The sequence below is a fragment of the Hemiscyllium ocellatum genome, chromosome 24 (genome assembly GCF_020745735.1).
Source record: "Hemiscyllium ocellatum isolate sHemOce1 chromosome 24, sHemOce1.pat.X.cur, whole genome shotgun sequence".
In the NCBI taxonomy this organism is placed as follows: Eukaryota; Metazoa; Chordata; class Chondrichthyes; order Orectolobiformes; family Hemiscylliidae; genus Hemiscyllium; species Hemiscyllium ocellatum.
The window spans coordinates 53,936,255-54,058,150 of NC_083424.1; the positions used below are offsets into that span (position 1 = coordinate 53,936,255).

Here is a 121,896-nt window from a genome sequence, read left to right on the forward strand (position 1 = left end):
GGAATGAGGAGAGTGTGCCAAGCAGGCTAAGATAAAAGGTAGGGAGGGGGGGACTTGGGGGAGAGGCATTGGAAATACGATAGGTGGAAGGAGGTCAAGGTGAGGGTGATAGGCCGGAGTGGGGGTGGGGGCGGAGAGGTCAGGAAGAAGATTGTAGGTTAGGAGGGCGGTGCTGAGTTCAAGGGATTTGACTGAGACGAGGTGGGGGGAGGGGAAATGAGGAAACTGGAGAAATCTGAGTTCATCCCTTGTGGTTGGAGAGTTCCTAGGCGGAAGATGAGGCACTCTTCCTCCAGCCGTCGTGTTGCTATGGTCTGGCGATGGAGGAATCCAAGGACCTGCATGTCCTTGGTGGAGTGGGAGAGGGAGTTGAAGTGTTGAGCCACGGGGTGGTTGGGTTGGTTGGTCCGGGTGTCCCAGAGGTGTTCTCTGAAACGTTCCTCCCAATTCCTGTTCTCAATACTCTGACCAATAAAGGAAAGCATACCAAACACCTTCTTCACTATCCTATCTAGCTGCGACTCCACTTTCAAGGAGCTATGAATCTGCACTCCAAGGTCTCTTTGCTCAGTAACACTCGCTAGGACCTTACCATTAAGTGTATAAGTCCTGCTAAGATTTGCTTTCCCAAAATGCAGCACCTCGCATTTATCTGAATTAAACTCCATCTGCCACTTCTCGGCCCATTGGCCCATCTGATTAAGATCATGTTGTAATCTGAGGTAACCCTCTTCGCTGTCCACTACACCTCCAATTTTGCTGTCATCTGCAAACTTACTAACCTTACCTTTTATGCTCTCATCCAAATCGATTTTGTAAATGACAAAAACAAGTGGACCCAGCACTGATCCTTGTGGCATTCCACTGGTCACAGGCCTCCAGTCTGAAAAACAACACTCCATCACCCTCTGCGAGGTGTCACCATCAATTTCGCTACTTTTTATATCTTCCATATCCTTTTACACAGTAAATACTAATGTAAAATAGTCATTTAATATCTATCCCATTTTCTGCGGCTCCACACAAAGGCCACCTTGCTGATCTTTAAGGGGCCCTATTCTCTCCCTAGTTACCCTTTTGTCCTTAATGTACTTGTAAAAATCCTTTGTATTCTCCTTAACTCTATTTGCCAAAGCTATTTCGTGTCCCTTTTTGCCCTCCTGATTTCCTTCTTAAGTATACTCCTACTGCTTTTATACTCTAAGGATCACTTGATCTATCCTGTCTATACCTTACATTGGCTTCCTTCTTTTCCTTAAAAAAAACCCTCAATTTCTTTAGTCATCCAGCATTCTCTATATCTACCAGCCTTTCCTTTCACCCTAACAGGAATACACTTTCTCTAGATTCTCGTTATCTCATTTCTGAAGGCTTTCCATTTTCCAGCCGTCCCTTTACCTGCGAACATCTGCCCCAATCAGCTTTTGAAACTTCTTGCCTAATACCGTCAAAATTGGCCTTTCCCCCTTTACTGGGTGACATGGTGGCACAGTGGTTAGCACTGCTGGCTCACAGCGCCAGAGACCTGGTTCAATTCCCACCTCAGGCAACTGTCTGTGTGGAATTTGCACATTCTCCCTGTGTCTGTGTGGGTTTCCTCCGGGTGCTCTGGTTTCCTCCCACAGTCCAAAAATGTGCAGGTTAGGTGAATTGGCCATGATAAATTGCCCGTAGTGTTAGGTGAAGGGGTAAATGTAGGGGTCTATAATGGGTTGCTCTTCGGAGGATTGGTGTGGACTTGTTGGGCTGAAGGGCCTGTTTCCAGACTGTAAGTAATCTAATCCAACTTCAACCTTTAGATCTGGTCTGTACTTTTCCATCACTATTTTAAATCTAATTGAATTACGGTCATTGGCCCCAAAGTGCACCCCATTGACACCTCAGTCACCTGCCCTGCCTTATTTCCCAAGAGTAGGTCAAGTTTTGCACCTTCTCTAGTAGGTACATCCATATACTGAATCAGAAAATTGTCTTGTACACACTTCACAAATTCCTCTCCATCTAAACCCTTAGCACAATGGAAGTCCCAGTCTATGTTCAGGAAGTTAAAATCCCCTACCATAACCACCCTATTATTCTTACAGATAGAAGAGATCTCCTGACAAGTTTGTTTCTCAATTTCCCTCTGACTATTAGAGGTTCTATAATACAATCCCAACAAGGTAATCATCCCTTTCTTATTTCTCAGTTCCACCCAAATAACTTCCCTCGATGTATTTCCGGGAATAGCCTCCCTCAGTTCAGCTGGGTGGCACGGTGGCACAGTGGTTAGCACTGTTGCCTCACACCGCCAGATACCCGAGTTCAATTCCCGCCTCAGGCGACTGACTGTGTGGAGTTTGCACATTCTCCCCGTGTCTGCGTGGGTTTCCTCCAGGTGCTCCGGTTTCCTTCCACAGTCCAAAAATGTGCGGGTTAGGTGAATTGGCCATGCTAAATTGCCCGTAGTGTTAGGTTCAGGGGTAAATGTAGGGGAATGGGTCTGGGTGGGTTGCGCTTTGGCGGGTAAGTGTGGACTTGTTGGGGCCTGTTTCCACACTGTAAGTAATCTAATCTAAAAACTGTAATGCTATCTCTTATCAAAAACGCCACTCCCCCTCCTCCCTTTCTATCCTTCCTGTAGCATTTGTATCCTGGAACATTAAGCAGCCAGTCCTGTCCATCCCTGAGCCATGTTTCTGTAATTGCTATGATATCCCAGTCCCATGTTCCTAACCATGCCCTGAATTCATCTGCCTTCCCTGTTAGACCCCTTGCATTGAAATAAATGCAGTTTAATTTATTAGTCCTAACATGTCCCTGCCTGCCCTGACTGTTTTGATTCGCTTCTGTTCTCAACTGTACCAGTCTCAGACTGATCTCTTTCCTCACTATCTCCCTGGGTTCCACCTCCCCCCCCCACCACCACCACTTTACTAGTTTAAATCCTCCCGAGTAGTTCTAGCAAATCTCCCTGCCAGTATATTAGTCCCCTTCCAATTTAGGTGCAATCCTTCCTTCTCGTACAGGTCATTTCTACCCCAAAACAGATTCCAATGTCCAAAAATGTGAATCCTTCTCCCATACACCAACTCCTCAGCCATGCATTCACCTGCTCTATCCTCCTATTCCTGCCCTCACTAGCTCATAGCACTGGGAGTAATCCAGGTATTACTACACTCGAGGATGTCCTTTTTAAATTTCTGCCTAACTTTCTGCAATCTCCCTTCAGAATTTCAACCTTTTCCCTTTCTATATCATTGGTTCCAATGTGGACAATGACCTCTTGCTGGCCCCTCTACCCTGTGAGAACATTCCGCTCCCTCTCTGAGACATCCTTGATCCTGGCACCAGGGAAGCAACACACCATTCTGCTTTTTCTCTGCTGGCCACAGCAACGTCTGTCTGTACCTTGGACTACAGAATCCCCTACCACAATTGATCTGTTGGAACCCAATGTACCCCTCGTTGCATTAGAGCCAGTCTGAATACCAGAAACTTAGCTGTTCCTGCTACGTTCCCCTGAGAATCCATCACCCTGTACATTTGTTTGAAATGGGTATAGCCACAGAAGGCTTCTGCACTAGCTGTCTACCTCTCTTACCTTTCCTAGAGTTAATCCATCTACGTGACTGTATCTGAGACTTCCCCCCCCCCCCCTTATAACTGCCATCCATCACATACTGTTGCTGTTGCAAATTCCTCATTGCCTCTTACTATCTCTCAAACTGATCCATTCGATCTGATAAGATTCTCAACCAACAGCATTAATTACAGATATAATCCACACTAACCCTTAAACTCTTTTAAACTCCCACATCTGACAAGAAGCGCATATCACTCTACTAACAGCGATTTTTGCTCCTTCACAATCTACAGACCCAGAAAATAACACCGTCTTATTCCTCTACAAACACTGCCCCATGTTAAATTAATAGTTATGGCTTCTATTTTAAGAATAATCCAGTAGACATATCTCAAAAACCTACTCATGAAAGAACCCACTCTAGTCACTAATGCAGACTTTCTATAGGCCCCACTTAAAAATAATACACTTATCTGCTTCTGTGCTTTGAACTTCACCCAAACAGTTCCTCCAAGATCAGTTGTAAATTTCACTGCTTGTTAATTTTCTCAGACTCACTCCAGTGTCCAGCAATACATAAGTCAAGCACCAAAGGCAGTAACTGTACAGGTTCACTGCTGCCTCTCTCCCTCTCTCCCTGCACTGACCTCACTATGTGCTTCCTTTGTCTGTTCTGAAAAGGTACTGGAACTCAAGTCCACATGGAATTTTAAAGGTACATTTGTAAGTATTTGAGGATAAGGAGCTGATACATTAAAAGCATGAAGTAGGTGATTGGAACTAAATATGACAGTTCTTTTAAAGAGACAAAGTGTAATTTGGATAAATCTGTGCCCCTCTCAGGCCAATATCTCCTTCCTCAGCAACATGGCCCACAACTGAGCACATACCCCAGGGGTGATCTCACCACACATTTGATTTTCTTGCTGTTTTTTGAGTTACAAACATATCATAAATATTTCCCCACAGACAGAACATACAAATCATTTTCCTTACACAGTTAAATGCAAATGATATTCAGATCCTGAGGACTCCTGCTGATTGTCACAACTTGTTTGGAGATCCTAGTCTTCAATTTTTTTTCTCAACTAATATCCAAACCGGACTGACTCTACTTTTCTCCCGATGTCTGCTATCTCTTCCGCCTTCCCGTCACTACAGCTGGCACTCGCTCAAGCACCAGTTACAATGGGTCTGTGCCAGGAGCGTTAATCCCCAGAATCAGAACAACAGATTTAAAAAAGACAGTCTTTATAACTATAGTACCTTCAAAAAGTATTTAAAAACTGAGTACCCTCTTCCCTTCATTGATTCACAGTTAATCTGGATAGGTATTTGAATAGGAAGGATTTAGAGGTATATGGGTGAAATGCTGGCAAATGGGACAAGTCAGATTTGGACAACTGATCAGTGTGGATGAGTTGGACCAAAGGGTCTGTTTCCATGCTGTATGACTCTATGTCTGTATAAATGTTGTAACAGTACCTGCATCTACCACTTCCTCTGGCAATTCATTCCACATATAATCAATCAATCTCTGTGTTAAAAATTTGTCCCCCAGGTCCCCTTTTAAATCATTTTTTTCTCAGCTTAAAACTATTCCTCTAGTTTTGAATTCCCCCACTCTCGGGAAAAGACCATTGCTATTTACCTTATCCTTGAAAATCTTTTCTGCATCCTTCTCCAATTTAATAATATTCTTCCCTAAAGCAGGACGACCAGGATTACACACAGAACCCCAAAGATGGCCTCATCATCTTCCTGCACAAACACGGTATGACATCCCAACTCCTAAACTCAATGGTCTGAGCAATAAAGGTTCCAAATGCTTTCTTTACCACTCTGTCTACCTGTGATGCAACTTTCAATGAACTTTGTGTCTGAACCCCCTAGACCTCTCTATTTGACAGCACCTCTGTTCCATATTCAAATTTTATTTTCATGTATAATATGCATTAAAGAATTTGTCTTTTCTCTGCTTGAACCATGAATGAGTATGTGTGCATTTGGGATTTTAAAAGGAGTATAGTTTAAGTTGTATTGAAGTATATTAGGAGTCCTTTCTTTTCTCTGCTATTTGTTAAAATTGTTTGATACATTAAATAAAGTTATTTTCCTGTTAACGATGAAACCTGGTGTGAACTACTTTTGTCCTGAACAGCAGTACATCATGTAAAACTGGTCACCTTGGTGGTCTAATTAAGATGTTATAAAGTTAGGGATGGCTTGTGGAACAGAGGGGCACAACTATCAATGCACACTTCCTTGTTAAGTTGCGACATTGCTTTGAAACAATACTATGATTCCGTGAGTGAAAGATATAGAGAGGGAGGAGAGTTAAATAGTCAGCCGGAAAGTTGAGTCAGAGGCATGTAGCAATACAAAGAACAGAGATAACAATGCAGAGAGAGTGATGGAGAAACACACACACAGAAGCTGTATTGTGACAGATGGGAGACCCTTGCAGTTACACAAACAGAAGAGTGAGTGAAGAATTTCGACTGTGTGACAACAAAATGTTTTGTGTATGCTTTTGACACTATAAACATTGAGTAGCATTCTTTTTCATTTGTTAGGTCTTTATGTTTTTCTTTTAACTTTCTAACTTTGTTACCAAACTAAAATTTTCTCTTTAAACCTTTTCCCAATTCTCCCCAAAGTCATCTCTGCCCTCATGCAGCAACAAATAATTCTCTGAAACACATGGGATTCTTCACCCAGTCCTTGCTCCCCTAAAAGTAAAATGAATAGCTTTTTACACAGTATTGGTTCAACATTTCCAGAAATATTCACAAACTCACCCAACTTTTTTTCTAATTGCCCCATACTGGTTGAAGGATTCAAATATCTGGATGTAAGTTTGCTAACTAAGCTGGAAGGATCATTTTTTCAGATATTTCATCATAAGTGAGCCTCCAGTGAAGCACTGGTGTTAGTGACCCGCTTTCTATTTATATGTTTAGGTATCCTTGGATCAGTAGCGTCATTTCCTGTAGTGATGTCATTTCCTGTCCTTTGATCCCAAACTCGCTGATTCCAATATCTTTGACAACACCTTGAATCTTGATTTGGTTAGCCTATTTCCATGTCCTTGCCGAGGTGCCCTTGGCATTGTAGAATTGTGGATTTTTTTTGTTCATTCATGGGATGTGGCTGTTGCAATGTTCATCTTTTGTTACCCTTGAGAAGATGGTGGTGAATGACTTTCTTAAAAAACTCCAGTCCATTTGGTGTAGGTACATCCACTGTGCCTTTAGGGAAGGAGTTCCAGGATGGAAAGAATGCTGATATACTTCCATGTCAGGATGTTGAGCAGCTTGCAGATGGTGGTGTTCCAACGCATCTGCTACCCTTGGCCTTTGGTAGTAGTCATAGTTTTAGAAAACGTTATCAAAGATGCCTTATCTGCAGTGCATCTTGTAGCTGGTACACACTACTGCTACTGAGCAACAATGGTGAATGTTTGTGAATGTGGTGCCAATCAAGTGGAAAGCTTGGTCCTGGATGGTGTCCTGAGTATTGTTGGAATTGGTCAGTATTCTATCATACTCCTGACTTGTGCCTTGCAGACAATGACAGGCTTTGGGAAGTCAAGCAAGTTACTTGCTGCATAATTACTAGTCTCTGAACTATTCTTGGAGCCATAATATTTACAAAGATAGTCCAAATCATTTTCTGGTCAACTGTAATTGCAGCATGTTGATAGCAGGGAATTCAGCAATGATCATACGATGGTTGGATTTTGTCAGGTTGGAGATCTTCATTGCCCGGCAATTGTGTGGTACAATGCTACTTGCTACTTCTCAGCCTAAATTAGGACTGTTGTTTAGGACTTGTTGCATTTAGGCATGAACTACTTCAACCCAATTAAGCCACAGATTATGTGTGCAAATTCTGTAGATCCCATGGCCATTAAAAAAGAGATCAGGGAGCCCTCCTTGTGCTTTGGCCAGCATTCTTCCCTAAATCAGCTTCCCCAAAAAGTGATTAACTCACCATTTCTACCATCACATTTTATGGAATTTTACTGTGCAAAACAGTTCTCATTGTTTTCAGTTAACTGCATGTGAAATGTTGTGGGATATTTTTGAGAGATGCAATATAAATAGTTATGCTATCATAGTGTGGCCAGCTGAGCCCTGACTTCAGTGATACATGAGAGAAAATGCATGAGTGATTATGTGCCTTTCTCTCTTGTTTGTATATAAATGAATAACACACCCACAACTTGTGACTTCTGCTCTGACTATACAATTTGCTTTCCAAATTCAGCAGTTATTCCTTAAACTATCTGATTTTCCAGTGCTTTGTGCCTGGATTATGTCTATTTCCTAGTTACAAAGCATAATAAAAAGAGAATGGAGATGCATTATAGAATGGTACAACACAGAAGGACTTACTTTGGTGTAACCTTGAGCCTTGTATCTCAAAAAGGAGGTAGAGCAAATGCAAATGAGAGAAGATTGGGAAATCAGAAAATAATTTTCCTGGCAATCTGCTTGGAAATGGCTCAAGCATTTCACTGAAGCCGGGATACCCAATAGAATGAAGAGCCCCTGCATTTATTTAGCACCTTTCATGACCTCAGAATGTCTGAAAGCACTTTACAGTATTCACTTTTGAAATACAGTTGCTGTTGAAACATATGGACACATTACATGGTAAGTCAGGTCTGAACAATTAGTAGTGAGATAATTTATTAAGCTATAAAAGAAAGAATTGCATTCATATGGTGCTTTTCACAACCATTTAAGTGTCATAACATTCAAGACTAGGGGTCTAGTGTGGGAAAGTTGGACAAGTGTAGGTAGTGGCATATTTTTGATATTACAGACTCAATGAGCTGAAGGGCCTTTTTCTGCATTATATGATTTTATGATTCTAATCACTGACTGTCTCAAAATACTTCACAAAATACTTTACAGTGCTGTACTTAATCAAAAGTGCAACAAATATGTGTACAACTAACAATGCTGTAACACCCAGATGATTTACTTTTGATGATATGGATTTAGTAAACCTTCTGTTCTGCATGCACCGAAGCAGTCAGTGTAACGGTTCATCTGAAAGACAGCAAGGCGCTGCACTGTCAGCTTTGAATTTTCTCATCCTGACCCTGGAGTGGAACTTGAACCCAGAACCTTGTGCTGCCTTGTTGATCCAGTGTTGATTGGTGTTGGTCAGTGCATTGGGAGGTCTGCCATCCTGGAGGGAGGCTGGTGGATGGGATGTGAGTGGGTGGCTGTTTGATCCCAGACATCAGATGTGATGGAGTACTCCCCCCAGGGGTCAGCCCAGGTTGGCAGAGGTTGAGTTGTGTCACCATGGCCTGAGATGGCTCAGCTCTCTCCCAGGGTAACTCACCCTCCTCCTCCTCCTTCATCTCCATCTCCACCCTCCCCCTCCATCTCCCTCTCCCTGAGGCTGGGAAACCTGCTGCCGTCGCCATGGCAACAACCTGCCAGACCCGGGGCATCCTGGGAGGTGATCCGGCCCCGCGCCCTGATTGGCCGATGGCATATGGGGGCGGGGCTTCGGCTATGGCGGCCTCCAGAGTGGGCTTGTTGTCAGCGCGGCTCCGGGCCGCCGGGCCTGGGTAAGGACAGTGCCCGGGGAGGGAGGGAGGGGTACCGCGGGCTTGGGTAAGGACAGTGCCCGGGGGGGGAGGGGGGTACCGCGGGCCTGGGTGAGGACAGAGCCCGGGTGGGTACCCCGGACCGGGCTGAGGGCTGTTCGCGGCCTGACCGGGCAGCGATGAGAATCTCAGCCGGAGTCGGGCAAGGCACCCCCTCCCCCCCCCGCAGAGGTGCCTCCTTGTGATTGTCAGCCGGGCCGGGCCCTGGGTGGGTGTGTTCCTGTGGGACAGAGCAATGGGAGCCGGCTCACGCTGTACTGAGAGTTCAGGAACAGCCTCTTACCCCACCCCCGAGATCTCTTACCTCACCCCCCCACCCCCGAGATATTTTAGCTCACCCCACCCCCCCGAGATCTCTTACCTCACCCCCCCACCCCCCCCCCCCCGAGATCTCTTACCTCACCCCCCCCCCCCCCCAGATCTCTTACCTTACCCGGGTTATCTCTGACAGGGGAGATAAAGAAGTCGGTCACTCCTGGTGATGACAAATGGCCCAACTTAAATGACATCCCCTAGCCCCCTCTGAGAGTGAGGGATCGTGACCACTCAAAGTCCACTTTAGGAGAGATACGAAGGCATTAGAAAGAGAAAATGCAGAAGATTTACAAGGATGGTTTCAGGAATGAGGAACTTAGTTATGTGAGTATAGGTAAGTGGAACTGAAGCACCCGTCAGCCACGATGACTTGATGGATTCGATGGCCTGAATGGCCTTGCTTCCACTCCTACGATTTATATTGGAGAAGCTGGGAGCATTCTCTTTGGAGAAGATTGTTGAGAGGAAGGTTTAGTAGAGGTGCTCCATATCATGAGTCAGGATTGATTAGGTACTGGTTGACTGCTTGCAAACTGGTACTAGGAACAAGAGGCATTATCATTTTGCTAGAACTTTTCAGCAAGGGGCATTAAAAACATGCCTGATTGCAGGGAAGAATTCTGGGAGAGCTGAGGGGGAAATAGGGTTTTGGAAACAGGAGAATCAATGATCTCTCACCCTGGCCCCCGTTCGATGCACACTAGCTGTCTTGGATTTGAACTGGAATTCTGGATTAGAGGTGCTGGAAAAGCACAGGCAGCAGCTGAGGAGCAGTAAAATCGACGTTTCGGGCAAAAGCCCTTCATCAGGAATACAGGCAGAGTGCCTGAAATTGGCAATTTATGCCTGTGGCTCATTCTGACAGACCATAAAGTCAGATTGAATGAACTTTGCTTGGACTCCCTTCAGTTTTAAAACACTGCTGAGCTATTTAAGGTTTAACATTGGGCAAGGATTAAATAAAGTAGGCAGAATGTATTTGCTTTGATTTTGACTGTTCCTGTGAAGGCATTACAACAGATCCCTTCAGCAAGGGAAGCTTTCACCTTGGAAGAATCACACAGAGAAGGGGCTTTGCCTTGGTAATAAAATGTTCACTTATGCCTGGGCTCTCTGAGATTGGCTGCAAATGTGTTGCTGGTCAAAGCACAGCAGGTTAGGCAGCATCTCAGGAATAGAGAATTCGACGTTTCGAGCATAAGCCCTTCATCAGGAATAAGAGAGAGAGAGCCAAGCCGGCTAAGATAAAAGGTAGGGAGGAGGGACTAGGGGGAGGGGCGATGGAGGTGGGATAGGTGGAAGGAGGTCAAGGTGAGGGTGATAGGCCGGAGTGGGGTGGGGGCGGAGAGGTCAGGAAGAGGATTGCAGGTTAGGAGGGCGGTGCTGAGTTGAGGGAACCGACTGAGACAAGGTGGGGGGAGGGGAAATGAGGAAGCTGGAGAAATCTGAATTCATACCTTGTGGTTGGAGGGTTCCCAGGCGGAAGATGAGGCGCTCCTCCTCCAGCCGTCGTGTAGTTGTGTTCTGCCGGTGGAGGAGTCCAAGGACCTGCATGTCCTCGGTGGAGTGGGAGGGGGAGTTAAAGTGTTGAGCCACGGGGTGATTGGGTTGGTTGGTTCGGGCGGCCCAGAGGTGTTCTCTGAAGCGTTCCGCAAGTAAGCGGCCTGTCTCACCAATATAGAGGAGGCCACATCGGGTGCAGCGGATGCAATAGATGATGTGTGTGGAGGTACAGGTGAACTTGTGGCGGATATGGAAGGATCCCTTGGGGCCTTGGAGGGAAGTGAGTGTGGAGGTGTGGGCGCAAGTTTTACATTTCCTGCGGTTGCAGGGGAAGGTGCCGGGGGTGGAGGTTGGGTTGGTGGGGGGTGTGGATCTGACAAGGGAGTCACGAAGGGAGTGGTCCTTGCGGAACGCTGATAGGGGAGGGGAGGGAAATATATCCTTGGTGGTGGGGTCCGTTTGGAGGTGGCGGAAATGGCGGCGGATAATACGTTGTATGCGCAGGTTGGTGGGGTGGTAGGTGAGAACCAGTGGGGTTCTGTCTTGGTGGCGGTTGGAGGAGCGGGGCTCAAGGGCGGAGGAGCGGGAAGTGGAGGAGATGCGGTGGAGGGCATCGTCGATCACGTCTGGGGGGAATCTGCGGTCCTTGAAGAAGGAGGCCATCTGGGTTGTGCGGTGTTGGAATTGGTCCTCCTGGGAGCAGATGCGGCGGAGACGAAGGAATTGGGAATATGGGATGGCGTTTTTACAGGGGGCAGGGTGGGAGGAGGTGTAGTCCAGGTAGCTGTGGGAGTCAGTCGGTTTATAATAGATGTCTGTGTTGAGTCGGTCGCCCGAGATAGAAATGGAAAGGTCTAGGAAGGGGAGGGAGGAGTCTGAGACAGTCCAGGTGAATTTCAGGTCGGGATGGAAGGTGTTAGTAAAGTTGATGAACTGTTCAACCTCCTCGTGGGAGCACGAGGCAGCGCCGATACAGTCATCGATGTAGCGGAGGAAAAGGTGGGGGGTGGTGCCAGTGTAGTTGCGGAAGATGGACTGTTCCACATATCCTACAAAGAGGCAGGCATAGCTGGGGCCCATGCGGGTGCCCATGGCAACTCCTTTAGTTTGGAGGAAGTGGGAGGATTGAAAAGAGAAGTTATTCAGGGTGAGGACCAGTTCAGTCAGTCGAAGGAGGGTGTCAGTGGAAGGGTACTGGTTAGTGCGGCGGGAAAGGAAGAAGCGGAGGGCTTTGAGTCCTTCGTGATGGGGGATGGAGGTGTACAGGGACTGGATGTCCATAGTGAAAATAAGGCGTTGGGGACCGGGGAAGCGAAAATCCTGGAGGAGGTGGAGGGCGTGGGTGGTGTCCCGAACGTAGGTGGGGAGTTCTTGGACTAAAGGGGACAGGACCGTGTCGAGGTATTGGGAGATGAGTTCGGTGGGGCAGGAGCAGGCTGAGACAATGGGTCGGCCGGGGCAGGCAGGTTTGTGGATTTTGGGCAGGAGGTAGAAACGGGCGGTGCGGGGTTGTGGGACTATGAGGTTGGAGGCGGTGGATGGGAGATGGTAGATTGGAGCAGAAGTGCAGCTGTCAATTAGGCCTTCCAGAACGCTTTTATAGAATCCCTTCAGTGTGGAAGAAGGCCATTCAGCTCATCAAGTCCACACTCCCCCTCCAAAGGATATCACACCCAGCCCTACCCTATTCCTGTAACCCTTAACTTCCCATGGCTAATCCACATGCACATCTTTGAACAACTGTGGGAGGAAACTAGAGCAGCTGGAGGAAACCCATGCAGACCCTGGGAGAATGTGCAGACTCCACACAGTCACCTGAGGGTGGAATCGAACCTGAGTTCCTGGCCCTGTGAGGCAGCAGTGCTAACCTCTGAGCCACCGTACCGCCCAATTCCTTGGCAGCACAATTTCCCACTTTCTCCAGTTTTTAGACGAGTCATTGGTTGTACTGTATTTTGATAGTGCTGTCTTTCTTTTCTGATTTCCAGTATGCTGTGGTCTGTACACCAACCCTCGCTGACTGCAGGCTGTTCCAGGCCGTGCATTCGGAACTTTTCCAATTGTGAGTATGCAGTTTTCCAGATTACATTATGTTAACTCCGAATAGCGTTTTTCAGGACCTCAGTCATGTTGCTGACCAGTACTGGAGATCAATTGTAGTTTGACTCTATGGAAATGTATACTGACCCAGGAATGTGGGTGATGGGCTTCTGAAATGAACTCGAGCAGCTAGTTGGCACACTGAGACTTCATAGACTGCAATGATAAAAATTGATCAGCTGGCTTTTAGCTGTGTAAGTGTTAATCAGGGCATCAAAGATCTCATGGGTGTAACCCCCTTACTCCTTTTTGAAAAAGTGTCTTCGGATCTTTCAAGTTCATATGGGAGAGCAGTCAGGATTTTGAATTTTAAACACTCACTTGAAAGGTAGCACAACTGACGGGTGAAATGATGTGTTCCATTCTGTGGAAAGGGTGTTGAACCCAACACTGTGACTCAAAAGCAAGGTGTTCTACACAATGAACCCCAGCAGACACTAAATATAATTCAATATTGGTTCAACTATGTTAGACTAGGCTCCACATGGGACATTATAAGCCAGTAGTGCTCCAGGTCCAGGTTAGTACATTCAAGGTAGAAAAATTATTAAATCTGCCATTGGGGGGGGGGGAGAGAACCATTTGGTGCAATGAGTTTTATAAATGCTGATCTGAAGCTTGCTGTTAGCATGCTGCACAGTTTTGGATCTTGGCAGACAGGTTGAAGGAGCTAAGACACCAGTTTTGACCTTTTGATTCAATCCTGATATTAACTGCATCAATCTATACAACTGGAGCTTGTATGAATTTTACCGTCTACTGCTGTCAGTAGCCTAAGCCCCTCTGCAATTGGCAGGGCCTGTCATATTTTCCTCTTTGATAGAATTGACTCATCTGATCCCCATAAAGAATGAATTCAGGCCAAGGGCCCTTCTGGTGCAGTGGTAGTGTCTCTACCTTTGAACTAGAAGGCCCAGTTGAAGTCCCATCTACTCTGAGCTGTGTACTGGCATCCCTGAACAGATTGATTAGGAAAATCAGAGCCAGGGTTGTTCCCAACATGCGTACAAGATCAAAATAATACTCTCTGGATTTCCGTGTGTAGTCACTTCCAGTCATTTGAATTCATTTAGTCCAAGAAACTAGAAAGACAGGCCCAGATTTTGCGTCATAGTGAATACAAAACCTCACTGAAGGAATTTCAGTAGCTGGATGAGAATTGCATAATCATGGTCAGCCCTAAGCAACTGGGTATCTGTAAGGTATAAGGATAGGTGCATGGGAAATGGAGGATTACAGGGAAAGGGGGATGGGTCTGAGAGGCTACTCTTTGGAGAGTGGTTGTAGACTTATTGGACCAAATGGCCTGTTACCACACTGTAGGGGTTCTGTGAAAGATACAACTATTCCAGTGCAGCAAACAGCTTTACTATTGGGATAAAACATCAAACCCCAGAATTACTCAGCAGGCCAGCCAGCATCAGTTCAGAAAGAGAAGCGTTTTTCCTTCAGATTGGTGATCTTTCATCAGAACTGTCAAGTTGCGTGTCTGCTGAAGTGGGATGGCCACAAGGTAGCTTAACCATTCCCCACAGGAGGAAACATCCTCTCAGCCTCTAACCTGTCAAGCCACACCAGAATCTTGTTTCAATAAGGTCACCATTCATTCCAGTGAGTGTAAGCTTGACCAGCTTAACCTTTCCTCATAAGACAATCCCCTCATCCTAGGAATCAACCTAGTGATTTTTCTCTGAACTACTTCTAATGCAAGTGTATCCCTCCTTAAGGAAATCCAAACTGTACACCGTATGTTAGGTGTGCAGTTGTGGCAAGATTTCCCTACTTTTGTATTCTATTTCCCTTGAATAAAGGCCAGCATTGCCTTCCTAATTACTCGCTATTTCTGTATGTTAACTATTGTCTCATCAAGTCATACAGCATGGAAACAGACCTTTCCGTCCAATCAGGTGAAAGTGAGGTCTGCAGATGCTGGAGGTCAGAGTTGACAAGTGTGGTGCTGGAAAAGCACAGCCGGTCAGGTAGCATCTGAGGAGCAGGAGAGTTGATGTTTCGAACATAAGCTCTTCATCAGGAATTCCAGCACCACACTCTCCAACCCTTCAGTCCATACCAAACAAGTCCCACCTGCCTGCTTCTGGAATATATCCCTCCAAACCTTTCTGATTCGTGTATCTGTCCAAACATCTTTTAAATGTTGTAATTGTATCTGCATCCAGCACTTTCTTAGGAAGGTCATTCCACACGCGAACCACCAAGTATGTTAAAAAAAGTTGCCTCCTATCTTTTTAAAATCTCTCTCTTCAAATCTTAAAAATGTGCCCCCATTCTTGAAATCCCCAATCTGAGGGAAAAGACTACTACCATTAACTCTATCTTTACCTCTCATTATTTTATAAATTTCCATCAGGTTGCTTCTCAACCTCCAATGTGCCAGTGGAAAAAAGTTCCAGTCTATCCAGCCTCTCTTTATAACTCAAGTTTTCCATATACAGCAACATCCTGGTAAATCTGTTCTGAACCCTCCTCCAGCTTAGTAATATCCTTCCTATAACTGAGTGCATAGAAGATGCCTCACCAATGTCCTCGTACAACATTAATGTGACTTTCCAACTCCTATACTCAAAGGACTGAGCAATGAAGGTAAGCTTGCCAAACGTCTTTTTAACCGCCCTGTCTATGTGTGACGCAAACTTCAAAGAATTAGGTACTGCACCCTTAGGTCCCTCTGTTCTACAACACTACCCAAGACCCTACCATTCATTATATAAGCCCTACCCTAGTAGGTCTTTAGTAGATATGCTTATGATATTATTGTACCACATGTATATCAATACATTGTAACATGTGACCTGAGGGAGTAAAGATTCGTGCTTCATTTTACTTTCTGAATCACCATTGCTCCACTCAATCGCAAAGTTGAAAATGTTCTGAAGGTTGATTTGTAACCTTTTGGCCCAAACCAATGTGGACTGTTACAGTTGGTAACTAAAAGAGTTGCAAAAGATCATTATCCAGGATGACCTGGCGGTATTAAATGGTACCTACAAAGATTCATTCATTTTGGTCATACAGCAACAAATTTGAAGGTTATGTCACAGCAAGTCTCTTTTCAAGGACAATCAGGTTCTAATACCAGGAGTATTATGCTGAGCTATTATGTCCACTAGGCACACATGAGTATTGAAAACACAAGATGGTCTAGCATGTGAACCTGTGTACTGGCTGAGGTGAGTGCAGGAAAGGCATGCTAAATATATCAACCTAGCAGCAGAGGGAACCTCTGCACTCAAGTCATGTTCCATCCATTCATTGGATGACAGTAACAACAGATTAATTCACAATACATGGGGAAGGTTACACCCACATTGTTTCTCTAAGTTTCCCAACGTTTAATTACTTAGTAACATGAGTGTGACCATTGCTGATGCAAGCTGTTTTCAGTTTTTGATGTTGCACAAAGTGTATCTGACAACTTGCCACTGGCAAACTCAGCAGGGAGTGATCAATATCACATTGTCACTTGACTATCTAAGCTCAAAGGATCTAGCATTACCAAATCAATGATTCCAGCAAGATGGCAGTGGGACAGGACTTTGAGCCTGCAGCCTGTCCCCTGTGTCCATTTTTCTTTTCTTTGTTTTGTTTTCTCTTTTGTTCTCTTGGTGAAGAGCTCAGCAGTGGCAATGATGAGTGGGCCAGCAGTGCAGACGTGTGGCAGCAGCGTCAGAGGTGATTTTGGGCCCAGTACGAGACCAGACAGCAGACTCTTGGCAGTGGCGTTTGGGCTGGTTTAGTACCTGGCGACTTGGTGGCATGAGTGAGAAATCATAGTGATGTCGGTGAAGGCGAGATGGTGCTGAAGAAAGACGACTTGCATTCCAGCAACAGTGTTGTGAAGACGACTTGTACCTGGTCACCAGACCCATGGTCCATGACTTAACAAGAAGGACTGCAGAGTTGGGCAGTTTCTTTAGTTTTTTTTTCTGCCTTTATATTCTTTGTTTTGGTTTATTTTTCTTTGTTTTAAGATGGCACCAGAGAGTGGTGACATGGCGCAACACTTTTCACTGTATTTTGTAACAAGATACATGTGACTGTAAATAAATCAAATCAAGTAAGTGTTGAGCAACAATGGAAAGTTTTTGTCTTGCAATGCTGCATTTTTGTGCAACACCAATTGAGAAAAAAATTGCCACTCCCACCACAACATTTCTTGGAAGACTCCCGTGAATCTCCTTCCACAGTAAGAAGAATGAATGATGCATGTGTATAGAAACCACCAACACTGTGCACTGGCACAGTGAGAGAGTTAGAAATGCAAATGCAAATTTAGATACCAGGAAATGTCTGTAAAATATGCAACCACCCAGATCATCCAAAGACATTATATGGTGCTACATTATGAAGGAACAAAACCCAGCTCAGACACTGCATAGCACATCAATCATGTATGATTATGTAGAACAACACTCTGTACTGTGGTGTTGAGAGACACCAGTCATATGCAACAGAGAACAGCATGGACCTCTCATGGTGGGTATGTGATCACCAGAATAGGATGAGCTGTCAAATCTCCAAAGCATTACATTGAAGTTTAAAATGTTAGTTTGTAACTGTTTTACCTGTTTGTATAATAATTGTATGTACAACCATGTTTGTCTGTGTGGGATAAGCCTTTCTTAGAAAAGAAGGGTCTGTTGTGTTATGTCGCATGGTCAATATGTCAGAATACTTTTGAGACATGCTCCAGATATTGTCACTACACCATAGTATGTGACCTGAAGGCATTAAAAAACATCGTACTTTATGTAACTTCAATTAAAGCATGACACTCTCTTGGAATGATACTCAAGTTAAGTTTTAATAAGTTTTTAACAGCTTAATATTAGTCCAGGCTGATGATTTTAGGAATGTAACGTATCTGTATTGTTAGTTGTAAGAAATGTCTGTTGGATTATTTAACACCACTGTATCCATGCCACATATCTTATGCTGCAGGAGATGACATGGGAGTTGCAGCATCAGGTAAACTACCTGTTGGAGGGGCATTCACACCACTAGCACTTTGTGGTTCATTTACCAGGGCAGCCAGATCCTCTGTATGACAGCATTTTGTATTCTGTCTATTCAAATAATGCTTTCCGTTTTTCCTTACAAAGGGACCACCTTACATGTTTCTAAATATGTTCCAGCCAAATTATTTCACACTGACTTTAATTTATTTCTGTTGGAAGATCATTTGTATCCCCAACTTGTTTTCATTCTCTGTTTGTATGTCAGCAAATTTATGTGCGATGCAGTTGATCCCTTCATCCAGGTCATATTTTAGATTGTTAATAGTTGAAGCCCTAACATTGATCTTTGTGGCACTATACTAGTTACATGTTTGCTAACCTGAAAGATCTATTTGCATAATTTTCTGTTTGATTGATTTATTGTTGTCACATGTCCCGAGATACAGTGAAAAACATTGTTTTGTGTGCTACACAGGCACATCATACCATACAGAGTGTGATACCAATACAGGGTGACAGAGCAGAGTGCAGAATACAGTGTTACAGCCGCAAAGGAGGTGCCGAGAGATCGATCAGAATTAACATTTGCGAAAGTAGATCAAAAGTCAGATAACAAGTCAGATAACAGCAGGGAAGAAGCTGTTTGTATGTCTTCTGCCCACAGGTATTTGTGGAAGAGAGTATAACCGGGGTGGGAAGGGTCTTTGATGTCAATTTCTTTCTTGAGGCAGCAGGAAGTATTGATGGAGCCAATGGATGGAAGGCTGGTTTTCCTTCAGCCAACTTCACAATTTCCTGTAATTTCTTGCTGACTTGTGAAGAGCAGTTCTTGTGCAGATCAAGGCTGTTCAGACGAGTCAAGCCAGTTGATTCTGGCAGATGCAAACAGAAGATCAGTGAACAGTAATTGGTGAAAGAGTTCTTTGACTCCTACCATCATATTGATGACACATTGTGGTGCACCCAGATAGGATGCTTTCAGTAGTGCCTCTGTAAAAATTGGCAAGTTTCCTTTGAATTAGTTAAGTCACTGTCCATACTAATGTATACCCTTCAATGTAATGAGTGCTTTTACAAGAACCTTTTATCAAGGAACTTATCAAAAGTCTTTTGGAAATCCAAATACATTGTATCTACTGGTTCCCCTTTATCCACTCTGCTTATTATATCTTCAAAGAACTCTAATAAATTTGACAAATATGACTTCCCTTTCACAGACCATTACGGTGTCTTGATTATATTGATAATTATAATGAAACTTAGAATGAGTTACAAACGACATAAAATGCCATTCAATTGGCAAGAGAAATTGTCGCTGTGAATATCCGCATTTCCGAGCATTGTGGGGCATTGTGAATCATGTAATTGATTCCAAGTGATGATGGATGATTCTTCTCCAACTTCATTGATAGTAGTGACCAGTTAACTTAGTTTCCTCCATGCACGTTAAGTGGCTGCATGCACCAAACACTTCAAAAACTTCTGTACTTCCTATGCAAGACCTTTGATTCTGCAATACCTGTGTGCAGAATGACTTGTGCTTCTAACCATGCTGTTCCAATGCTGCTATGTTAGTGGCAAAGTTGAAGTTTGTTCAAGTATTTCCTCTCTTCAGAAGCCAAAATTATTTAAACTCTTATCAATTCCTACCCTCAACATTGTTATTGTGTCATCAGTATGATGATAGGAGTCATCATAGAACTCCTTCACTGATAACTATTCACTAATCTTCTGTTTGGATCTGTCAGAGTCATCTGGCTTGAATCGTCTTAACAGCCTTGATCTGCACAAGGACTGAATGCCACAAGAGAGATGAGAGTGGTTGCTCTCAAAATAGGTGATATTGGTCTAAGTGTTGCCCTGGGAAGGTTGTGATCAACTAGCCTACACAAGGACCTGGGCAATATCCAGGTTTGAGTTGACCAGTGTAGGTAACATTTGTACCAGGAAAAATGCCCAGAAATGGCAATCACAGCTATTGCATCTCAATCAACAACAACACTGCCGTTACCGAGTTCCCGACCATTAAAATCTTCGGCTTCAACGTTGTCCAGAAGTTTAACTAGATAATGATTTCTCCCATATTTCCTGGTTGAGATGGAGTTGTATTCATGGGGTTTGGCTCAAGTACCTGTTATTGCACCGTGAGCCCTGATACTGAGGGAGTAATTTCAGAGTTGAAGTTTTCACAATAGACACGTACCTACTTCCTGTAGGAGTAGGATAGCAAGAGGAATGCTAACTGTCCCACATCCTAACCTGAGAGCACTGTGCCCATACCCATACATTTTGTTCTGACTTGAATTCAGCTACCTCTGCAAAGGCAATCTCGGCTGAAACCTTGTAGTTTGTATGGCTGCTGCTTTTCTGTTTGAGTGATGTTAAAGAACGGTGTTTCTTGCCTACCTGTGTCTGATGCTGTGTGCATGATAGGTACAAAAACCTCATCCTCAGGCACGCTACCTCGCATAGAATGAGAGAGTTATGATGTGCACCAGATGTTAAAAGTGAGCACACAGCTATATATGATTTGTGATTTTTAAAAAAGACACCAGCTTTGAAGCTAGAAGGTTCCTCTTGGGGTCACTGTTGAATTGCCAGGAGTTGTTAGATGCATCATCTGCTCTTGTACACTCCCTAGTGGTCTCTGCTCAGAACTGCAGAGGGCTTGAGAATGATGGAGAGCACACTCTTTTAACTTAGGAATCATTTGAGTTTGTAGGTTTATATAATAAAGAAGGTGTAGTTTTGAATGTAAGGATGTTGGCAGCTGCCTGAGTGTAGCTTCACCGAACTAAATGTCTGTATTTAGGAATTAAGGAGGAACCTGAACTGTTGGTTTTATTAGGGAGGTGTTATAAGAAATTGTTGGACAAACAGCGAGGGAAATGGGAGTGATAATTTGTATTGAGGATCAAGATGTGGTAGGGCGAGTCGAAATATGGCTGTATAAAGATCAGAATTGACAGTTAAATTTTGCAAGTGAGAAAGAACAGGGAAGAAAGAGATAGTTAGTTATACAGTGCTCAGGAGAGTCAACAGGGCTGAACAAAAGAAAGTAACAAATGTTTAGATAAAAACAATTTATGAATTGAGATCAAAGGTTAAAAGTTATAAATGTAGAATAATTTACAGACCATCTAAGAGGATGAAAGGAATAAATATATATGCATTTAATCAGATAAGATTCCAGCCATTTCAAAATTAGCTGGAAAGATGAGAAGAGGAGGAACAAATTAAGAGATTGTGTTTTCAATCCCCTGAGTGAAATTATTGCTGAATATAGTAAAAGGAAATACACCAGAGAAGAGAAGTAAGCATTTGGGGAGTATATATGCAATAGCAATCACAGCCTAAAGTCTAAAATAACTGCAGAAATAATTAGTAAGATGAAGGCAAAATAGTTTGGAAAGACTGTTAATTAGCGAGTTTTGAGAAGATTTGTAGCTCAGGTTGAGGTTCTGGATGTAGGTTTGCTCGCTGAGCTGGAAGGCTCATTTCTAGATGTTTCGTCACCTTACTAGGTAACATCTTCAGTGGGCCTCTGGGCGAAGCACTGTTGATAATTCCTGCTTTCTATTTATATGTTTAGGTTTCTTTGGGTTGGTGATGTCATTTTCCTGTTTGGGGGGTGGGGGTGTTAGCTGAACACTGGTCGTGTCGTTTTGTGGCTAGCTGATGTTCATGGATGCGGATTGTTAGTTGTCTTCCTGTTTGTCCTATATAGTGTTTTGTGCAGTCCTTGCATGGTATTTAGTTTGGCTCGTGCTGGCTATTGGGTCCTTTGTTCTAGTGAGTTGTTAACCCTATCAGCTATCCCTAGTAGCCATACACTCAGATAACCAGGAACATGAATTTGACTGGGAAAACACTACCATCATAGGACAAGCCAGACAGAGAACAGCCAGGGAATTCCTAGAGACATGGCATTCATCCACAAACTCCATTAACAGACACATGGACCTGGACCCCATATACAAACCACTACAGCTGAAACTGACACCCGGAAGCGGCAAGAACATCCATCAACAGACACATCGACCTGGACCCCACATACAAACTACTACAGCTGAAACTGATACCCGGAAGTGGCAAGAACAAACCACTATAAATACCGGAAGAAACATCAAAGCAGCGCTTCACAGGAGGCTCCAATAGCACTGATGATGTTCCCTAGGCAGGGAACGAAACGTTTGCAGCAAAAACTTCCAGCTCGGCGAACAGAACCACAACAGCTATGGGAAAGGATAAACCATGCATAAAAGTTAAAGTTTTTAATTGGAGTAAGACAAATTTTAGTGGTAAGTGATAAGAATTTTCAAAAGTTGATTGGATTAGACCGTTAACAAGTAAACGGGCATCTGACAAGTAGGGGGCTTTCAAGAGTGTGATGACAAAAGGTTAGAGGCATTATATTCCTGGTAGAGTGAAGGGTGAGGCTGGTAAGATTAAAGAACAATTGATGAATTGAGGTTCTAATCAAGAATAAGAGAGAATCTTATTTGCGATATAGACAACTTGGTTCAATTGAATCTCTTAGTGTGTGTAGGGGCATTCTTAAGAAACACATCAGGTAGGCAAAGGGGTGATAGTATTGGCAGATAAGGGTACTACTTCAAGAACAAGAGGACAACTAGAGAGAAAGTAGGACTCCTTAAAGATCAGGAAGATCCCTTAAAGATCAATTACAATTTTTAAAAGACAGTTGGATAAGTACAGGAATAGGAAATGTTTGGAGATGCCGGTGTTGGACTGGGGTGTACAAAGTTAAAAATCACACCACACCAGGTTATAGTCCAACAGGTTTAATTGGAAGCACACTAGCTTTCGGAATGACGCTCCTTCATCAGGAATAGGAAAGGTTTGGAGGGATATTGACAAGGCGTAGGCAGGTGGGACTAGTTTGGGATTATATTCAGCATGGACTGGTTGGGCCAAAGGGTCTGTTTGTCATGCTGTATGACACTGTATAACTAACTGTTCCTTCACTCCTGTGTTAGAAAGCTATAGTCATCGAGTCAAACAACACAGAAACAGACGCTTTGGTCCAATCAGTCCATGCCGACCATGATCCCGAAGTAAGCTAGTCCCAACTGCCTGAGGTTGGCATAAATCCCCCCAAAGATTTCTTTTTCATGTGCTTATCCAAATATCTTTTTAAGTGTTGTAACTGTACCTGCAGCCACCATTTCTTCTGGAAGTTGATTCCACACATGAGCTCGACTATGCAAAAAATTGCCCCCATACCGTTTTTTAAATCTTTCTCCTATCACCTTAAAAGTTTGCCCTAGTCTTGAAATCCCCCGCCCGAGGTAAAAGACACCTGCCATTCACCTTACCTATTGCCCTCATGATTTTATAAACCCCTATAAGGTCATCTCTCAACCTGTGCTCCAGTGAAAAAAATATCCCAGCTTGTTGGTCCTCTCCTTATAACTTAAAACCTCCATTCCTAGGGACATCTGGTGTATCTTTTCTGAAGCCTGTGCAGGCTAATAATTTTGTTCCTATAACAAGGAAACCAGAATTGAACCAGTACTCCAGAAGAGGCCTCGCCAACATCTTGTACAACTTTAACATGATGTCCCAGCTTCTGTACTCAAAAGGTCAGGGCAATAAAGGCAAGCGTGCTAAATGCTGCCTTAACTGCCCTGCCAACCTATCATGCAAACTTCAAAGAATTATATACTTGAACCACTAGAGGTCTCTGTTCTACAATAGTCATCCCCCAGACCCGTGGGCAATACGTTCCAAGATCTACCGCGGAAACCTGAGACTGCAGATAGCAGCAAACCCATTCATTTAAGTGGGAAATTTACCTTCTCAGCAGCCCATGGTCCTTGGTTCTGGAAGCTTCCCTGTAACGTGTTCGGGCCATGGTAAACTGCAGGTAACTGAAACAGCGGTAAACAATTTCATGAATACAGCGGTCACTCTGTACTAGGAGAAAGTGAGGACTGCAGATGCCTGAGATCAGAGCTGAAAATGTGTTGCTGGAAAAGCGCAGCAGGTCAGGCAGCATCCAAGGAGCAGGAGAATCGACGTTTCGGGCATGAGCCCTTCTTCAGATTCCTGAAGAAGAGCTCATGCCCGAAACGTCGATTCTCCTGCTCCTTGGATGCTGTCACCCTGTACTACCCAAGGCCCTACTTTTAGTTCTGTAAGTCCTCCCCTTGTTTGTTTTAGCAAAATGTTTATTGACCTTGTGTTTATTGACCTAATTGATCAAGATCTCGTTTGTAATCTTAGATAACCTTCACTGTCCACTATTGGATGCCACCAGTCATCCACAAACTTACTAACAATGCGTTCTATATTCTCATGTAAATCATTCGTGTAACCAACACACAAAGGTGAACCCAATACTGATCCCTTTTGAATACTGCTGGCCACAGGCCTCCAATCTGGAAAACAGCCCTCCACCACCACTGTCTCCTGCCATTAAACCAATTTTGTATTCAATTGGCAAGCTCACACTGAACCCTATGTGATCTAACTTTACTAATTAGTCTATTGTCAAACGCTTTACTAAAGTCGAAGTAAAGAACGCCAACTGCTCTGCCCTCATCGATCTTCTTGGTTATTTAAAAAAAAATCAGTCAAGTTTATGAGACATGATTTTTCATGTACAAAACCATGCTGACTATCTGTAATCAGTCCTAGCCTCTTCAAATGCATACAAGTCCTGTCTTTCAGAATCACCTCCACCAATTTACCCATCACCAAAGTCAGACTCACAGGTCTGTAGTTTTCAGGCTTCTCCTTACAGCCTTTATTTTTTTTTGTAGATATTTTTATTGAAATTTAACATTTTTGCAAATTTACAAAAATAAACAAAACTCTCAAATACAAACATTGATGTACAATTAAATCATATATACAATAGTCATAATTTAACAAAGAAAAGAGAAAGAAAGAAAACAAAAAAAGAAAAAAAGAAACGAAAAAAGAAAAAAAAAACTCAACTTTCTACTAATCTAACCTATAACTAACCAGAGTGTATACCTAAGTCTCTTACATGCTCGGAATGTATAAACATCAAATATAATAAAACCCGTATTCGCGCAGGATTCCTCTCCCAAGGGGCCCCGGAGCAGCCCGGTCTGAAATCTTCACTAAATAAAAGCCCTTGTTAGGATAGCCGAAATATCTGCATTTATATAATTCAAAAAGGGCTGCCATATTTTATAAAATAATTCAGTCTTTCGGTGCACCATATTTGTGAGGAAGTCAAGGGGGATATATTCCATAATTAATCTGTGCCAATTTGAAAGACCAGGGGGGCCCTCAGCCACCCAGTTCACCAAAATATTTTTCCTTGCACAGAAAGAGAGAATAGAAAATAGTCTCTTCCCATGCATATCCAGAGATGAGAGGTTCGAAAAGCCCAAAAGGAGAGATACAGGGTCCACCCTAATTTCCGTTCCTAAAATTTCTGTCAGGGTATTTGCCACTTTAGTCCAGTATCTGCGGATTTTCTGACAAGTCCACAGACAATGTGCAAGAGTACCCACCTCTATTTTGCATTTGGGACACATTGGAGATGCTCCTGCCTTAAATTTTGCCAGTCGAGCCGGAGCTATATGGGCCCTATGAAGTATCTTTAGTTGGATAGCCTGAGTTCTGTTACAGATAGCAATTCTTCTAGCATTTTCCCAAATGTCATTCCACATATCCTCAGAGATTTCTAGCCCCAAGTCCTGCTCCCATGTTTTAAGCAGGTCATCCATGTCTCCTGAGACTCCATCATGTAGCAAATGGTATATAGTACTAACGGAGGATGCCCCCACTGGTCGTAAGACATTACGTTCTCTGTCTGATTTATAAAGACTATCTATTAATGTAGTCTTCCTCTGTATATAATCTCGAACTTGGAAGTATCGAAAGAGATCCCCATTAGGTATTCCGAATTTCAGACGCAGCTGCTCAAAGGACATCAGGATCCCATCTTTAAATAGGTCCCCTAAGCATGAGATGCCCCTGGATCTCCAGAGTTTAAAGGTGGCATCTGTAATCCCCGGTTGGAATCCCCATGCGCCTACTATTGGTGCATGGGGGGATGTTTTATGTGAGTTACCCTCATTTTGCCGCATTATATTCCAGGCCTTAATTGTGTTTAATATTATGGGATTTTTACAGTGGTCTGTAATGATTTTCCTCTTATCTGAAAATAAAAGGTTAATAAGTGGGTATTTTACTTGGGAGGCTTCGATATCCAGCCAAATTGATTGTGGATCAGATGAAACCCAATCAGCTATGTAACTTAGTAGGGAGCTTAACTGATATTTCCTAAAGTCTGGGAAGTCCAGTCCTCCCCTTGCCTGTGGAAGCTGTAGCTTCTTCAGCTTAATAAGGGGCCGTCTATGGTTCCAAATAAAGGAGCCCAACCAGCCATATAATTTACGTAGGGCTAGCCTTGGCAGCATCAGCGGGAGCATTCTCATAGGATATAAGAGACGGGGCAGAACATTCATTTTAATTAATGCTATTCTCCCTAGCCAGGAAATCGGAAGGTCTCTCCATCGCTGGAGGTCCTGCCTTATCCTTTCCATTAATTGTACAAAATTAGCCCTATACAGCTGATCAAATACTGGCGTGATAAAAATACCTAAATATAAGAAGCCCTCCAGGGACCAACGGAAGGGAAAAGGGGATCCGTCCATTAAGTGGGGTATCATAGCCAGACCACCCATTGGCATGGCTTCCGATTTTGAAAAATTAATTTTATAGCCTGAGAATGCACTAAATGTATTAATAACTTGAATTAGACGAGGCACTGACATTAAAGGATTACTGAGGAATAAGAGAACGTCATCTGCATAGAGGGTAATTTTGTGTTTACCTGTACCAATCCTCGGGGCCATTATATTAGGATCAGTCCGGATGGCTTCTGCTAATGGTTCGATTATCAGTGTAAACAACAATGGTGAGAGAGGACATCCTTGACGGCAGCCCCTACCCACACTGAAGCCATCCGATCTTAACCCATTAGTAATAACAGCTGCTTTGGGGTCATTATACAATGTTGAAACCCATTTGGTAAACACCTGTCCAACGCCAAACCTTTCCAATGTGTAAAATAAATATGACCATTCAACCCTATCAAATGCCTTTTCCGCATCCAATGAAATTACTACTCCTGGTATCTTTCCCTGATGACAGGCTTGGATCATATTCAAGACCCTTCTGATATTATTGGATGATCTGCAGCCCTTAATAAATCCCGTCTGGTCCTCCTTTATAATATATGGCAGTACCCTTTCTAGTCTTAGTGCTAACATTTTTGAGAGAATTTTAAAGTCTACATTTAGTAAGGATATTGGTCTGTAAGATGCACAATCTTCTGGGTCTTTTCCTTTTTTGAGGATAAGAGAAATATTTGCTTCTTTCAGCGTGGGCGGGAGACAGATCTGACTATGCGCAAAATTATACATATCCATAAGTGGGTCAACCAATATTCCTGTAAATTCTTTATAGAATTCAGCTTGAAAACCATCCGGGCCCGGTGCTTTTCCGCTCTGAAGTTGCCTAATTGCCTCAAGTATTTCTTGGACTGTTAAAGGGGTATTTAGGGCCGACACCTGTTCCGGAGTCAGGCCCGGGAAGGTCAAATTTTTAAAAAATGACTGCATCCTCCTAATCCTATCTTCACAATCCTGCGATCTATATAGTTCAGAATAAAATTCTTTAAAGGTCGCATTGATCTTTTTATGATCATGAGTCAGGGTACCTGTACTTTCCTTGATGGTCGGAATAGTTTGAGGGGCTTTCTTTTTCTTTGCAAGAAATGCTAAGTATCTACCCGGTTTGTCGCCATATTCATATAATCTTTGTTTCGCAAATAATATTTCCCTTTTAGCCGTTTGAGTAAGCGCGGTGTTTAAAGCTGTCCTAAGAGCTGTAATCCTCTGCAATTTTGTGATAGAAGGTCTATCAGCGTATGCTGTTTCGGCTGCTTTTAGGCGAGCTTCGAGCAGACGCTGTTGCTCTCCCTTCATTTTCCTCTGGGTCGCTGAATAGGAGATGATCAAACCTCGTGCATAAGCTTTGATGGTCTCCCACATCATTGACGGATTGCTAGCCGTACCAGTATTAATTTCTAAAAAAATTTTAAGTTCTTGGGAGAAGTACTTTAAAAATTTGCTATCTTTTATCAGGAAGGGGTCCATACGCCAATGCCGAGCAGATGTCCCATTGTTCTTTACCTTAGTTTCCATGTATACAGCGGCATGGTCAGAGATTGCTATAGTACCTATTTTACAGGTTGCTATAGAGTTTAGAAAAATCGATGGGGCAAAAAACATATCAATTCTTGTGTGTCATTTATGTGGATTAGAGTAGAAAGAAAAATCTCTACCCTGTGGATGGAGACATCTCCATACATCTACCAATCCTAATTCTTTATTCAGGTCCGCCAGTTGTCTAGATCTGGGGGATACTCCAGCGGCACTCTTGGGAATCCTGTCTATTTCCGGATCCGTAATACAATTATAGGGGGAGACTTTAATTGTATGACGGGCACCAAAGGCCATCAGTTTTGAAAAAGCTTCCGTTATGAATTTAAAGGGGTGTGCCGGGGGGCAGTATACATTTAAGATCCCATATTCCTCTCCATTTATGAGGGCTTTAATCAAAATATATCGTCCAGATTCGTCTTTTATCTGATTTAGAATTTTCAAAGGGAAGTTCTTCCGGACAAGGATAACGACTCCCCTGCTTTTTGAATTAAAAGAGGAAAAAAAGGCCTGATCAAATCCGCCCTGTCGTAATTTTAAGTGTTCTTTATCCGACAGGTGTGTCTCCTGTAGGAGAGCTATATCAACTCTCTCCTTCTTAAGATTTGATAATATTTTCTTCCTTTTAACTGGCGAATTACTCCCCCTGACATTCCAGGTGCACCACTTAACCGACTGTTCAGCCATAATCATCTGGACAGATCCGAGACCCCTCGGGAGGGGAAACCCTATCTAGAACATCCCGAGCATGGAGCATACAAGATTTACAAAAGTAAAGATTCTCTGATACACTCAAAACAATATAACAAAAAACTCTTTCTAAGTATAAAAAATATAAAACATTCCGAATTGGAGATTTTCTCCCTTGTTCCCAGGGAGCGTCACTTCCTCTCCCACAGTCCATCTTACCCTCTTCCAACCAGTGCCCCACCCTTGACCCAGGTGTTCCTCAATAAAATGAGGAGAATTCAAATATAATATAAAGCTAGAGTTAACAGTGAACACCCCACCCCCACCCACACCCACATCTAAATATATTTGGGAATATTAATACCATATATAACTATAAGATTACAATCTCAACACGTAATACTTAAATATAATACCACAAAATAACAGGGGAAAGAAAAACAACCCCGCTCCTAAAAACAGAAGTAAAATAGAATAAGGTAACCACCTCCCCCCATCAACATTAACCAAACGCCCCAACATATATATATACATACACACATAGGGGGAAAGATAAGAAAAGATGAAGGGATGTAAACCAAAATAATGGGAAAGGCAGACCAGCGTCCACAATCTCTTACAGCTTATTTAAGAGAGTCCAAGAATTCCTTAGCCTTCTCCGGTGATCCGAAGTTCTATATGGATCCTTCGTGGCTAAGGCGTAGCGTCGCTGGATATCGTAAGGAGTACTGGATATTTAAGTCCCTTAAACGCTTCTTCGCCTCATCGAATGCCTTCCTCTTTCGGACCAAAGCTGGGGAGAAGTCCTGGAACAGCATGATCCTGGATCCTTTGTGGGTCATAGCTTGGGGATCTTTTCCCAGATTTCTTGAGGCTTCCAGGAGCATCTGCCTCTCCCTATAGCTCTGCAGCTGGAACAGGACCGGGCGTGGGCGCTGGGTTGAGCCGGGCCCACGTACTGTGACCCGGTAGGCCCATTCTACCCTTACCTGGCCTGATCCAGCCTGCAGATTTAAAAGTTGTGGCAGCCAATGCTCTAAGAATGCTGTCAGCTGGCCTCCCTCTTCCTGCTCGGGAAGGCCCAACAACCGAATATTTTTTCTACGACATCGATTTTCGAGGTCATCAATGTGGTTTTCTAGGTTGTGGACTCTATTCTCGAGAAAACGGATGTGGTCGGCTGTTGATTTTATCCCAGTCTCTGAGGCTGCGGCCTTCGACTCCACCTCTCTGACTCGGCACTCCAATTCCTGAATGTCTCTGCCCTGCTTCTGCAGCTCGGCTGATAGTGCTTCTCTGCTCTGCCGAGACTCATCGATAAAAGCATCAATCTTCGCCTCCCACCTGGCAAACATCTCCTCAAAGCTCATCTTCATTGGTAAATCTCCTGGAGTAGCTGAAGACACCTTTGTTGCAGCTGAAGAGGGAGAGGGTGGGGGAGGGGTCCCTGCTTTCTTAGAGCCGCCCGTTCCCTTCCCTTTACTCATTTTCCAGCTAGTATTAGACTATTTAAATGTACTAATAGGTAACTACTTAAGGTTAACAACTATTATAAATGGTTTAGTGAGTGTGGTGGGGGTGGATAGCCTACTTTTCCCAAGTTTTGGGTAGAGCACTGTGGACTCAGTCTTGCTGGGTCACCGCCATCTTGGATCCCCACCCTTACAGCCTTTATAAAAATAAAAGCACAGCATTAGCTACCCTCCAGTCATCCAGCACCTCGCCCATAGTTAAAGACCAGATAAATATTTCTGCAAAGGGCCCACAATGTCCTGGGATACACTTGATCGGGTCCTGGAGGTTTATCCAAATTTACATTTTTTAAGACTTCCAGCGCTTCCTCTTCTGAAATGTGAACTGTTTTCAAAACATCAATATTTATTTCCCTGAGTCCTTTAGCCTTTGTTTCATTCTCCACAGCAAAAACCGACAAAATATTCATTTAATATTTCTCCCATCTCATGAGGTTCAACACAAAGATGACCTCTTTGAGCTTTAAGGAGCCCTACTTTCTCTCTAGTTGTTCTCTTGCTGTTAATGTACGTGTAGAATCTCTTTAGAATAACTTTAACCTTATCTGCCAAGATGATCTCCTATCCCCTCTTTGTCCTCCTGAATTCCTCCTCAAGAAGGTTAGAAGAAGGTTGAGAGGTGACTTAATTGAGATGTATGAGACAATCAGAGGATTAGATCGAGTGGGCAGTGAGAGCCTTTTTCCTTAGATGGTGATGGCTAACACGAGGGGGCATAGCTTCAAATAGAGGGGTGATAGATATAGGACAGATGTTAGAGGTACTTTCTTCACTAGGAGAGTAGTAAAGGCATGGAACGCGTTGCCTGCAACAGTTGTAGACTTGCCAACTTTACGTGCATATGGTCATTAGGTGTGCATATGGACGAGAATAGAATAGTGAAGGTTAGATGGGCTTCAGGTTGGTTCTATGTTCTATTGTCACTAAACAATTTGTACTGCTCGAGATTCATTTGAACCCCAGTTGCCTATGTCTAACATATGATTCTTTCATATTCTTGTCTGGAACCATTGTTCCCTACTCCTACCAACCTTACCCTTCACTCTAATAGGTACATAATAACTCTGAACTCTTCTTATCAGATGTTTGAAAGTCTCCTACCTATGAGACATCACTGTCTACTCCAATCAACTTTTGAAAGTTTTTTTTTAGATTAGATTAGATTACTAAACTAGATTCTTGTTTTATACTATTAAAAATTACCCTACTCCAATTAAAAAACATTTTATGGAAGGCTTATCCTTTGCCATAATTCTATTTGTTTTTAAATAGTTATGATCACCAGACACACAATGTTTCCCTACTATCACTTCAGTCACTTGCCCTGCCATATTACCCAAGAGAACGTCAAGTTGTGCTCCTCCTCCAGAAGGAGCATTTACATATTGATAAATGTATTCAAGTAAATTTTTTTAAACAAATTCCTCACATCCTAACCTTTAATGCCATGTTACTCCCAGTCATTGTTTGGAAAGTTAAAATCACCTACTATTACAACATATTATATTATTCTTAAATCTATCTGAGATTGCCCTATATATTTGATCCTCAATTTCCCTCTGACTGTTGTTAGGGGCCTATTGTACAATCCCATCAAGGTCATCATTCCATTCTTATTTCTAATTTCTACCTACATACTTGCATTGGATGATTTTTCAGAAATATTTTCTCAAGTTACAGCAGTAATGTTTTCCTTAATCAAAAATACCACTCTCCATTCTCTTCTGCCTCCCTTTTTTATAGCACCTGAAACTCAGAACATTGAGCAGTCCTGTCCATCCCTGAGTGAAGTTTCTGTAATAGCTGTGATGTGCCAATCCCATGTTCCCAAACATGTGGTCAGTTCATCAGCCTTCCCTGTAAGACCCCTTGCATTGAAATAAATGCAGCTTAATTCTTCAGAGTTACTTCGTTCACGTCTGTGTTATATGGTTCAATTTCTTTCCTCCAGATCTAACTCCAGTTTGGGAAGTCAAAAATGATTATGCTACTTGTGTTGGTGAATACAGTACAAATATTACAAAGTCGTTGTACTTAACAAGCGTGGAGACTGTCTGTTGGTAGGCTAATCTAATCTGTATTTGTTTTTGGTCCAAGCAGATCACCGGATTCTGCAGATGATCACTTTTGGAATTGTGACTCGGGTCCGTCCTTTGCACTTGTTGGTGGCCACAGGTGGCGGGTATGTGGGATACTATCAATATCATAAGTACAAGCGGCGTGAACTGGAACACTGCGGATTAGACGAGCTGGTGAAGGAGAGCTTAGCTCCTGCATGGCAGGTGGGTCAATGGACATGGTGACTGCACACCACCAATGATACATGTTTTGTTGCAATAAGACAAGCTTCCCTTGCTTCAAGTCATGGACGGAGATCTAAAGCACAGAGTGACATTCTTTAACAAGCATTTTCCAATAACTTCGATGTGATGCCATTGTGAAACTATGTGCAAACTTCAAATCATTTCTGCACCGATTTAATGGCTAAATAATTTATTTTCTTTGAGATTCTCTTATATAATACTTCCTGTTAAGCCCCTTCCCTCGCGTCTCTCTTTCCTGGGGGTTGATGTAAAATGGGAAGAGCAAATTTATTTTCATGCACAATATTTCCTTAATATTATCTTATTTCTTCACATTACATCCTTTCATTTTTTTGAAAATAGACTAATTGAATGCGAAAAATATACTGTGGTTCAAGCTGAGGATGATTAGCGTTTAGCTTGAAAATTTACAGAGAGCTTGAATGAGCTAGCATAGAACTGATTATAGACTGTATGGGAAGGAAACAACTGGTAAAACATTGATTCAAGCAACACTGCAAAGTAAAGAACAGCTGTCTCGGGCTGAGCTTTGGTGAAGTTAGGGAGTTCACCAATTATAGGAATGATGGGATAGATGACTAAATTTAAAGAAATCTACATTGGTATGAGAGAAATGAGCTACATCTGAACAGGGCAGGTTCTGACACACTGTTAAAATAATGAGATTGAAACTGAAGGTAAAATAATAAATGTATATTTAGGAATGTTCACCAAAAGGATTTTGAGAACGTTGGGGAACTTGATGGATGAGTATTCAAGAATAATAGGGCTGACCTCTAGCAAAGTTAGGGATTTCACCTACAATTATGGGAATGATTGGTTATGAATAGGAAAGATTTAGAGGGATATGAGTTAAATGTTGGCAAATGGAAGTTATTAGGGTGTTTGGTCGGCATGGATGAATTGAATCGAAGGGTCTGTTTCCCTGCTGTACAGCTCAATGACTTTGACTGTAAAAGGACTTCAGTGGAACGTAAAATAGATGTAGTTGTGGGGTGACTTCAAAAGAGGAGTTGACAGTACTGGAGTGATGGGCATGGGCGAGTGAGGACTATGGAGAAAAGGGCCTTCCTTGGAGATAAACGTTGCTTTGAGAAACATTGGAAAAGAGGGTGTTTCAAAGGTCTTGAATGGTGCAAAGTGTATTCTGTCAGATGATTGCAAGGTGGAATAGTACCGAAGTGATGATGCTCAGGGGACTGAGGATACTTTTTGGTGGGATGTGATTTGGGAGAATGATCCTAGAGGAATAGGCTTCAGGGAAGTGAGGGATACCACGGGGATGGGCTTTAATGGGGACTGGATTGCTCAGGCTTTTTCTTGAATTGTTCTCTAATAACTAATTAGGAGTTAAAATGCACCACCAAATCATAGTTACTTATAACACAGACAAGCTATTTGGCTGCTGTGTCTGTGCTAACTGCTTGGAAGAGTTCCCTTTTATTTCGTCTGTAATCCGCAATGCAATTCCTCATCCTGAAGTACCGATTAAATTCGCTCAAGTTTATTTATAGAACAACTTCTCCTTCTTTTTATTGTACCTCTGAGTGAATAAAATTTCCTCTTTCCTCCCCTCTAGATCTGTGACAAATGATTTTTAAGATCTGTAACCCCTCATTAAGCCAATTGCTAGTGGGAACAGTCTTTTTCTGTCTAGTGTTAGTTTATTTAATCTCTGCAGATATCCCTAGTTTAGAGAGCTTTTCGAGAATGTTGTTTTGTTTTCGAGGTGTTCCATTATAAGAGAACATAGAACATAGAAAAATACAGCGCAGTACAGGCCCTTCGGCCCTCGATGTTGCGCCGACCGAAGCCTACCTAACCTACGCTAGCCCAATAACCTCCATATGCTTATCCAATGCCCGCTTAAATGACCATAAAGAGGGAGAGTCCACCACTGCTACTGGCAGGGCATTCCGTGAACTCTCAACCCGCTGAGTAAAGAATCTGTCCTATACCTACCACCCCTTAATTTAAAGCTGTGTCCCCTAGTAACAGCTGACTCCATTAGCGGAAAAAGGTTCTCGCTGTCAACCCTATCTAAACCCCTAATCATCTTGTACACCTCTATCAAATCTCCCCTAAACCTTCTTTTCTCCAATGAGAACAGCCCCAAGTGCCTCAGCCTTTCCTCATACGATCTTCCTACCATGCCAGGCAACATCCTGGTAAACCTCCTCTGCACTCGTTCCAATGCCTCCACATCCTTCCTATAGTATGGCAACCAAAACTGCACACAATACTCCAGATGAGGCCGCACCAGAGTCTTATACAACTGCAACATGACGTCAGGACTCCGGAACTCAATTCCTCTACCAATAAAGCCCAGTACACCATATGCCTTCTTCACAGCACTATTTACCTGGGTGGCAACTTTCAGAGATCTGTGTACATGAACACCAAGATCCCTCTGCTCATCCACACTACCAAGTAGCCTACCATTAGCCCAGTAATCCATCTTCTTGTTACTCCTACCAAAGTGAATGACTTCACACTTAGCTACATTGAACTCCATTTGCCACCTTTCTGTCCAGCTCTGCAACTTATCTATATCCCGCTGTAACCTGCCACATCCTTCTTCGCTGTCCACAACTCCACCGACTTTCGTGTCATCCGCAAACTTGCTCACCCAGCCTTCAAGCCCCTCCTCTAGGTCATTTATAAAAATGACAAACAACAATGGTCCCAAAACAGATCCTTGTGGAACACCACTAGTAACTGCACTCCAAGATGAACCTATACCATCAACTACTACCCTCTGTCGTCTTCCAGCCAGCCAATTCCTAATCCAAACCTCTAATGCACCCTCAATGCCATACCTCCGTAGTTTTTGCCATGGGGTACCTTATCGAATGCCTTGCTAAAATCCATATACACCACATCTACTGCTTTACCCTCGTCCTCTTCCTTGGTCACCTTCTCAAAGAACTCAATAAGGTTTGTGAGGCACGACCTGCCCTTCGCAAAACCATGCTGACTATCCTTGATCACATTATTCCTATCCAGATATTCATAAATCCTATCCCTTACAATTCTCTCTAAGACTTTGCCCACAACAGAAGTGAGACTCACTGGCCTATAGTTACTAGAACATCCTTGATTCGTTAGCCATAATGTCGATTTTCAGTTTAACACGTTTAACCAGTTATCATTGCACGTGCATTAAGAAACATGCTAAAAAATTCGTTTGAGCTAATCCAGTTTACAAAATGTACTGCAACTTTCATGGGAAATGTTAATCTTCAAATATAATAGACAATTCATATCGGCAAATGTAGCCTGGAAGATGAGTTTATAGAATGGATTTAGAACACTACTTCTGGGAACAGTGTGTTCTGGAACCAACCAGGGAACAGCATCTTTTAAGAGTGAAATATAATGTAACAAGATTAATTAATGACTTTCTAGCAAAATATTTTGGCGAATTGTGATTATTGCATAGAATTTTAGACTCAGTTTAAGGGTGAGAAATGTGGCTCTAAGTCTGATCTTTAAATTGAAGGTAATTACAGGAGCACAGGCAAACAGTTTACAAAAATGTAATGGGAAAGTAGGTGAAAAGATAAGATTGTGGAGAATCTGTAGCAGACATTTAAGAAGATATTTCATAACTCTTACCCTTTTCCAAGCAGAACAAACAACTACTCAAGAAGGAAGCAACATTTGTGACTATTTAAGGAAGTTGAGGATAATATCAAAAATGTGGAATGCTTCAAAAAATGAGTGGTAGTTCAGGGAGTTTGGAAAATTGTAGAAGCACATAAATGGAGACTGAAACAAAATAAGCAAATTACAGTAGAGAAAACAAGCTAGAAATGCAAGCACAATCAGTAGAAACTCTCTGTTAATGACCTGGATGAAGGGTCCAACTGCATTGTAGCTAATTTTATTAATGCAAAGGTAAATAGGAAAGTGAGTTGTGAGTAGGATACAGAAATGTAATAAATGGTGTATAATGTGTGGAAAATGTGAGATTACTTTAGAAGGAAGAATGTCAAGTTTGAAGTCTTACTTAAATAGGGAGAGAGATTGGAGAATGCTCTAAATGTAATATGGTCTGGTAGTCCATATTCATGATTCATTAACAGAAATAAAGGCATGTCCAGCAGCTAATTAGAAAACCAGATTGAATATTGACTTCATTCAACTGTACGAGACGTTGGTGAGAGTGCACCAGAGAACTATACACAGTTTGAATATCCTTAAGGAGAGATGTATTTGCTTTGAAAACAGTTCTGTAGATTGATTCCTGGAATTAAGGGGTTATCTAATGAGAAAAGATTGAGCAGATTGGGCCTGTACTCACTGGAGGAAAGAATAATGAGGTCACTTCACTGAAACATGGAAGATTCCAAAGGAACTTGACAGCAGATGCTGATTTTTTTTTTCCCTTGTGAGGGAGTCTAGAACTAATGGGTACAGTTGGAAAACTAGACGAGGAGGAATCTCTTCTCTGAAGCGGTTGGACTTTGGAATTCTCTTCCACAGAGAACAGTGTGGACGCTGGGCCATTGAGTATGTTGAATGTGGAGATAGAATTGATTGGTTTGTGGTGAACTGACAGGTACATGGAGCTAAGCTGTAGTCAGATTAACTGTGATTAGCTGACTGGCTCCTCCAATTTTCTTTATCATTGCACTCATATGGAGATAGATCTGAATGTTTTGGTTTTGTTTTATGTATCAAAGTTTACTGCCAGGACTTTGTTTGGGTGGGCAGGAGAATTGCCCAGTTCAAATCTGCCATTGCATAATGGTTCGGCTAGTTTTCTGATGTAAAGATGAATTTTCTATTAATGTTTTTTGGCGTGATAGTTTCCGCATCTGCTGCTGTTGTAATGAACATGGGCAGTGCAGTGTCCAGTGAGAGAATGTTACCCACCCTTTTGGCATGTTTTCTTATGGCAAAATTAATTTTGTTAAATGCATTTTTGGCAACATATTGGGCACACTAAACGAAGGATACAATTTTAAAAACCTAACATTTAGCTCGCTTCGTTTTAGAAGGTTTTACATTGTACTCACGTTCCTTTAACCTGATGTCACTGTTGAAGTTTTTGTTTTCCCCACATTTCCAGTTCTCCCTGCACTTGGGAGGCTGAGTCACTAACCTGCAAAGCCTTAACTGTTCCCACTTTTACCTGCCCTGCCTTTCACACCACCTGAGCCAGCTCCTCACCAGACATCACCAGACCATTGTGTAAGCTCCACATCGGAGTTTACTTGTGAAAAGCTCTGTGTTAACATTAAATCAGTAGGTGTCACGAGTCCTGCAGTGTGGTGCTGCAGAGTTGAATTATTGTTTTTTTCAAAACTGAACATGATATGAGATGGAATTTTGAATGAGCTGCCAGGCTTGTGCTTCAGATGCTCTGACTGTAAACAGAAAAGTCACTTATTGTTCAATATTTGTTTTAAATGCATGTGTTAAGCTGCACAATGACTCTGTACAGCATAATGTGTTGGTACGTAGAGATGTATTTGTCCCCTGGAACAAAACGGCTGTTGCTATCATTAATGTATCGAATTTTTGTTTCATCGTGATCTGTAAGAATGTGATGATAGGTTAGATGCTTGAGTGTTTGTTCAATCTGGTGACAGATCTTTGTGTCCTCTGGGATTTCCAACTTAACCTGAGTGCCTGCTTCCGTTAACACCAGTCCTATTGAGAACAGGGTGAAAGACCTTGTCTGTTGTGCAGTGTTGTCAATATTGATGTATGGTTTGGTGTTAAGGCTCTCTGAAACCTGTTTGATGAGAAACTTACTCTGTTCTTCTAACTGCCCAATATTGACTGGAATTGTAACCTTGAGATTTCTCATTTGTGAGAGAACGAAAGATTCTCAACTGCTTGCTTTTTAGGTGTATACATTTCTCAATGCTGCATTATCAAAGCTGAACGCTATATTTTCTACCCCACCCCAGTCTGTCCCAGTTGACAGAGTTGCAGTGAAACCTATTCTGAGTTGGGTTCCAAGCAAGTTCGTTGATCTTTGAAAATTATAAGTTGCTGTCCTGTTTAAACATGTATGTATGACATGTTGACACTGTCAGCTGTCATATTGTTGAGTCTTAAGCATTCTCCTCTAAAGTACGTACATTTCTATAAGTAAAGATCATATTTAGTCATTTTGCATGACATTTGAAATGCTAATATCTGCAGGAAATCTGTCCAGTGCTGTATGGAGCATGCTGGTGTAAGCCTTGAAAGAAAATTGATTCATTGTCATGAAAATTGCAACATCTAGTTAAGCCTTATGATTGATTAGTGTGTTGAGTTTTGATTGCTTTAATGATCCATTGTGCAAGTAAGTGCCTGATATGTTATTTCCCCTTGTTTAAAATTGTTTCAGAAATAGCGGAGATTACTAAATGACACTTTTAAGCTTGGTGTTGAATATTGTTTTAGGTATGGAAAATGGTATAATCCTAATATTGCTTCCTGTTTTTTCGTTCCGATGTGAAAACTGTTTTGAGAAAATACATGTAATTTCCCAAATGGTGGGTGCCACATGTTAGCTATTTATAGACATTGTACTCCCTCCATTTCAGAAGCTGAAATGTCTGTGTCTGCATTAAGCAGGCTGTGTGTATTTCCTTAAATTAATTTGCATAACCATGATTACAAAGATGATTGTTCTCGATCAATGTGGGCTGAGCTTATACTTTTGCATATTCCCTCAAACAATGGGACAGCATTGAAATGACACGGGCAAGCAAAGATAAGGTTACTGCAAAATCTCTTCCAAGGCCGGTGGTGTGATGCTGTTTTGGGGCACAGTTCTGACTCATTTCTTCCTGTACACCACAGCTTCCACATGAGGGAAGTAACAAGTCTAGAGTAACTGTCTGCAGACTGTTTTAAAGATAAGGACGGTGAAGAATTCATCTGCTTTCAGCGTTGTGGCAGCTGCTTTTTAAAATTTCTTTTAGTGTATACAGCTGTACAGTAGTTTCAGAAAGACTGGAACTTGTATTGTATTCATTGTTGTTCAGGTTGATGTGATCCAAGTTCCTCAGTTGACCCTTATTAATGCTAAATTACTTACTGTGGAATATGTTTACTGCATCACTTTTGAATGTGGGAGATAATGTTTCTGGACAATGCTTTCAGTTATATTTATTTACAAACAAAATAAGAACTGGGAGCAGGAGTAGGCCGTCTGGCCCTTCGATCCTGCTCTGCTGTTCAATAAGATAGAACATAGAACATAGAAGGATACAGCGCAGTACAGGCCCTTCGGCCCTCGATGTTGCGCCGACCGAGTCCTACCTAACCTATACTAGCCCAATAACTTCCAAATGCCTATCCAATGCCCGCTTAAATGAACATAAAGAAGGAGAGTTCACCACTGATACGGGCAGGGCATTCCATGAACTCACAACCCGCTGTGTGAAGAATCTACCCCTAACATCTGTCCTATACCTACCACCCCTTAATTTAAAGCTATGTCCCCTAGTAACACCTGACTCCATTAGCGGTAAACGGTTCTTAGTATCTACCCTATCTAAACCCCTAATCATCTTATACACTTCTATCAGATCTCCCCTAAACCTTCTCTTCTCCAATGAGAACAGCCCCAAGTGCCTCAGCCTTTCCTCATAAGATTTTCCTACCATTCCAGGCAACATCCTGGTAAACCTCCTCTGCACTCGTTCTAAAGCTTCCACATCCTTCCTATAGTATGGCGACCAAAACTGCACACAATACTCCAGATGAGGCCTCACCAGAGTCTTATACAACTGCAACATGACCTCAGGACTCCGGAACTCAATTCCTCTGCCAATAAAGCCCAGTACACCATATGCCTTCCTCACAGCACTATTTACCTGGGTGGCAACTTTCAGAGATCTGTGTACATAGACACCAAGATCCCTCTGCTCATCCACACTACCAAATAGCCTACCATTAGCCCAGTAATCCATCATCATGTTATTCCTACCAAAGTGAACGACTTCGCACTTAGCTACATTGAATTCCATTTGCCACATTTCCGCCCAGCTCTGCAACTTATCTATATCCCGCTGTAACCTACCACTTCCTTCCTCACTATCCACAACTCCACCGACTTTTGTGTCATCCGCAAACTTGCTTACCCAGCTTTCAAGTCCTTCCTCTAGATCATTTATAAAGATAACAAAAAGCAATGGTCCCAAAACAGATCCTTGTGGTACACCGCTAGTAACTGCGCTCCAAGATGAACATAATCCATCAACTACTACCCTCTGTCTCCTTCCAGCCAGCCAATTCCTAATCCAAACCTCTAATGTATCCTCAATGCCATACCTCCGAAGTTTTAGCATTAGCCTACCATGGGGAACCTTATCGAACGCCTTACTAAAATCCATATACACAACATCTACTGCTTTACCCTCATCCACTTCCATAGTCACCTTCTCAAAGAACTCAATAAGGTTTGTGAGGCACGACCTGCCCTTCACAAAACCATGCTGGCTATCCCTGATCACGTTATTCCTACCCAGATGTTCATAAATCTTATCCCTTACCATTCTCTCTAAGACTTTGCCCACCACTGAAGTCAGACTCACTGGCCTATAGTTAATAGGGCTATCCCTACTCCCTTTCTTGAACAATGGGACCACATTCGCTATCCTCCAGTCCTCTGGTACTATTCCCGTTGACAATGACGACAAAAAAATCCAGGCCAATGGCTCTGCTATCTCCTCCCTAGCTTCCCATAGGATCCTGGGGTAAATGCCATCAGGCCCAGGAGACTTATCTATATTCATCCTTTCCAATATTCCCAAAAGATCATGGCTGATCTTTTCTTGGACTTCGATCCATCTACCCATGCTCTCACCGTATTCCTTAATTCCTTTACTGTTCAAAAAAAAGTCTGTCTTAGCTTTAATAACATTAACTGAAGTAGTGTCAACCACTTAGCTCGGCAAAATAATACATAACAGTAAGATATTATACCGAGGTTCGACATAAACAACAAAAAAGTAAAACAGTGGCGTCGGGATTATGTTAATGCAGTACACTTTTTAAAACAAGCTGCAAAATCTCTAGAAAATGCAGGGAGATGTTTTCTGAGACCTTAAAGTTGTAAGAGTGCACTTTCGATGTTGATGAAATTAGTCCTTCACTGTTTCGATTTAAGATTATGGGACAATGCCATAGTGATGCAGCCTGAGAGCTTTTAGAATCACTCAAAATCCGAAGAACCAAACAATGAAATGCATAAAAGGAACATGGGTACAAGACTACTTCATCGAGGCCTGATCTGTCATTCAATGTGTGACCTAACTTTGTATCCACCTTTGTTCCATAACTTTTAGATTTTTATTAGTCAAATTTAATCCAGATTTATAATTAACAATTGGCCTAGCTTGTATGATCACTGCCTGAAAAGCATTCCAAACCGATATATATGTTGCTGAACTTCACTCCTGATTTTAATTTTTTAGCTTTATCATCTCGTCCTAGTTTTGTCAAAGTCAGAAGTCACACAACACGAGGTTATAGTCCCACAGGTTTATTTGTGGGATTTCAAATAAACCTGTGGGACTATAATCTGGTGCCGAGTGACTTCTGATTTTGTCAACTCCAGTTCAACACCGGCACCTCCACATCCTAGTTTTGTCAACCAGGGAAATGTTTCTCCATCTACCCTGTTAGATCCCCTTAATATCCTCCCATTACCACCTTAATTCCAGATGGTACAAACCTATTTTGTAAATTAATCCTCGAAACAACACAGATAGCTGGATTAATCTATGCTGTACTCCTTTCAAAGCTAAATCTGCCCAGACTATTGTCAGTAACTCGGTGTTGTCTGTTCAGGTGTACAAGTATCACACCCTGACCAGTCCTTCAGTTATAAATGGCAGCATTTCATTAGACATTTTGAAGCTCTGATATTTAATGATCTAGATCCCCAAGTCTAACCAAGTCCTCTGTTCTGTTGTTCTTGGGTGCAGAGTGTCACTGGCATTGTTTTCTTCAGTTCTGTTGCTTACTTTATTTGTGGTGAATCTCTATCCTTTATTCAACCTTAATTTCCTTTATTTGCTATCCTATTCCTCGACTGGAAACATATCTGTACTTTCCTTGTTTCATTTATATTACTATAGGTCGCCATACTATAGGAAGGATGTGGAGGCACTGGAACGGGTGCAGAGGAGGTTTACCAGGATGTTGCCTGGTATGGTAGGAAGATTGTATGAGAAAAGGCTGAGGCACTTGGGGCTGTTTTCATTGGAGAAAAGAAGGTTTAGGGGTGATTTGATAGAGGTGTACAAGATGGTTAGGGGTTTAGATAGGGGTGACAATGAGAACCTTTTTCCACGTATGGGGTCAGCTATTACAAGGGGGCATAGCTTTAAATTAAGGGGAGGTAGGTATAGGACAGATGTTAGGGGTAGATTCTTTACTCAACGGGTTGTGAGTTCATGGAATGCCCTGCCAGTAGCAGTGGTGGACTCTCCCTCTTTATGGGCATTTAAACGGACATTGGATAAGCATATGGAGGATAGTGGGCTAGTGTAGGTTAGGTAGGCTTGGATTGACGCAACATCGAGGGCTGAAGGGCCTGTACTGCGCTGTATTTTTCTATGTTCTGTGTTCTACTGTTGTCAATTTTTGGAAAATGTGCATAGCTCTTAGGCCCAGCTGTTTTATTAATATAATTATCAAGTTTCTTGATTTTGATGTTCCTTTACAGGTTTCTTTCTGTATTTACTCTTTATAGCTCTCCCCAGCCTATCTGTTTTGTCACCTTTTGCTGTTCTGTATGTTTGCTATTTATCAGAGTCTCTCCCTTTTCGTATGTTTTTCCTTTCTGTTATCCCTTACCTCATTAGATGTCCATGGCTACTTTTTTTATAGATTAGATTAGATTACTTACAGTGTGGAAACAGGCCCTTCGGCCCAACAAGTCCACACCGACCCGCCGAAGCGCAACCCACCCATACCCCTACATTTACCCCTTACCCAACACCATGGGCAATTTAGCATGGCCAATTCACCTGACCCGCACATCTTTGGACTGTGGGAGGAAACCGGAGCACCCGGAGGAAACCCACGCAGACACGGGGAGAATGTGCAAACTCCACACAGTCGCCTGAGTCGGGAAATGAACCCGGGTCTCAGGCGCTGTGAGGCAGCAGAGCCCGTAGATCTCTTGCACCTTAGATGTATAAGTTTGAGTAAAGTTTGAAATGGATGCTGCCACACTGGAACAAGCAGATAAGTTTAAAAATTTAATGCAAATGATTACAGAAGTTGGCAAATATGTCTATTTTTCGCTCATTCATGGGGTGAGGGTATTGCTGGCTAGGTCAGCATTCACTGCGCAGAGGGCAGATAAGAGTCAACCGACGTTGTTATGGGTCTGTAATCGTATGTATGCCAGACCAGGTAAGGATGGTAGTTTCCTACCCCAGAGCACATTTGTGGAGCCAGGTGGGGTTTTCCTGACAATTGGCAATGCTCATCATGAGATTCTTAATCCCAACATTTTATTAAATTCAAATTCTACATTTTCTGCGGCAAACTTCAAACCCAGGACCCTAGACATTATCTAGGTCTCTGAAATAGCAATCCAGCAATGTTATCACCACCAACAGGTACCACCACCACCACCACCACAACCCCCCGCGATATATGGGACAGAAGTTAGATGAGCGCTAAAGCAAAAGCAATTTTGTGAAAATGCAGGATGTGTTAACAACAATTTGTGACAAGGAAACAGCACAATATCTATCCACTTTCCTGTTTGTCTCAACAACTTGACAATCAACAAAAATGTGTGGAAGAAAGTAAAAGCCGTTTGAAATGTGGATGAATATTCTATAGACAATAAAACAAATTTGAACAGGTACTTGACATTGCAAGAGGGAAAAGAACTAGAAAAAGTGAAATATGGAAAAGGGAATGACAGTATTTTGGTAATTTTATAAGAGCTGTAAACCCACCGTAATGTTTTGGAGAGCTGAGTTGATTGAGCTTGATTGGGTGACGGTGTAGCAGAGCAGTTGGAGATGTGTTCACTTGTGAATGAGGATGACACCAGGCAGATGAGTGTGGCATTCCATGGCAACCAACTCCCTGGCAGAAGTAGCTCCAATTGAATCTATCTTTTGAACATTTTACTCATTAACAAAATCACTTAATGTGGGCAGGACTATCCCATCCAGTGACAAAAGCCTTAACTTAAGCCTCAAATTGTGGCAGCTGCTTTCTGTTTTTATCTTTCACCTTTTCATACGCAATATTAAATTAATTATATAATGATTGCTGTGAGGTAAATATTGCCATACTGGTAGACCATTAACTATATCCGGCTCATTATAGTGAATCTAAAATAACCTGCACTGTAGCCAGTTCAGGGACATTGCTGCAGAGCATGAGTTAGCTACCTTGCTGATGTGAGCTCGTTTGCTCTGTCAATCTGTATGAAAAGTTGAAACAATCTGTTATAACTGATCTGCCTTCAAAGCTTTGCGTTTCTGTACTGTGTCACTCTGCATTCACTGTACGAGGACCTGTACATAACTTCCATCACTTTACTAGAATCTTTAATATTTTTTAATTCTATCTATAAAGTCTCTTTTTATCTCCTCTCATAGAAGTTATTCCTCCACAATTACTAATTCTACACTTGCATTTCTCCAATTTTCTCTCTCTTACCAGTTTGTTGGTTAATTAGCTTTTAGTTCCTGACCATTGCGCAGCCATATCTCACTAATGGCTAGCATGTCGCACCGTCCAAGTTAAATTTGCAGCTGAAATTCATTCAATTTGTTTCTTCTGCTCCAATAATGTACTAGTTAATGAGTCCAGAATACTGCAGCAGCGCACAACCATCCACCGATGCATAGTTTGCATCCAGAGTAAAGCCCAATAGCTTGCCAAATTTCAAAATCTTTATCCTCCATTTTGAATTGCAGTGAAAAGTCCCTTTCTATTTTGACTCTACTTCAACTTTATTTTAACATTGGTAAAAATTTCCCTTTTTTGGTTTTCTGGGTGACACCTGGCCTTCACTGACTGTGTTTGTTTATTATTGGGAGGGAGAGCCTGTAATTTCCCAGAGGTGTTGGGTTTTTTTTAACTGCACCTGTCCTTCTGGTGGTGGTAAGTTGGAAATCTCGGCATACTGAGTGTAACAATAAAGGTAGAGTGATTTATGTCTGGGTCAAATTGCATACCACTTGGAGTAAAAATTGAAGATGTTCTATTGGAGTGCTATTCTTTTCCAGCTTAATAGTCCTTACATGGAAGGTGCTGCTGAATTGCTGCCGTGTATCCTAGGGAAGGCAGATACAACGGACATGGTACGCTTAGTTGATCTGAAAAGTTTTGGGTTTTTTTGGTTAAATATGAAGTTAGAAATCGAGTACTTTAAACATTGCCAGCATTGGGCATTACCAGTACAGGTGAATACTGAATACATCTCCCTTACTCTAACCAAAATCAACATAATTGTAAACACTGTCATGATGTACATCTCTTTGTTTACTTACACCAATAGTGTTTTATTTTTCTTTCTTTCCCCACTCTTCTTTGACCTCAAATTATGGAGCATTTGATGATATGAAGCCTCAGTAATAATGGAGGCAATACCTCCAAACTTATTTGTAAAGGACTTTAACCAGTAGAGAAAGGGGGTAGCATTTCATATCACCATGTATGTCTGTTGTTTGTTATACCTTGTGTAGTTGCCCTTGTACACCAAGTTTTAAAGTGTCTTGGTGGATGGCATCAGTAGCTACATTTTCTGATTTGATGTCAGTGCAATCTCACAACGAGTTCTGAGATATTGTACCACTTGCCTCTGTTAGACTGAAGTTAATAAACTTTCTGTCAGGCTATCCCTTTACATCAGAGCTGAAAATGTGTTGCTGGAAAAGCGCAGCAGGTCAGGTAGCATCCAAGGAACAGGAAATTCGACGTTTCGGGCATAAGCCCTTCATCAGGAATGAGGAAATGTCCTTCCTCATTCATGATGAAGGGCTTATGCCCGAAACGTCGAATTTCCTGCTCCTTGGATGCTGCCTGACCTGCTGCGCTTTTCCAGCAACACATTTTCAGCTCTGATCTCCAGCATCTGCAGACCTCACTTTCTCCTCGAAGATTTTAACTTACTGCGAATCCTCTTGCAAGGATGCCTTCCTTGAAGAAGCTCTCTTCCTCCCTCACAAGGATTTCAGTGAGTCCATCTCTCACTGCGCCCCCCCAGGTCATCTCCTCTGCACAGAAGCTCTTCAGCTACGTTCTCACAGATTTTCCTGATGAAGGGCTTATGCCCGAAACATCGAATTTCCTGCTCCTTGGATGCTGCCTGACCTGCTGCGCTTTTCCAGCAACACATTTTCAGCTCTGATCTCCAGCATCTGCAGACCTCACTTTCTCCTAACCCTTTACATCAGTTCTGATTATAGTACAATCCAGCAGGGTACTGTGTTATGGGAATTTTAGGCTATAATGTAAGGTGAAGCAATTTGTGCTTAACAAAATAGTCCCTACTTAGTGCCCCTGCCAGCTGTTTCCCTGTTTTTGCTATTTTTACAATCTTATTTTTGTACCTTTTACTTAATACTGTAGTTTTGGTTTAAAAATGGATCCTGTTTGTATTTGAAATTAACTGTGATTGGAGTTCATGACAGAAAATATCCAGCACCAACTGTGCAGTTTAACTTTCAGTAGCAACAATACAAAACGTGTACTATAATGCCATGCAAGACTGAACAACACAGTGTGGCACTGAAAAAGCACAGCAGGTCAGGCAGCATCCGAGGAGCAGGAGAGTCGATGTTTCAGGCAGAAGCTCTTCACTTGGAATGTTCCTGATGAAGGGCTTATGCCCGGAATGCCGAGACCCCTCCTCGAGTGCTACCTGTTCAGCTGTGCTTTTCCAGCACCACACTTTTCAACTCTGATCTCCAGCATCTCACTTTCTCCTGTACAGGACAATATTGTCCCAACATTGCAACACCCCCTCCCACTCTGCCAAGGACATGGAGGTCCTGGGCCTCCTTCACCGCTGCTCCCTCACCACCAGATGCCTGGAGGAAGAACGCCTCATCTTCCACCTCGGAACACTTCAACCCCAGGGCATCAATGTGGACTTCAACAGTTTCCTCATCTCCCCTTCCCCCACCTCACCCTAGTTCCAAACTTCCAGGTCAGCACTGTCCCCATGACTTGTTCCTTCTCCACCTATCCACTCCACCCTCTCCTCCATGACCTATCACCTTCATCCCCTCCCCCACTCACCTGTTGTACTCTATGCTACTTTCTCCCCACCCTCCTCTAGCTTATCTCTCCACGCTTTAGGCTCACTGCCTTTATTCCTGATGAAGGGCTTTTGCCTGAAACATCGATTTTGCTGCACTTTGGATGCTGCCTGAACTGCTGTGCTCTTCTTCCAGCACCACTAATCCAGAATACCATATAAATGTTCAGTACTGCCCATAAAGTGTTAATTTATCTTCATAATTCAACTATTCTCCCATTGAGGAAGTAGTGGGAAGATCTAATGCTACAATGCCCATTAAGGGAAATTTGTAAGCCAGGCACTAAGACCCATTCCCCTCCCCGCCCTTGTTTGTTGTCTTCCCCAGGAGTCGTTCCCTCTGAGACACCTTGGTCCACTCTTCCCCTGCAAGCCGAAGGTGTAACACCTGCCTATTTCCCTCCTCCCTCCTCGGTATCCAAGGGCCCAAACCCACCTTCCAAATGAAGCAGCACTTTACCTGCACTTCATACAATCCAGCCTCCTGCATTCGCTGCTCACAGTGTGGTCTCCTCTACTCTGGGAAATGAAGCACAGACTGGGTGGTCACTTCACAGAACATCTACGTTCTGCTCACGAACAAATACCCGAAGCTTCTGGTTGCCTGCTATACACCCCCACTCCCCCATTTCCTGTCCAACATCCCTGTCTCAGACTTGCTGGAGTGCTCCAGGGAAGCTCAGCACAAGCTGGAAGAACAGCACCTCATTTTCCAATTGGGAACCCTACCGCCCTCTGGACCTGATATAGAGTTCAATCATTTAAAGGCCTGAACTCTCCCATGTCCTAGCCCCACACAGTAGGCCTTGTAATCACATAGTCTGCAAATACACATTAACTAATTAAAATCTGATTGAAGATTTGTAGCTCGGGTATCCGTTGTTGTGGTTCTGCTCGCCGAGCTGGAAGTTTTTGCTGCAAACGTTTCGTTCCCTGGCTAGGGAACATCATCAGTGCTGTTGGAGCCTCGTGTGAAGCGCTGCTTTGATGTTTCTTCCTGTATTTAAATACCGGAAGAAACATCAAAGCAGCGCTTCACACGAGGCTCCAACAGCACTGATGATGTTCCCTAGCCAGGGAACGAAACGTTTGCAGCAAAAACTTCCAGCTCGGCGAGCAGAACCACAACATTAACTAATGTTAGCCACTAACAGTCTCCATTAACAGCTGTTCACCCTCCTAGCCAGATCCTCTCCTTTGTCTGTCCAACTGCTCTTCTCTTTCTTTGGGTTCAATCCCCACCTATCATTTACTCCTTACCCCCTCCTCCCGCCTTCTGCATATACAGAGGAACCTCGATTATCCGAACCAGATGGGCGGGCACTATTTCATTCCAATAACTGATTATTCGGTTAGTTGATTCAATGCCTCTCCTCTGGGGCTCGGACTTTTCTGAAGTCTCCGTTTTCCTCGCTCTGCCTGCCTTGCTCGCTCTCTCTGTCTCTCTCTGTCTCTGTCTCTCTGTCTCTGTCTCTGTCTCTCTCTCTCTCTCTCTCTCGGTTTGTTTCTGAACAGGAACACATATGTGTGTAAGGGACCTGCAGCATTGCTGAGGCCCCTCCAATCAGTCCAATGGGATTGAGCACTTTACCATGTCCTCTCCCTTTCAGGAGACAAGGCAGCATCGTGCGTGAGCCCTTGCCCCTGCCCTGGCTGATTTTTTTTTAATTTTACTTTTTACTTTTTTTTTCCCCCAGCTCCCACCCCCTCCCCAAAGCCCGGTCCAACCCCACCCCTATCCATCCCCCAATCCTGCCCTGTCCACCCTGACCCACATTCCACCCCATCCCCCTGCGCCCCCGCACCTGCCTGTCGTCGTCTTTCTCTGGGGCAGCCGGACTGGACACCAACAGTAAGACTGCTGCTGCATTTGTGGGGGGAGGTGAGTGTCCAAATAGTGTGCATGTCTACAACACGTAGCTTCACGCACGTTTTACCGCAATATTTTGACAAGTTCCACCTTTGCCCTGTACAGGAAGATATTGGAGAGATTATTGCGGGTAAGGGGGTTTAGGGTACACCCCTGTGTGAACCCCAAGGGAAAGTATGGAGAAGGAGAGAGAGAGAGAGGGCGGAAGGTAGTACTTGAAGATAGTACTTGGGCTCCCATTGATATCCTGGACTGCTCTTGGCAGCGTTTCAGTAAGCAGTGTTATTTTTAATCATTGTAAACAAAAGATGCAATTAGTGTTTTGGTAACTCCTCTTTGATGTAATGATTCTATTGAGACCTTCTCATAATTGATATTCGGATAATTGAGATTCCTCTGTAAACTGAAATTTTCTTAGCTACCATCAGTTATGAGGAAGGGTCACTGATTCTGAAATGTTAACTGACTTCTCTTCACAGATGCTGCCAGATTTACTGTGTTTTTCTAGCAACCTATGATTTGTTTCTGATTTACAGCATCCACAGTTCTTTTGGTTTTTACTAAGCAATTTCTCATCAAGTAGATTGCAGAAAGTCTAATGGAACCATTGAACCCAGAAAGATTCTCATAGTTTCTTTGAAATGAGTTGTCTGTTATAAGCAAAAACAGCAGTGTTGTGTCAGTAGCGCAGATTCTTAATGTTATAGATTTTATTTCACAGAATTGTAAATGCAAAAGTAAATACAGAAATTCTAAAACCTTAAGCTAAATGCAGGAACTACTTTATTTACAAAATAGTGTTCCAATTAATTTTGTCTGAACTGCTTTAAAATGTAGCTTGTTATGTGCACTAAAATGGTGTAGAAATGCAAGTCTTCTATAATTCTTCACTACTTGACGGTTGGTAGAACCTTTGTAATTGTACAATTAGTAGATTGTAACAATTTATAGCGTTTATCAGAATTCTCTCATGCGTCAGAGATTATCATTTTGTTCAGCCATTTTAGATTTCAACAAAGCAAGTTGAATCCATCCCTAATTAAAGTTACCAGTGCTTTTGTTTATATTTATTTCGAAACAGTAAATGACTACAAATAGATGTATGAAATAACACACACAAAATGGTTAATCCTCTGACCTTTATGCTAAACTATATTGATTCAGAATGTATGCAGCTGAGCCTTTTTGTGTGTGTAAACATGAAAAGCAAATTCACAGTTTATGCCCCATCCTTTGGTTAGACAGAGTGAAGCATTACTCTAGTCCAATATGCCATAATTCATGATACTCAAAGAGCACCTGCAAAAATTACTTAGCACAGAAGGAAGCCATTCAGTCCGTTCTGTCTATGTTGGCTCTTTACAAGGTGAATTAATCATCGTTCTTAATATCCTTTCCTCAAACCCTGCAAATCGTTTCTTCTCTACCAATGCTCTAACTTCCATGCTTCCCCTTTTTTATAGCATTATTAGTTTTCTTGCCACTTTTGTGTCCTATTTGCTTAAATATATATAAATATAACGTGACTCAGTGGGTTTTGTCTGTGCTTTTAGATTAGATTACTTACAGTGTGGAAACAGGCCCTTCGGCCCAACAAGTCCACACCGACCTGCCGAAGCGCAACCCACCCATACCCCCACATTTACCCCTTACCTAACACTACAGGCAATTTAGCTTAGCCAATTCACCTGACCCGCACATCTTTGGACTGTGGGAGGAAACCGGAGCACCCGGAGGAAACCCACGCAGGCACGGGGAGAACGTGCAAACTCCACACAGTCTGTCGCCTAAGTCGGGAATTGAACTCGGGTCTCAGGCGCTGTGAGGCAGCAGTGCTAACCACTGTGCCACCGTGCCGCCCACTAACAAATAGTGCAAGTTATTAGATTACTTACAGTGTGGAAACAGGCCCTTTGGCCCAACAAGTCCACACCGACCCGCCGAAGCACAACCCACCCATACCCCTACATTTACCCCTTACCTAACACTATGGGCAATTTAGCATGGCCAATTCATCTGACCCGCACATCTTTGGACTGTGGGAGGAAACCGGAGCACCCGGAGGAAACCCACGCAGGCACGGGGAGAATGTGCAAACTCCACACAGTCGCCTGAGGTGGGAATTGAACCCAGGTCTCTGGCGCTGTGAGGCAGCAGTGCTAACCACTGTGCCACCGTGCCACCCTAAAATGACAAACACAATTAACTTCCTTGATTAGATTAGATTCCCTACAGTGTGGAAACAGGCCCTTTGGCCCAACAAGTCCACACTGACCCATTTCCCTCTGACTAATGCACCTAACACTATGGGCAATTTAACATGGCCAATTCACCTGATCTACACATCTTTGTGACTGTGGGAGGAAACCGGAGTACTCGGAGGGAACCCACACAGACACAGGGCGAATGTGCAAACTCCACACAAACAGTCATCCGAGACTGGAATTGAACCTAGGACCCTGGTGCTGTGAGGCAGCAGTGCTAACCACGGGGCCACTGTGCCACCTGTTGCAGAATTTCATGGTGCAGTGCAATCTGCAACCATTGATAGCCCCTCTCTCATGTCCCATACTCCCAGGCTGTTCTATCATCACTCAACATTCTTTTAAAAATGTATGCTCCCATTTGTACTTTCACATTTATTTTCTAACTGGTGCAACAATGATGAAAGAGTATAAACCTTGACTGATATTCTTTCTTTCCCTCTACCCTCTCCTCCTCACTGCACCCACCATCCTTTCCCCTGCCACCTGTCCTTGTTGCCCTCTTTCACCCCATCCCAGTCACTCTCTACCCGAGACCCCCCTGCCCCTGTCACTCTCTTCGCCTCACCTCACCCATCTTGTTGTGCTTTTCTTCCTGCCTCACCGCCAACCTTGTGCCCTCTCCCTATCTCCATTTCCCCCTCCACCCTGGTTCGAGTCCCTGCCAATCTAGTTGCAGTGGCTTTCTTGTGCCCTGGCCAAGCCCTAGTTCTGCACTGGCCTTGATAGAGTCATGTTGAATGCATAGATTGGAGCCAAGTATCAATTGGTTTGAGACTATCAAAACCCATTTCATTGAATCACATTAGAGCTGTCCGAGCAAAAATGCTTTCATTTCCTCAGTTAGGCAAGTGTTCAAAGTCCGGTCCAGAGGTGAATGAATTAATACATCGCTCAGTTAAGTATTAAGTTTCCTGATAATTTATATCTCCAGTAGTGACCTTGAATTGATGGAAATGAAACTTTTCAATAATCTTTTTTTTAATCATTTACATCACAGCTTCCAGTATGTAAATACATTCCTACATTATCTCCTTTTTTAATCTGAATTTGGCAGAAATTAATTTATATAGAAAAACCGATGTTCATATAGATGAAGATCCCAATTTTGGGTGTTGGTCTTTGTTCCTATGAGAAGCTTGAACAGTTCATCTACTTCACCCACACCTTCCATCCTGACCTCAAATTCACCTGGATCGATCTGACACCTTCTTCCCCTTTCTGGACGTCTCTGCCTCCATCTCTGACATCCAACATCTATTTCAAACCTGAAGGCCCATACACTTACCTTGACTATATCTCACTCTCACTTGCTGTCGCTCGCGCTCAACTCTCTAAACCCCATCCTAAAAAACACGATCCTGTACTCCCAATTCCTCCACTCTGCTATATCTGCCCCCAAGGATGAGCAAATTCACTCCTGGACATCCCAGATATCCTCTACTTTGAGGACTGTAATTTCCCCTCCCCTGTGATTAAAAATGCGCTCAACCACATCTCCTCCATTTCCCACACCTCTGCCCTCAAACCGCATCCCCCACCACAACAAAATAGAGTCCCCAGGTCCTCCTATTCATCCCGCTAATCTCTGAATCCAGCTCATCGTGCTCTGCCATTTCTGCTACCTGCAGACTGACCCCACCACCAAAATGATATTTCCTTCCCCACTCCTATCCACTTTCTGCAGAGACCGTTCCCTCCATGACTCCCTCGTTAGGTCCACCCACTCCTCCAATCTCTGCTTTACCCCTGTGACCGCAGAAGGTATAACACCTACCCTCACACCTCCCCTTTTACCTCCGTCCAAGGCCCCAAAGAATTATTCCAAGTCCGGCAGAGATTCACCTGCATTTCCTCGAACCTTTATTGCAATGTTATTCTAAATGTAGTCTCCTCTACATCTGAGAGACTGAACTCGGAGACTGGTTCATGGGACTTACATGGTCTGTACACTTCAATCAACCCCACTTTCTGGGTGCCAGACATTTCAATTCCCCTTCCCACTCTCCTGGTGACATGTCCATCCTGGGCCACCTCCACTATCAAAATAAGGCCATGTACAAACTGGAGGAAGAACACGTCAACTTCTGCCTCAGAAGCTTACAACCATATGACCTTAACGTAGAATTCACCAGCTTTCAAATTTCCCCACCCCCACCTCATCCCAGGTCCAGCCCTCCCTCTCTGCCCAGCTCCCTGAACCTGACCAAGCCTGCTGACCCCCCCCAACCCCATCCCCTCCCTGTATTTATTTCTGAGCCCCCTTACCCGTTCCCAGTCTTGATGAAATGTTGACTCCCGTGCTCGTCTGCTGCTTGATCTGCTGTGCTTTTCACCTAACTCAACAATTTCAGGCATGCTGTAGTTAGCCTCAGGGGCTCTGAGTTTGGCACAGGAACTTTTTTTTTCTCCTGATCATTAAACATCCTAAGTCACCCCACAGGAGTGTAATCAAATAAAGTTTCACACCAGGCCACCTGGATATTAGTGAGAGTGGAGGTACTTTTTTTTTAAGGAGTGTCTGATGGAAGGAGAAGCTGGGAGCTAGGAACATAGAGAGGCTTAACGAGAGAATCTTGTTGTTCAGGGTCCAATAGGCCAGTAGTGAAGTGGTAAAAATCTAATTGTGCAAGAGGACTGATTTGGAGGAACTCTTGGATGTCAGCAGAAATTGGATAAAGCAGATAGGAAGAGCAAATTGATGGATTTGAAACTCAGGCTAAGAAGGCTGAACAGGCTGGGGCTATATTCCCTGGAACATCGGAGACTAAGGAATGACATTACAGAGATTGATAAAATCATGAGGGGCATGTCTAGGATGAAGAGCTAAGATCTTTTTTCGCAGGGTAGCAGAGTCCAAAATGAGAGGGCATAGTGTTAAGGTGAGAGGGGAAAGATTTAAAAGGAATCTAAAGATGGGGGCAATGTTTTCATCCAAAGAGTGGTACGTGTATGAAATGAGCTGCCAGAGGAAGTGATGGAGGCTGGTCCAGTTACAACTTTTATAAGGTATCTGGATGGGTATATGAAAAGGAAGGGTTTAAAGGGATTTAGACCAAATGCTGGCAATGGAACTAGATTAAGTTAGGCTATCTGGTCAGCATGGGCGAGTTAGGCCGAAGGGTCTGTTTCCGTGCTATACTGTTCAGTGATTCTGGTAAGTTTAAGTTCTAGGTATTGCTGGGCCATGTTGTTTGAAGATGCCACCTTCTGAAACTTCTCCCTCACCTGTGGGGTGGTGACCCTTAGGTTCAGTTCACCACCAATCACCCCCTAACCAGAGAGCAGTCTATGGATCTCTGGCAATTCTCATTTCACTTCATGCAGTGTAGGGCAATAAGCACGGGCGACATTCATGTGCTGTATCTTTTTTTTAACAACTTCAATATAGAGGTTTATAAAATCATGAGGGGCATGATTTGGAGATGCTGGTGTTGGACTGGGGTAAATAAGTTAAAAAATCACACATCAGGTTATAGTCTAACAGGTCTAATTGGAAGCATTAGCTTTTGGAGCGCTGCTCCTTCATCAGGTGATTGTGGAAGAGATAATTGTCAGACACAGAATTTATAGCAAAAGTTTACAGTGTGATGTAACTGAAATTATACATTGAAAAAAAAATACCTTGATTGTTTGTTGAGTCTTTCATCTGTTCCAATACCATGTTTCACATGTAAATCACACAACTTTTTTTTTGAGAAGTTACATTCTTAGGTTAACTATAACAATTGGTGTTAGCCAGATAATAAGTTGAAGGTGTTAGCCCCCCGTGTTTTCTGTCTGTGCCTGGGGTGGGAGAGTCCAGAACCACAGGGCATAGGTTCAGGGTGAGAGGGTAAAGATATAAAAGGGACCTAAGGGGCAACTTTTTCACACACAGGATGGTACGTGTATGGAATGAGCTGCCAGAGGAAGTGGTGGAGGCTGGTACAAATACAGCATTTAAAAGGCATCTGGGTGGGTATATGAATAGGAAGGGTTTAGAGGAATATGGGCCAAGTGCTGGCAAATGGGACTAGATTAGGTGTGATATCTGGTTGGCATGGGCGAGTTGGTCTGAAGGGTTTGTTTCCGTGCTGCATATGTCGATGACTGTAAGTGAGGAGGCAGAGGGAGTGTGTTCCCGACCAGGGTTAGCACTTTGAGAGCAAGTGGAAATATTACAAGAGCATTATCAGTAAGTAGTGACAAATCTTAGTGTGGAATCTCCCAAGAGGTGATTGTATAAAGTATAAATGATGGCTAAAGCTATTTAAAATATTAGACTTTTAATGGATTTGATAGGGTAAATGCAGAAAAGGTATTTCTCCAATGGTCAAGGAGACACAAACTAGAGCTAGAAAAGGGGACAAGCTTTTCTCACATTGTGAAAATCTGTATTGTATCAAAGTACAACTACATTAAGGAGAAAAAGGTAACTAGGGAGAAATAGGACTCCTTACTTGGCAAAACCGCCAATGTGTGGAAATGCAGGAGATGGGGGAGATACTAAACGAGTGTTTTGTTTGTGTTTACTGTGGCAAAAGATATGGAAGATACAGAATGTGGGGAAATAAATAGCAACATCTTGAAAAATGTCCATATTACAGAGCAAGAGGTGCTGGATGTCCTAAAATACATTAAGGTGGGATAAATCCCTGGACCTGATCAGGTGTCTTACCTCTGGGAAGCTCGGCAGTGATTGCTTGGCCCCTTGCTAACCTATTTGTATAGGTAGTTCTGAAAGGAGGTGTATTTTGGCAGTGCGATCTGCCTGTAACATTGCTGAAGAATTAGAGGAGTATAATTTGGAGAACACTTACCTCAGTTGGCAATAGCATGATGCTGGTGATGCTTCATTCTGCGCACAGGCCGGTGTGCATGCTAAAAGTTCTGCACACGCACCAGTGTTCATTCTTTTCTGCAAAAGAGCCGCACATGTGATGTCTGAGCCGGTCTTCATGCTGTTCTGTGCACGTGCTGACGTCAGTGTGCCATTTTGTGTTAGCACAATATCAGCACCAAAACCAGTGTCTTTTTGCACATGTGCGATGTGAACTCTGGTGTACGGGCTGTCCTGCATATGTGCTGATATCTGCTGCCAACAGAGCAGCTTTCTGTGAGAGGTGCTGTATAGAGAGCAGTTTTCTTGCATTTTTTAAAAATGTACTGTTAAATTTACTTTTTGTTAACAAGTATGATTTCAACCTTCATTCAGGCTGTGGTATACTTTGCATTAGATGTTTGGTGATTTTGTTTTGAGTGATCGTTTTTTTCTTGCTGATATGCCCCAACCCCACTTTTCCCATCAGCATCATTATTTTCAATTGAGCGAGGTTTTGCTATAACGCACTTCTGGCGTTTATAGAACTACCTGTATCATCAATAACTACAGGTGAGGTGGTGGAAGACTAGGGGTTGGCTAACGCACCACTATTTAAGAAAGATAGTAAAGAAAAGCCAGGCAACTATAGATTGGTGAGCCTGACATCGGTGCTGGGCAAATTGTTGGAGTGAATCTTGAGGGACAGGATTTACATGTATTTGGAAAGACAGGGACTGAGTAGGGATCGTCACTATGGTTTAGTGTGTGGGAAGTCATGTCTCACTAAATTGAGATTTTTAAATGCTGTATTTGAAGAAGTGAAAAAGAGGATGGATGAGGACAGAGTAGTGGACATGATCTATATGGACTTCAGTAAGGCATTTGACAAGGTTCCACATAGGAGACTGGTTAGCAAGGTTAGATCTCATGGAATACAGGGAGAACTAGCCATTTGCATATAGAACTGGCTCAAAGGTAGAAGACAGAGGTTGGTGGTGGAGGGGTGTTTTTCAGACTGGAGGCCTGTGATCAGTGGAGTGCCACAAGGATCGGTGCTGGGTCCACTACTTTTTATCATTTTATATAAATGATTTGGATATGAGCATAAGAGGTATAGTTAATAAGTTTGCAGATGACATCAAAATTGGAGATGTAGTGGACAGCAAAGAAGGTTACCTCAGAGTGTTATTTAGATGAATGTGAGGTGCTGAGTTTTGGAAAGGCAAGTCAGGGCAGACTTAAATATTTAATAGTGAGGTTCTGTGGAGTGTTGCTGAACAAAGAGACCTTGAAGGTCCGTAGTTCCTTGAAAGCAGAGTTGTCCGTAGATAGGATAGTGAAGAAGGCGATTGGTAGCTTGCCTTTATTGATCAGTGCATTAAGTATAGGAGTTGGGAGATCATGTTGTGGCTGTACAGGACATTGGTTAGGCCACTGTTGGAATATTGTGTGCAATTCTGGTCTCCCTGCTATAGGAAGGATGTTGTGAAACTTGAAAGAGTTCAGAAAGGATTTACAAAGATGTTGCCAGAGTTAGAGGGTTTCAGCTGTAAGGAGAGCTGAATAGATTGGACCTATTTTCCCTGGAGTGTTGGAGGCTGAGGGGTGATCTTGTAGAGGTTTTTAAAATTATGAGGGGCATGGATAGGGTAAATAGACAAAGTCTTTTCCCTGGGTTGAGGAAGTCCAGAACTGGAAGGTATAGGTTTAGGGTGAGAAGGAACCTGAGGGGCAACATTTTCACACAGAGTGGTGCATGTATGGAATGAGCTGCCAGAGGAAGTGGAGGCTGGTATAATTGTACCATTTAAAAGTTATCTAGATGGGTATATGAATAGGAAGGGTTTAGAGGGATATGGGCCAAATGCTTGCACATGGACTGGATTGATTTAGGATATCTAATCAGCATGGATGAGTTGGACCAAAGGGTCTGTTTCCCTGCTGTACATCTCTGACTCTATGGCTGCATGAAGATGGAAGAGAGAAAGGAGAAAACAAAATTCACTTTGTGAAATAATGACTTCTTGGTCCAAAAGGTTGAGATGTAGAAGTCTGCTGATTACTGAAGATACAACCAAGAGGTGGCAGAATGGTGGCTCAGTTGTTAGCACTACTGCCTCACAGTGTCAGGGACCTGGGTTCAATTCTACCCTTGAATGACCGACTGTGCAAACTCATTGGCTGCATGGGTTTCCTCCAGGTGCTCCAGTTTCCTCCCACAGTACATAGATGTGCAGGTTAGATTGGCCATGTTAAATTGCCCGCAGAGTCTAAGTTGATTGGTGTACGTGGAAATGTGTGGATAGAGATAGGAGCTGGGTCTGGGTGGGATGCTGTATGGAGGGTCGATGTGGACTCAATGGACTGAATGGTGTTTTTTCATACTGTTGGGGCCCTGTGAAGAGGACCTATGGAATTGCATTGTTTGGTTTACAAAGGTCTCTGCTTTTCAACATTTGTTTTACACATATTTTCAATCTGACATGAATGAAATATGGAACCTTAAATGTGTGATAGGTGAATAGGAGCAGGAGTAGGATATTCTGCCCTGTGAACCTGTTCCACCATTCATTTCGATCATGTCTGATATGTAGCCAGACTTCATGTATCTGCCTTTGGCCTATATTCCTTAATACATTAACAAAAACTAATCTATATTAGATTTAAAATTAACAACAAATCGAGCATCCATGCTGTTTCTGGAAGAGAGTTCCAAACTTCTTCTACCCTTTGTCAATAGATCTTTAATACAGTTCTCCACTCTCATTCAGTTGCTTCTTAACAACTTTGTATGAGTAAAGCTGTTGTGTCAGTTGCTTGGGATAATGCCTCATCACATCCTGTCACCAGATACAATCTCATTGTGGGATGTTGACATTGTAAATGCTGAGCTGTCCGATTTTCTGTTTCTGTCATTTAGTGCTCCCGGATATTTCTGTGTTGTAAATTAAAAACTGAGTTCATGTGTTTTTTTTTAATGTAAATCTTTACTTTTCAAACTACCGATATGTCCCTTGGTTGCTAGTGTTCTATTCCAAGCCTGCTGCTGTTCTGAGTGTGAAAATTTCTATTCATTAGAACACAAAAGTGCTGCAGTGAAAATCCATATGCACAGAGCACTATTACAATGCAAGAAAAGAGAATGTGTTAAAGAGCAAATAGGGATGGCACCTCATAGTATTTCATGGTGTTCGCCTGGACTTAAGTATTCTAATGAAACTTTTGGGATGTGGCATTAATTAATGCATAAAAGTTCAGACCTCATTTACCGTAAGATACATTTAATTCTAGACCTCTTGGAATATGTCCAAGGAATTTGTGTCTGATGTTGAGTTACAGTATAAAAAAGCCACTCAGCCCAGCATGCCTGTGGCCACCTCTTTGAAAGAACAGTACAAATATTTCCACTTGCTTGTTCTTTCATCCTGCCTATTTGTTCATTTTTAAAGATATATCCAATTTTCTTCAGTGGGAGCAGGTGGAAGGAAAGTTGTTTCATTAGAGACAGCGCACAAACCTCAAATACCACATCAAGCAGCCCTGCCTGGCATGTGGTAGGGTCTACAAGGTTGCATTGTTCTTGTCAGCCATCTCCTAACCCATTTAGCAGCAAGTCATCCTCAATCCAGGCAGGCTGACTGTTTGTTTGAAAGGTCACACCGCAATGATTCCCTAAGATTCCTTAGCATATTCCAAACCCACAACTACTTCTGACTAGTTGTGGGTACGTAGGGGAACCTGCAGGCAGCGCATTTCAATGTGCCATTCACCATCCAGACTTGGAAAAATATTGCATTCCTTCCTGGAATTCCCCCTCTAAAAGCAGATGTACCTACACCAAATGGACTGCCACAGATTAAAGAGACAGCTCAACCCACCTTCTCAAGTTCTGATGAAGGGCTTTTGCCCAAAACGCTGATTTTCCTGCTCCTCGGATGCTGCCTGACCTGTTGTGCTTTTCCAGCACCACTCTAATCTACACTCTGATTTCCAGAATCTGCAGTCCTTTTGCCTACCACCTTCTCAAGGGCAAGTAGAGACGGGTAATACGTTGCTGACCCAGCCCATGTCCCTGAGTTAATAAAAAGATGCTTTGCTTGCTGAAAGATTAATAACCGAGTGAGTGTGCACATTTCACGGGTCTTATTAAGTTATGTGACCTGTAGGAAGGTGGCATTTTTATGTGGTTGCTTTTGTAACTGTCACAGTTAGGTAAGTGTTTTTAGGGATGGGAATTGACCAGAATTCTTCATAGGAAGAGTAGCCAATTGATCTACAAGTGAAACTTATGACCTTCAAGGAGCAACTTTGAAAAGAAAATGGAAATGTTAAGCTTGAATTTGTCTTCTATTTAGTAGATGTAGGATAATAGTTTGGGTGCAAGATCCGGGGTGATTTTTTTGCTTGCTATCTTGGCATTTCCTGGGCAAAACCGCGATAACTGAGATGAGAAGAGGGGCAGTCTGCATGAAAGTAGGAGGAGAGCGCTCTCTTCCTCTGTCTGACACACACAGCAAGCGGCTGAGGGCTGTTCAGTCTCTCTGGTGTTTAGTGCTACACTGGAAACGGCGGAGCGTGGGTGAGTCTGACTGCCGGCATCGGTCATCCCTTTGGAAAATAAGAGAGCCGCAGGGTTGGCGGTAGCGAGGGTGGGGGTGCAGCTAAGGAAGCCCTTTTAATAAAGACAGAGAAAGAAAGAGCTTAGTGTTATCCGGGGGGGGAACTATTCCCTCCGCCCCTTTCCTCTCAACATTTCTGACAGAACAAATTAGACCAAATGTCTTCAGAAACGCCGCAGGCTTTTTTTTGCTGGAAGGAAAATTAAAATTGAACTGAGGTGTAAGCACTTTGAAATACCTTTGTTTAAAAAAAAATAAAACAGCTACATTCAAAATGGTGACATTGGAAATGCTGATTCTCGTCAGCTATTGTGTGCACTGAACAAAGGGGCTGTTTAATAGTTTATACTTGAGACGGGGTTTGGGGAAGGGGGAATGATTAGTCAAAAACGGAATATTTATTAGGTAATCGCCTGAAATCACACGGTTTATTAAACGATGGCGCGATGATAACGTGAAAATGAACACTTTGAAAAAACGAGTAATTCAAAGTAGGTTCCTGAGCGCACTCTGTCGTGTCCGTTGGGTTGTGTAGCCGCCTGCATTCTACCAGAGACTGGTTTGAATGAGGAAGGCTGGCCATTTGGTTTCGCCCTTACAGAATACCGGCTCTAGGGCCCCCCGTTGGAGCATCCGGCTGCTTTCTTGCACTAACCTCACTGTCTGTCACCCTCGGGAATTTACTGTTCCCAGTGCTGACCCTTTTGCCCTACGTTTGAGCCATGTTTGAGAATATTGTCCCCTCCCCCATGTGCATTTTTAAGTGTGTAGCAGCTGTTAATCTCAGGTTTCCCTTTCCAAAGCATTCATTCTCTGCTGTCTCAGACTATACAGGGACTAGAAAAATGCCCCTTTTTGATATCTCCAGGATAGCAAAGTCATGCTCTGCAAAATTACCATAACTATGCACTGAATATTCTTTGTTCCCTGATATATCTCAGGCTATCACAGTTCTTGCAGGGTTCAGACAATAACTACCATGTACAAACGTTAATAACAAAACGTTTGTTTAGATTACAACTATTGTTGAGATGCAACAGACAATTTTGACAATATTTTCCTGTCATTTATTCACTTGTTCATCTTAAATAAATGTACTTACCTTTACTAGGTTTATAATGAGGCCTGATATTGTGATGCATCATTACTTATGAAGACTGGAAAAAAGAGATTGCAGGGGCACATGAGATAATTCCAGTAACCAAAATAATTAATGAGAAATGCAAAATGTGACCATTCCCAGTGAAAAAAGATGCTGTCAAAAGCCAAGGGATGTTGGATTCTCTTTTAAAAGTGGTAATACCCTAAAGCTGAAATGAAAGATTGAAGCAATCCAAAATCCAGTGTTCATGAGCAAAAGCTCGTTGGTGTACCCTAGAACTATGGGAAGCTAGGGAAGTGATTGCTGGCCCCTTGTTGAGATGTTGGTATCATCAAGAGTCACAGGAGAGGTGCCGGAAGACTGGAAGTTGGCTAACATGCCACTGTTTAAGAAAGGTGGTAAGGACAAGCCAGGAAACTATAGATCAGTGAGCAAGTTGATGGAGGGAATCCTGAGGGACAGGATGCACATGTATTTGGAAAGGCAAGGACTGATTAGGGATAGTCAGGAGGCTTTGTGCGTGGGAAATCATGTCTCACAAACTTGATTGAGTTTTTTGAAGAAACAAAGAGGATTGATATGGGCAGAGCGGTAAATGTGATCTTTATGGACTTCAGTAAGGCATTCAACAAGGTTCCCCATGAGAGACTGGTTAGCAAGATTAGATCTCATGGAATGCAGGGAGAGCCAGCGATTTGCATACAGAAGTGCCTCGAAGGTGGAAGACAGAAGATGGCGGTGAAGGGTTGTTTTTCAGACTGGAAGCCTGTGACCAGTGGAGTACCTCAAGGATCGGTGCTGGGTCCACTACTTTTCATCATTTATATAAATGATTTGGATGTGAGCACAAGAGGTATAGTTAGTAAGTTTGCAGATGAGCCAAAATTAGAGGTGTAGTGGACAGTGAAGGAGGTTTACCTCAGAGTACAACGGGATCTTGATCAGATGGGCTAATGGGCTGAGGAGTGTCAGATGGAGTTTAATTTAGATAAATGTGAGGTGCTGCATTTTGGAAAAGCAAATCAGAGCAGGACATATACGCTTTATGGTAAGGTCCTGGGGAGTGTTGCTGAACAAAGAGACGTTGGCATGCATGTTCATAGTTCCTTGAAAGTAGAGTCGCAGGTAGATAGGATAGTGAATCAGGCATTTGGTCTGTTTTTTTTTTAATTGGTGAGAGTATTGAGTACAGGAGTTGGGAGGTCATGTTGTGGCTGTACAGGACATTGGTTAGGCCACTGTTGGAATATTGCGTGCAATTCTGGTCTCCTTCCTATCGGAAAGATGTTGTCAAACTTGAAAGGGTTCAGAAACAATTTACAAGGATGTTGGCAGGGTTGAAGATTTGAGCTATTGGGAGAAGATGAAGAGGCCAGGGCTGTTTTCCCTAGGGCATTGGAGGCTGAGGGATGACCTTATAAAATCATGAGGGGCATGATTAGGATAAAAACAATCGTTTTTCCTTGGGGTGGGGAAGTCCAGAACTAGAAGGTGTAGGTTTAGGGTGAGAGGGGAAAGATATAAAAGGGAGCCAAGGGGCAACTTTTTCACGCAGAGGGTGGTACGTGTATGGAATGAGCTGCCAGAGGAAGTGGTGGCTGGTACAATTGCAACATTTAAACAACATCTGGATGGGTATATGAATAGAAAAGGTTTAGTGGGATGTGGGCCAAGTGCTGGCAAATGGGACTAGATTAGGTTAGGTCAGTATGGACGAGTTGGACTCTGTTTCCGAGCTGTCCACTCTGATTGATGACCAATCTTGTGCCAGCAATTTTTGACAAGATTTGTAGCTCAGGTTGATGAGCATGTAAGTTAGCTCGCTGAACTGAAAGGTTTGTTGTCAGATGTTTTGTCACCATCAGAGAGAGTCCCTGGTGAAGCGCTGGTGATATGTCCCGCCTCTCTCTATTTGTAGGTCTTGGTTTCTTAAGGTCTTGTGCCAGCTATTTTCTTCAAATTAATAACCTTTGTTGAAATATCTATCCTGATGAAGCAATTCTGAAATGTGATTCTTTAATCACTGTAGCGGTGGCAGTTGATATGAATTCCCGAACCACACAATTCATTTTAATTGCCAGTTTATGGCTTGTGACTCTTAATTTAAAGTGTGACTCAATTGATAACATTCACTTTCAGTCAGAAGGTATAATGTCAGGGCTGACATTAGTGAGGGAGCACAGCTGTGTTGGCAGTGCTGCTTTTTGAATGAAATGTTGAACTGCCTGACTTGGAGGTGCGATGTAAAAATTCCAGAACACCATTCAGAGCACAGCAGACACATTCTCCCAGGAGCCTGGTCAAAGTTTATCCTTCAACCAACAGCACTGAAACTGATAATCTGGTCAATATTACACTTTTGTTAGTGTAGACCTTCTAATACACAAATTTTTTGCTACATTTCCTGCATTGTGGGAGTGACTCAGCTGTAATGTACTTTGAGACATGCTGAAGACATTGGAACCTTTGCATCTTTCAGCCTATATACCATCCTTCTGTCTACCTGCAGAACCATTCTGTAGCAGATGCAACTTACATTTAATTAGTGCCTTTAATGTCGTAAAGTCTTTTTGAGTGCTACACAAGCATGTTATCACGCGATATTTAATATTTAAAACCCTGTAAAATATCCGATTTTAGATGTTATTGTAAAGAAGTGGGGAGGTGGAGCGGTTTAGGGCAGATAAATGCATGACTGCAATTGGTGCAGCAAAGGAAATTGGAGATGTGTAGAAGGCCGCAATTCAAGGAGCTCAAAAATTTTGAAGGGTTTTGGCGGCTGCAGGATGCCAGAAAGACAGAGAGAAGCTAGGTGAAGGAGCGCTTGAGAATGTTAAAATGGAGGCATTGTTGGGCTGGTCAGTGGGCACAGATGAACAGGACTTGTCTTGAATTATGCATCCAGAAAAGATTTTGGATGAGCTGAAGTTTCTACAAAATGGAAGATGGAGGCCTGGTCACAAGGTCATTGGAATATCACTTTCATATTCTCCATGCTCGGTCCTGATTTGTAAGGATAGAATCTAAAAGTGTTTCTCTGAATGCTTTCATGATTGAGTGCAAAAGCAAAGCATCTACCACTGTGATAAGTGGAAATCTTGGTAAGAACAATCATTGTTGTCACAGAGGATTCAAAAAACCAACCTTTAATTGATTTAAAGACAGTGAATTTGTCACAAAATATGTCTTGTGTTTTTAAAAACCCTTCCAGCCACAATTCTTTTAACACAATGCTGTCTTATGTAGCTTGAGTAATTGTGGAATGCGTGAATGGTGTTTGTTCACAGTACAGCCTTCGAAGTGAAATAGTAAAAGAATTATGTTTTCTTGATCTAATAATAAACTTCGATAATAGTGGTGGCTCTGAATCTTAAGGAAAGCCAGTTTAAACAAACTTGTAGCTAGTTACAATGTTCCAAGTTTCTAGAAAATTGCCCTAATCACGCATTCTGATCTGGTGGATGTGAGCTTATCATAATGTAACAAAATGCAATGGAATGGAAGAAATATTTGGATGGGAAAGTGGGAATCGTCAACTCTGATCTCTTGGGTTTCTGTGCTGTCTTTGCATCCTTTGATTTTGAGTTCAGCCCAGTTGGGTCTTTCAGTCACATTCTCATGGTCGAAAGGTTGTTTGTATGAGACCCATTCTAGAGACTTGATTAGAATTTAGAATGGTACTCCACTGTTGTAAAAGTCTTTTGGATGAGTGATTAAACCAATACTGCACCTACATCTCAGGCAGCCATCAATGAATCTTTGTGCTGTTTTGACAAAGTACTGGGTATGCTGGCCAAAGTGTGTCCTCAGTTAACATCACAAAACCAGATTATCTCTCTTTTGTTGGTTGTGGGACCTTGCTTTATGCAGAAGCATCTCGTATGTCTCCTCAGTGACTACACTGTAAAAGTGCTTAAATTGCTGTAAAGTGCTTCGAAATGTTCTGAGATCATTAATGGGGCCATATTCATCCAAGCTCTTTCATTACAATGTCTCAGAATTTGAAGTAAAGCTTGTCTTCACAGCAACTCATGGGTTAGATTCCATCTTCCTGTAGGACCTCTCTTCATATTAATGTTGGGGAGGGCCCCAAAGCACTTCTATTGAAAGCAATGATGGGAGTCATTGGATTAATCTGGGGTCTGATCAGGAGCCAGCCTTTTATAGTTCTTATTATTGTTTCCAGAAGCACAAAGACACTTGCTGTTAATTCTTCGTCATAGAACATAGAACAATACAGCACAGAACAGGCCCTTCGGCCCACGATGTTGTGCCGAACATTTGTCCTAGCTTAAGCACCTATCCATGTACCTATCCAATTGCTGCTTAAAGGCCACCAATGATTCTGACTCTGCCACTCCCACAGACAGCACATTCCATGCCCCCACCACTCTCTGGGTAAAGAATCCATCCCCGAACATCCCCCCTAGAGTCAGAATCATTGGTGGCCTTTAAGCAGCAATTGGATAGGTACATGGATAGATGCTTAAACTAGGACAAATGTTCGGCACAACATCGTGGGCCGAAGGGCCTGTTCTGTACTGTATTGTTCTATGTTCTATCACGAAGAATTAACAGCAAGTGTCTTTGTGCTTCTGGAAACAATAATAAGAGCTATAAAAGGCTGGCTCCTGATCAGACCCCAGATTAATCCAATGACTCCCATCATTGCATTTCCCTTGTTTTTTGGTTAATAATTACTTCAGGTTTCTCCTGGCCAAGGTGGCTTTGTTGCCCTTTTGATAAAAATCTCCTCGATTAGAGCTCATTTGCATTGATGCTTCATGAAGACTCTGGTTTGGTAACTGAAGGAAATTCATACAGTGCTGGTTGGAAAACTAAAGTAGAGATTTAATCTGAGCAATGCAGTTTAGGTATCCCCAATTTAGTGAAGGTAATTTTTACATTTGGAAGGGTTAACAAAAGCTAGCAACAGATATTCACCCTGTATCAAAAGTTGAATTAAATTTAATAGAAATTATATTTTAATTTAATGTGACTCCTAATTAAATAAATCTTGGGGTTCCTACAAGGATGTATATGATTTGGATTAGATTTCCTACAGTGTGGAAACAGGCCCTTCAGCCCAACCAGTCCACACCGACCCTACCAAGAGTAACCCACCCAGATCCATTTCCCTCTGACTAATACACCTAACACTTTGGGCAATTTAGCCTGGCCAGTTCACCTGACCTGCACATCTTTGGACTGTGGGAGGAAACCAGAGCACCCAGAGAAAACCAATGCAGACACTGGGAGAATGTGCAAACTCCACACAAACAGTCACCTGAGGCTGGGATTGAACCTGGGACCCTGGTGCTGTGAGGCAGCAGTGCTAACTACTGAGCCACCGTGTCGCCCAAATTGCTAAACAGGAAACTGCTGTTACTTATTATAAGGCTAATCATTCAATCAGTTCTGCCGGGCAAGACCTGTTAGGCAAACAAGCAACCAGATTCAAATCAACTGCATTGCTGAAACGTTGGGGTCATGCCTGAAGACTTCCAGCAGGTTCTGGAGTGACCCCAACCCATTCCTGTTATAAGCAAAACTCGCCAAAACTCTGGCTTGACATCGAGCAAAGTAGAAAAAGGCTCATGTGGAAAGGCAATGAAACACATCTTGAGGTTTTGTCAGAAGAATGCAGAGATAAACTCAGGACATTGAGGGAGCGTGCCAACCTCTGGACAATGCATCTGCCCAACCCTTCCTTTACCTGCATGTGACACAGTGTGCAGGTTGTGCCTTGAACCTTTCAGCCATTCCCACTCTAATTCAACCAGAGTGGAAAGAAGTCATCCTCAAAACCAAGGGAATATCTTAGAAGAATCATCTCTTGGTCACCATGCTAAAGTCCCAGTACTAAATAAACTGAGTTGCTAGTTGGCTTCCCGTGAAGGGTGTGTTTCCAGATAGCCTTCTCTTGCCAATAGGATTACTGAATTCTTCTAATAATTACTACAGATTCTCAGCCAGAGCTTAGTTGCTCCATTGTTGAATCCCAATACTGATTTACTTCTGAGCGATTTCCTACCAGTGTGTTTAAAGCTTTCATAAAAGCTTTGTGTCCTATCTTTCTGTTTTAAAATAAATAAACTTCATCAAATTTTGGAAGGTGAGAATCAAAAACTGACTTTAATTCTTGCCAGTTTTAACATCCATCTGTGCAATTTGAAAGAAGGGGTAGACCATCCACCACTGTCTGTTAATTGCTTTCCTATGATTATACAGTCGCCGGGATCATCACATCTCACATTTGCACTTGTTGCAGTGTATTGCTGTAAGGAGTGGTTGAAAGTGACTCAATTCCACCTTTTTAAGGACACTTCAATGAATTTGTGGGAGAGGGCTGAGCTGCAATTGGATTTAATTTAAATTAATAGGTTACATAGTCTCTTTTCATTCTGTTGACTTCGATAGAAAGGGGAAAAGGGAGATGATGTGCTGTTTATGATTCCCATAGCCTTTCAGCACTGGAGCTTTCCTCACCTTATACCTTGGTCCCTTGTAGATTACAGGATAAAGATAAATTGCTATGATTATTAAATAACTTGATCATTGTATTATGGATCCGCCAGTTTTGTGACAAATGCACGAGATGGATTTCCTGTGGCAACCTTGTTCTAGGTATTGTCTTTAGAAATATGTTCAATTTTGCCTCTTGGAGATCACTTCAAACCTTTACTGTCACTCCCAAGTATTAGTTACTAGGGTGATCCATGCAAATCCTCTGCTAGCTCTGTTTGTCTAAGGCTAAGAGCACAGTGATTGATGACTACTTCCCCTGCTGCTGGTGGTCAGTGTAGTTTTGGCTGCCGTTGTACATTGTGGATCTTCCCCATGTGCTGAAACAGCTCAGGCCTGTGCGAGGGGTGTCTCAGCATTCCATTTAAAAAAGGTGCTGATTTAAGAATGCTTGCTCAAGATGAGATTTCAACAATATCAATTGAGCAGAATACTTTCTACAAAATGGTACTCCCAGGATTAGATTGCCCTTCTCCTTTAAGTACTCACTCAAATCTTTTGGCATTAAGACAATCAAACAATCAGCTATCTTTTGCACATTTGAAATGTATTTGTCTGGGAGACTGTAACTTTAAATCCCACAAAGAAAATCTGACTGCAGGTTACATCTACTGAAAGGCCATTTTATTAAAATAGTGCAGATTTGTTTTTGACCGGTGTTGCTTTCCTGCTCAGGTATTTAAAGATACTGTTTTCCCTAATTGAATTGGTTATATATGTGCTACTGTACCATTTATAAAAAATACCACTCATTTCCAGTAGTGCTGCTCTGTCTGACTAACTTTCTGATTTTCTTGAATGAGGAACAGACACTGGATATAGCCCTATCTGTTGGTAATGTGACTCAAATCATAGCTGCTAATAAGAAATCTAGATGAAGTAAAGGCACCATGAAAATTGAATAAGAAAACAGATGATTATGTGGCCACCACCTCTGGCTCAAAAAGTCTGGGAGTTACCTTGGACCAGAAACTGAATGGATTCCACCACATAAACGCGCATTGTTGCCGTGATGAGAATGAATGCTTAAGTTGCTGGATGAAGTGCCAATCAAGCAGGTTGCTTTGTTCTCGGTGTTGAGTTGCTCGAGTGTTGTTGGAACTGCACTCGTCCAAGCAAGTGGAGAGTGTGCCATCGCACTCCTTACTTGCACCACAAGAACAGAGGGCAAATGATCAGAAAGTGTGACCACCTAAAGGAAATCAGAGTATGATTATATACTCAGCAGTAGCAGACACATAAGAACATCACCATCTGTAGTTCCCCTCCCAGCTGTACACCATCGACACTTCAAGTTTTATCACTCTTCCTTCACTGTTGCTGAATCAAAATCCTGGAACTCCTTCCCTAATAGCACTGTGGGTGTACCTACAACCCATTCATTGTCTCAGGAAGGTGCTTCGCCACAACCTCCTTACAGTCATTGGGAATGGGCAATAAATGCTGGCATTACCAGCAACACCCACATCTCATAAAAGAATTTAAGAAAAGAAATGGAAGGCTGATTAAGTCAAGTTTCATGACTTTTGGCATTTTGGAAAGAATTAGTGTGGAACAAAGGTGCCTCATTGCTTGTTGAGTGTACAATGTGTGTGTAGCACCGTGCGTTTGGAACTAAGAAACAATAAGGCAGGTATCCATAAAGGAGAGAAACTGAAAACATTGTTGCAGGATTGAGTTTAGTAGTGTGAGAGAGAATGCTTGTCAAAAACTTTTCTCACCTCCCAATTAGGGCTAAGAGAAGGGTGTTGGAAGAAGTTAATTCAACAATATCTGCACTTTTTTTTGTTTCTGGGTGATTGGTAAAAGAAATCTTTGGCACAAAAGAGCAAACTGAGCTTCTTTTCAACAAAAACCTATTGGGATGAGTATAACGTCCAAGGGACTTCATTGTCAAACAAAAATGAACACCAAACCACCAAGCTTAGTTAAATAGAAGCGTTATAAAGGAGAAGAGAGATGTTCAGAAGTTTGGTGAAGGACTGAAAGAGCTTATGAGCACTGATGACATGGCCATAGTTGGCATAAACAACAGAAGAGATGCCCCTTCAATGTGCCAGACCCAGTCATCAATGATGCCACTGTTATGCTTGCCACTCAGCTGATGCAGAGAAGGTGAGGTGAGACCCAGTCAAACCATTTCCTTACTTTAAAGAGTGGCTGCAGGAGTAATAATTTGCCTGAATTCGGAGATTTTTTTCCACAAGCCTTGTTATTCGCTCAAAGAATTCTGAGATGTATTGGGTGATCTGAACATAAATAGTTCATAAATTGGTAGTTTAGCTGATTTAAATGAAATGAGTTATGTTGTGCCTAGGGTGGTGTTTAGAAACAGAGGCTTGATATAAAGTCATCAACTGCAAACAGTACACCATCAAGTTGTGCCATTTTACATGCTCTTAACCTCATTTTTTGTAGCTTTATAAGAGAGAACCGACATGCATTTAAGACTTGTTGGAAGCGCAGAATGTTTGAAACTATTTCCAGCCAAAGGGGTGTTTTTAGGAGTGTGGCTATACAGCAGCCAAATTGCAGGCAGAATGGGATTGATGGTTAGATAATTCAGTAGTGATGTTGGGATACATATTGACCAGAGCACTGGCAAGTATCCATCTGTTTGTGTTGGAAAAGTGTATGGAATCTTTTCTGTTCATCCTTTTGGACAGAGTTAGGTTTTTAATATCCAGTTCAAAAAGTGGCCCTCATGAATGCAATGATTGCAAAGTATTGCACTGAATGGTCACCCTGGATTATGAGCACATCTCTGGATGGCGACTTGACCAAACTCTTGAGTTAAGAGTGCTGTTGCAGAGTTGCATTGACATTTACAACATTTTTTCTTTTCCTTCTACCTGTGTGGACTTTTCCCTTTAATCCAAATCTATTCTGCACTGAGCATGATCAATGCTGTAGTGCCCATTTTGAGTGGCAAGAGGATATACTGGCTGCAACAGTCCCTGACTGGAGACTCATGTCCCTATCTGCAGCTTTCTGTTAGACTTCATGCAGCCTTCCTTTTTCAGGCGATGATCTTTTGGAAGGGAAAATACCTGAATGAACTGAGAGTCCTGGAAATCTGAAACAAAAACCGATTGCTGGAAACTTCCTGTTGGCATGGTGGCTCAGTGGTTAGCACTGCTGCCTCACGGCACCAGGGACCCAGGTTCGATTCCCGCATTGGGCGGTTGTCTGTGTGGAGTTTGCACATTCTCCCCATGTTTGCGTGAATTTCCTCCCACAATCCAAAGATGTGCAGGTCAGCTGAATTGGCCATGCTAAATTGCTCATAGTGTTTGGTGCATTAGTCAGGGGTAAATATAGGGTAGGGGAATGGGTCTGGCTAGGTTACTCTTTGGAGGGTTGGTGTGAACTTGTTGGGCCGAATGGCCTGTTTCCATACTGCAGGGAATCTAATCTTAGCAGATCTTGCAGCATCTGTAGAGAGAAGTCAGAGTTAATGTTTCGGGTCAAGTGACCCTTCAGTTCCGTTTTTGTTTCAGACAGGCTTATGGAATTGTTTTATAGTTTCCAGAAACAGCATTTAGCAGCTTCTGTGTTTTTTTTTCCCCCTGCAGTAATTGAGCACTTCAAAATAGAAAACATAAGAGGTTTTGATGAGATATCACACAGCACTCTGTGCTCAACAGTCAGCTGTGACTGATCTGCCTGAACTAATAAACTAATCTTGTTGAAATGAACAGCAGATTATTTTATTAAATGTGACATTAGTTTGAGGTGTTGCATTGTCAAAACCTCTGTGCTGCATGCAGTAGGATTTCAAGAAGTGAAATAGTATTGGTAAGAGCTATTAATACCAGAATGCTAACATAGGTCCAGGAGCCTGGATGAGTGAACTTGGTGCGAGAGGTCTAATCCTCCCCAAGGCAGTTGGAGAATTTACATTTAGTTAGTTAGTTGAGATCTGGATACAGAGCTTGCACCTTTAAATGTAAATGCAGCACTTCAGAATTGCTGTAAAAACCCATCTAATTCTCCAGTGTCCCTTCGAGAAAGCCTTACCAGATGTGGATTATACTGTACCAAAACCAGAAGGTGCTGGAAAAGCTCAGCAGCTCTGGCAGCAACTGTGAAGAGAAATCCAAGTTAATCTTTCGGGTCCTCTGAGAAAGGGTCACCAGATCTGAAACGTTAACTAAGATGTCTCTTCACAGTTGCTGCCAGACTTGCTGAGCTTTTCCAGCAACTTCTGTTCAATAATGTTGGAAAACCATACCAGTAGTGGCACTTAGTATGCTAGTTGAAGTAACTATAAGCATTCTAATCATAGGCAGTTTGCTATTGATAGGCCTAATGATTCCGTTCAAATTTATGCAGTTTTGCCACATCCAGTCACAAATGGTGGTAAGTCATTAAACAGCCAATCAAAAGTAATGACTCTGTGAGTAACTCCAATCTTAATAATGGAGGAGTCCATCATGTCAGTGCAAAAGAAAAGACTGAAGCATTTGCGGCAGCCTTCAATCAGAGGGCAAATGGAATTATATCCATCTCCTTTTTCCTCCTTCCGAGTGTCCCGCCATTACAAATGCCAGATTTCAGACAGTTTGATTAGTTCCACGTGCTACTGATTTTTATTACTTCAAGGAATGTGGACATCGCTCCCTCGGCCAACATTTATTATTTATTCCAAATTGCCCCCGAGAAAATGGTGGGAAGCTGTCTTCTCCACAGCAATCCATTCGGTATAGTTACACCCACAACAGTGTTCGGGAGGGAATCAGGATTTTGACCAAGTCATTGAAGGAATAGTTCCAAGTTAGCGTGGCTTGACTTGGAGGGGAACTTGCAAATGGTGTTCCCATCTATCTGCTGCTTTTGTCTTTCTAGGTAGTTGAAGTTTGAAAGATGCTATTAAAGGAGTACTGGTGAGTTACTATAGTGCATTTTGAAGATGGTTCACACTGCCATCACAGAACATTGGTATAGCAAGCACATGTTAAAAGTGACAGGTGAAGTTAAACTTAAGTCGTAGAGATGTACAGCATGGAAACAGACCCTTCGGTCCAACCTGTCCATGATGACCAGATATCCCAACCCAATCTAGTCCCACCTGCCAGCACCCGGCCCATATCCCTCCAAACCCTTCCTATTCATATACCCATCCAAATGCTTCTTAAATGATGCAATTGTACCAGCCTCCCACTTCCTCTGGCAGCACATTCCATACACGTACCACCCTGTGTATGAAAAAGTTGCCCCTTAGGTCTCTTTTATATCTTTTCCCCCTCTCACCCTAAACCTATGCCCTCTAGTTCTGGACTCACCGACCCCAGGGAAAAGACTTTGCCTATTTACCCTATCCATGCCCCCATGATTTTATAAACCTCTATAAGGTCACCCCTCAGCCTCCAACACTCCAGGGAAAACAGCCCCAGCCTGTTCAGCCTCTCCCTGTAGCTCAAATCCTCCAACCCTGGCAACATCCTTGTAAATCCTTTCTGAACCCTTTCAAGTTTCACAACATCTTTCCGATAGGAAGAATATGTTCTTCATGCCTCCTGCCTGTGTGTACCGGTATTATCACCTCAAAAGAGTTTAACTACCACCCTATCAACATTCAGTACCAGTAGCTTTGCTGACTTCACTTGCCATTTAACCTCCTGACCGTAAATTTAAGTGGGAGAGTATTTATGTGCTATAAGAGCAAGTCCAATATTCTGAAACTCCCAAAGACTTTTTTTGCCTTACTCTCCCCTTGCCTAAATGAGTACAGTGGCAATGAAACTTAGACTAGAACCGTAAAGAGCATTCAAGTTTGGTCTGATAAGCGACACACCATATCTGCATCACAAGTGCCAAACCATGACCAATGTTACCACTTTGCATTAATTTTGAATAGCATGACCCTTCCAAAGTCTGAGGGCCCACTTGCTTGTCACCCCGTCAATCCTTAAACTTTCACTCCCTCTATCACTACTGGACTGCAGCTTCAATGAGAACTGTTTGCAAGATGGACTGCTGCAACTGACCCCCTCCCAGTAGCATTCCCAATCCCAAAACCTTTAACATCTAGAACAGCAGGGAGAATGAGAAGACCTCTGTTCTTAAATTCCCCTCCAAGTCTCACACCATCCTGATGTGGAAATGCATGTGGTTTCTTCATGATGGTGGGGGTCAAAGTTCTGCAGCTGCCTCTCCCTGGCAGTACGGAGGGTATAATCATGGACTGTACTTGGGTAAGAAGGTGGCTCAATGTGGCCTTATCAAGGCTGATTAGGAATGGACAATAATGCGTAGCCAACAATACCCACAACCAATGAATGAATAGAAAATGTAAACCAATCAACTCAATGAAGATTGAGAATTAATAAAAGTGAGAGAGACTCAGTAGGGAGGGCAAGGGTGAGAGTTAAAGTATAAATATTTTGAAAAGACTAAATTTAGACTAAATCATCTAGAAATTCAATTTAACAATCTTCAAAGGAAACTGTTTTACTGAATTACTTGGATGTTATAGTTTTTTTTTATTAATGTGGTTGAACTGATGAATGACGGTTCGGTAAATGAGGAAAATATTTTTAGTAATGTTTAATTAATTTTATTTGCGTCTGCTGAGAAACACCCAGTCAGCAGTTAAATGTGAGCAGTGTCCTTAATCTTATGTCTTTGACATAAAAGCCATTTTGATTGTAAGGTTTCAGTAGACATATGTAATTTTAAAATGTCAAGTATCGTTACTAGATAGTATAGGAAATAATGTTTCACTGTAGGAGTCCAATTAAAGTTTCCCTGCTCCAGTTAGCATTTTTATGATCAGAAATGTACTGTGGTAAACTTTTTAAATGGGTTTTTTTTATCATTCTGCTTGACGTTTCTTATAGATGTTTTTAATTAATTTGTTCAGACTTGTTATGACACTCAGGAGCAGGTGGGACTCTTAAGCCAAACCTTCCGCTTAGAGTCTGCCACTGTACCAAACTGCCACTGTACCATAAGAATCTTAAGACTTTTCTTATCCCCTTTGGGATGTTTAACTAGTCAGGTTCTAACTGCACATAAAGGCAGGAAATGCGGGATTTGCATGCCACACCAGTGAGCATTTGAAATGATAAAAGATGGATTAATGTTTCAGCTATGGATCCTGTCTGTATCCTGCAGAACTGAAACTTGAAACCTGAGAAAATTTTAATAATGTTGGAGCAAAAAGGATGAAGAATTCAGGAAACTTTCCAGTCGGGAGGGGGAAGTTAGTGGGGTGGATGAGGCATTCCTTAACGTTGGTTACAGAATTAAAGCAGTTCAGACCCGTAACATCTTTGCTATCCTTTCAGTCCCTCTTTAAAAGTTATGATTAAATGTGTTTCCACCACTCCTGCATTCTTCCCAGAGCCATCCATTATTTCTTCCTTAAGTATTAATCCAGTATCTTTTTAAAACTTATGATTGAATGTGTTTCCACCACCATCCGACATTGTATTTGTGATTGTAACAGATGAGGAAGTTGGTCAAACACGAAAAATTAGCTAGTTTTTGCATGTCCATGAAAGAAGCTGCAGTTAACATGCAAATGGAACAAGTGGTTAAGGGCAAGATTAGATTAGATTCCCTACAGTGTGGAAACAGGCCCTTTGGCCCAACCAGTCCACGCCGACCCTCTGAAGAATTTCCCTCATTTAATGCACCTAACACTATGGGCAATTTAGCATGGCCAACTTACCTGACCTGCACATCTTTGGATTGTGGGAGGAAACTGAAGCACCCAGAGGAAATCCACACAGGCACAGGGAGAATGTGCAAACTCCACACAGATAGTCGCCCAAGGCTGGAATCGAAGCTGGGACCCTGGTGCTGTGAGGCAGCAGTGCTAACCGTGCCGCCCCAAATTGCTAAACAGAATACTGCTGTTGCTTATTAAAAGGCTAATTGCTCAATCAGAAGTCATAAAGGGTCCATGTAGAAACCTGTTTTGTTCCTTTACTCTTTAATGGCATATGGGTGACCCTGATAAAGTCAGTGTTACAGTTCTGTTTTGCATAAACACCAACATTGGTCAGTACAATGTTTGTGGGACAAGAAGGGCTCATGTCCAAAACATTGATTCTCCTGTTCCTTGGATGCTGCCTGACCTGCTGCAGTTTTCCAGCAACACATTTTCAGCTCTGATCTCCAGCATCTGCAGTCCTGCATAGCAGGCCCAATGCGCTGTATTGTGGAACAGTAGTGTATGGGTCCGTACTTCACTCCTCGTAAGGTGTTGTTAATAGTTAGAGAGGCTTTCCTCAAAGATAGAAAGAGAAAAGCCAGTGGAATGCATTTTAATTGGTAACAACAATTCGCTATACAGAGAAAGACAAAAAATTTGAGAGAGGAGTCTTGCAATGTGATGCTTGAACATGCACCAACAAAATGTCATGGAGGTCCAGTCTACATTTTATAGAATGCTTGTAGTCCCAAAGAGATCACTCTGCCCCTTTTTCCAAGGAGCAATTTGCCTCGTGCCACTCGCCCATCTTGCTGCTGTGGTCCTACAGATTCTTGAATTTTAAATAATCAGTTTCTTGAACACTTCAATTGAGCCTGCTTCCACCTCATTCTGTGGCCATACTTTCCAGATAATAACCACTTGTTGCTTAAAAATATTTTGGCCCATTTCACCATTGCTTCTTCAGACAGTGGCCTTAACTCTGCCTTCTGCTTCCCAATTCTTCCACATGGAAGACTTTTTCCCTATCATGGGAATGGTTTCTCCCTATCCACACAGTGTATACCCTCTTCTCCCACTTTGAATAGCTCTATCAAATCCCCCAGGAGTAGAGAAATTTCAGTTGAGAACAGATCTAAGGTTTCCAATCTGTCTGTGTAACTTTGGTTGCAGGAATGAGGGTTTTTTTTGTCTTTTTTTGCCTTCTGGACCCCATTAATGCCATCACATTCTTCCTAAAGTATCCAGATTACTCTTACCTCTGCGTTCTTCTTACCAAAGTGATTTCAGAAACAGCAATGAGATCAAGAACCAGATTATCTGAAATCGAAGTGTGTTGTTGATGCTGGAAATCTGAAATAAAAACAGAATACTGAAAATGCTCAGCAGGTCTGGCAGCTTCTAGGGAGGAAGAGTTGATGTGTGATTCTGATGAAAAGTCACCATTTGAACATGTTAACACTGCTTTCTCTTTCCACAGTTTCTGCAAGAACTCCTCCTTATGTTCAGGTTTTCTGTTTTTAAGGAGATAGCCTGACTTTGTTTGAGGGAGGAATGTTGGTCATGAGAGTTGCTTGCTGTTCCTCCGCTTTTGCCACATTATCTTCTATACCCACCTGAACAAGCAGATGGAGGTTAAATTCATCACCTATCAAAAGTCAGCATTTCTCAACTCTGTACAGCAGTAAAGTATTACTCTAGATTTTAAAGTCAAATCCTTACTTGTGGCTTGATTCCACAACCTTTATTTTGGGCAAGTGCACTAGCAACTAAGTTAAATTTGTTTTTTTTTAAAATATCAGTGCGTGTTGTGAAATAACTGTTTAATCGCAAGAGTTAACACTTTTGTTGAGGTGTGAAGTTTCTGTAAATCAATTGCAGTTTAGAAAAAGCTTAGTATTCTAATAGACACTGAGGAATGATTTTACACTTTTAATCTCATCTGGATGTTCTGATGGTCACCTCAATCTTGTCCGTTTGTCTGAAAAGATCAGCTGAATCAATCTGAACTGCTGCATTGAATTTGCTCACCTTGAACCAGTGGCATGTTCAACAAGAAAAGGCTGTAGCACACAAGACACCTTCCATGTTTGAAAACCCATGTATTTTCTATTGCATAACTTCTGCCAGATAACTCCTGGAATATTCAACAATGTTTGATTTTATTAAACCTTTTTGATCTTTGCACCAAATCTCCATGACCATTTCAGAATGGTTGCAGTACAGAAGGAGGCCATTTGGCATCTTGTGTCTGCCCTGGTTCTTCACAGGCATTTCAAATCATGCCACATCTTCCTGTAGCCTTGTATTTTCTTCTTTTTCAGGTAATAATCTAGTTCCCTTGTGACTACCTCTCTTTGAATCTGCCTCTACCACACTGAGGCATTGCAGCCAAGACTCGAACCACCACTGCATTTTAAAAGAAAGTACATGAAACCTATGTCATTGTTGGAGCCCTCCCCTGTTTTTGTGTGCAATCAGGAAGCCATGTGGAGTGGAAAGCTGTTGTATTGTGCCCACCAGAGCTATGTAAACGTACCCAATATTACAACTAGGAGAAAGTGAGGACTGCAGATGCTGGAGATCAGAGTCGAAAAGCGTGGCAGTGGAAAAGCACAGCAGGTCAGGCAGCATCCGAGGAGCAGGAGAATCGATGTTTCAGACGTAAGCCCTTCCTCAGGCATTGCTGTCGATACTCCTGCTCTTCGGATGCTGTGCTTTCCCAGTGCCCCGCTTTTCTACTCCAATACCCAATATTGTAGCCATGGTGTCCTTCCAACCTTGGGCTGTGTAGGAAGAGTTCAGTGAGCTGTGTAATGTGATAATAAAGTACTGATGAGTCATTGGCAGTGGAGAAAAAGTAAGAGCATTTCTATGGTGTTAGTTGCGACCAACATGTTTTACAATTACTGAGGTACTTTTGAAGTGTAGCCACCGTTATAATGTTGGAATATGTAACAGCCGTTCTGCACATTTTCAGCTCCTACAAACAGCAGTCTGATAATAACCAGAAATCTCTTTTTGTGAAGTTGATTGAGGTCTAATTGTTGGCCAGGGCGACGAGATCTTTTCCATTAGCCTAAGCATGCACATGAGCCCATTGTTCAATGTTTCATCTGAAAGATGGCACCGCTGACAGTGAGGCACTCCTAAAATACTGTACTGAAGTATCAGCCTTGAATTTTGTCCTCAAGACTTGGAATGGGACCTGAAGCCAGAACCTTGTGATTGAATAACAGAAACAATGGGATATAAGAAGTAAATTTAAGAAGCGTTGGCTTAACTCAAAATTTTATTTACCACCATTAATCAGGTGTCAGTACCTGCTGATAACCCTGCTTTTAATTTGTTTGGCCCTATTAAAGAATGTTTCTTTCTGATGTTTGTTGTTAAACCTGTGCTAGTGCAGTTGAATATAATGGAGTTTTCTTTTTGTACAAGTTGTCCATACCATTCAGAAATCCTAAATTAATCTAGTGTCATTTACCAGCATTTGGTCGATATCCCTCTAAACGCTTCCTATTTATATACCCATGAATGTATATATGAATGTTGTAATTGTACCAGCCTCTACCACTTCCTCTGCAATTCATTCCATGCACATACCAATCTCTAGGTCAAAAAGGTGCCCCTTGGGTCCTTTTTAAATCTTTCCCCTCTCACTTTAATCTATGCCGTCTGTTTTTGGATTCCCCTACTCTGAGGAAAAGACTATTCACCCTATCCATGCCCCTCATGATTATATAAACCTTAATAAGGTCACCCCTCAGCCTCTGATGCTTCAGGGAAAACAGCCCCAGCCTGTTCAGCCTTTTCCTAAAGCTCAAATCCTCCAACCTTGGCAATATCCTTCTAAATCTTTCTTTAAAGTTTCACAACATCTTTGCTAAAGCCGGGAGACCAGAATTGCATGCAGTATTCCAATGTGCTGTACAGTCACAGCATGACCTCCCAACTTCCAGTCTTTTGGACTTTATCAAAATTGGCATGTGATAGCTCATTCCCTGTCTCCTGCTGTCTGTACTTGCTGCTCCTCAAAGATCCTACCAGTTATATTCTCTTCCGGGCAGTAGATGTAAAAGTTTGAATACATGTATGAACAGATTCAAGAACAGCTTCTTTCCCATTATTATTCAACTTTTGAACAGACCTCTCAAATGTTAATGTTGTTCTGTCTCTGCACCTTATCAGCGGCTGTAACATTGCATTCTGCACTCTGTTCGGTTACCGTGATGCACTTTGCATGGTACCATCTGTCTATAGAGCACACAAAACAATATTTTTCACTGTGTCTCGGTACATGTGACAACAAAAATCAAATCAAATTTAGCTCAGATTGTGACAAGACTGCATTTGTATTGAGGCCAACTCAGACTCTCCCACTCAACACGCATACAATACATTTGCAGCCTCATCAACTCAGAGCTTTAATTGACTTAAACACAAAAGCAGCCTTGTTTCTATTTTGTGCACGCTGTCTGTACTATTGACACGGTATTTACTCATTCGGGAATATGGGACTAGGAGTCAGCTTTCAAGCCCTCAAGCCTATTTTGGAATTCACTTAGATTAAGCTTGATCCGTATCTTGCCCTCATCTTGCCGCCTTGGTTCAGTAACTCTTTAATACCCTTGACAAGCAAAATTCCATCAAATAAAAAGATAAAAATCACGCAATGCTAGGTTATAGTCCAACTGGTTTATTGGGAAGCACTCGTTTTTGGAGTGCTGCTCCTTCATCAGGTGGTTGTGGAGTATAAGATTGTGAGACAGAATTTATAGCAAAGGTTACAGTGTGATGTAACTCAAATGATACATTGAAAAAGACCTGGATTGTTTAAGTATCATTTGACTTGCATCATGCTGTAAACTTTTGCTATAAATTGTGTCTTACGATCTTATACTCCACAACCACCTGATGATGGAGCAGCGCTCCAAAAGCTAGTGCTTCCAAATAAACCTGTTGGACTATAACCTGATGGTGTGTAATTTTTAACTTTGTCCACCCCAGTTCAACACCGGCATCTCCAAATCCCAAATAAGAGAAAGTGTTGGAGAAACTCAACAGGTCTGGCAGCAGAGCGAAAGAGTTAACATTTTGAGTGCAATCTATGTCTCCTCTTCAGAACTGACAAAAAAAATCGATCTTCAAAATGGGTGTCACCTTCATTATCGATCTTATTAGATGTAAAGTCACAGAGAAAGCCCTGTATCATATGAGTCCTGTGCATAGAGAAGGCATGAGCTCATTCAGGCCCATGTAGTAAGTTACCATTGTCCTAGCATTGAAATCTATTAACTCAGCAAGTGTCAGTTGGCATCAGCTTTGAGTTCAGAGTTGCTGACAGTTGCAGCTTAATTACGTATACACCAGGGAATTTTATTTTTTGACTGTGATGACAGTTTTACGGTGTGTGTATTTTGCAAATCTTCTGTAACCCAGTGAGCTCCACATCAACATTTCATGTTCAAAATGGAACTTGTTCAGTTTTTAAAAGATTCAATCTATTTTAGCTTGCTAGCTCTTAGGTTTGAGGATTATTTCATAGAAATTAGGAAAGTTGTGGTTTTGTAGCCCATGATATCGTTTTCACCTTGACTATTAGCTTCTTTATCTGGCTAGGTTGGTGAATTCAGGATGTGGTTCTCTCTTAAGTCCATTCTTGAAGTGGCTATTTCCTTCGTTAGCATGGAAAGTAAACGTTAAGAGTTCTTTCAACTACAGAAATCATCACATCTGAACCTGGCTCTGCCCAAAGAAATCCCTGCAATCCCTGTGCTTCTTTATCCCCATCTCCCTGAATCTCTACCCAGGGACAATGACAGCAAATATTGTATCCCCATCAGCACGCAAAGTGAAATTAACTAATTCATTGCAGAATGTTCACATAGCCTGTGCTTTTGCATTTCATTCCCAACAAGGTCACTGTTGAATCTAGGTAAAGTGCATTAAAGGCTACTAAATTTCGGAAGGGTATCACATTCCTGCTTGATCTCTCCTCACTGTACAATCGCACTTCCTTGTGAAGACCTAGAGTGATTTTCCCATTGATAGCTTGGTATTGCCACGTCCTCACTAAAGCTTCTAATTCTGTACCGGCAGAAAATTAAAGTATTTGCAGTTCCCAAATAGACAAGGGGTCTAGACATTCTGATGAAATGAAGGAGACCCACTCTTGTAGTGACTACTGTTCCTAGAAAGAATCCTCGAGACCTGAATGAACTGATGATTGATTTGGCCAGATCAAACATATGGAGCATGCTCTGAAAATGTGCTCCAAATGTGTCAAGAGCTGGGAAATAATTTCAGGAATGCATAAACTGCAACTTTTGTCACAAAATTGGGAGGAAATGTTATTTCACTTCCTCCAGGCTTTTAGAATGAATCCAGGCCATGCTAACGACGACTGGATTTCAGGTACTTGGGCAATGCCTGGTTTTATACACTCTTGACTCCAGCCATAAATGACATTTACTACTTGCAACATCATCTAGCTCAACAGTGCTGCTGCATGAATGCAAGTTACACACGGTGGGTCAGCTGCTTACTTGTGTCTCAGTTAGATTGCTCCTCTGTGTTTTGCACAGCTGGAGTCTGAACACCAGCTCCAGGAACTGAACAGTGTTCTGGAATCTGATATGCTTTAAGTCTTGCTGCCTGCTGAGAGAGAGTGGCAGTGCTGGACATGTTGGAACCAAGTATGCTAAAGGTTAAAATGTCAATGCTTTGAATTCCGGTTTCAGATTACTGCTGGCAGCAGGATCAAACAGGAAACTGCTTTCTCCTTTTGCCATGATCCTGCTATTTTATCTTAAAAATGTGTTGCTGGAAAAGCGCAGCAGGTCAGACAGCATCAAAGGAACAGGAGAATCAACGTTTTGGGCATTAGCCCTGAAGAAGGGCTTATGCCCGAAATGTTGATTCTCCTGTTCCTTTGATGCTGCCTGACCTGCTGCGCTTTTCCAGCAACACATTTTTAAGCTCTGATCTCCAGCATCTGCAGTCCTCACTTTCTCCTGCTATTTTATGTCTAATTCTAAGATGTTTTGCCAAACCCTGTGTCACTTATCCTTGTTTCATAATTCCCAATAGGCATTACGTTTTGTGACAGAAAAGCAAAAGTTGCATTTTTAATGGTATCTTTCATTGTACAGCTATTTTTATGACCAGTTTATTGATGTTTGTGAAGTTATTTTAAACTGCTTCAGGCTCACTTATTTTATGCAATTGCAATTTTCTAACTACGTGTTAAAAGCAAATAGAGTTTTTTTAAAAATTAGAAGGCAGGAAACAACTGCATATTTAAGGATAATAATGGCAGCTTTGATAATAAAGAATGGCATGAAAAGTTCCATTAATTTGTTTTAAGAAGTGTTTGAATATTTTGAAACTGAGAATCAAGATCCGTGGAGAATTTCAATGAAAAAGGTTGCTAAACATAGTGTGTGCTGTTACTTTTTATCAAGGGCAGAATAAAAACAGCATCTGTGTAAAGTTCTGAGACCCTTCCATGTGAAAAAAATGAAACGGAACCCCAAAAAAGTGGTGTGGATGGATCAATGAGATGAACTGAGAAAATAGTTGAAAAAGTACATCTTAATTAGACCTCTGAGGGGGAAGCAATGAGATTTCACTGGATTTCTGAAGCTGGAATGGACAAAAGGCAAAGCAAAGGGTTGAGAGATCAGGAGTAGAGACATAGAGCATGGAAACAGACCCTTCTTTCCAACTCATCCATGCCAACCAGACTAAATTCATTAGTCCCGTTTGCCAGCATTTTGCCCATATCCTTCTAAACCAATCAGAGCAAGGAAATTGGTGAAACAGGCTTGTGTTCCAGGGAGCCACCTTAAAAACCAGGAAAATGATCTTTAAGTTGGATTTGTAAAGATGTGAGGAGCCAGGAGCGAGAACTATGCAGATACAGAGCAAATGTAGTAAAGTTTGAGGAGCCAGGAGAGTTGGATGTGTTGGAAAACTGGAAGTCCAAGCAGACCAAAAATAACTAACTTTTGTGTTTTATATCGTGCATTTAATATTGAAGTGGCTGGAAAGTTTGATATTTTAAAAAGAGAATGCTAAAAGAAAGGTTAGGAAGGATGAATAAAAGTTTGGGTGAGAGATAAATGATAGAGTCTTTAAACAAAATGGAGAAACATGCATTTGAGGAAGAGAACTTCAGACAATTGGAACTTTGGCAGTTGAGCACTAAATAGTAGAATGAAGGGTCGGGTAAGGTACAAAAGGCTGGGATCTGAGGTGGGAAGGGGAAGATCTTGGTGTGCAGGATGCTAGACTGTGGATAGATTTAAAAACAATGAAAATTGAGACCTGGAGGACTTGGAGCTCAGTCAGCAAGAACAGGAGTGGTCTCTGAATAGAGCTTGGTGTCAGATTAAGTACACCAGCAGGGTTTGACATAAGCTAATGTTTCTGGAGGTTTGCAAGTTGAGGGATAGCTAAGAGAGCAGCAGCATAATACCTGAAATACAAGACCAGGAGTTGCTATTTAGTCCAGTTCTGCCTTTTAGTTAAATCATGGCTGAACGTTAATTCAACACACACTATCCACTTTTTGATCTGTTGCCCTTGACATCTAATATGATAAAAATGTATTGATTAGTTTTGTGAATTTCAAGTAAATTGACATCCACAGCATTTGGAAAGCGTTCCAAATTTTCACAACCCCTTGTGTGAAAGATTGATTTCTGATTTCAGTCCTAAGTGATTGTGGTTAGCACTGCTGCCTCACACCAGGGGCCCAGGTTTGATTCCAGCCTTAAGTGACTGTGTGGGTTTCCTCTGGGTGTGTTCTGGCATGTGTAGGTTAGGTGCATTAGCCATGGGAAATGTAGAGTAATAGGGTAGACGAATGGGTCCAAGTGGAATACTTTTCAGAAGGTCAGTGTGGAGTTGTTGGGCCTAATGGCCTTTTCCCACACTGTAGGGATTCTAAGATTCTATAATTAATTTGAAAGTTCTGGGTTTTCCCACCAAAGATAAACAGATTTTTCGTATCTATCCTTTAACCTGGATCCTTGATATTGTGAGACAGCAGTGCTAACCACTGAGCCACTTAGGACTGAAATTAGATTCTCTTGACCTTTGGAAGACTAGAATGGCAATACAAATTAAGTGTCCTTAAGTTTAATTTTTTTCAGCCTAGTAATATTCTGATGTTCCAAGTTCATTATATTCTTCCTGAGCACCCTAAACTAAGCTGGGTGTGAGTGAAGCTGTACGTAACTGAAGAATCTGTTCCCCTCATTTATAATCCAACACCACCTTAAGATAAAGGCTAACACTCATTTAGCCTGGTGATTACTTTTTTTAATATGGGTCTGGATGTGATAACTGTAGGGTGAAGCAGGTGCATTGACCATTTTAAGGGGTGAATTTAAGTGGCTTTCAGGATAAAGATGAGATAAAACTTAGCTTGAGGTTAAACAGGGCACAACATTTGCAGACAAAGGGCTTATGCCCGAAACGTCGAATCTCCTGTTCCTTGGATATTGCCTGACCTGCGCTTTTCCAGCAACACATTTTCAGCTCTGATCTCCAGCATCTGCAGACCTCACTTTCTCCTTGAACATTTGCAGACAGTCTGGTGATTTCTGAGGAGAATGGCTGAGGAGCACAGAGATTATGGTGAAGGTACAAAGTTTGTAGCATGAAACAAAAGTTGATGGCTTAAGATCTTTTTGTAATAAACACGTGAATCAAATGAGAGAAGAGCAGTAAAGATGGGCAACAGATGGGTGAGGGTATAAGAAAGTTTAGACTGTTGCTTCAATCGTGTCCTGGTGAATTCCTTATTTTGGCCATTGTGATACAATACACCACAGGAACAGACCTTTCCACCCACCAAGCCTGTGCTGATTCGCCAATGATGTGGTCAGGTCTTTGTATAAACAAAATGTTTACTGCACAAATGAGCTGAGGATCTCTAATGTTTGTCACTTGACTACTTTGGTGTAACTTCTGAAGCTTTTGCTAAATGAGACTGAAGGGATTCTTATCTCAGCACCAATCAATGATAGCACTACTTTCTGCTACGCTGTCTGGAAATTCCGCTAACACTTCCATCTCTACATTAAACTAGCTGTTCTTTCACTGTAACTGCAATGTTTCTTGTACTTCAAAACCTTCCTTCCTGATAGGACTGACTGCCCCTTTTCCCCAGAAGCTGCTAATCTCTCCCCCTCCCCAGACAGACTGATCCATTCTCTATATCCCTACCTCTCCTGAGGGATCAACTTGCCCCAGCTCCCTGTGTCTCCTGAAGCTGCGTCCTCATTCGTGTTCTCAGTTTTGGCTCAGTCAATAACCCAATGAACTCTGGAGTCAGAACATTAGAGCTTCCATTGCCTTTTCAGGAAACTGAGCACAAAATTTGGGTTTGCAAGCTTCCGTGCTTTTCTGAGGTGAGCTTTTAAACCCTCTGAAGTAGGTGTATTAAATCCTATACCATTCTTTAGAAGAAAAGTTGTTGTGTTCTTGCTATCCCAGCCAAAATGTATCCTTAATCAGCATTACTGAAGGTTGATTATGTGATCACGATCTCATTGCTATTTGTTTGAGTTTACTGGGTGAAAATTGATAATTACATTCCATAAAACATCTGTTGCTTGGAAAGCATATGGGGAACACTGAGGCCATTTGCAGAACCCCCAAATGTCCCTCTTCCTGAAACACAAAATAAGATACAACCCAAAAGTACACTTATCTGCAGCTCAGATACTGTACCTGCTTCCTGTAATAGCAAAGCCATGGAGGAAATCATGATGTAAATATTCATCCTTTCCAGAATTTTAGACAGCTTTGTTTAAGGCAGCAGATACTTCAGTTTGAATGTTTCCGGCTCTGCTAGGTTTTCAACCACACTGAACACCAGCCACTTCCTAGAAGGTGCCAGTGCAACCTTAATATAGAATTAGCTTGTTACAATCTCCTTTCATTTAAAACAACATAATATTCAGCTGTCAGCAGCAGCTTTCACTTCTTGCACGAGATTTCCAAAATGATAATAAACTTTGAAAACTGACAGATTTGCTAGGTAGCCCCCACCCTTGTGATTGTTTCCTGAACACAGCCTCCAGTCTCCTAAGATTTTCTGCATGTTATAGCTGTGCATCTGACTGCTCACAGCCCCTCTTCCTGGTCATGTCAGATATTGAAAGAACAGGTACAACATGGGTTAGACACAACTGTCTCCTCCAAATTCATCTATCAAACAATCCCAGAGCATATACAGTATAGAAGCAAGATCCTATTAAGCTGAAAATAAACAAAAAAACTGCAGTAAGCAGGTAGAGTAGCAGAGTTAACCTTTCAGGTTTGTGATCTTTCATTAAAACATTTCAACTGATTTTGCCTGACCTAAGTATTTCCAGTATTTTCTCCTCTGTTTCAATTTCACTTGCACTGCAGGATAGGTCCAGAGTAATGCTCTGTCTGCAATGCCACATCATTCTCAAGATGATAAAGTAGATAGATTGGGTAAACACTAAAACACACCCAGGGCAAGTGCATCACGTATTAGAATCAGCATAAAGCTTATGTGTTCTGAGGACTGTTCACATTGCAGCCTGTGTTCAGAGGTAGGATTCTATACGGTGTGGGTACCCAGGGCTTTATTACTTTATTTTTCTTTTGGTTGTAATCTGAAATGGACTGGCAGAGAGTCGGGCGAGACCACTGGCCTGATGCTCAAACTCGTGAAAGTTTCCTTTCTGTGATAGCTGTTTGGAGTTGAGTAAGTTCCACCTGGTAGTAAATTGTATATCAGCGCAGCAGGTTTTTTCGTGAAAAGTTAAGTTCAGTGTTAATGATTTGCTACTAAAATTTTATTGATTACTTAAAGAAAAGTTACAATGCTGTTATCTTAACAACCACGTGATGCACTTGCCCTGGGTGTGTTTACTCTATACCCAGTCTGTCTATTTTATCATCCCATGAATGATGTGGCATTGTAGACAGCATTACTCTGAACCTATCCTGTGCCGTAAGTGAAATTTAAACAAAGAAGAAAATACTGGAAATACTCGTCAGGTAATATCAGTTCAAAGGTTTTGATGAAAGATTACAGACTTGAAAGGTTAGCTGCTTAAAGTATTTTTTTAAATTTCAGCTTAATAGTATTGTAATAGTTTCAAAGTACTAAGTGATGTGTTTTAACAGATGACTGTTACAGCATGGTGAGCAAATAAGTGGAGAAGATAGACTGTAAAGTTTAGGATTGGGAGTTGCTGGCAGGAGAGGATCAATTTAGTTTTAGACTAACAATGATTTTACATATTGATGGGAAGAATATGGAGACATTGTACTCGGAAAAAATAATTATTTAAATGGGGTAGAGGAAACCGAATGCATTGCTAATCAGTGCAAAGGTCACTGGAAGTATAGATGCAGGTTAATAAAGACATTACATACAAATCAATGGGCCCTTCAATAAGATGGCTGATCTGATTGTAAACTCAAATCCATATTTCTGATTACCACTGTTAACTTTTTATTCCCTGCTTCACATGAATCTATCTACCTCTGCCTTAGAAATATTCAACAGTGCTTCCACCACTGTCCAGGAAGAGAGTTCCAAGGACTCTCCACCCTCTGAGTGAGAAATTACTGCCTCATCTCTGCTTTAAATAGACAACCCATGATTTTTAAAGTAACTCCAAGTTCTAGATTCTCCCACGTGAGGAAATATCTCCTCCATATAGCCTGGTCAAGACTCCTTCAAGATTTTATCTTGCCACTTGCTTTTAGCTCCAATGAATATAAGTGTAACCATCTAACCTAAGGGAGCCTGCCCATTGTACACATGGTTGCTCAGTGCAGCCTCACAGTACCAGGGATCCATGTTTGATTCTGGCCTTGGACAACTGTCTGTGTGGAGTTTGCACATTCTCAACGTGTCTGCGTGGGTTTCTTCCCACAATCCAAAGATGTGCAGATTAAGTGAATTGGCCATGCTAAATTGCTCATAGTGTTCAGGGATGTGTAGGTTAGGTGCATTAGTTAGGAGAAAGTATAGAGTAATAGGGTAGGGAAATGGTTGGGTTCATGTTCGGAGGGTCAGTGAGGACTTGTTGGGCCAATTGGCATGTTTCCACACTGTAAGGATTCTATGAAACCTCTTTGAACTGCCTCCAATGCATCTTTCCCTTTTCAAATAAAAGGGGATTGATATGTTGTATAGTACTCCAGATGTTGTCTCCCAGTGCCTGAAGCATAATCTTACTATTTTTAGGCTCAGTTATTCACATGATCATACTAACCTTTTGCGATTCATGCACAAAGACACCCAGATCCCTCTGCACCTCAAGCCAGATAATCTTGCACCGTACGGGTGGCACAGTGGTTAGCACTGCTGCCTCACAGCGCCAGAGACCTGGGTTCATTTCCCGACTCAGGCGACTGACTGTGTGGAGTTTGCACATTCTCCCCGTGTCTGCGTGGGTTTCCTCCCACAGTCCAAAGATGTGCAGCTTAGGTGAATTGGCCGTGCTAAATTGCCCGTAGTGTTAGGTAGAAGGGGTAAATGTAGGGGAATGGGTGGGTTGCGCTTCGGCGGGTCAGTGTGGACTTGTTGGGCCGAAGGGCCTGTTTCCACACTGTAAGTAATCTAATCTAATCTAATTTAGATAAGGTACTTCTCTCTTTATTATTCCTGCCAAAATGGGCAATTTCACACTTTCCCACATTGAACCTGGTTCAATGCCACATCTTTGCCCATTCACTCAACTTATCTGTATTATTTTATAATCTCCTTGAGTCCTTTTCACAGTATTCTCTTACCTGCCTTTGTGTTGTCAGCAAAGTTTGCAATCATTCCTTAATACAATTATTTTAAAAAGGCATTGGTGTTAACTTATAAAGGAATAGAATTGAAAAACACAGATTGTTAGTTATATTAAAAATTGGATAAATTACATCATACACTATGAATCCTAAAGGAGATACAAAAATAGTTTTACAGGAATTATGCCAAAACTGAGTTTTTTTCTTTATCTTTTTAAGGGGATGTGGGTGGTTCTGGCGATTTGTAGTCCATAACTAATTGATCTTCCTCGGCCTTTTAAATGAGCAGATAAGAGTGACCTCCACTACCTCACTGCTAATGCTATTCCACTGCTAATGATCATTTTCTATGAGGTTTGACAAGTACTCTTCTGAAAGCTGAAGAATTTTGACTTTGTGGTGGTTGTGGAATTTGAGGTTAATGGGAGCATGTGAGTGAAGCTGAGCAGTCAGTACAAAGGCAGTAGTGTCTACTCATATGATCTTAGTCAGGAGAAAATATAAGTTACTATTGTCCAAATAATTGCAGAATCCAATATGAAAGAATCAGTGAGGGAGGACTACATTATGTCACCTGCTGAGATGGATTCTGTAGGGCGCTCCTATGCCTATGAACTAAGATCCACTATCAAAGACCCCCTTTTTTTGTTAAGCTTGCAATATCATCTCAGTTCAGAATAAAAACAGGTCCATTCCTTAAAGAAAACAGGTTCTAAACAAACACCAGATCAGAAATTAGGGTCAGCAAGTCATTTGTTTAAAATAGTTCATGCAGATAAACTCTAGTTCAATTATTGGACACACATCATTTTGAAGACAGGTGGTCAGGAATCTTTCGACCTTAGGACTAATAGGGTTTTGATATCAGCCCTCTTGAACCCAAGGTATTGGTCAGGAATTGTTTATTTGAACAGCATATGTTACTTGCACTTTCTGACATGTTAATGAACACTTTTTCATGTTCAGAATCTACTGAAATGAGCTGGAGGTCATTCTTAACATTTATAGAGCTGAATTAATTATTCAACACTCTTTCTTATAAAATCCAGCAGTGAGAAACAGATACTCTGGGAGTTACTGTCCTATTGTTTGAAACACATTAGATGGTAGAAGCATTGAGAAAGTTTAAAAAATTAATTTACGTGGATGATATCAGAACTGAGACAGTGTAACTATCAGGAAAATTTGAAGATTCTAGAAAAAGAAAGGATAAGGGAAGATCTGATTTGAACACTCAGATTATTTGAGAGATTTATAAAATGATGAGGGGCACAGGTAAGATGAATGGCAAAGATTTTTTTCCATAGTGTAGAGAGTTCAAAACTAGGGGCATACTTTTAAGGTGAGAGGAGAAAAATTTAATAGGAACCTGAGGAGCAACTTTTTCCACAAAGGATGGTTGGTATATGGAATGAGTAAAAAATGAGGTCTGCAGATGCTGGAGATCACAGCTGCAAATGTGTTGCTGGTCAAAGCACAGCAGGTTAGGCAGCATCTCAGGAATAGAGAATTCGACGTTTCGAGCATAAGCCCTTCATCAGGAATAAGAGAGAGAGAGCCAAGCCGGCTGAGATAAAAGGTAGGGAGGAGGGACTAGGGGGAGGGGCGATGGAGGTGGGATAGGTGGAAGGAGGTCAAGGTGAGGGTGATAGGCCGGAGTGGGGTGGGGGCGGAGAGGTCAGGAAGAGGATTGCAGGTTAGGAGGGCGGTGCTGAGTTGAGGGAACCGACTGAGACAAGGTGGGGGGAGGGGAAATGAGGAAGCTGGAGAAATCTGAATTCATACCTTGTGGTTGGAGGGTTCCCAGGCGGAAGATGAGGCGCTCCTCCTCCAGCCGTCGTGTAGTTGTGTTCTGCCAGTGGAGGAGTCCAAGGACCTGCATGTCCTCGGTGGAGTGGGAGGGGGAGTTAAAGTGTTGAGCCACGGGGTGATTGGGTTGGTTGGTTCGGGCGGCCCAGAGGTGTTCTCTGAAGCGTTCCGCAAGTAAGCGGCCTGTCTCACCAATATAGAGGAGGCCACATCGGGTGCAGCGGATGCAATAGATGATGTGTGTGGAGGTACAGGTGAACTTGTGGCGGATATGGAAGGATCCCTTGGGGCCTTGGAGGGAAGTGAGTGTGGAGGTGTGGGCGCAAGTTTTACATTTCCTGCGGTTGCAGGGGAAGGTGCCGGGGGTGGAGGTTGGGTTGGTGGGGGGTGTGGATCTGACAAGGGAGTCACGAAGGGAGTGGTCCTTGCGGAACGCTGATAGGGGAGGGGAGGGAAATATATCCTTGGTGGTGGGGTCCGTTTGGAGGTGGCGGAAATGGCGGCGGATAATACGTTGTATGCGCAGGTTGGTGGGGTGGTAGGTGAGAACCAGTGGGGTTCTGTCTTGGTGGCGGTTGGAGGAGCGGGGCTCAAGGGCGGAGGAGCGGGAAGTGGAGGAGATGCGGTGGAGGGCATCGTCGATCACGTCTGGGGGGAATCTGCGGTCCTTGAAGAAGGAGGCCATCTGGGTTGTGCGGTGTTGGAATTGGTCCTCCTGGGAGCAGATGCGGCGGAGACGAAGGAATTGGGAATATGGGATGGCGTTTTTACAGGGGGCAGGGTGGGAGGAGGTGTAGTCCAGGTAGCTGTGGGAGTCAGTCGGTTTATAATAGATGTCTGTGTTGAGTCGGTCGCCCGAGATAGAAATGGAAAGGTCTAGGAAGGGGAGGGAGGAGTCTGAGACAGTCCAGGTGAATTTCAGGTCGGGATGGAAGGTGTTAGTAAAGTTGATGAACTGTTCAACCTCCTCGTGGGAGCACGAGGCAGCGCCGATACAGTCATCGATGTAGCGGAGGAAAAGGTGGGGGGTGGTGCCAGTGTAGTTGCGGAAGATGGACTGTTCCACATATCCTACAAAGAGGCAGGCATAGCTGGGGCCCATGCGGGTGCCCATGGCAACTCCTTTAGTTTGGAGGAAGTGGGAGGATTGAAAAGAGAAGTTATTCAGGGTGAGGACCAGTTCAGTCAGTCGAAGGAGGGTGTCAGTGGAAGGGTACTGGTTAGTGCGGCGGGAAAGGAAGAAGCGGAGGGCTTTGAGTCCTTCGTGATGGGGGATGGAGGTGTACAGGGACTGGATGTCCATAGTGAAAATAAGGCGTTGGGGACCGGGGAAGCGAAAATCCTGGAGGAGGTGGAGGGCGTGGGTGGTGTCCCGAACGTAGGTGGGGAGTTCTTGGACTAAAGGGGACAGGACCGTGTCGAGGTATTGGGAGATGAGTTCGGTGGGGCAGGAGCAGGCTGAGACAATGGGTCGGCCGGGGCAGGCAGGTTTGTGGATTTTGGGCAGGAGGTAGAAACGGGCGGTGCGGGGTTGTGGGACTATGAGGTTGGAGGCGGTGGATGGGAGATCCCCTGAGGTGATGAGGTCCTGGATGGTCTGTGAGATGATGGTTTGGTGGTGGGAGGTGGGGTCGTGGTCAAGGGGGCGATAAGAGGAGGCGTCTGCGAGCTGGCGTTTGGCTTCAGCGGTATAAAGGTCGGTGCGCCAAACTACCACCGCGCCTCCCTTGTCTGCGGGTTTGATGGTGAGGTTGGGATTGGAGCGGAGGGAGTGGAGGGCTGCACGTTCTGAGGGTGAGAGGTTGGAGTGGGTGAGAGGGGTGGACAGGTTGAGTCGGTTGATGTCACGGCGGCAGTTGGCTATAAAGAGGTCGAGGGCGGGTAGGAGGCCTGCACGGGGTGTCCAGGTGGATGGGGTGTGTTGGAGGCGGGAGAAGGGGTCGTCAGAGGGTGGGCGGGAATCTTGGTTGTGAAAGTAGGCACGGAGGCGAAGGCGGCGGAAGAATTGTTCAATATCTCGCCGCGTGTTGAACTCATTAATCCGAGGGCGTAGGGGAACGAAGGTGAGGCCCCTGCTGAGGACTGATCTTTCATCCTCAGAGAGGGGGAGATCTGGAGGGATGGTGAAAAAATCCTCTTCCTGACCTCTCCGCCCCCACCCCACTCCGGCCTATCACCCTCACCTTGACCTCCTTCCACCTATCCCACCTCCATCGCCCCTCCCCCTAGTCCCTCCTCCCTACCTTTTATCTCAGCCGGCTTGGCTCTCTCTCTCTTATTCCTGATGAAGGGCTTATGCTCGAAACGTCGAATTCTCTATTCCTGAGATGCTGCCTAACCTGCTGTGCTTTGACCAGCAACACATTTGCAGCTGGTATATGGAATGAACTGCCAGAGGAAGTGGTAGATGCAGGTTCAGTTATATTTAAGATATTTGGACAGATACATGAATAGTAAAGGTTTAGATTAGATTAGACTACTTATAGTGTGGAAACAGGCCCTTCGGCCCAACAAGTCCACATCGACCTGCCGAAGCGCAACCCACCCATACCCCTACATTTACCCTTTCACCTAACACTACGGGTAATTTAGCATGGCCAATTCACCTGACCTGCACATCCTTGGACTGTGGGAGGAAACCGGAGCACCCGGAGGAAACCCATGCAGACACGGAGAATGATCAAACTCCACACAGTCAGTCGCCTGAGGAGGGAATAGAGGGATATGGGCCAAATGCAGGCAAGTGGGACTAGTATAGTTTTGAGAAAGTTGGTCAGCGTGGCCGAGTTTGACCAAAAAATCTTTTCCTGTTTTTGTGCTAAAGGACTCTGACTACAAAGTATAAAGGGATGGAGGTAGTATTGAAGAAAATGTTTCCATTTGTGGAGTTGATATAAATACGATAAATCTAATGGGGAATTTGAGAAATTTGTTTATCTAATTCAACTGAAATATTGTGAATTTTAAGCATGAGTGCCTTGCAGAGGGCCCAAAAGAGATGGTTCCAGGGTTGTGGATTTTTTGATGGATGTTTAGGTTGGATAAACTGGATTGTTCTTCGTGGAGCAAAGGAGATTTTAAAAAGACCAAGTTTTAGATTAGGAAGACGAAAGAAAAGCCTTTCTTATTATCTGATAGAACAAGGACTAAGTGATGTAATATTTTGGGCAAGAAATGAAAGGGGAATTGAGGAAGAACTTAATGCGGCAAGTGATCATAACTTGGAAGTCTTTGCCTACAAGGGTGGTGGAAACAGAGATAATGAATGATTTGGAAATGACATTAGATAGTTATTTGAGAGAAATAAACTTTCAGGGGTAAGGGAATAAAACAGCAATAATGAGGCTGACTGGATTGCCCTACGGAAAGCTGTCGTGGACTTGATGAACCGAATGGCCCTTTTCTGTGGCATCATCACTCTGGCAAGTGTACGTAATTTACTCCACATGGGACAGTTGAAGTGAACAGAACATGTGGGAATATCGCACTGAGGAGTACAAGCACGCCATTTATCTCCTTGACTGTATTCATGCATTTGATCCAAATAATGTGTTTCAGAGTGTGGCCTTAACTGGACTTTGTTGGAGTTGAGAGTATGATGAAAAATCTTATCTATCCAGTAAAGAGAATTCCACCAGCGTACACCCCTCAGAAAGGTATCTCCTCACCTCCACCTTGAAAGGGAGGCCCCTTACTTTTAAACTGTGCCTCCTAGTTCCAGACTTGCCCTTTAGTTTTAACCTGTGGTCCCTGGTCCTGGTGTCTCCAGCTTGCAGTCAGGGAAAGGCAAAGACAGATGTTCAGGTGTAAGTGAGGGGCTAGCATGGTCCTGATGGGCCGAATGTGCTGCTGAGGCTGCCTTGGTGATGAGTGTTAGTGACTGGCCGCTCTCTCTGTTGATAGGTGTCGCATCCGCCTCGACATCCGGGCCGTGTGCTGGTGACAGGCGGAAGTGGAGGCGGGCCGCGCTTCCGGTGCCGGTGAGCGCGCGGGTGACGTCACCGCCGGTCCCTCTTCCCACCCCCGCCCTCCCGGGAAATCCAGGCTCTAATCCCCGGGTCATGTGTCAATCAAACCAGCAGCAACAGCAGCAGCCGGCGGCGCTGAAGGGAGGGAAATGGTGAGATGTCGTAAATCTTTGCATAATACTGCCACTACATGTTACAACCTGCACAGAGTTAAAATTCATGTCCGGAGATCCCGTTGCACCGATGCAAGCCAGGCAGAGCTCCGAGAAGCCGACGGCTCGGTGGTGTCTAATGGTGCTGCTGGCTCTAGCAGGCGAGCACGCTTCAGGTACAGTGGAGGATAGCTCTTTATATCTCTCTCTGTGTAATAGGACCTGCGAGCCTAAAGCCCCAACCTGACCCAGTAATCGCCGTTACTTGCTGCTGTGTAACAGCTTGCAACTTCAATAGGTTCTGGATAGGGAGGTAGGAAAGGGTGAGTGCTGGGATTAGCTGGAGGCGAGAAGATAACTACTGGAGGATGGGAGATGCAAGAGGATTCCTTCCTTTGCGGCGGGGTGTGGAGAGAGGGGGAGAGGGTATCTGCGAGAGTTTGCCTGTGTAAGAGGATACCTACTGGAATTAGCTTGGTGCAGGGAGCAGGAGGAAGAGGGTAAAGTGTTGGAAGAGTTTGATGGCATTGGGGGTTACCAGGGGGATGCAGATGAGGGAATCCAGGAATTGAGGAGTAGAAAGAATGGCAGTGTGGTCTGTAAGGAAGAAGTTAGATGCAGTACTATCTGAGACAGGGAGAGGAAGAACACAGATGGGAAGAATGCTGTGCCAGCATGAGAGATCCTAAGAGCGAGGGGGATGGGAGAGGGTTACAGTAGGAGTTGAGCAGAACAACAAAGGCAGAGCTGTGAGTCATAGCTTTACAAGCAATCAGCTTGATGCTGAAAGGGATGCAGGAGAACGTGGGATTGGTGTTCCTATGCAGTGATGCTGCTGGCTGATGATTGGCCGGGTATTCTCTGCAGTAGAGAGGGGAGGGATGGAAATGGCCTGAGTTTTGGGAAGTACTGGGCAAAGCAAGTGAGTAGTGTGCCAAACGGAGATGGTCCGTTACTGGTGAGTGCTGTTTCCTTTTGACGGTTTAGGATGACGTGACAGGGTTGGCAGCAGGAATATTGGTAATGGATGATCAGCAGAAGGTGTTTTTAATGCTCAGATTTCATGAATGATTTATAACAATAAATTGAGGAATTAAGATGAGTTGGGAAACAGTGAGTACTGGCAAGGCAAAGGCCCATTCATCCGTCACCAGGAATATAATCAGGCATTCGAGGGGACATGACATTGTGTGGGTTAAAATGGGGGGAGACATTGATCAGTCTAACACCTGACCAGATCACTTTGACATTTAGTTTGGAGAGAGATCCTTTTTATTTGTACACCCAATTCAGGTACCCTACCCTCCTGAAGTAGTGATGAGCCCCTGGTGCAGGTTCTGCTGCTTCTCTCGATCTCTTCTGCAGGCTGTTTATGTCTCAAGACAGAACGTCTAGACAATATTCGGCAATTCTCATTGTGTGCTCACACTGGCTTTCGCAGCTTCTGTCCCCCCCCAGAATAAGTCCTTTCCACTCTCCAAGCTTTCAGCAGTTTAACCCTTCAACCACTTGGTCCATGAGGGATTTATGTCAAAAGATTCTTAACCACGTTCCCAGTAGCAGAGCAATATCCCTTGTGCCGTGAATTGCTGTTTAAAGGTTTATTGGATCACTCAGGACATTGTTTCTTTACAGGTTGTAAAATGTTTGACTGGGACTTGTAGGCTATACAGTGTGTTGAGTACGTTGTGATTGTGTTCAGTGTATCTGGGACACAGTAAATGTGATTATTGATGAGTCTGTTGATTTGCCTTGACAAAGTCATTCTTGTCTCCAAGTAGGGCTTGATGTTAAACTGACACTAAAGACGATAGATTTTTAAAATTCTGTTAAAATTCAAAAGCAAATAACTGGGACAAATTTGACATTAAACAGGTCAAAAAATTGTGCGATTGCCTTTCCAGCTCTCCGTTGCCCTGGGGCCCCATGCCCTAATCTCACACCCAGCCCTGCCCTGAGTTTTTATTCATCCTGCTTCAAACTGAGCTGTAGTGACTCAATAAAACTTCTCATCAGTTTTCTCCCCTTGCTGTCCCTCGCGGGGCGGAACCTTTGTTCAACTAGTGCAGTTCAGTTCTGAAGGCACACCGTTCATTGGTGTCACATTCTGTGGTTGTTACAAACTGCATCTCTTCAAGTAACAGCTGTTGGTGAGAGATTCTGAGGTGTGCTCTTTGGCTTTACCTGTGCCACCAGTTTGCAAGTGTCATAGCTGGAGTTGAGGGCAAGCTGGCATAGTTTAGCTCACCTTCCTCCTCTGCCCCTGACAAAATGTGCCAGGCATTATAGCCGGCAGATCATTGACCACATGAGGAGGGCAGTGCTGTAGTGTGATTAATCCTCTTTGTGATTACCAGTGCATTGCACTACTCGTCTGCTGCCTTGGTGCCGATTTGTTCCACATTTTCTTCCAAATTAATTAACCAGTCCTCATTCCTCTATGGGCACAGTGTGTTATTTGTTATAACTCAAAGGGGACACACTTGACTTAACATGTTCTGTTTCATCACTTGAGTACTGTGAAGCCTTTGTTGTTCGTCCAGTGTTCACATTCCACCGCAATCCACAAGCTTTGCTTCTCGTGCCTGAGATGGCCTGAGGGGGATTACGCGCCTCTTTCTTTCCTGCACGCTCTGCCTTTTATGATCAGCCTCAGCCTCCCTAGGCATGCGAGAGGAAATCTGCACCAGGATTCCTGCTTCCAAAAATATCCAAAGGAAGGTCTGTGAAAGTGGATGTTAGGCAAGAGCAAAGCCTGAAATACAGATGAAGTGCTGGAGAAACTCCGACCTTGTGGCATCTGTGTCCCAACTCCCGATATGACTTTTCAGAACTTTACTGGTTTAGTAACATGAGACTAGGGGTCAGCTATTCAAGTCCTCAAGCCTGTTCTGCCATCCACTAAGATTGTGGTTGTATTTTGTCCTTCTCTGTTCCACCTTGGTTCTGTGACATTTTAATATCCCTGACAGACAAGATCCCAGCAAGTAAGAACAGCTGGAGAAACTCAGCAGGTCTGGGTCAGGTCATCTGTGGCTCAGGTCTGTCTCCAGAACTTGCCTGAATTCCAGAGTGCAAGCATCTGAAGAACCTTCCTTATACTTCCGTGAGAATCCTGTGCTGGGTTCCCTGGCACTGCCTCCCACAGTTGAACACCCTTGCTGGGTTCCCTGGCGCTGCCTCCCATAGTTGAACACCCTTGCTGGGTTCCCTGGCACTGCCTCCCACAGTTGAACACCCTTGCTGGGTTCCCTGGCACTGCCTCCCACAGTTGAATACCCTTGCTGACATTCTGTTTAAGCTCACTGGCAAGCCAGCAGGTTGTCTGTTTGGTGCTGCAGCTCAGTAAGGCTCGATATGGGGTGGATTCTCCATGTGACGTAGGCCCCATCACCCTTCCCTCTTCTGCTAATGAGAGTTTTCTTCAATTTCACGCTTTTGGCTCCAAAGTGAGCCTGAAGCAGCCATCTCGATCACCAGGTGATGGTCCTAATAAGGAAACTGGAGGGAGACATTCGTTCTGTTGGCACAGACCTTCCATCTCTTCTCCAGAGACAAACTCCAAGCGCTTGTCTCTTCAGATTAGCCAGCCTTATTAACTTATTCAAATTAAGTCCTTGATCACTTTTGATTAGAGCAGATTTTTGTTAACAATGGTTTCTCAAAGATGGCTGGACTCTGTTACGAAAGCAGACCTTAGTTTGTGTGCCAGTCTCTGGATGTTTCTGTCAGGGAGAGAGAGTTCAGTCCATCGTACTGTTCTGGCCCGTTGCAGAGTCTGTTCCCCGCTCCCCCTGTCCCATTCATGTTTGCAAATACTTTGTTCCACTTTCTTGAGTTTATTCAAAAATCTTTTTCTAACCTTTTCGATTCTTTTGCTAATCTTGTATTTATTTTGCTTAACAAGCAGAGGAAGTCTTTTTTTTTCCCCCAATTTGCTGTCAGTCACTTCAGAGTCAGTGAACATCTCTTACTGAACTGTATCCCAATTTTCCTGGTATCTCCCTTAAAAATTAAAGCATCTCCTCACTTGGGCACATTCTAGGGCAGTTTTGACTGCTCTGTCTGCAAGGTCTTGTTATCATTCCTCATAGTAATATGTGCCCAAAGTTGGACACAGTGTAACAGTGATCTTAACCAATGTAGAGCACACGAGATCTCCTGTCCTGCAGAGTGTAATAGCAGTGTGTGTTGCTGGCAGTGATATTGACTGCCAGGTCATTTCCACTTGAGACTCCGAAGTTGGTTTGCTCACACAATGGCTCTCTCTCTTATTCCTGATGAAGGGCTTATGCTCGAAACGTCGAATTCTCTATTCCTGAGATGTTGCCTAACCTGCTGTGCTTTGACCAGCAACACATTTGCAGCTGTGATCTCCAGCATCTGCAGACCTCATTTTTTGCTCACACAATCAGCTGTTTGAGGCTACGCACTTCTCCCCAAGGTCCCCACAATCTCTTCTGATTGACTTTTTTTAAAGGTCTCATCGCCTGAGCAGCATCGAGGTGCTGTGATGAGCCGAAACCCTTGGAACCCCATCCTGCCTTTGAGACTTCAATTCACAATATTGGTAGGGAACAGTGCAAGTGAATGCAGCGAGAGGAACAAGCTATGCCAAGTTACAGCTGTTCTATTGACAGTACTACAGAAATTTAGGAAGCTTTAAATGAAATGGACATTAAACCAAAAACTGAGAGCCCTTTTCATTATATCAGTGCTGCAGTCTGACAGTAATGCCAATGTACGCACTGTTTGTCCACCTTGAGGGTTTTGCAGAGTGGGACTGGATAAGTGAAGGTCTCTAAATTCTGATTGTTTTTAAATAGAAGTAAAATTTGATTGTCATTCTTGACCCTGACGCGCACGCTTTCATTTTTACAAAATTGCCCAAATATGGGTCCCCTTTTAGACATCTGATGGGAATAAGAGGATCTAAAAGAAAATTTGGTAAATAACCAAGTAATGTGTATGTCTCTAACCGTTCAGGCCAGCTAACATCAAGCTCTGAGCAGAGTGGTTTTGAGGCGATGTTTAGGGGTGTAATGTTATGGGGCTGTTTCGTTGCCTGACCAGCTGTATATGTATGATTCCACAGGTTACATTTTCCCCAGTTGGCTTTGCGCCGCAGGCTAGGTCAGCTGAGCTGTATGTCCAAGCCTGCCCTCAAGCTCCGTACCTGGCCTCTGTCTTTTCTGTATTTCTTCCTGCCATTTAGTGTCCTTAAGCCTCTTACTAAAGTAGGATGGCGACCAACAAGCAGGGTAAGTGTGTGGAATTTCTGGGTTTTGGGTTCGTGTTATGGGAGTGTGAGAATCCCAGCATTCAGACTTTAGTGTTTAATTTGCAGTGTATTCTCCTGTTTAAGATGGAGTGGGATTTAAAACTAAATATTGACTGATGTTATGTGGCACGTTGTTGATAATTAGGTAGCAGCATTTTAAAATATGATTACGCAAAGTGTGTGTGTCTGTCTGTGTGTCTGTCTGTGTGTCTGTCTGTGTGTCTGTCTGTGTGTCTGTCTGTGTGTCTGTCTGTGTGTCTGTCTGTGTGTGTAGTGTTCTGCATTCCCCCAAACCCCAGCTTTATTCAATTCCTTGACACTCCACTGTTGATAGCTATATCATAAGCTGAGTTTGGAATTCCCTCAAACCTCTCCATCTTTTCTTCTTCCTTTGGTACCACTGACTTCTGTCCTAATCTGTCACTGTGTGACTCAGTGCCAGTGATTGTCCAAATGTGTTTCTGTGAAGTGCAGGGAACCTGTTACAGACACTATATAAATGTAATTTATTGTTTGTGGTTGACATCGTTCACTTAGACTAACTTTGATGTACAGATCTGTTGCCAGATTGGGAATTTGTAACTGGGTGGGACTTAAACCTGGATTGATATTCAGCAAATGCATTTTTCGAGCGGCCATTGAAGGGTGGTGTGACAGTTCAACAATTAAAATGACAGCACCATTCCCAGTAAGTTGGCCAAACAGCAATCCCTGGCTGACATGGAGGCTGTGTGTGGGAGCCATCCTGTCCATATTCATCTGAGTGCTCCCCTTAGAAATACAGGCTGAAAGAGTGAGGCAGGGCTTCCTTTTCATTAGCTGATAACAGCATTGCTAATTTTCTTGGGGCAAATGTTTTGCCCGTTAAGGACCATTATTCAGTTTGTTTCTGCTTGTAAATTGATAGTCACATATGCATTAAATGCCAAAACAAAGCAAGTGAAACCATTGGCTTGGAGTGGTGGCTAGGTTTAGATAAATGATCGGACCATTTTTTCTTCATAGAAGAGCTGGGAAGTGCAGTACTGACCTGTTGTACTGTGCAGGTATGACTGACTGTGGGCCAGTGCCACATTCTCGGCTCGGCTCGGCTCGGCTCAGGCATTCAGTTCCCACTGTCAGTACTAAAAAGCATAAAGTGTCACTAGAATTCTAAACAGACTGTTGGTTTCCATCTATTTCCATGACTTGAAGCAAGGCTTACCATAGTTTTAATGGTCTGTTTGGAAGATCTGCAAATGTTAATGATTGTGTTGCAGAGACAAAACACACTGCAGCTGCTGGAATCCACAACAGACAGGCAGCAGGCTGGACGACTACAGCAAGCCCCTCACAGTGTCAGAAAGTGGAAGACTAAGAATTTGAGGCAGATAATCTAATGTGCAATTCCCTGGGTAGCAGCCTCTAATTCAATCATATAGTGTTGAAGAAAATTTTGGAAACAGGCCTTCAGTATTGACCAACTTTATTACTCACGATATATCATGGGAGCATTTGATTTTCAAGTATTTTCAATATTGAAGGTCTGTTTCTGAAATTTCCTTCACCATACAATGACAAAGTTCTCAAATATGCTCCCTCAGACAGCTGTTCATCTTTCAGACCCTGTTTAAAACACGCCTTACTGACCAAGCTTTTACCGGTATCTCCCAGTGACTCCTCAGTAGCAGTGTCATCTGACTGCACTGCTGAGAAGTGCTTTCAGACCTTCTCATCTGTTAACATTACAAATAATTCAAAGTCGAAGATTTAGGACTTGGTTTAAACATTTCCCTGTTAGTTTCCTCCTTCCTTAATGAGGAAAACACTGTCTGAATTACTATTTTCCCTGAGGAATTAGTAATGCTGGTTTTAAAAAAAACAGAGCCCTGTCCCATTCTGAGTTTGATTTTCTCAGGGAAGCACCCTCATTTCAGTTGGAGTTTGTGTGGGGAGGGTAGTGTCCAGGGGTGAGATGACCTATAAGGAATGGGGTTGATTGTTTTTAGAAACTGATAACCTTATGCTGTTATTTTTGGATTTCTGCATGTTCTCTGCTGTGACTGTCAGGCCTCACTCTTTGCTTCTTTAATCTTCAGTGAGTGGGCACATGTCACGTGTCTACATGCTCAACAAGTGCTTGTGATTTCTTGCTCTGTTTCTTTACTCTGTTAAAGTTTTTCAGGAAGGTCAGGCAGCATCCAAGGAGCAGGAGAATCGACAAGAATGTTCATTCCTGAAGGGCTTATGCCCGAAACGTCGATTCTCCTGCCCCTTGGATGCTGCCTGACTTGCTGCGTTTTTCCAGCAACGCATTTTTCAGCTCTGATCTCCAGCATCTGCAGTCCTCACTTTCTCCAGAGTTTTTCAAAAGTAAAGCATGTATGTGTTAATAAAATGTCGGGATCATGATCTGAGCTTATTAATGTTTCTGTGCCAGCCACTGGTGCTCTGCCCCAGCTGTTTTATCTATTCCATTTCAGATTCACACTGCATGTTTTCATCTCTATTCCTGAGGCTGTTTCAGTCTGAGTTGCTTGAAATGCCTGCCATGTTCACTATGGGTTGTGATGCACACCAGCTTCATTCCATCTGGAACGTTGTGGCTGACATTGAGGTGTTTATGTGTAAACCTCGAAACACAGAACCAGAAACACATCAGTTAAAATAAAGGCTCTTTAATGAATAGAGCATGATACTCAGCCCCAATCAAGGCACTAACCTCCATTGATTCCAGTGCCGATTTTGGACAATCTGATGCTGTTTACAATAGCAAATAATTTGGATGGCGATAGATAGTTAGATTGTGATCAAGGGACAGTGTTTAGAAATTGAATGTTGATAAATTAGAGAAAACTGAGTTGAGAGTTTTGCAGTTCACTTCTGGCATTAGAGGTTGAGGTCAAGACTGTAAGTTTTCGATTGGTTTTATTAGAAAGAGTGTAAATGGATTTGACATCAGAGTGGGTAAATGTACTTTGGACTACACTTATGTGGTGGGGTGCAGTTGCTGGCACTTGCATGACTGTTCCTTGTGTGGGATTGTGTTCTGATACTGTGTAATGGGAAGATGCAGCTGCAAACAGGTCTATTACAAACAGATAAATTATCATCTCAGCAAATCCATCTGTAAGAGATGATCTGAAGGATTCCTTTTGACTGTTATTTAGCTTAATGAGCCTTCTGTAGCACTTAGTACAGATACAGCAACAGCTATTGCATTTCTAACCTTTTAGACATGGCCTGTTTGTGGACTGGTTCCCAGGTTGATCCCACAGTAGGACACTCACTGACATACCACTGATGCAGAAACTTGACACTGGTGGATTTTTCAGGCAGAGCATGATACCTACTGTTTGCCGAGGAGGAGGATGGGACTGAGGTTGGAGAGGAGGCAGCAACATGCCATTTCTAGGGGAGGGGTGTTGGAAGTTTCTCTCTTCCCCCTAGCACACAATAGCATGAAGCCCTGTTTTGATGCAGTTTAACAGTCTGATTCAGGATGAATCCACCAATGAGGCAATAGTATTGAAAACGTAGACCGCAAATATCAAATGGGGTGAGCTGATGAGTGCAGAATGTAAATAACCAGCACAGAGATGGTTAGGTTTTGAGTGTTTGTCAGATTTATGAGCCTTTTGGATGCCCACAGCGTCTAATCCTGGTGACTTAGGTTTTGGGAGTGTCAGCCATCCTCACTGCACTTCATGCACAATGATCTCCAGCCTCCCTTCCCCCTCTAAACTTATTAAATGTAATGTCACTTCCCAAGTGCATGCTTGTCTTTCCCAGCCCTCCACGTTGAATCTTTCCAGTCAGGTGTCTGGGCCCTGTGCAGTACCAACATGGCTGTTAGTTTTTCACAAGTTGGACTCTGCTATCCGCAGTCTTTGTTGGAACATCCCTGCACCTGTGTGCGCCTGGTGGATTGTCCTCTTGATTGATTTCTTTCTGTATAGTTATAGAGAATGTCTTAACCCAGTCCTTTACTGTTACCCCGGTTTGTCTCCCATCTCTCACTCCTCCCTTTCATGACTCTCGCTGTCTCTCTCATGTTTCACTGCTCACAATATCAATTTGTCAATGCCTCTTCCAATCACTCATACGGCCAACAGTGATGTACTTTATCTCTAAGTGTAATTCCCTGCTCTACCTCTTTCCTTCTTCAAGACCTCCTGTCATTCACCATCTTTAGATCAGCTGTCATATCGTATCGGCATGGCCTGATGTTCAATTCTGGAAAGTACTTGCGATGTTGTGTTATGGTAAAGTTGCTTTTATAACAGTGAGGGAGTTTTGTCAGAAGTCAAAATTCTGCACACGTTCAGTGGATCAATTAACATCTGGGGAGATAGCCAACAAGGTGGCTCAGTGGTTAGCTCTGCTGCCTCACAGCACCAGGGCCTCTGGTCCGATTCCACCATCGAGCGACTCTCTGTGTGGGGTTTGCAGCCTCCCCCCTATATCTGCGTGGAGTTCCGCCGAGTGCTCTGATTTCCTCCCCATAGTCCAAAGATGAGGTGCTACATTTTGGGAAAGCAAATCTTAGCAGGACTTATACACCACTGGTAGGGTCCTAGGGAGTATTGCTGAACAAAGAGACCTTGGAGTGCTGGTTCATAGCTCCTTGAAAGTGGAGTTGCAAGTAGATAGGATAGTGAAGAAGGCGTTTGGTATGCTTTCCTTTATTGGTCAGAGTATTGAGGACAAGAGTTGGGAGGTCATGTTGTGGCTGTACAGGACATTGGAATATCAAGTGCAGTTCTGGTCTCTTTCCTATCGGAAAGATGTTGTGAAAGGGTTCAGAAAAGATTTACAAGGATGTTGCCAGGGTTGGAGGATTTGAGAAGTTCAATAGGCTAGGGCGGTTTTCCCTGGAGCATTGGAGGCTGAGGGGTGACCTTATAGAGGTTTACAAAATTATGAGGGGCATGGATAGGGTGAATAGACAAAATCTTTTCCCCAAGGTTGGGGAGTCCAGAACTAGAGGGCATAGGTTTAGGGTGAGAGGGGAAGGATATAAAAGGGACCTAAGGGGCAACTTTTTCACACAGAGGGTGGTACGTGTATGGAATGAGCTGCCAGAGGAAGTGGTGGAGGCTGGTACAATTACAGCATTTAAGACATTTGGATGGGTATCTAAATAGAAAGGGTTTGGAGGGATATGGGCCAAGTGCTGGCAAGTGGGACTAGATTGGGATGGGATATCTAGTCGGCATGGATGGGTTGGACTGAACGGTCTGTTTACGTGCGGTACATCTCTATGTACAGGTTAGGTAGATTGGCCATGCTAAATTGCCCATAGTGCCTAGGGATAAGCACTAAGTGAGTTAACCATGGAAAATTTGGGGTTACGGGAATAGAGTGGGAGTTGGATCTGTGTTGGATACACTTTGGAGGGTGGGTGGAGAATTGATGGATCAAATGGCCTCTTTCCACTCTGTAAAGATTTTATAATTCTGAAGTAATATTCTAGACTTCGCTGCTCATTCAAAGATCTGCCGAAGGGCTCCAAATGTGTTGTATTAATTGAAAACAATTAATTTGATGAGTCATCTCGACTCAATGTTAGCCTGTTCCCTCTCCATGGATGCTGTCTGACTTGCTATGGTCTCCAACAGTTTCTGTTTTCAGTACAGCTTCCAGCATCTGCAGTAATTTGCTCCAACATTGTGTTGTATTAATGGTCTGTTTAGATACAGGAACTCACAAGCTGAGTGTTTCCAGCAGTTGCGACATCGTTTTGATTTCCAGCAGCTACAGTTTTGTCTTTTAAGTTAAACACATGATCCACATCTTTCCTCAAGCAGCAAACCACTCCAGCCCTGGTCAGCAGGAGATTGCAGTGTGAAACTTCATGCACCTACAGATGTATTAGTGTGAAACACCTATTCACAGGTTTGGATTGAATTGACCTTCACTTGGTTAAATTAATTTTAAACATCCCTGTGCTGTTATTGTTTAAAAAAAAACTATTTCTCACATTTAACATGATGAGATATGGCTGGAAGATTTTCCTAGTTGACACAGCAATTAAAGAAAGTCTGTGTACATTTTTGAATAAAGTTATGGGCAGCATGGTGGGTCAATGAGTTAGCACTGCTGCCTCACAGCGCCAGAGTCACTGGTTTGATTCCGGCCTTGGGTGACTATCTGTGTAGAGTCTGCACATTCTCCCCGTGTCTGTGTGGGTTTCCTCCGGGTGCTCTGATTTCTTCCAGGTGCTCCGGTTTCCTCCCATAGTGCAAAGATGTGCAGGTTAAGTGAATTAACCGTGCTAAATTGCCCACAGTGTTAGGTGCATTAGTCAGGGGTGAATATGGGCTAGAGGAATGGGTCTGGGTGGGTTACTGTTTGGAGGGTTGGTGTGGACTTGTTAGGCCAAAGGGCCTGTTTCCATATTGTAAGGAATTTAATTTTAAAATCCAGTCTTATTCCTTTAGCGGATCATCAGATGGTCTGTTCTGTTAAATGTGTGTTTCTGACCTTGCCTCCTGTCCTGGAAAACAGCCTTCTACTATTTCCCCTTGGAATATTCCATGGGGTTTTACAGTACTAAGTCTGTTCCTGTTGCTTCCTTCTGAACTCTGCTAGTACTGAGTGTTTACCTGTTCTTCTGACTGTCTTGCAGGTTGGCCTGTATAAAACTATTCCCACACGGTTACTATCCCGTGCATGGGGTAGACTGAACCAGGTGGAGCTTCCTACCTGGATGCGTAAGCCTGTCTATAATTTGTACATATGGACATTTGGGGTTAATATGAAGGAAGCAGCGGTGGAAGATCTACAGCATTACCGAAATCTCAGCGAATTCTTCCGCAGAAAGCTAAAACCACAGGCGCGTCCTGTCAGTGACTCTCACTGTGTGGTAAGAACTTTGCTAATCTTTGGGCTATAGCAATATGATTCTGAAGATTTAGCCTCAGCTTCTAAAAACAAACTCTCTTTGTCCCTGTTCTGTTAAGTATCTGTCCATTCTGTTTATATTGTCTTGAGAATAATTCAGCATTGGTCCACGTGTGATTTTGGATTGCAGAAGCCTGTTATTTCTCTTAAGTAAGTTTTCGATGTGACGTTAATGTGACCTGTGTCCTTTGGAGGAGCTATGCCTGAGGGGCTAGCAGTGCCAAGGTATATTACTGCAGGAAATGGGCATCCTGCTGTTGAGTCTTGCATCTGATTTCAAACAGTTGAAGTTGATGTGTAACCACATTGCATGTTAATGCAAAGATTGCAGGCTCTTACTTCTGTGCAACTGCGGTTTCGTTTTGATGTAACTTTGAGCTGCAGAATGCCAGAGGACTCGTCCCTTCAAATGTAACAGAGCACAAGCAGGATTAATATGGTCAGGAGGAGAATGTCTGCCCCTCAAACCTTCTCTTGTCATTTACTAGGATCATGGTCAAGTCCACTTTCCTGTCTGCCCCTCCGATCTCTCAACTCCCTGAAAGATCAAATATGTCTCTGTCCTGTCCTTCGATGCATTCAACGATGGAGCAGCTACACCCCTTGACATGGAGAAATCCAGAGATTCTCCACAACCCTCTGAGTGAAGAAATTTCTCCTCATCTCAGTCATAGAGCACAGAAATAGACCCTTTGGTACAACCAGTCTATGCAGACCATAATCCCAAACTGAATTCACCCCACCTGCCTGCTCCTGGCCCATATCTTTCACAAACCTTTCCTATGTAGGGATTTATCAAAGTGTCTTGTTTTTGTAATAGTGCCCACATTCACCACTGCCTCAGGAAGTACATTGCACATACCACCCACCCTTTGTGTAAAGATTTGCCCCTCACATCTTTTTAAAATCATTCTCCTCTTGCCTTAAAAATATGGCCCTAGTCTTGAAATTCCCCATCCTAAGAAAAATACACCTCCCGTTAACCCTATCTATACCCTTCATGAATTTATAAACTTTTATAAGGTCACCTCTCAACCTCCTACACTCAAGAGGAAAAGGTGCATGCCTCTCCAGCCTTTTGTTATAACTCAGACCTCCCTTACTCAGTAAGATCAATTTGCCTCTTATCCTGAGACTGTAAGATCCTCCCAACTCTTTGGTTTACCAATTCAACCCACTTCAGAACCTTGTATGTCTCGTGCCAGCGTGGATTTTCAGAAAATCAGGAGACAGTTGCGTGGAGCAGCTCCCCTGATGTATTGGGGCAAGAGGAAAATGCAGCAGATAGTGGAAAACTGGAACAGAAAGAGAAAATGCTGCAAGTGGCTGCATCTTGTAGAAAGAAACAACTAAAATGCTGGCAAAGGCTCCAGCTAATGAGGTGGAGTTGATGTATCTGTGATGGGTTAGCACCAGACCTCAGTGAGTGTGCTACTGCACTCACATGTCGGCTTGAATAAGTGTCACTGAAATTGCAGCGTTTCCAGGGATGCTAGTACATGACATAGTACTTGAAGTATAAAGGAGTGAGGATAAGGGGCATGCTGCTAATTTGGAGAAAGCTGGAGCACGCTGAATTCCATTGCTTTTCCTGATATTTACTGACAACCCCACGCTGAAGAGTCACTGATGGATGTACTTGATCCAGCCCAGGATCACCTCCATAATTAGCCATAGTCTTTCCAGCCTCAGCTATTCCTTCCAGTGTGATTGTCGCACCGTTATCCAGTTTAAATGATCTACATCTCATAACTGACCACGCTGCGTGGGGGGAAATCACCTACTGATGATCACTCTCCTTTCTTCCCATTCTCTAGATCAGTCCTTCTGATGGAAAGATCTTGCATTTCGGGAGAGTGAAGAATTGTGAGGTGGAGCAAGTGAAGGGCGTGACTTACTCATTGGAGAATTTCCTCGGCCCCCAGACCTGGTCAGAGAACCTGGAGATTAGTGACAGTAAGTTCATGTTTCCAGCACAGGTTTAGAGTGATTGATTTTCAGGCAGTTTCCAAAGCCTTCAGTTAACTCTCATGCAGTATTTTCTTATCCCTACAGTGTGGAAGGCAGGCCATTTGGCCCATCAATTCCCCACTGACTCTCCAAAGAACATCCCTCCTAGACCCGCTATCACCTTACCCTATCCCTGTATTTCCCATGGCTAACTCACCTAACCTACATGTCCTTGGAAACTGGGCAAGTAGGCATTGCCCTCCACCTAACCTGCACAACTTTGTACCGGAACACCTGGAGGAGATGCATGCAGGCATGGGGAGAACATGCTAATCCACACAGGTAGTCACCCGAGGCTGGAATCGAACCTGGGTCCCTGGTGCCGAGAGGCAGCAGTGCTAACCAGTGAGCTAACCATATGCAGAGCAAAGCGTTTGTCTAAATGGAGCTCTGTGTGCCAGCCTCCCTAATGTAGGAAAATGGAATGGGGAAAGGTCGCTCTAGCTGGGGGTGGAGTTTTAGGGAGGCACAGTTAGGTTTGGTTCTATTGAATTGCCAACACCACATGGTATCCGTGGTCATCTGTCAATGACGGTGTGTTGGGTAGTATGTGACAGAATTGGGGTACAGGAGATCGCTATGGTAAGTAAACAAAATCAAAGTTGATTAATCTTGTTCTGGCCATATGTTCACAGGTTCTCCTCACTGGTTCTGTTTTGTGCAGGATCAGTGAAGCAGCAGTATGCCAGTATAGGTTTTGGGGTTTCTTGTCAGCACTCCTTCATCCAACCACCTCTTGGGAGCGGGGAAGTTGGTGTGAAACATCAGAAGCCAGGAAATCTCCCTGTTATAGGAAGGATGTTGTGAAACTTGAAAGGGTTCAGAAAAGATTTACAAGGATGTTGCCAGGGATTAGAGGGTTTGAGCTATAAGGAGAGGCTGAACAGTCTGGGGCTGTTTTCCTGGAGTGTCAGAGGCTGAGGGGTGACCTTATAGAGATTTTTAAAATCATGAGGGACGTGGATAGGATAAATAGGCAAGGTCATTTCCCTGGGGTGGGGGAGTCCAGAACTAGAGGGAAACTAGAGGTTTAGAGTGAGAGGGAAAAGATTTAAAAGGGACCTAAGGGGCAACATTTTCATGCAGAGGGTGGTGCGTGTATGGAATGAACTGCCAGAGGAAGTGGTGGAGGCTGGTACAATTACAGCATTTGATTAGATTAGATTCCCTACAGTGTGGAAACAGGCCCTTTGGCCCAACCAGTCCACACTGACCCTCCGAAGAGCAACCCACCCACTCCCATTTCCCTCTGATTAATGCACCTAACACTATGAGCAATTTAACATGGCCAATTCACCTGACCTGCACATCTTTGGACTGTGGGAGGAAACTGGAGCACCCGGAGGAAACTCACGCAGACATGGGGAGAATGTGCAAACTCCACACACAGTTGCCCCGAGGTTGGAATCGATCCTGGGTTCCTGGTGCTGAAAACTTCTCAATGGGTATATGAATAGGAATGGTTTAGAGAGATGTGGGTCAAGTGCTGGCAAGTGGGACTTGATTGGGTTGGGATATCTGGTCGGCATGGACAAGCTGGACTGAAGGGTCTGTTTCCATGCTGTACATCTCTATGACTCTATAACTGTATATGGTAGGTGGACCCAGCTGGTGTGAGCTTATGGAGTCTGATGTCTCTGAGGGCAATCCTATGGCAGGGGTGAAAGGAGAACTAGAGATAAATCTTTGGAGATTTGAGGTGGTCTTGAGTCCTTCCTTCAAGCTATCCAGTTGGAATATACAAGTATCAGAACAGTGCTTCTGAGTAAAACAATGAAGTCTGGTCAGTCCTTCCAAACTTCAGTCTGAAAAGACTGTAAACGTTTCCAGAGAGATTCTCCAAAGCAGCTCAATGTGGCACTGAGCTGTAGTATTATTCCAGTGAGGATTAATATGGAACCTGATATACATAAGGGAATGTTATCAATTGTAACTGAATCCTCTTCAAATCCACAATTTGCTGTAATCCTGCAGATAAACATGAGACCAGTTTTCAGGACCATCTGGTGACGAGGGAAGGCAATGATCTCTACCACTGTGTTATTTATTTGGCACCCGGAGATTATCACTGTTTCCATTCACCTGCTGATTGGAGAGTTGCACACAGGCGCCATTTCCCAGGTAAACCTTCTACTGTTTGCTTTTTCATTAAAATCAAGTGCCTTGATTGTTTAGCATGAATCTCCAGCAAGAGTTAGTTCCTGTTTCTGAGCTGAGATTGGATCAATCTGTGGCCTTTCACTTGTGGAATCTGGGGTTAAACTGCAGCCAGGGTGACAGCGTGGATGTTTGCCAGGGCTACAGACTGGAAAGGACTTGATCTGAACACATTTGCTGAGCCCATGGGAACAAACTGTCTTTAATATGTCTGCAGTTAAAAAGCTGGTGTTGGTTACAGAGCAAAATGTGGTGGATGGGTTTTTTCTTTCCTCTCAGCTGGAGGTACATTGTTGGGGCAGAGAAGAGGGATCTTTACTTTTGAATCCTGCTGTGCTCTACCTGACTTAGAAAATCCTGACACTGAACATCTCAACAGAATGGTGTTTCATTTCCCCATCAGCTTGCTTGACCACAAAGGAGATTAATTTTTAACTTTACTGCTGCATCATGTTCCCTAACTGTGACTAGAAGTAAGCGGCCAGGTATTTGGGAGAAATAAAAGGGAATCTATCCTTCAGTTCGGAAGGTGGCAGTAAGAGGAACGATAGTGAATGCACCCCATCAAAGGCAAGCTCACTCTCAGCTCCCACTGCTTTGCCCACGGATCTTTCTCTTTAGTGATGGACCTGTCCTGTATCAGCTGACCTACTGCAAATAACCCAGGGCACTGGAACCTCAAAAACTAGCCTGAGCTCCTTTGCCTGTGTATTCATGTGGCTGTTAACTGTGAATGTTACTGCCCCGAGAGAAAAGGACAGTCAGAATGTGATGTTGGTTTACTAAGTCAGAGGTCCGATTTCCTAAAAGGAAGTTCCTACCCTGTCCCACTGTCCCCTGAAGGTTTCGGGTTTAGAGCTAATTATTCTGCATCTGGAACCCCAGTCCAGTCTTGCCCAAATTGAAGACGCCCCTTTGTTGCCAGTTTTCTTTCTCCGCAGCTCTGGTGCCAACTCCCTGCAGAACTATAATTGTGGCAGGACCTTGAGCCAGCTATCTCCTCCTTTCAGAGTCCTTCTCCATTTTCTAAAGCTGCATGAGTTTAGCATGGGTGCTGGGTAACAGCAAGAATGAGAAATGTGTCACTGATCGGAACTGGACCATAGCCTATCAGTCAGTAAACTAATCACAAGACTGTCACTCGCCTCGAATCCTATCTTTTCTCATTTGTAGGATACTCTAGTCACTCAGCTGCTTAAGCGCATTCCCCAGGTTTAACATACTCCTGTCTCTGTGCTAATCCTAACTAGCTAGGCCCAGGCCTGAGTGACACAGACATTTTGTTTTTGCCAAAAAATGGAACTGAGTTTTAATTCAATCGATGTATATTGCCAGTGTGACTGTTTTAGTCTATGGTCCTCGTCATCAGCACAGAAACAGACCCTTCAGTCCAATCAGTCCATACCAAACATAATGCCAAACTAATCTAGTCCCACTTGCCTGCATCTGGCCCCTATCCCTCTAAACTTTTCCTATTCATGTACATGTCCAAATGTCTTTTAAATGTTCGAACAATCTGCATCCACCACTTCCTTCCACATATGAGCTATACGCTATTTTAAAAAGTGTCCTTTATAAAACTTTCCCCTTTCATCTCAAAATCTGCCCTCTAGTTTTGAACTCCCCCTTCCTAGGGAAAAGACGCTTGCTATTCACTTTATCTGTGCCCCTTGAAATTTTACAAACTTCTATAAGGTCACCCCTCAACCTTCTAAGCTCCAGTGGTGAAAGTCTCAGCCTATCCAGCCCATCTTTATAGCTCAAGCCCTCTATCCCCCACAAAGTCCTGGTAAATCTTTTCTAAACCTTCTCCAATTTGGTAATATCCTTCTTATAGCAGGATGGTGAGAATTGCACAGACTACTGCAGATGAGGCTTCACCAGTGTCCTGTACAACCTCAACATCATGTCTCAACTCCTGTACTCAAAGATCGAAGCAGTGAAGGCAAGCATACTAAACGCTTTCTTAACCACCCTGTCTTCCTGGGATACAAACTTTGAAGAACAACGTGCCTGAACCCCTCTGTTTGACAATGTTACTCATGGCTCTACCATTAATTGTATAAGACCTACCTTGTTTGTTTTACCAAAATGCAATAATTAAACTCCATCTGCCACTCCTCAGCCCATTGACCCAATCGATCAAGATCTCTTTGTAATCTCAGATAGCCTTCACTGTCTGCTATATCACCAATTTTGATGTTATTTGCCTTCTATATTCTCATCCAAATTGTTTATGTAAGTTACAAAAGTGGACTCGGCACCTAGTGCCTGTTGAACACATACTGGTCACAGGCCTCCAGTCCGAAAAGCAATCCTCCACCATCTTGTCTCCTACCGGTAAGCCAATTTTGTATCCAATTGGCAAGCTTGCCCTGAATCCCATGATCTAACTTTATTAGTTAATCTACCATGCGGACCTTGTCAAAAGCTTTGCTAAAGTCCATGTAAACAACATGTACCACTCTGCTCTGGATGTCACTGAGCTGGAAGGCTCATTTTCAGATGTTTCGTCACCATACTAGTAACATCTTCAGTGACCCTCCGGTGAAGAACTGGTGGTATGGCTCACTTTTAATTTGTGTTTAGGTGTCCTTGGGTTGGTGATGTCATTTCCTGTTCTTTTTCACAGAAGGTGGCAAATGGGATCCAAGTCGATGTGTTTGTTGATAGAGTTCCGGTTGGAGTGTCATTCTTCCAGGAATTCTCGGGCATGTCTGTTTGGCTTGGCCTAGGATGGATGTGTTGTCCCAGTCAAAGTAGTATCCTTCCTCATCTGTCTGTAAAGATACTAGTTAGAGTGGATCATATCTTTTTGTGGCTAGTTGATGTTCAGGTATCCTGGTGGCTAGTTTTCTGCCTGTTTGTCCAATGTAGTGTTTGTTACAGTCCTTGCACATTTTGTAAATACATTAGTTTTGCTTGTTGTCTGTATAGGGTCTTTCAAGTTCACTAGCTGCTGTTTTAATGTGTTGGTGGGTTTATGGGCTACCATGATGCCAAGGGGTCTGAGTAGTCTGGCAGTCATTTCCGAGACTTGTCTTTGATGTAGGGGAGAGTGGCTCGGGTTTCTGGACGTGTTTTGTCAGCTTGTTTGGGCTTGTTGCTGAGAGATTGACGGACCATGTTCATTGGGTACGGGTTGTTTTTGACTACACTGTATCGGTGATTTTCCTCTGCTCTTCATAGATCCTCTGTGCTACAGTGTAAAGGGACTCGTTGAAATAATGTTCTAATTTATCACCCTCTGAGAAAAACAGCAGGAAATGACATCACTACAGGAAATGACATCACCAACCTTCCAAAATGAACCTTCCAGCTCTGCGAGCAAACTTACATCCAAAATCTCAATCTGAGCTCCAAATCTTCTCCAAACTCCGCTCTCATCAGTCATAGAGATGTACAGCATGGAAACGGACCTTTCAGTCCAACTCATCTGTGTTGACCAGATATCCTAAAATTAAACTAGTCCCCTTTTGCCAGCACTTGGCTCATATCCCTCTAAACCCTTCCTTTTCATATACCCGTCCAGATGCCTTTTAAATGTTGTAATTGTACCAGCCTCCACCACTTCCTCTGGCAGCTCAGTCCATTAACCTTTTGGGTTACATCCTCAAACAAACTCATCAAGTTTGTGAGACAAGATTTGCCCCTCTCAAAGGTATCCCTAATCATTCCTTGTCTCTTCAAATGCATGTCAATCTTATCTTTCAGAATCACCTCCAACAACTCATCCAGAACTCTTCTCCGGCTCACAGGTCTGTAGTTCCCAAGCTTCTCCTCCCAGCCTTTCATAAATAAAGGTACAACATCAGCCACCCTGCAGAACTCCAGCACCTTTCCCATGATTATAGATGAAACAAATATTTCTGCTAGGGTCCTGTCATTTCTTCCCTAACTTCCCGTAATGTTCTGGGATACCCTCGATGCTGTCCTGGAGATTTACGCACCTTTACGTTTTTTTCTAAGACCACCAGCACTTTCTCTTCTGTAATGTCAACTGATTTCAAAACATCAGTATTTATTTCTGCAAGTTCTCTAGCCTCCTTTTCTTTCTCCACAGTTAAAGCTGATGCAAAATCTTCATTTAGTATTCCCTTCATTTCCAAAGGTTCAACACAAAGAAGAGCTCATTTATCTTTAAGGAGCATATTCTCTCTAACTGTCTCTCCTAATGTACTCATAACATCTAATTACATTCTCCTTTACTTTATCTGCCAGGGCTATCTCATATCCCTTCTTTACCCTCATGATTTCTTAGGACCTGTTATAAATCCGAGGTCCCTCAACTCAGCTCAGTATTGCGTGTGGCAAGTCACCGCTGTCTGATAGAATTAAGCTCTCCAGTTGTTGCCTCTGAATGCAGCATCCAGAGATCACCCATTCTTGGGGTGGATGTGGATTTGCTGAAATCAGATGGGCCACTTCACTCAATGTTGTGCAAACTCTGAAAGGCTGCAGCAATAGAGCGGTTTGCAGCAGTGTGCGGGGTGCTTTATTATTACATAATCTTTAAATAGGATTCACCGAGCTGCTGCTAATCATCAGCTGGCTCACCAGATTCTGGGTCTAAATCTGGTACTGCAAAAGGAGGAGAAACGTGGAGCTAAAAATAACTCCCAATTTCGTACAGTTCTCTCGGTCAACGCAAAAACCGGAAAGCATTGTGGAGCTTTTTCAGTTTGCGATTAAATTGAATTGAATTGATTTGTCACGTGTACCAAGACACCGTCAAAAGCTTTATCTTGCAAGCAACACAGGCAGATCACAGAGTTAAGTAACATAGAGAGTAAATAATAGGAGTGGGATGTGGCTGAGTGAAAGGGTGCCACGAAGCTGTAACTGTTCTGGGAGGGGGATTTCATGAGATGTGTTCAAGTGGAAGAGATTTGTTGGAAAAAATAAGTAACGTCCTGTTTCTACTGATTAGCAACAGCTCTAAAACGATTGGGAAAAGGACCAAAGGGGAGATCTGAAATTATTCTTGATGTAGCAAGTTATGATCAGAAATGTACTGCCTGAAAGGATAGAAAATTCAATTATAACTGGCAAAAGGAAGTTAAAAGAATAGTTAAAAAGGAAGAAGTTTCTAGGCCATAGGGGAATCAGGAGGAGTATCATGGGATCCGTTACTGTTAGATTATATCATTGAATATTATGCTAATTGTTGTGGTTCTGTTCACCGAGCTGGGAATTTGTATTGCAGACGTTTTGTCCCCTGTCTAGGTGACATCCTCAGTGCTAGGGATCCTCCTGTGAAGCGCTTCTGTGATCTTTCCTCCGGCATTTATAGTGGTTTGAATCTGCCGCTTCCGGTTGTCAGTTCCAGCTGTCCGCTGCAGTGGCCGGTATATTGGGTCCAGGTCGATGTACTTATTGATTGAATCTGTGGATGAGTGCCATGCCTCTAGGAATTCCCTGGCTGTTCTCTGGAAGCAGCAGATTCAAACCACTATAAATGCCGGAGGAAACATCACAGGAGGCTCCCAATCACTGAGGATGTCACCTAGACAGGGGATGAAACGTCTGCAACACCAATTCCCAGCTCGGCGAATAGAACTACAATGAGCACCCAAGCTACAAATCTTAACCCAAACTTTGAATATTATGCTAATATTGCACATTGTAATTTGCCAGTCATTTGCTTCTAAATCCCAATTGAAAGGGACTGACGGTGGTGCATCAATAACACTGTTGTAGTAAGAGGCTGGCAGTGAATTGGCATGTCATCCCAAAGCTAATGCAATGCTTCCATATTTAAGACGATACAGCAGGAAGGCCCTTTAGTATCTGTCGTTTGTACGTGAGAGGATTGTTCTGATGTGTCCCTTTGTATGTGCTCAGGCTCCCTTATGTCGGTTAATCCTGGCGTAGCTCGTTGGATTAAGGAGCTGTTCTGTCACAATGAGCGCGTTGTCCTGGCTGGAGAGTGGATACATGGCTTCTTCTCGCTCACTGCTGTCGGGGCCACAAACGTTGGATCGATTCGCATTTATTTTGACAGTGTAAGTACAGCGGATATGTGGAGGAAAGGAAGGCTCCGAGCGTTAGTGATCTATCGCAGTCTGGGATTTTCTCCCCGTTCTGTACAGCCTCCACTGTAGGTGCGCACTCATAATAGAATTGCACTTTAAATTTAAAGTGCTTCTCAATTATTTAAGAACTGGTCTAATGGTGAGGGGAAAACTGATGTGCATGAAGAGATGAATAATATATGTGTCCAGGAAAGAATACAGTCAAACAGGTTTAAAATCCCCTTGACCCACTTATCAATCTAAATGAGAGTGTATTTCTGGCCTTGCAAGAATAACCATTAGCTTCCTGACCGCTGTCTCCACCTGGTCCTCTTCCCCACATCTTCAAGCTTTGAACTTGTGCTTAACCTGATCACTAGAGAATCGCTGGAACTGTACAATAGCTCAAACTGTCCCAGTCAGACCAGATCACTGCATCTTTATTTCCTGAAACAGTAATTGGTTTGGACAGCGGGATAGGTACATTCAATCAGTCCTATTGTGACAAAAATCAAAGAACTGCAGATGCTGGAAATCAGAAACTAAAACAGAAATAGTTGGAGGAGCTGCGGTCTGGCAGCATCTTCAGAGAGAAATCCAAGTTAACGTTTCGGGTCCAGCGACCCTCCTTCAGAACTTCCCTTGACCTGAAACGTTAATTCTGATTTCTGTTCAATGATGCTGCCAGACCTGCTCAATTTTTCCAGCAATTTCTGTGCATAAATTATGACCTTGAGACAATGAAACTCTTAATAAACTTGGGCACTTCTGCTTCTATCTTTTAATAAAGAAATTTGATAATTAATATCAGAGAAACCACTTGGGGCAAGGAAGAAACAATGAACCAACTAACTCATAACTAACTCTCCCAGCAAAGTTCCACTACAGTTAACTCACCCGCCCACTCAGTAACCTCCATTTTAGTTTGAATATTCTTGACATCTTTGCAAATTCTTTCTGATCCTTTTTTTTGAAGTGAGGTTTTGGTTGTCTTTGTGCAGTTAATATATAAATGCAGAACATTAATGAGATGCTTGGATAATTTGAGTCTTTTTCCTGGGGTGGAAATATCGGATAATAGGGGCCCTGGGTTTGAGGTGAGAAGGGGAGGTTTAAAGATGTGCAAGTGTTTTATGCTGAGGGCAGTGGAATGTGATTCCAGGGGAGGTGATAGAAGCACGTGTGATAGCAACACCTTAGAGGCAGACACATGAACAGTCAGAGAATAGGGCAATATGGACTGAAGGGCCTGTTCCTGTGCTGTTGTCGGTCTATATTCTAGAACCTTGCTGAGCGTTCCACTCTAACTGTTCCTCATTGCTTAACTGCTTTACACTTTGAATCAAGCTTAAGTTGGGGAACTCATACCAAGTGTGAAAAGTCCTGAGACATTGTTAGCAGTTTTAAATCCTTGTGTTGCTTTAATGGTGAGTATAACCTTATTATTGACTGACTTTTGACACCTGATTCCTGCTTCCAAACATAAACAATAAAATACTAGCTTGTTCAAAATGCCTTACAAGTTGGCACCTTGCCTCCCTCCTGCCTCTCCCCACCCTTCCCATTCTGGATGAGCAATCGAAGTATTTTTCTGCATAGGATCACTGGGAAAAAGTTTGGGAGGCACAGTTGTAGACTATAACATAGATCTGGTACTGGGATGTAAACGCAGTTTTTATTATTCGGTTGTGATAAATAATTAAGGATTGCTGGAGAAGAGAATATTCACTGTCTCATTTGTCTTATGAAGGACCTACATACCAATAGTCCCCGCTACATGAAGGGCTCCTACAACGACTTCAGTTTTGCCGCAAACAACAACAAAGGGATTAACATGAGGAAGGGGGAGCATCTCGGGGAGTTTAACTTGGGCTCCACCATTGTTCTCATCTTCGAGGCACCGAAAGACTTTACTTTTAACCTTAAACCTGGACAGAAGATCAGGTTTGGTGAGGCTCTCGGTTCCATATAATACAGTTCCCATCAATGGCATCTCAAATTGGATTGGAGCACTGAGGAGTGAGGTTGGACTAAAGAATGGTGAAAAATGGCCATAACGGAAATGCGGTTTTAATTCCTCCTACTCCTCACCTCATCATTACTGCAGAAGCATCTCTCATTGCCTCCATCTGAGGGACCAGCTCTTCCATTATGGATTCTCCTGAAAGGTGTACTGACCCGACCCAATTGAACTTTCAGAGCATATGCAGTGCCGTAATCTCTCCATACAAAGGGAGAACCTGGCAGGTCACCAGGAATAATGAGACTTGGAAAATGGGCTGAGTTTAAGGGCCCTGGTCTCTTTGGCAGTGGCAGGAGATTCCGATCAACTTGTGCAGGAACTGGGGATGCTCGAGTATTTGCTGAATAGCTCCATGCAGGTGAACCAGTGGGTCATTCTAACGTTTAGTTAATGCAGTATTTTTATATACTAAAAAGAAATCAATGCAGTTTCTCATCAAATCACATTTCAGAGAAAATAAATTTAATGACTATACCAAAACTTAATGCAGCTCATCTGTGTTTTTTTGGTCAATGTGGTGTGTTTTTCTAGAACTGAGGGGTGAAGTGCTAAATCATGGACTACTATATTTTGGTTTCAGTTTTTAACTCAGACACTAATTTCCATTTCCTCATTTGAGGATCAAAGTCTGGTGCCAGATGTAAAACAGGTCACCTAACACTCTAGAACAGAATAAAAGCAAATTACTGCGGATGCTGGAATTTGAGACCAAAAGAGAAAATGCTGGAAAATCTCAGCAGGTCTGGCAGCATCTGTAAGGAGAGAAAAGAGCTGACGTTTCGAGTCTAACTGACCCTTTGTCAAAGCTCT

General features: G+C 43.0%; 1 protein-coding gene across 7 annotated transcripts; it reads left to right on the forward strand.

Moving 5' to 3' along the window:
- The first annotated feature begins 9,092 nt into the window (after positions 1-9,092).
- pisd (phosphatidylserine decarboxylase) lies at positions 9,093-121,566 on the forward strand. 7 transcript variants are annotated; one of them, XM_060843797.1, is made up of 8 exons: positions 9,093-9,161; positions 13,007-13,080; positions 32,649-32,833; positions 108,608-108,844; positions 110,700-110,838; positions 112,867-113,013; positions 118,894-119,054; positions 120,814-121,566. In XM_060843797.1, exons 1-8 carry the CDS (start codon positions 9,106-9,108, stop codon positions 121,033-121,035), a joined length of 1,221 nt encoding a protein of 406 aa, XP_060699780.1. In that variant the 5' UTR covers positions 9,093-9,105; the 3' UTR covers positions 121,036-121,566. The 7 variants fall into 7 exon arrangements, with proteins under 7 accessions (XP_060699780.1, XP_060699781.1, XP_060699783.1 ...); XM_060843798.1 differs by having other exon boundaries at positions 32,652-32,833; XM_060843800.1 differs by lacking the exons at positions 9,093-9,161; positions 13,007-13,080 and adding exons at positions 96,500-96,716; positions 101,812-101,977 and having other exon boundaries at positions 32,667-32,733.
- Positions 121,567-121,896: the final 330 nt, after the last annotated feature.

Coding starts and splice junctions, on each gene's coding strand:
- pisd (XM_060843795.1), top strand. Junction 108,845..110,699: donor TCAGTGACTCTCACTGTGTG/GTAAGAACTTTG, acceptor CCCATTCTCTAG/ATCAGTCCTTCTGATGGAAA. Junction 119,055..120,813: donor TTCGCATTTATTTTGACAGT/GTAAGTACAGCG, acceptor TGTCTTATGAAG/GACCTACATACCAATAGTCC.